The sequence below is a fragment of the Ovis canadensis genome, chromosome 21 (genome assembly GCF_042477335.2).
Source record: "Ovis canadensis isolate MfBH-ARS-UI-01 breed Bighorn chromosome 21, ARS-UI_OviCan_v2, whole genome shotgun sequence".
Classification (NCBI taxonomy): Eukaryota; Metazoa; Chordata; class Mammalia; order Artiodactyla; family Bovidae; genus Ovis; species Ovis canadensis.
Genome location: NC_091265.1, coordinates 5,644,320 through 5,786,344, shown reverse-complemented (window position 1 = coordinate 5,786,344; position 142,025 = coordinate 5,644,320).

The following is a 142,025-nucleotide window of genomic DNA, read 5'->3' as shown; positions in this document are numbered from 1 at the left end:
CTCCACAGGAAAGGCGAGAGGAACTCCAGGGTCGTGCCACCATTCCAAGAGTCCCCCAGATGTGTCAGTCCATTCCAGAGGAACCTGTTTTCCCTGCACTGCCTTGACGTTCAAGCCGAGGATCGACTCCCACCACGTGTGCACGTGGGACAGCCCTGTGGGAAAGCCTCGTGGGAAAGCCTCGTGGGAAAGACTCGAGGGAAAACCATAGATCCTTTGATCCACGCGGCAGACTGTGTGACACTGCTGCTACCGCTCTGGAGGAAAGCGCAAGTGCATGCCTGCATTCGAGACGAGGACTGACTCCCCTGGGGAGACTCCAACAGTACGCCAAGATCCATGTCAGCACTGGAGAGGAATCCTCAGGTTCCAGCCCCGACTCCACACAAGGTCTTAGGCCCCGGCATCGACGGGAGAGGAATCCCGAGAGGCCCCCGAGGAACTCGCATGGGGACTGGCCTTTCCTGAGGCCACCAGAGCGGGTCCCTGAGGTCCCCGTCGTAAGTCGAGAGCACCTGCCGCAACTCGAGAAAATCCAGGAGGTTTTGCCCTCCAGGCGAGATGAGGCCCATTTCCGCTGAGGCTTCTCGAGGCCAATCACATCTAACCACTGGAACTTCCAAAGGGTCCTTCACACCCTTGCTGCAACTCAAGAAGTTCCCCGACACACCCGTCTGCACTCGAGAGGAAGCACGTGGGTCCCGCACACATCCAGGGGAGCCCCGTTTCCGCCTCCTAGCTCGAGATGAGGGATCCTTTCCCTGTTTCGTAGGGAAAGAATTCCCGGCGTTCCCGTCGCATCTCAAGAGGAGGCGCTCTCCACAGGAAAGGCGAGAGGAACTCCAGGGTCGTGCCACCATTCCAAGAGTCCCCCAGATGTGTCAGTCCATTCCAGAGGAACCTGTTTTCCCTGCACTGCCTTGACGTTCAAGCCGAGGATCGACTCCCACCACGTGTGCACGTGGGACAGCCCTGTGGGAAAGCCTCGTGGGAAAGCCTCGTGGGAAAGACTCGAGGGAAAACCATAGATCCTTTGATCCACGCGGCGGACTGCGTGACACTGCTGCTACCGCTCTGGAGGAAAGCGCAAGTGCATGCCCGCATTCGAGACGAGGACTGACTCCCCTGGGGAGACTCCAGAAGTACCCTAAGATCCATGTCAGCACTGGAGAGGAATCCTCAGGTTCCGGCCCCGACTCCACACAAGGTCTTAGGCCCTGGCATCGACGGGAGAGGAATCCCGAGAGGCCCCCGAGGAACTCGCATGGGGACTGGCCTTTCCTGAGGCCACCAGAGCGGGTCCCTGAGGTCCCGTCGTAAGTCGAGAGCACCTGCCGCAACTCGAGAAAATCCAGGAGGTTTTGCCCTCCAGGCGAGATGAGGCCCATTTCCGCTGAGGCTTCTCGAGGCCAATCACATCTAACCACTGGAACTTCCAAAGGGTCCTTCACACCCTTGCTGCAACTCAAGAAGTTCCCCGACACACCCGTCTGCACTCGAGAGGAAGCACGTGGGTCCCGCACACATCCAGGGGAGCCCCGTTTCCGCCTCCTAGCTCGAGATGAGGGATCCTTTCCCTGTTTCGTAGGGAAAGAATTCCCGGCGTTCCCGTCGCATCTCAAGAGGAGGCGCTCTCCACAGGAAAGGCGAGAGGAACTCCAGGGTCGTGCCACCATTCCAAGAGTCCCCCAGATGTGTCAGTCCATTCCAGAGGAACCTGTTTTCCCTGCACTGCCTTGACGTTCAAGCCGAGGATCGACTCCCACCACGTGTGCACGTGGGACAGCCCTGTGGGAAAGCCTCGTGGGAAAGCCTCGTCTGAAAGACTCGAGGGAAAACCATAGATCCTTTGATCCACGCGGTGGACTGCGTGACACTGCTGCTACCGCTCTGGAGGAAAGCGCAAGTGCATGCCCGCATTCGAGACGAGGACTGACTCCCCTGGGGAGACTCCAGAAGTACGCCAAGATCCATGTCAGCACTGGAGAGGAATCCTCAGGTTCCGTCCCCGACTCCACACAAGGTCTTAGGCCACGGCATCGACGGGAAAGGAATCCCGAGTGGCCCCCGAGGAACTCGCATGGGGACTGGCCTTTCCTGAGGCCACCAGAGCGGGTCCCTGAGGTCCCCGTCGTAAGTCGAGAGCACCTGCCGCAACTCGAGAAAATCCAGGAGGTTTTGCCCTCCAGGCGAGATGAGGCCCATTTCCGCTGAGGCTTCTCGAGGCCAATCACATCTAACCACTGGAACTTCCAAAGGGTCCTTCACACCCTTGCTGCAACTCAAGAAGTTCCCCGACATACCCGTCTGCACTCGAGAGGAAGCACGTGGTGTCCCGCACACATCCAGGGGAGCCCCGTTTCCGCCTCCTAGCTCGAGATGAGGGATCCTTTCCCTGTTTCGTAGGGAAAGAATTCCCGGCGTTCCCGTCGCATCTCAAGAGGAGGCGCTCTCCACAGGAAAGGCGAGAGGAACTCCAGGGTCATGCCACCATTCCAAGAGTCCCCCAGATGTGTCAGTCCATTCCAGAGGAACCTGTTTTCCCTGCACTGCCTTGACGTTCAAACCGAGGATCGACTCCCACCACGTGTGCACGTGGGACAGCCCTGTGGGAAAGCCTCGTGGGAAAGCCTCGTGGGAAAGACTCGAGGGAAAACCATAGATCCTTTGATCCACGCGGCGGACTGCGAGACACTGCTGCTACCGCTCTGGAGGAAAGCGCAAGTGCATGCCCGCATTCGAGACGAGGACTGACTCCCCTGGGGAGACTACAACAGTACGCCCAGATCCATGTCAGCACTGGAGAGGAATCCTCAGGTTCCAGCCCCGACTCCACACAAGGTCTTAGGCCCCGGCATCGACGGGAGAGGAATCCCGAGAGGCCCCCGTGGAACTCGCATGGGGACTGGCCTTTCCTGAGGCCACCAGAGCGGGTCCCTGAGGTCCCCGTCGTAAGTCGAGAGCACCTGCCGCAACTCGAGAAAATCCAGGAGGTTTTGCCCTCCAGGCGAGATGAGGCCCATTTCCGCTGAGCCTTCTCGAGGCTAATCACGTCTAACCACTGGAACTTCCAAAGGGTCATTCACACCCTTGCTGCAACTCAAGAAGTTCCCCGACATACCCGTCTCCACTCGAGAGGAAGCACGTGGGTTCCCGCACACATCCAGGGGAGCCCCGTTTCCGCCTCCTAGCTCGAGATGAGGGATCCTTTCCCTGTTTCGTAGGGAAAGAATTCCCGGCGTTCCCGTCGCATCTCAAGAGGAGGCGCTCTCCACAGGAAAGGCGAGAGGAACTCCAGGGTCGTGCCACCATTCCAAGAGTCCCCCAGATGTGTCAGTCCATTCCAGAGGAACCTGTTTTCCCTGCACTGCCTTGACGTTCAAGCCGAGGATCGACTCCCACCACTTGTGCACGTGGGACAGCCCTGTGGGAAAGCCTCGTGGGAAAGCCTCGTGGGAAAGACTCGAGGGAAAACCATAGATCCTTTGATCCACGCGGCGGACTGCGTGACACTGCGGCTACCGAACTGGAGGAAAGCGCAAGTGCATGCCCGCATTCGAGACGAGGACTGACTCCCCTGGGGAGACTCCAGAAGTACCCCAAGATCCATGTCAGCACTGGAGAGGAATCCTCAGGTTCCGGCCCCGACTCCACACAAGGTCTTAGGCCCCGTCATCGACGGGAAAGGAATCCCGAGAGGCCCCCGAGGAACTCGCATGGGGACTGGCCTTTCCTGAGGGCACCAGAGCGGTTCCCTGAGGTCCCCATCGTAAGTCGAGAGCACCTGCCGCATTTCGAGAAAATCCAGGAGGTTTTGCCCCCCAGGCGAGATGAGGCCCATTTCCGCTGAGGCTTCTCGAGGCCAATCACATCTAACCACTGGAACTTCCAAAGGGTCCTTCACACCATTGCTGCAACTCAAGAAGTTCCCCGACATACCCGTCTCCACTCGAGAGGAAGCACGTGGGGTCCCGCACACATCCAGGGGAGCTCCGTTTCCGCCTCCTAGCTCGAGATGAGGGATCCTTTCACTGTTTCGTAGGGAAAGAATTCCCGGCGTTCCCGTCGCATCTCAAGAGGAGGCGCTCTCCACAGGAAAGGCGAGAGGAACTCCAGGGTCGTGACACCATTCCAAGAGTCCCCCAGATGTGTCAGTCCATTCCAGAGGAACCTGTTTTCCCTGCACTGCCTTGACGTTCAAGCCTAGGATCGACTCCCACCACGTGTGCACGTGGGACAGCCCTGTGGGAAAGCCTCGTGGGAAAGACTCGTCGGAAAGACTCGAGGGAAAACCATAGATCCTTTGATCCACGCGGCGGACTGCGTGACACTGCTGCTACCGCTCTGGAGGAAAGCGCAAGTGCATGACCGCATTCGAGACGAGGACTGACTCCCCTGGGGAGACTCCAGAAGTACCCCAAGATCCATGTCAGCACTGGAGAGGAATCCTCAGGTTCCGGCCCCGACTCCACACAAGGTCTTAGGCCCCGGCATCGACGGGAGAGGAATCCCGAGAGGCCCCCGAGGAACTCGCATGGGGACTCGCCTTTCCTGAGGCCACCAGAGCGGGTCCCTGAGGTCCCCGTCGTAAGTCGAGAGCACCTGCCGCAACTCGAGGAAATCCAGGAGGTTTTGCCCTCCAGGCGAGATGAGGCCCATTTCCGCTGAGGCTTCTCGAGGCTAATCACGTCTAACCACTGGAACTTCCAAAGGGTCATTCACACCCTTGCTGCAACTCAAGAAGTTCCCCGACATACCCGTCTCCACTCGAGAGGAAGCACGTGGGTCCCGCACACATCCAGGGGAGCCCCGTTTCCGCCTCCTAGCTCGAGATGAGGGATCCTTTCCCTGTTTCGTAGGGAAAGAATTCCCGGCGTTCCCGTCGCATCTCAAGAGGAGGCGCTCTCCACAGGAAAGGCGAGAGGAACTCCAGGGTCGTGCCACCATTCCAAGAGTCCCCCAGATGTGTCAGTCCATTCCAGAGGAACCTGTTTTCCCTGCACTGCCTTGACGTTCAAGCCGAGGATCGACTCCCACCACTTGTGCACGTGGGACAGCCCTGTGGGAAAGCCTCGTGGGAAAGCCTCGTGGGAAAGACTCGAGGGAAAACCATAGATCCTTTGATCCACGCGGCGGAGTGCGTGACACTGCGGCTACCGCTCTGGAGGAAAGCGCAAGTGCATGCCCGCATTCGAGACGAGGACTGACTCCCCTGGGGAGACTCCAGAATTACCCCAAGATCCATGTCAGCACTGGAGAGGAATCCTCAGGTTCCGGCCCCGACTCCACACAAGGTCTTAGGCCCCGTCATCGACGGGAAAGGAATCCCGAGAGGCCCCCGAGGAACTCGCATGGGGACTGGCCTTTCCTGAGGCCACCAGAGCGGGTCCCTGAGGTCCCCGTCGTAAGTCGAGAGCACCTGCCGCAACTCGAGAAAATCCAGGAGGTTTTGCCCTCCAGGCGAGATGAGGCCCATTTCCGCTGAGCCTTCTCGAGGCTAATCACGTCTAACCACTGGAACTTCCAAATGGTCCTTCACACCCTTGCTGCAACTCAAGAAGTACCCCGAGATACCCGTCTGCAATCGAGAGGAAGCACGTGGGGTCCCGCACACATCCAGGGGAGCCCCGTTTCCGCCTCCTAACTCGAGATGAGGGATCCTTTCCCTGTTTCGTAGGGAAAGAATTCCCGGCGTTCCCGTCGCATCTCAAGAGGAGGCGCTCTCCACAGGAAAGGCGAGAGGAACTCCAGGGTCATGCCACCATTCCAAGAGTCCCCCAGATGTGTCAGTCCATTCCAGAGGAACCTGTTTTCCCTGCACTGCCTTGACGTTCAAGCCGAGGATCGACTCCCACCACGTGTGCACGTGGGACAGCCCTGTGGGAAAGCCTCGTGGGAAAGCCTCGTGGGAAAGACTCGAGGGAAAACCATAGATCCTTTGATCCACGCGTCGGACTGCGAGACACTGCTGCTACCGCTCTGGAGGAAAGCGCAAGTGCATGCCCGCATTCGAGACGAGGACTGACTCCCCTGGGGAGACTCCAGAAGTACCCCAAGATCCATGTCAGCACTGGAGAGGAATCCTCAGGTTCCGGCCCCGACTCCACACAAGGTCTTAGGCCCCGGCATCGACGGGAGAGGAATCCCGAGAGGCCCCCGTGGAACTCGCATGGGGACTGGCCTTTCCTGAGGGCACCAGAGCGGTTCCCTGAGGTCCCCATCGTAAGTCGAGAGCACCTGCCGCATTTCGAGAAAATCCAGGAGGTTTTGCCCTCCAGGCGAGATGAGGCCCATTTCCGCTGAGGCTTCTCGAGGCCAATCACATCTAACCACTGGAACTTCCAAAGGGTCCTTCACACCATTGCTGCAACTCAAGAAGTTCCCCGACATACCCGTCTCCACTCGAGAGGAAGCACGTGGGGTCCCGCACACACCCAGGGGAGCCCCGTTTCCGCCTCCTAGCTCGAGATGAGGGATCCTTTCCCTGTTTCGTAGGGAAAGAATTCCAGGCGTTCCCGTCGCATCTCAAGAGGAGGGGCTCTCCACAGGAAAGGCGAGAGGAACTCCAGGGTCGTGACACCATTCCAAGAGTCCCCCAGATGTGTCAGTCCATTCCAGGGGAACCTGTTTTCCCTGCACTGCCTTGACGTTCAAGCCGAGGATCGACTCCCACCACGTGTGCACGTGGACAGCACTGTGGGAAAGCCTCGTGGGAAAGCCTCGTGGGAAAGACTCGAGGGAAAACCTTAGATCCTTTGATCCACGCGGCGGACTGCGTGACACTGCTGCTACCGCTCTGGAGGAAAGCGCAAGTGCATGCCCGCATTCGAGACGAGGACTGACTCCCCTGGGGAGACTCCAGAAATACCCCAAGATCCATGTCAGCACTGGAGAGGAATCCTCAGGTTCCGGCCCCGTCTCCACACAAGGTCTTAGGCCCCGGCATCGACGGGAGAGGAATCCCGAGAGGCCCCCGAGGAACTCGCATGGGGACTGGCCTTTCCTGAGGCCACCAGAGCGGGTCCCTGAGGTCCCCGTCGTAAGTCGAGAGCACCTGCCGCAACTCGAGTAAATCCAGGAGGTTTTGCCCTCCAGGCGAGATGAGGCCCATTTCCGCTGAGCCTTCTCGCGGCTAATCACCTCTAACCACTGGAACTTCCAAAGGGTCCTTCACACCCTTGCTGCAACTCAAGAAGTTCCCCGACATACCCGTCTCCACTCGAGAGGAAGCACGTGGGGTCCCGCACACATCCAGGGGAGCCCCGTTTCCGCCTCCTAGCTCGAGATGAGGGATCCTTTCCCTGTTTCTTAGGGAAAGAATTCCCGGCCTTCCCCTCGCATCTCAAGAGGAGGCGCTCTCCACAGGAAAGGCGAGAGGAACTCCAGGGTCGTGCCACCATTCCAAGAGTCCCCCAGATGTGTCAGTCCATTCCAGAGGAACCTGTTTTCCCTGCACTGCCTTGACGTTCAAGCCGAGGATCGACTCCCACCACGTGTGCACTTGGGACAGCCCTGTGGGAAAGCCTCGTGGGAAAGCCTCGTGGGAAAGACTCGAGGGAAAACCATAGATCCTTTGATCCACGCGGCGGACTGCGTGACACTGCTGCTACCGCTCTGGAGGAAAGCGCAAGTGCATGACCGCATTCGAGACGAGGACTGACTCCCCTGGGGAGACTCCAGAAGTACCCCAAGATCCATGTCAGCACTGGAGAGGAATCCTCAGGTTCCGGCCCCGACTCCACACAAGGTCTTAGGCCCTGGCATTGACGGGAGAGGAATCCCGAGAGGCCCCCGAGGAACTCGCATGGGGACTGGCCTTTCCTGAGGCCACCAGAGCGGGTCCCTGAGGTCCCCGTCGTAAGTCGAGAGCACCTGCCGCAACTCGAGAAAATCCAGGAGGTTTTGCCCTCCAGGCGAGATGAGGCCCATTTCCGCTGAGGCTTCTCGAGGCCAATCACATCTAACCACTGGAACTTCCAAAGGGTCCTTCACACCCTTGCTGCAACTCAAGAAGTTCCCCGACACACCCGTCTGCACTCGAGAGGAAGCACGTGGGTCCCGCACACATCCAGGGGAGCCCCGTTTCCGCCTCCTAGCTCGAGATGAGGGATGCTTTCCCTGTTTCGTAGGGAAAGAATTCCCGGCGTTCTCGTCGCATCTCAAGAGGAGGCGCTCTCCACAGGAAAGGCGAGAGGAACTCCAGGGTCGTGCCACCATTCCAAGAGTCCCCCAGATGTGTCAGTCCATTCCAGAGGAACCTGTTTTCCCTGCACTGCCTTGACGTTCAAGCCGAGGATCGACTCCCACCACGTGTGCACGTGGGACAGCCCTGTGGGAAAGCCTCGTGGGAAAGCCTCGTGGGAAAGACTCGAGGGAAAACCATAGATCCTTTGATCCACGCGGCGGACTGCGTGACACTGCTGCTACCGCTCTGGAGGAAAGCGCAAGTGCATGCCCGCATTCGAGACGAGGACTGACTCCCCTGGGGAGACTCCAGAAGTACCCCAAGATCCATGTCAGCATTGGAGAGGAATCCTCAGGTTCCGGTCCCGACTCCACACAAGGTCTTAGGCCCTGGCATCGACGGGAGAGGAATCCCGAGAGGCCCCCGAGGAACTCGCATGGGGACTGGCCTTTCCTGAGGCCACCAGAGCGGGTCCCTGAGGTCCCCGTCGTAAGTCGAGAGCACCTGCCGCAACTCGAGAAAATCCAGGAGGTTTTGCCCTCCAGGCGAGATGAGGCCCATTTCCGCTGAGGCTTCTCGAGGCCAATCACATCTAACCACTGGAACTTCCAAAGGGTCCTTCACACCCTTGCTGCAACTCAAGAAGTTCCCCGACATACCCGTCTGCACTCGAGAGGAAGCACGTGGTGTCCCGCACACATCCACGGGAGCCCCGTTTCCGCCTCCTAGCTCGAGATGAGGGATGCTTTCCCTGTTTCGTAGGGAAAGAATTCCCGGCGTTCCCGTCGCATCTCAAGAGGAGGCGCTCTCCACAGGAAAGGCGAGAGGATCTCCAGGGTCATGCCACCATTCCAAGAGTCCCCCAGATGTGTCAGTCCATTCCAGAGTAACCTGTTTTCCCTGCACTGCCTTGACGTTCAAGCCGAGGATCGACTCCCACCACGTGTGCACGTGGGACAGCCCTGTGGGAAAGCCTCGTGGGAAAGCCTCGTGGGAAAGACTCGAGGGAAAACCATAGATCCTTTGATCCACGCGGCGGACTGCGAGACACTGCTACTACCGCTCTGGAGGAAAGCGCAAGTGCATGCCCGCATTCGAGACGAGGACTGACTCCCCTGGGGAGACTCCAGAAGTACCCCAAGATCCATGTCAGCACTGGAGAGGAATCCTCAGGTTCCGGCCCCGACTCCACACAAGGTCTTAGGCCCCGGCATCGACGGGAGAGGAATCCCGAGAGGCCCCCGTGGAACTCGCATGGGGACTGGCCTTTCCTGAGGCCACCAGAGCGGTTCCCTGAGGTCCCCATCGTAAGTCGAGAGCACCTGCCGCATTTCGAGAAAATCCAGGAGGTTTTGCCCTCCAGGCGAGATGAGGCCCATTTCCGCTGAGGCTTCTCGAGGCCAATCACATCTAACCACTGGAACTTCCAAAGGGTCCTTCTCACCATTGCTGCAACTCAAGAAGTTCCCCGACATACCCGTCTCTACTCGAGAGGAAGCACGTGGGGTCCCGCACACATCCAGGGGAGCTCCGTTTCCGCCTCCTAGCTCGAGATGAGGGATCCTTTCACTGTTTCGTAGGGAAAGAATTCCCGGCGTTCCCGTCGCATCTCAAGAGGAGGCGCTCTCCACAGGAAAGGCGAGAGGAACTCCAGGGTCGTGCCACCATTCCAAGAGTCCCCCAGATGTGTCAGTCCATTCCAGAGGAACCTGTTTTCCCTGCACTGCCTTGACGTTCAAGCCTAGGATCGACTCCCACCACGTGTGAACGTGGGACAGCCATGTGGGAAAGCCTCGTGGGAAAGACTCGCGGGAAAGACTCGAGGGAAAACCATAGATCCTTTGATCCACGCGGCGGACTGCGTGACACTGCTGCTACCGCTCTGGAGGAAAACGCAAGTGCATGCCCGCATTCGAGACGAGGACTGACTCCCCTGGGGAGACTCCAGAAGTACCCCAAGATCCATGTCAGCACTGGAGAGGAATCCTCAGGTTCCGGCCCCGACTCCACACAAGGTCCTAGGCCCCGGCATCGACGGGAGAGGAATCCCGAGAGGCCCCCGAGGAACTCGCATGGGGACTGGCCTTTCCTGAGGCCACCAGAGCGGGTCCCTGAGTTCCCCGTCGTAAGTCGAGAGCACCTGCCGCAACTCGAGAAAATCCAGGAGGTTTTGCCCTCCAGGCGAGATGAGGCCCATTTCCGCTGAGGCTTCTCGAGGCCAATCACATCTAACCACTGGAACTTCCAAAGGGTCCTTCACACCCTTGCTGCAACTCAAGAAGTTCCACGACACACCCGTCTGCACTCGAGAGGAAGCACGTGGGTCCCGCACACATCCAGGGGAGCCCCGTTTCCGCCTCCTAGCTCGAGATGAGGGATGCTTTCCCTGTTTCGTAGGGAAAGAATTCCCGGCGTTCCCGTCGCATCTCAAGAGGAGGCGCTCTCCACAGGAAAGGCGAGAGGAACTCCAGGGTCGTGCCACCATTCCAAGAGTCCCCCAGATGTGTCAGTCCATTCCAGAGGAACCTGTTTTCCCTGCACTGCCTTGACGTTCAAGCCGAGGATCGACTCCCACCACGTGTGCACGTGGGACAGCCCTGTGGGAAAGCCTCGTGGGAAAGCCTCGTGGGAAAGACTCGAGGGAAAACCATAGATCCTTTGATCCACGCGGCGGACTGCGTGACACTGCTGCTACCGCTCTGGAGGAAAGCGCAAGTGCATGCCCGCATTCGAGACGAGGACTGACTCCCCTGGGGAGACTCCAGAAGTACCCCAAGATCCATGTCATCACTGGAGAGGAATCCTCAGGTTCCGGCCCCGACTCCACACAAGGTCTTAGGCCCTGGCATCGACGGGAGAGGAATCCCGAGAGGCCCCCGAGGAACTCGCATGGGGACTGGCCTTTCCTGAGGCCACCAGAGCGGGTCCCTGAGGTCCCCGTCGTAAGTCGAGAGCACCTGCCGCAACTCGAGAAAATCCAGGAGGTTTTGCCCTCCAGGCGAGATGAGGCCCATTTCCGCTGAGGCTTCTCGAGGCCAATCCCATCTAACCACTGGAACTTCCAAAGGGTCCTTCACACCCTTGCTGCAACTCAAGAAGTTCCCCGACACACCCGTCTGCACTCGAGAGGAAGCACGTGGGTCCCGCACACATCCAGGGGAGCCCCGTTTCCGCCTCCTAGCTCGAGATGAGGGATCCTTTCCCTGTTTCGTAGGGAAAGAATTCCCGGCGTTCCCGTCGCATCTCAAGAGGAGGCGCTCTCCACAGGAAAGGCGAGAGGAACTCCAGGGTCGTGCCACCATTCCAAGAGTCCCCCAGATGTGTCAGTCCATTCCAGAGGAACCTGTTTTCCCTGCACTGCCTTGACGTTCAAGCCGAGGATCGACTCCCACCACGTGTGCACGTGGGACAGCCCTGTGGGAAAGCCTCGTGGGAAAGCCTCGTGGGAAAGACTCGAGGGAAAACCATAGATCCTTTGATCCACGCGGCGGACTGCGTGACACTGCTGCTACCGCTCTGGAGGAAAGCGCAAGTGCATGCCCGCATTCGAGACGAGGACTGACTCCCCTGGGGAGACTCCAGAAGTACCCCAAGATCCATGTCAGCACTGCATAGGAATCCTCAGGTTCCGGCCCTGACACCACACAAGGTCTTAGGCCCTGGCATCGACGGGAGAGGAATCCCGAGAGGCCCCCGAGGAACTCGCATGGGGACTGGCCTTTCCTGAGGCCACCAGAGCGGGTCCCTGAGGTCCCCGTCGTAAGTCGAGAGCACCTGCCGCAACTCGAGAAAATCCAGGAGCTTTTGCCCTCCAGGCGAGATGAGGCCCATTTCCGCTGAGGCTTCTCGAGGCCAATCACATCTAACCACTAGAACTTCCAAAGGGTCCTTCACACCCTTGCTGCAACTCAAGAAGTTCCCCGACATACCCGTCTGCACTCGAGAGGAAGCACGTGGTGTCCCGCACACATCCACGGGAGCCCCGTTTCCCCCTCCTAGCTCGAGATGAGGGATGCTTTCCCTGTTTCGTAGGGAAAGAATTCCCGGCGTTCCCGTCGCATCTCAAGAGGAGGCGCTCTCCACAGGAAAGGCGAGAGGAACTCCAGGGTCATGCCACCATTCCAAGAGTCCCCCAGATGTGTCAGTCCATTCCAGAGGAACCTGTTTTCCCTGCACTGCCTTGACGTTCAAGCCGAGGATCGACTCCCACCACGTGTGCACGTGGGACAGCCCTGTGGGAAAGCCTCGTGGGAAAGCCTCGTGGGAAAGACTCGAGGGAAAACCATAGATCCTTTGATCCACGCGGCGGACTGCGAGACACTGCTACTACCGCTCTGGAGGAAAGCGCAAGTGCATGCCCGCATTCGAGACGAGGACTGACTCCCCTGGGGAGACTCCAGAAGTACCCCAAGATCCATGTCAGCACTGGAGAGGAATCCTCAGGTTCCGGCCCCGACTCCACACAAGGTCTTAGGCCCCGGCATCGACGGGAGAGGAATCCCGAGAGGCCCCCGTGGAACTCGCATGGGGACTGGCCTTTCCTGAGGCCACCAGAGCGGTTCCCGGAGGTCCCCATCGTAAGTCGAGAGCACCTGCCGCATTTCGAGAAAATCCAGGAGGTTTTGCCCTCCAGGCGAGATGAGGCCCATTTCCGCTGAGGCTTCTCGAGGCCAATCACATCTAACCACTGGAACTTCCAAAGGGTCCTTCACACCATTGCTGCAACTCAAGAAGTTCCCCGACATACCCGTCTCCACTCGAGAGGAAGCTCGTGGGGTCCCGCACACATCCAGGGGAGCTCCGTTTCCGCCTCCTAGCTCGAGATGAGGGATCCTTTCACTGTTTCGTAGGGAAAGAATTCCCGGCGTTCCCGTCGCATCTCAAGAGGAGGCGCTCTCCACAGGAAAGGCGAGAGGAACTCCAGGGTCGTGCCACCATTCCAAGAGTCCCCCAGATGTGTCAGCCCATTCCAGAGGAACCTGTTTTCCCTGCACTGCCTTGACGTTCAAGCCGAGGATCGACTCCCACCACGTGTGCACGTGGGACAGCCCTGTGGGAAAGCCTCGTGGGAAAGCCTCGTGGGAAAGACTCGAGGGAAAACCATAGATCCTTTGATCCACGCGGCGGACTGCGTGACACTGCTGCTACCGCTCTGGAGGAAAGCGCAAGTGCATGCCCGCATTCGAGACGAGGACTGACTCCCCTGGGGAGACTCCAGAAGTACCCCAAGATCCATGTCAGCACTGGAGAGGAATCCTCAGGTTCCGGCCTCGACTCCACACAAGGTCTTAGGCCCTGGCATTGACGGGAGAGGAATACCGAGAGGCCCCCGAGGAACTCGCATGGGGACTGGCCTTTCCTGAGGCCACCAGAGCGGGTCCCTGAGGTCCCCGTCGTAAGTCGAGAGCACCTGCCGCAACTCGAGAAAATCCAGGAGGTTTTGCCCTCCAGGCGAGATGAGGCCCATTTCCGCTGAGGCTTCTCGAGGCCAATCACATCTAACCACTGGAACTTCCAAAGGGTCCTTCACACCCTTGCTGCAACTCAAGAAGTTCCCCGACACACCCGTCTGCACTCGAGAGGAAGCACGTGGGTCCCGCACACATCCAGGGGAGCCCCGTTTCCGCCTCCTAGCTCGAGATGAGGGATCCTTTCCCTGTTTCATAGGGAAAGAATTCCCGGCAATCCCGTCGCATCTCAAGAGGAGGCGCTCTCCACAGGAAAGGCGAGAGGAACTCCAGGGTCGTGCCACCATTCCAAGATTCCCCTAGATGTGTCAGTCCATTCCAGAGGAACCTGTTTTCCCTGCACTGCCTTGACGTTCAAGCCGAGGATCGACTCCCACCACGTGTGCACGTGGGACAGCCATGTGGGAAAGCCTCGTGGGAAAGCCTCGTGGGAAAGACTCGAGGGAAAACCATAGATCCTTTGATCCACGCGGAGGACTGCGTGACACTGCTGCTACCGCTCTGGAGGAAAGCGCAAGTGCATGCCCGCATTCGAGACGAGGACTGACTCCCCTGTGGAGACTCCAGAAGTACCCCAAGATACATGTCAGCACTGGAGAGGAATCCTCAGGTTCCGGCCCCGACTCCACACAAGGTCTTAGGCCCCGGGATCGACGGGAGAGGAATCCCGAGAGGCCCCCGAGGAACTCGCATGGGGACTGGCCTTTACTGAGGCCACCAGAGCGGGTCCCTGAGGTCCCCATCGTAAGTCGAGAGCACCTGCCGCAACTCGAGAAAATCCAGGAGGTTTTGCCCTCCAGGCGAGATGAGGCCCATTTCCGCTGAGCCTTCTCGAGGCCAATCACATCTAACCACTGGAACTTCCAAAGGGTCCTTCACACCCTTGCTGCAACTCAAGAAGTTCCCCGACATACCCGTCTGCACTCGAGAGGAAGCACGTGGTGTCCCGCACACATCCAGGGGAGCCCCCTTTCCGCCTCCTAGCTCGAGATGAGGGATCCTTTCCCTGTTTCATAGGGATAGAATTCCCTGCGTTCCCGTCGCATCTCAAGAGGAGGCGCTCTCCACAGGAAAGGCGAGAGGAACTCCAGGGTCATGCCACCATTCCAAGAGTCCCCCAGATGTGTCAGTCCATTCCAGAGGAACCTGTTTTCCCTGCACTGCCTTGACGTTCAAGCCGAGGATCGACTCCCACCACGTGTGCACGTGGGACAGCCCTGTGGGAAAGCCTCGTGGGAAAGCCTCGTGGGAAAGACTCGAGGGAAAACCATAGATCCTTTGATCCACGCGGCGGACTGCGTGACACTGCTGCTACCGCTCTGGAGGAAAGCGCAAGTGCATGACCGCATTCGAGACGAGGACTGACTCCCCTGGGGAGACTCCAGAAGTACCCCAAGATCAATGTCAGCACTGGAGAGGAATCCTCAGGTTCCGGCCCCGACTCCACACAAGGGCTTAGGCCCCGGCATCGAAGGGAGAGGAATCCCGAGAGGCCCCCGAGGAACTCGCATGAGGACTGGCCTTTCCTGAGGCCACCAGAGCGGGTCCCTGAGGTCCCCGTCGTAAGTCGAGAGCACCTGCCCCAACTCGAGAAAATCCAGGAGGTTTTGACCTCCAGGCGAGATGAGGCCCATTTCCGCTGAGGCTTCTCGAGGCCAATCACATCTAACCACTGGACCATCCAAAGGGTCCTTCACACCCTTGCTGCAACTCAAGAAGTACCCCGACATACCCGTCTGCAATCGAGAGGAAGCACGTGGTGTCCCGCACACATCAAGGGGAGCCCCGTTTCCGCCTCCTAACTCGAGATGAGGGATCCTTTCCCTGTTTCGTAGGGAAAGAATTCCCGGCGTTCCCGTCGCATCTCAAGAGGAGGCACTCTCCACAGGAAAGGCGAGAGGAACTCCAGGGTCATGCCACCATTCCAAGAGTCCCCCAGATGTGTCAGTCCATTCCAGAGGAACCTGTTTTCCCTGCACTGCCTTGACGTTCAAGCCGAGGATCGACTCCCACCACGTGTGCACGTGGGACAGCCCTGTGGGAAAGCCTCGTGGAAAAGCCTCGTGGGAAAGACTCGAGGGAAAACCATAGATCCTTTGATCCACGCGGCGGACTGCGTGACACTGCTGCTAACGCTCTGGAGGAAAGCGCAAGTGCATGCCCGCATTCGAGACGAGGACTGACTCCCCTGGGGAGACTCCAGAAGTACCCCAAGATCCATGTCAGCACTGGAGAGGAATCCTCAGGTTCCGGCCCCGACTCCACACAAGGTCTTAGGCCCCGGCATCGACGGGAGAGGAATCCCGAGAGGCCCCCGAGGAACTCGCATGGGGACTGGCCTTTCCTGAGGCCACCAGAGCGGGTCCCTGAGGTCCCCGTCGTAAGTCGAGAGCACCTGCCGCAACTCGAGAAAATCCAGGAGGTTTTGCCCTCCAGGCGAGATGAGGCCCATTTCCGCTGAGCCTTCTCGAGGCTAATCACGTCTAACCACTGGAACTTCCAAAGGGTCCTTCACACCCTTGCTGCAACTCAAGAAGTTCCCCGACATACCCGTCTCCACTCGAGAGGAAGCACGTGGGGTCCCGCACACATCCAGGGGAGCCCCGTTTCCGCCTCCTAGCTCGAGATGAGGGATCCTTTCCCTGTTTCGTAGGGAAAGAATTCACGGCCTTCCCGTCGCATCTCAAGAGGAGGCGCTCTCCACAGGAAAGGCGAGAGGAACTCCAGGGTCGTGCCACCATTCCAAGAGTCCCCCAGATGTGTCAGTCCATTCCAGAGGAACCTGTTTTCCCTGCACTGCCTTGACGTTCAAGCCGAGGATCGACTCCCACCACGTGTGCACGTGGGACAGCCCTGTGGGAAAGCCTCGTGGGAAAGCCTCGTGGGAGAGACTCGAGAGAAAACCATAGATCCTTTGATCCACGCGGCGGACTGCGTGACACTGCTGCTACCGCTCTGGAGGAAAGCGCAAGTGCATGCCCGCATTCGAGACGAGGACTGACTCCCCTGGGGAGACTCCAGAAGTACCCCAAGATCCATGTCAGCACTGGAGAGGAATCCTCAGGTTCCGGCCCCGACTCCACACAAGGTCTTAGGCCCCGGCATCGACGGGAGAGGAATCCCGAGAGGCCCCCGAGGAACTCGCATGGGGCTGGCCTTTCCTGAGGCCACCAGAGCGGGTCCCTGAGGTCCCCGTCGTAAGTCGAGAGCACCTGCCGCAACTCGAGAAAATCCAGGAGGTTTTGCCCTCCAGGCGAGATGAGGCCCATTTCCGCTGAGGCTTCTCGAGGCCAATCACATCTAACCACTGGAACTTCCAAAGGGTCCTTCACACCATTGCTGCAACTCAAGAAGATCCCCGACATACCCGTCTGCACTCGAGAGGAAGCACGTGGGGTCCCGCACACATCCAGGGGAGCCCCGTTTCCGCCTCCTAGCTCGAGATGAGGGATCCTTTCCCTGTTTCGTAGGGAAAGAATTCCCGGCGTTCCCGTCGCATCTCAAGAGGAGGCGCTCTCCACAGGAAAGGCGAGAGGAACTCCAGGGTCGTGACACCATTCCAAGAGTCCCCCAGATGTGTCAGTCCATTCCAGAGGAAACTGTTTTCCCTGCACTGCCTTGACGTTCAAGCCGAGGATCGACTCCCACCACGTGTGCACGTGGGACAGCCCTGTGGGAAAGCCTCGTGGGAAAGCCTCGTGGGAAAGACTCGAGGGAAAACCATAGATCCTTTGATCCACGCGGCGGACTGCGTGACACTGCTGCTAACGCTCTGGAGGAAAGCGCAAGTGCATGCCCGCATTCGAGACGAGGACTGACTCCCCTGGGGAGACTCCAGAAGTACCCCAAGATCCATGTCAGCACTGGAGAGGAATCCTCAGGTTCCGGCCCCGACTCCACACAAGGTCTTGGGCCCTGGCATCGACGGGAGAGGAATCCCGAGAGGCCCCCGAGGAACTCGCATGGGGACTGGCCTTTCCTGAGGCCACCAGAGCGGGTCCCTGAGGTCCCCGTCGTAAGTCGAGAGCACCTGCCGCAACTCGAGAAAATCCAGGAGGTTTTACCCTCCAGGCGAGATGAGGCCCATTTCCGCTGAGGCTTCTCGAGGCCAATCACATCTAACCAAGGGAACTTCCAAAGGGTCCTTCACACCCTTGCTGCAACTCAAGAAGTTCCCCGACACACCCGTCTGCACTCGAGAGGAAGCACGTGGGTCCCGCACACATCCAGGGGAGCCCCGTTTCCGCCTCCTAGCTCGAGATGAGGGATGCTTTCCCTGTTTCGTAGGGAAAGAATTCCCGGCGTTCCCGTCGCATCTCAAGAGGAGGCGCTCTCCACAGGAAAGGCGAGAGGAACTCCAGGGTCGTGCCACCATTCCAAGAGTCCCCCAGATGTGTCAGTCCATTCCAGAGGAACCTGTTTTCCCTGCACTGCCTTGACGTTCAAGCCGAGGATCGACTCCCACCACGTGTGCACGTGGGACAGCCCTGTGGGAAAGCCTCGTGGGAAAGCCTCGTGGGAGAGACTCGAGAGAAAACCATAGATCCTTTGATCCACGCGGCGGACTGCGTGACACTGCTGCTACCGCTCTGGAGGAAAGCGCAAGTGCATGCCCGCATTCGAGACGAGGACTGACTCCCCTGGGGAGACTCCAGAAGTACCCCAAGATCCATGTCAGCACTGGAGAGGAATCCTCAGGTTCCGGCCCCGACTCCACACAAGGTCTTAGGCCCCGGCATCGACGGGAGAGGAATCCCGAGAGGCCCCCGAGGAACTCGCATGGGGCTGGCCTTTCCTGAGGCCACCAGAGCGGGTCCCTGAGGTCCCCGTCGTAAGTCGAGAGCACCTGCCGCAACTCGAGAAAATCCAGGAGGTTTTGCCCTCCAGGCGAGATGAGGCCCATTTCCGCTGAGGCTTCTCGAGGCCAATCACATCTAACCACTGGAACTTCCAAAGGGTCCTTCACACCATTGCTGCAACTCAAGAAGATCCCCGACATACCCGTCTGCACTCGAGAGGAAGCACGTGGGGTCCCGCACACATCCAGGGGAGCCCCGTTTCCGCCTCCTAGCTCGAGATGAGGGATCCTTTCCCTGTTTCATAGGGAAAGAATTCCCGGCGTTCCCGTCGCATCTCAAGAGGAGGCGCTCTCCACAGGAAAGGCCAGAGGAACTCCAGGGTCGTGACACCATTCCAAGAGTCCCCCAGATGTGTCAGTCCATTCCAGAGGAAACTGTTTTCCCTGCACTGCCTTGACGTTCAAGCCGAGGATCGACTCCCACCACGTGTGCACGTGGGACAGCCCTGTGGGAAAGCCTCGTGGGAAAGCCTCGTGGGAAAGACTCGAGGGAAAACCATAGATCCTTTGATCCACGCGGCGGACTGCGTGACACTGCTGCTAACGCTCTGGAGGAAAGCGCAAGTGCATGCCCGCATTCGAGACGAGGACTGACTCCCCTGGGGAGACTCCAGAAGTACCCCAAGATCCATGTCAGCACTGGAGAGGAATCCTCAGGTTCCGGCCCCGACTCCACACAAGGTCTTAGGCCCTGGCATCGACGGGAGAGGAATCCCGAGAGGCCCCCGAGGAACTCGCATGGGGACTGGCCTTTCCTGAGGCCACCAGAGCGGGTCCCTGAGGTCCCCGTCGTAAGTCGAGAGCACCTGCCGCAACTCGAGAAAATCCAGGAGGTTTTGCCCTCCAGGCGAGATGAGGCCCATTTCCTCTGAGCCTTCTCGAGGCTAATCACGTCTAACCACTGGAACTTCCAAAGGGTCCTTCACACCCTTGCTGCAACTCAAGAATTTCCCCGACGTACCCGTCTCCACTCGAGAGGAAGCACGTGGGGTCCCGCACACATCCAGGGGAGCCCCGTTTCCGCCTCCTAGCTCGAGATGAGGGATCCTTTCCCTGTTTCGTAGGGAAAGAATTCCCGGCCTTCCCGTCGCATCTCAAGAGGAGGCGCTCTCCACAGGAAAGGCGAGAGGAACTCCAGGGTCGTGCCACCATTCCAAGAGTCCCCCAGATGTGTCAGTCCATTCCAGAGGAACCTGTTTTCCCTGCACTGCCTTGACGTTCAAGCCGAGGATCGACTCCCACCACGTGTGCACGTGGGACAGCCCTGTGGGAAAGCCTCGTGGGAAAGCCTCGTGGGAAAGACTCGAGGGAAAACCATAGATCCTTTGATCCACGCGGCGGACTGCGTGACACTGCTGCTACCGCTCTGGAGGAAAGCGCAAGTGCATGACCGCATTCGAGACGAGGACTGACTCCCCTGGGGAGACTCCAGAAGTACCCCAAGATCCATGTCAGCACTGGAGAGGAATCCTCAGGTTCCGGCCCCGACTCCACACAAGGTCTTAGGCCCTGGCATCGACGGGAGAGGAATCCCGAGAGGCCCCGGAGGAACTCGCATGGGGACTGGCCTTTCCTGAGGCCACCAGAGCGGGTCCCTGAGGTCCCCGTCGTAAGTCGAGAGCACCTGCCGCAACTCGAGAAAATCCAGGAGGTTTTGCCCTCCAGGCGAGATGAGGCCCATTTCCGCTCAGGCTTCTCGAGGCCAATCACATCTAACCACTGGAACTTCCAAAGGGTCCTTCACACCCTTGCTGCAACTCAAGAAGTTCCCCGACACACCCGTCTGCACTCGAGAGGAAGCACGTGGGTCCCGCACACATCCAGGGGAGCCCCGTTTCCGCCTCCTAGCTCGAGATGAGGGATGCTTTCCCTGTTTCGTAGGGAAAGAATTCCCGGCGTTCCCGTCACATCTCAAGAGGAGGCGCTCTCCACAGGAAAGGCGAGAGGAACTCCAGGGTCGTGCCACCATTCCAATAGTCCCCCAGATGTGTCAGTCCATTCCAGAGGAACCTGTTTTCCCTGCACTGCCTTGACGTTCAAGCCGAGGATCGACTCCCACCACGTGTGCACGTGGGACAGCCCTGTGGGAAAGCCTCGTGGGAAAGCCTCGTGGGAAAGACTCGAGAGAAAACCATAGATCCTTTGATCCACGCGGCGGACTGCGTGACACTGCTGCTACCGCTCTGGAGGAAAGCGCAAGTGCATGCCCGCATTCGAGACGAGGACTGACTCCCCTGGGGAGACTCCAGAAGTACCCCAAAATCCATGTCAGCACTGGAGAGGAATCCTCAGGTTCCGGCCCCGACTCCACACAAGGTCTTAGGCTCTGGCATCGACGGGAGAGGAATCCCGAGAGGCCCCCGAGGAACTCGCATGGGGACTGGCCTTTCCTGAGGCCACCAGAGCGGGTCCCTGAGGTCCCCGTCGTAAGTCGAGAGCACCTGCCGCAACTCGAGAAAATCCAGGAGGTTTTGCCCTCCAGGCGAGATGAGGCCCATTTCCGCTGAGGCTTCTCGAGGCCAATCACATCTAACCAAGGGAACTTCCAAAGGGTCCTTCACACCCTTGCTGCAACTCAAGAAGTTCCCCGACACACCCGTCTGCACTCGAGAGGAAGCACGTGGGTCCCGCACACATCCAGGGGAGCCCCGTTTCCGCCTCCTAGCTCGAGATGAGGGATGCTTTCCCTGTTTCGTAGGGAAAGAATTCCCGGCGTTCCCGTCGCATCTCAAGAGGAGGCGCTCTCCACAGGAAAGGCGAGAGGAACTCCAGGGTCGTGCCACCATTCCAAGAGTCCCCCAGATGTGTCAGTCCATTCCAGAGGAACCTGTTTTCCCTGCACTGCCTTGACGTTCAAGCCGAGGATCGACTCCCACCACGTGTGCACGTGGGACAGCCCTGTGGGAAAGCCTCGTGGGAAAGCCTCGTGGGAGAGACTCGAGAGAAAACCATAGATCCTTTGATCCACGCGGCGGACTGCGTGACACTGCTGCTACCGCTCTGGAGGAAAGCGCAAGTGCATGCCCGCATTCGAGACGAGGACTGACTCCCCTGGGGAGACTCCAGAAGTACCCCAAGATCCATGTCAGCACTGGAGAGGAATCCTCAGGTTCCGGCCCCGACTCCACACAAGGTCTTAGGCCCCGGCATCGACGGGAGAGGAATCCCGAGAGGCCCCCGAGGAACTCGCATGGGGCTGGCCTTTCCTGAGGCCACCAGAGCGGGTCCCTGAGGTCCCCGTCGTAAGTCGAGAGCACCTGCCGCAACTCGAGAAAATTCAGGAGGTTTTGCCCTCCAGGCAAGATGAGGCCCATTTCCGCTGAGGCTTCTCGAGGCCAATCACATCTAACCACTGGAACTTCCAAAGGGTCCTTCACACCATTGCTGCAACTCAAGAAGATCCCCGACATACCCGTCTGCACTCGAGAGGAAGCACGTGGGTCCCGCACACATCCAGGGGAGCCCCGTTTCCGCCTCCTAGCTCGAGATGAGGGATCCTTTCCCTGTTTCGTAGGGAAAGAATTCCCGGCGTTCCCGTCGCATCTCAAGAGGAGGCGCTCTCCACAGGAAAGGCGAGAGGAACTCCAGGGTCGTGACACCATTCCAAGAGTCCCCCAGATGTGTCAGTCCATTCCAGAGGAACCTGTTTTCCCTGCACTGCCTTGACGTTCAAGCCGAGGATCGACTCCCACCACGTGTGCACGTGGGACAGCCCTGTGGGAAAGCCTCGTGGGAAAGCCTCGTGGGAAAGACTCGAGGGAAAACCATAGATCCTTTGATCCACGCGGCGGACTGCGTGACACTGCTGCTAACGCTCTGGAGGAAAGCGCAAGTGCATGCCCGCATTCGAGACGAGGACTGACTCCCCTGGGGAGACTCCAGAAGTACCCCAAGATCCATGTCAGCACTGGAGAGCAATCCTCAGGTTCCGGCCCCGACTCCACACAAGGTCTTAGGCCCTGGCATCGACGGGAGAGGAATCCCGAGAGGCCCCCGAGGAACTCGCATGGGGACTGGCCTTTCCTGAGGCCACCAGAGCGGGTCCCTGAGGTCCCCGTCGTAAGTCGAGAGCACCTGCCGCAACTCGAGAAAATCCAGGAGGTTTTGCCCTCCAGGCGAGATGAGGCCCATTTCTGCTGAGCCTTCTCGAGGCTAATCACGTCTAACCACTGGAACTTCCAAAGGGTCCTTCACACCCTTGCTGCAACTCAAGAAGTTCCCCGACATACCCGTCTCCACTCGAGAGGAAGCACGTGGGGTCCCGCACACATCCAGGGGAGCCCCGTTTCCGCCTCCTAGCTCGAGATGAGGGATCCTTTCCCTGTTTCGTAGGGAAAGAATTCCCGGCCTTCCGGTCGCATCTCAAGAGGAGGCGCTCTCCACAGGAAAGGCGAGAGGAACTCCAGGGTCGTGCCACCATTCCAAGAGTCCCCCAGATGTGTCAGTCCATTCCAGAGGAACCTGTTTTCCCTGCACTGCCTTGACGTTCAAGCCGAGGATCGACTCCCACCACGAGTGCACTTGGGACAGCCCTGTGGGAAAGCCTCGTGGGAAAGCCTCGTGGGAAAGACTCGAGGGAAAACCATAGATCCTTTGATCCACGCGGCGGACTGCGTGACACTGCTGCTACCGCTCTGGAGGAAAGCGCAAGTGCATGACCGCATTCGAGACGAGGACTGACTCCCCTGGGGAGACTCCAGAAGTACCCCAAGATCCATGTCAGCACTGGAGAGGAATCCTCAGGTTCCGGCCCCGACTCCACACAAGGTCTTAGGCCCTGGCATCGACGGGAGAGGAATCCCGAGAGGCCCCGGAGGAACTCGCATGGGGACTGGCCTTTCCTGAGGCCACCAGAGCGGGTCCCTGAGGTCCCCGTCGTAAGTCGAGAGCACCTGCCGCAACTCGAGAAAATCCAGGAGGTTTTGCCCTCCAGGCGAGATGAGGCCCATTTCCGCTGAGGCTTCTCGAGGCCAATCACATCTAACCACTGGAACTTCCAAAGGGTCCTTCACACCCTTGCTGCAACTCAAGAAGTTCCCTGACACACCCGTCTGCACTCGAGAGGAAGCACTTGGGTCCCGCACACATCCAGGGGAGCCCCGTTTCCGCCTCCTAGCTCGAGATTAGGGATGCTTTCCCTGTTTCGTAGGGAAAGAATTCCCGGCGTTCCCGTCGCATCTCACGAGGAGGCGCTCTCCACAGGAAAGGCGAGAGGAACTCCAGGGTCGTGCCACCATTCCAATAGTCCCCCAGATGTGTCAGTCCATTCCAGAGGAACCTGTTTTCCCTGCACTGCCTTGACGTTCAAGCCGAGGATCGACTCCCACCACGTGTGCACGTGGGACAGCTCTGTGGGAAAGCCTCGTGGGAAAGCCTCGTGGGAGAGACTCGAGAGAAAACCATAGATCCTTTGATCCACGCGGCGGACTGCGTGACACTGCTGCTACCGCTCTGGAGGAAAGCGCAAGTGCATGCCCGCATTCGAGACGAGGACTGACTCCCCTGGGGAGACTCCAGAAGTACCCCAAGATCCATGTCAGCACTGGAGAGGAATCCTCAGGTTCCGGCCCCGACTCCACACAAGGTCTTAGGCCCCGGCATCGACGGGAGAGGAATCCCGAGAGGCCCCCGAGGAACTCGCATGGGGCTGGCCTTTCCTGAGGCCACCAGAGCGGGTCCCTGAGGTCCCCGTCGTAAGTCGAGAGCACCTGCCGCAACTCGAGAAAATCCAGGAGGTTTTGCCCTCCAGGCGAGATGAGGCCCATTTCCGCTGAGGCTTTTCGAGGCCAATCACATCTAACCACTGGAACTTCCAAAGGGTCCTTCACACCATTGCTGCAACTCAAGAAGATCCCCGACATACCCGTCTGCACTCGAGAGGAAGCACGTGGGGTCCCGCACACATCCAGGGGAGCCCCGTTTCCGCCTCCTAGCTCGAGATGAGGGATCCTTTCCCTGTTTCGTAGGGAAAGAATTCCCGGCGTTCCCGTCGCATCTCAAGAGGAGGCGCTCTCCACAGGAAAGGCGAGAGGAACTCCAGGGTCGTGACACCATTCCAAGAGTCCCCCAGATGTGTCATTCCATTCCAGAGGAACCTGTTTTCCCTGCACTGCCTTGACGTTAAAGCCGAGGATCGACTCCCACCACGTGTGCACGTGGGACAGCCCTGTGGGAAAGCCTCGTGGGAAAGCCTCGTGGGAAAGACTCGAGGGAAAACCATAGATCCTTTGATCCACGCGGCGGACTGCGTGACACTGCTGCTACCGCTCTGGAGGAAAGCGCAAGTGCATGCCCGCATTCGAGACGAGGACTGACTCCCCTGGGGAGACTCCAGAAGTACCCCAAGACCATGTCAGCACTGGAGAGGAATCCTCAGGTTCCGGCCCCGACTCCACACAAGGTCTTAGGCCCCGGCATCGACGGGAGAGGAATCCCGAGAGGCCCCCGAGGAACTCGCATGGGGCTGGCCTTTCCTGAGGCCACCAGAGCGGGTCCCTGAGGTCCCCGTCGTAAGTCGAGAGCACCTGCCGCAACTCTAGAAAATCCAGGAGTTTTTGCCCTCCAGGCCAGATGAGGCCCATTTCCGCTGAGGCTTCCCGAGGCCAATCACATCTAACCACTGGAACTTCCAAAGGGTCCTTCACACCCTGGCTGCAACTCAAGAAGTTCCCCGACATACCCGTCTGCACTCGAGAGGAAGCACGTGGTGTCCCGCACACATCCAGGGGAGCCGCGTTTCCGCCTCCTAGCTCGAGATGAGGGATCCTTTCCCTGTTTCGTAGGGATAGAATTCCCTGCGTTCCCGTCGCATCAAAGAGGAGGCGCTCTCCACAGGAAAGGCGAGAGGAACTCCAGGGTCATGCCACCATTCCAAGAGTCCCCCAGATGTGTCAGTCCATTCCAGAGGAACCTGTTTTCCCTGAACTGCCATGACGTTCAAGCCGAGGATCGACTCCCACCACGTGTGCACGTGGGACAGCCCTGTGGGAAAGCCTCGTGGGAAAGCCTCGTGGGAAAGACTCGAGGGAAAACCATAGATCCTTTGATCCACGCGGCGGACTGCGTGACACTGCTGCTACCGCTCTGGAGGAAAGCGCAAGTGCATGCCCGCATTCGAGACGAGGACTGACTCCCCTGGGGAGACTCCAGAAGTACCCCAAGATCCATGTCAGCACTGGAGAGGAATCCTCAGGTTCCGGCCCCGACTCCACACAAGGTCTTAGGCCCCGGCATCGACGGGAGAGGAATCCCGAGAGGCCCCCGAGGAACTCGCATGGGGCTGGCCTTTCCTGAGGCCACCAGAGCGGGTCCCTGAGGTCCCCGTCGTAAGTCGAGAGCACCTGCCGCAACTCGAGAAAATCCAGGAGGTTTTGCCCTCCAGGCCAGATGAGGCCCATTTCCGCTGAGGCTTCTCGAGGCCAATCACATCTAACCACTGGAACTTCCAAACGGTCCTTCACACCATTGCTGCAACTCAAGAAGATCCCCGACATACCAGTCTGCACTCGAGAGGAAGCACGTGGGGTCCCGCACACATCCAGGGGAGCCCCGTTTCCGCCTCCTAGCTCGAGATGAGGGATCCTTTCCCTGTTTCGTAGGGAAAGAATTCCCGGCGTTCCCGTCGCATCTCAAGAGGAGGCGCTCTCCACCGGAAAGGCGAGAGGAACTCCAGGGTCGTGACACCATTCCAAGAGTCCCCCAGATGTGTCATTCCATTCCAGAGGAACCTGTTTTCCCTGCACTGCCTTGACGTTCAAGCCGAGGATCGACTCCCACCACGTGTGCACGTGGGACAGCCCTGTGGGAAAGCCTCGTGGGAAAGCCTCGTGGGAAAGACTCGAGGGAAAACCATAGATCCTTTGATCCACGCGGCGGACTGCGTGACACTGCTGCTACCGCTCTGGAGGAAAGCGCAAGTGCATGCCCGCTTTCGAGACGAGGACTGACTCCCCTGGGGAGACTCCAGAAGTACCCCAAGATCCATGTCAGCACTGGAGAGGAATCCTCAGGTTCCGGCCCCGACTCCACACAAGGTCTTAGGCCCCGGCATCGACGGGAGAGGAATCCCGAGAGGCCCCCGAGGAACTCGCATGGGGCTGGCCTTTCCTGAGGCCACCAGAGCGGGTCCCTGAGGTCCCCGTCGTAAGTCGAGAGCACCTGCCGCAACTCGAGAAAATCCAGGAGGTTTTGCCCTCCAGGCCAGATGAGGCCCATTTCCGCTGAGGCTTCCCGAGGCCAATCACATCTAACCACTGGAACTTCCAAAGGGTCCTTCACACCATTGCTGCAACTCAAGAAGATCCCCGACATACCCGTCGTCACTCGAGAGGAAGCACGTGGGGTCCCGCACACATCCAGGGGAGCCCCGTTTCCGCCTCCTAGCTCGAGATGAGGGATCCTTTCCCTGTTTCGTAGGGAAAGAATTCCCGGCCTTCCCGTCGCATCTCAAGAGGAGGCACTCTCCACAGGAAAGGCGAGAGGAACTCCAGGGTCATGCCACCATTCCAAGAGTCCCCCAGATGTGTCAGTCCATTCCAGAGGAACCTGTTTTCCCTGCACTGCCTTGACGTTCAAGCCGAGGATCGACTCCCACCACGTGTGCACGTGGGACAGCCCTGTGGGAAAGCCTCGTGGAAAAGCCTCGTGGGAAAGACTCGAGGGAAAACCATAGATCCTTTGATCCACGCGGCGGACTGCGTGACACTGCTGCTAACGCTCTGGAGGAAAGCGCAAGTGCATGCCCGCATTCGAGACGAGGACTGACTCCCCTGGGGAGACTCCAGAAGTACCCCAAGATCCATGTCAGCACTGGAGAGGAATCCTCAGGTTCCGGCCCCGACTCCACACAAGGTCTTAGGCCCCGGCATCGACGGGAGAGGAATCCCGAGAGGCCCCCGAGGAACTCGCATGGGGACTGGCCTTTCCTGAGGCCACCAGAGCGGGTCCCTGAGGTCCCCGTCGTAAGTCGAGAGCACCTGCCGCAACTCGAGAAAATCCAGGAGGTTTTGCCCTCCAGGCGAGATGAGGCCCATTTCCGCTGAGCCTTCTCGAGGCTAATCACGTCTAACCACTGGAACTTCCAAAGGGTCCTTCACACCCTTGCTGCAACTCAAGAAGTTCCCCGACATACCCGTCTCCACTCGAGAGGAAGCACGTGGGGTCCCGCACACATCCAGGGGAGCCCCGTTTCCGCCTCCTAGCTCGAGATGAGGGATCCTTTCCCTGTTTCGTAGGGAAAGAATTCCCGGCCTTCCCGTCGCATCTCAAGAGGAGGCGCTCTCCACAGGAAAGGTGAGAGGAACTCCAGGGTCGTGCCACCATTCCAAGAGTCCCCCAGATGTGTCAGTCCATTCCAGAGGAACCTGTTTTCCTTGCACTGCCTTGACGTTCAAGCCGAGGATCGACTCCCACCACGTGTGCACTTGGGACAGCCCTGTGGGAAAGCCTCGTGGGAAAGCCTCGTGGGAAAGACTCGAGGGAAAACCATAGATCCTTTGATCCACGCGGCGGACTGCGTGACACTGCTGCTACCGCTCTGGAGGAAAGCGCAAGTGCATGACCGCATTCGAGACGAGGACTGACTCCCCTGGGGAGACTCCAGAAGTACCCCAAGATCCATGTCAGCACTGGAGAGGAATCCTCAGGTTCCGGCCCCGACTCCACACAAGGTCTTAGGCCCTGGCATCGACGGGAGAGGAATCCCGAGAGGCCCCCGAGGAACTCGCATGGGGACTGGCCTTTCCTGAGGCCACCAGAGCGGGTCCCTGAGGTCCCCGTCGTAAGTCGAGAGCACCTGCCGCAACTCGAGAAAATCCAGGAGGTTTTGCCCTCCAGGCGAGATGAGGCCCATTTCCGCTGAGGCTTCTCGAGGCCAATCACATCTAACCAAGGGAACTTCCAAAGGGTCCTTCACACCCTTGCTGCAACTCAAGAAGTTCCCCGACACACCCGTCTGCACTCGAGAGGAAGCACGTGGGTCCCGCACACATCCAGGGGAGCCCCGTTTCCGCCTCCTAGCTCGAGATGAGGGATGCTTTCCCTGTTTCGTAGGGAAAGAATTCCCGGCGTTCCCGTCGCATCTCAAGAGGAGGCGCTCTCCACAGGAAAGGCGAGAGGAACTCCAGGGTCGTGCCACCATTCCAAGAGTCCCCCAGATGTGTCAGTCCATTCCAGAGGAACCTGTTTTCCCTGCACTGCCTTGACGTTCAAGCCGAGGATCGACTCCCACCACGTGTGCACGTGGGACAGCCCTGTGGGAAAGCCTCGTGGGAAAGCCTCGTGGGAGAGACTCGAGAGAAAACCATAGATCCTTTGATCCACGCGGCGGACTGCGTGACACTGCTGCTACCGCTCTGGAGGAAAGCGCAAGTGCATGCCCGCATTCGAGACGAGGACTGACTCCCCTGGGGAGACTCCAGAAGTACCCCAAGATCCATGTCAGCACTGGAGAGGAATCCTCAGGTTCCGGCCCCGACTCCACACAAGGTCTTAGGCCCCGGCATCGACGGGAGAGGAATCCCGAGAGGCCCCCGAGGAACTCGCATGGGGCTGGCCTTTCCTGAGGCCACCAGAGCGGGTCCCTGAGGTCCCCGTCGTAAGTCGAGAGCACCTGCCGCAACTCGAGAAAATCCAGGAGGTTTTGCCCTCCAGGCGAGATGAGGCCCATTTCCGCTGAGGCTTCTCGAGGCCAATCACATCTAACCACTGGAACTTCCAAAGGGTCCTTCACACCATTGCTGCAACTCAAGAAGATCCCCGACATACCCGTCTGCACTCGAGAGGAAGCACGTGGGGTCCCGCACACATCCAGGGGAGCCCCGTTTCCGCCTCCTAGCTCGAGATGAGGGATCCTTTCCCTGTTTCGTAGGGAAAGAATTCCCGGCGTTCCCGTCGCATCTCAAGAGGAGGCGCTCTCCACAGGAAAGGCGAGAGGAACTCCAGGGTCGTGACACCATTCCAAGAGTCCCCCAGATGTGTCAGTCCATTCCAGAGGAAACTGTTTTCCCTGCACTGCCTTGACGTTCAAGCCGAGGATCGACTCCCACCACGTGTGCACGTGGCACAGCCCTGTGGGAAAGCCTCGTGGGAAAGCCTCGTGGGAAAGACTCGAGGGAAAACCATAGATCCTTTGATCCACGCGGCGGACTGCGTGACACTGCTGCTAACGCTGTGGAGGAAAGCGCAAGTGCATGCCCGCATTCGAGACGAGGACTGACTCCCCTGGGGAGACTCCAGAAGTACCCCAAGATCCATGTCAGCACTGGAGAGGAATCCTCAGGTTCCGGCCCCGACTCCACACAAGGTCTTGGGCCCTGGCATCGACGGGAGAGGAATCCCGAGAGGCCCCCGAGGAACTCGCATGGGGACTGGCCTTTCCTGAGGCCACCAGAGCGGGTCCCTGAGGTCCCCGTCGTAAGTCGAGAGCACCTGCCGCAACTCGAGAAAATCCAGGAGGTTTTACCCTCCAGGCGAGATGAGGCCCATTTCCGCTGTGGCTTCTCGAGGCCAATCACATCTAACCAAGGGAACTTCCAAAGGGTCCTTCACACCCTTGCTGCAACTCAAGAAGTTCCCCGACACACCCGTCTGCACTCGAGAGGAAGCACGTGGGTCCCGCACACATCCAGGGGAGCCCCGTTTCCGCCTCCTAGCTCGAGATGAGGGATGCTTTCCCTGTTTCGTAGGGAAAGAATTCCCGGCGTTCCCGTCGCATCTCAAGAGGAGGCGCTCTCCACAGGAAAGGCGAGAGGAACTCCAGGGTCGTGCCACCATTCCAAGAGTCCCCAAGATGTGTCAGTCCATTCCAGAGGAACCTGTTTTCCCTGCACTGCCTTGACGTTCAAGCCGAGGATCGACTCCCACCACGTGTGCACGTGGGACAGCCCTGTGGGAAAGCCTCGTGGGAAAGCCTCGTGGGAGAGACTCGAGAGAAAACCATAGATCCTTTGATCCACGCGGCGGACTGCGTGACACTGCTGCTACCGCTCTGGAGGAAAGCGCAAGTGCATGCCCGCATTCGAGACGAGGACTGACTCCCCTGGGGAGACTCCAGAAGTACCCCAAGATCCATGTCAGCACTGGAGAGGAATCCTCAGGTTCCGGCCCCGACTCCACACAAGGTCTTAGGCCCCGGCATCGACGGGAGAGGAATCCCGAGAGGCCCCCGAGGAACTCGCATGGGGCTGGCCTTTCCTGAGGCCACCAGAGCGGGTCCCTGAGGTCCCCGTCGTAAGTCGAGAGCACCTGCCACAACTCGAGAAAATCCAGGAGGTTTTGCCCTCCAGGCGAGATGAGGCCCATTTCCGCTGAGGCTTCTCGAGGCCAATCACATCTAACCACTGGAACTTCCAAAGGGTCCTTCACACCATTGCTGCAACTCAAGAAGATCCCCGACATACCCGTCTGCACTCGAGAGGAAGCACGTGGGGTCCCGCACACATCCAGGGGAGCCCCGTTTCCGCCTCCTAGCTCGAGATGAGGGATCCTTTCCCTGTTTCGTAGGGAAAGAATTCCCGGCGTTCCCGTCGCATCTCAAGAGGAGGCGCTCTCCACAGGAAAGGCGAGAGGAACTCCAGGGTCGTGACACCATTCCAAGAGTCCCCCAGATGTGTCAGTCCATTCCAGAGGAAACTGTTTTCCCTGCACTGCCTTGACGTTCAAGCCGAGGATCGACTCCCACCACGTGTGCACGTGGCACAGCCCTGTGGGAAAGCCTCGTGGGAAAGCCTCGTGGGAAAGACTCGAGGGAAAACCATAGATCCTTTGATCCACGCGGCGGACTGCGTGACACTGCTGCTAACGCTCTGGAGGAAAGCGCAAGTGCATGCCCGCATTCGAGACGAGGACTGACTCCCCTGGGGAGACTCCAGAAGTACCCCAAGATCCATGTCAGCACTGGAGAGGAATCCTCAGGTTCCGGCCCCGACTCCACACAAGGTCTTAGGCCCTGGCATCGACGGGAGAGGAATCCCGAGAGGCCCCCGAGGAACTCGCATGGGGACTGGCCTTTCCTGAGGCCACCAGAGCGGGTCCCTGAGGTCCCCGTCGTAAGTCGAGAGCACCTGCCGCAACTCGAGAAAATCCAGGAGGTTTTGCCCTCCAGGCGAGATGAGGCCCATTTCCTCTGAGCCTTCTCGAGGCTAATCACGTCTAACCACTGGAACTTCCAAAGGGTCCTTCACACCCTTGCTGCAACTCAAGAAGTTCCCCGACGTACCCGTCTCCACTCGAGAGGAAGCACGTGGGGTCCCGCACACATCCAGGGGAGCCCCGTTTCCGCCTCCTAGCTCGAGATGAGGGATCCTTTCCCTGTTTCGTAGGGAAAGAATTCCCGGCCTTCCCGTCGCATCTCAAGAGGAGGCGCTCTCCACAGGAAAGGCGAGAGGAACTCCAGGGTCGTGCCACCATTCCAAGAGTCCCCCAGATGTGTCAGTCCATTCCAGAGGAACCTGTTTTCCCTGCACTGCCTTGACGTTCAAGCCGAGGATCGACTCCCACCACGTGTGCACGTGGGACAGCCCTGTGGGAAAGCCTCGTGGGAAAGCCTCGTGGGAAAGACTCGAGGGAAAACCATAGATCCTTTGATCCACGCGGCGGACTGCGTGACACTGCTGCTACCGCTCTGGAGGAAAGCGCAAGTGCATGACCGCATTCGAGACGAGGACTGACTCCCCTGGGGAGACTCCAGAAGTACCCCAAGATCCATGTCAGCACTGGAGAGGAATCCTCAGGTTCCGGCCCCGACTCCACACAAGGTCTTAGGCCCTGGCATCGACGGGAGAGGAATCCCGAGAGGCCCCGGAGGAACTCGCATGGGGACTGGCCTTTCCTGAGGCCACCAGAGCGGGTCCCTGAGGTCCCCGTCGTAAGTCGAGAGCACCTGCCGCAACTCGAGAAAATCCAGGAGGTTTTGCCCTCCAGGCGAGATGAGGCCCATTTCCGCTGAGGCTTCTCGAGGCCAATCACATCTAACCACTGGAACTTCCAAAGGGTCCTTCACACCCTTGCTGCAACTCAAGAAGTTCCCCGACACACCCGTCTGCACTCGAGAGGAAGCACGTGGGTCCCGCACACATCCAGGGGAGCCCCGTTTCCGCCTCCTAGCTCGAGATGAGGGATGCTTTCCCTGTTTCGTAGGGAAAGAATTCCCGGCCTTCCGGTCGCATCTCAAGAGGAGGCGCTCTCCACAGGAAAGGCGAGAGGAACTCCAGGGTCGTGCCACCATTCCAAGAGTCCCCCAGATGTGTCAGTCCATTCCAGAGGAACCTGTTTTCCCTGCACTGCCTTGACGTTCAAGCCGAGGATCGACTCCCACCACGAGTGCACTTGGGACAGCCCTGTGGGAAAGCCTCGTGGGAAAGCCTCGTGGGAAAGACTCGAGGGAAAACCATAGATCCTTTGATCCACGCGGCGGACTGCGTGACACTGCTGCTACCGCTCTGGAGGAAAGCGCAAGTGCATGACCGCATTCGAGACGAGGACTGACTCCCCTGGGGAGACTCCAGAAGTACCCCAAGATCCATGTCAGCACTGGAGAGGAATCCTCAGGTTCCGGCCCCGACTCCACACAAGGTCTTAGGCCCTGGCATCGACGGGAGAGGAATCCCGAGAGGCCCCGGAGGAACTCGCATGGGGACTGGCCTTTCCTGAGGCCACCAGAGCGGGTCCCTGAGGTCCCCGTCGTAAGTCGAGAGCACCTGCCGCAACTCGAGAAAATCCAGGAGGTTTTGCCCTCCAGGCGAGATGAGGCCCATTTCCGCTGAGTCTTCTCGAGGCCAATCACATCTAACCACTGGAACTTCCAAAGGGTCCTTCACACCATTGCTGCAACTCAAGAAGTTCCCCGACATACCCGTCTCCACTCGAGAGGAAGCACGTGGGGTCCCGCACACATCCAGGGGAGCCCCGTTTCTGCCTCCTAGCTCGAGATGAGGGATCCTTTCCCTGTTTCGCAGGGAAAGAATTCCCGGCGTTCCCGTCGCATCTCAAGAGGAGGCGCTCTCCACAGGAAAGGCGAGAGGAACTCCAGGGTCGTGCCACCATTCCAAGAGTCCCCCAGATGTGTCAGTCCATTCCAGAGGAATCTGTTTTCCCTGCACTGCCTTGACGTTCAAGCCGAGGATCGACTCCCACCACGTGTGCACGTGGGACAGCCCTGTGGGAAAGCCTCGTGGGAAAGCCTCGTGGGAAAGACTCGAGGGAAAACCATAGATCCTTTGATCCACGCGGCAGACTGTGTGACACTGCTGCTACCGCTCTGGAGGAAAGCGCAAGTGCATGCCTGCATTCGAGAGGAGGACTGACTCCCCTGGGGAGACTCCAACAGTACGCCAAGATCCATGTCAGCACTGGAGAGGAATCCTCAGGTTCCAGCCCCGACTCCACACAAGGTCTTAGGCCCCGGCATCGACGGGAGAGGAATCCCGAGAGGCCCCCGAGGAACTCGCATGGGGACTGGCCTTTCCTGAGGCCACCAGAGCGGGTCCCTGAGGTCCCCGTCGTAAGTCGAGAGCACCTGCCGCAACTCGAGGAAATCCAGGAGGTTTTGCCCTCCAGGCGAGATGAGGCCCATTTCCGCTGAGGCTTCTCGAGGCTAATCACGTCTAACCACTGGAACTTCCAAAGGGTCATTCACACCCTTGCTGCAACTCAAGAAGTTCCCCGACATACCCGTCTCCACTCGAGAGGAAGCACGTGGGTCCCGCACACATCCAGGGGAGCCCCGTTTCCGCCTCCTAGCTCGAGATGAGGGATCCTTTCCCTGTTTCGTAGGGAAAGAATTCCCGGCGTTCCCGTCGCATCTCAAGAGGAGGCGCTCTCCACAGGAAAGGCGAGAGGAACTCCAGGGTCGTGCCACCATTCCAAGAGTCCCCCAGATGTGTCAGTCCATTCCAGAGGAACCTGTTTTCCCTGCACTGCCTTGACGTTCAAGCCGAGGATCGACTCCGACCACTTGTGCACGTGGGACAGCCCTGTGGGAAAGCCTCGTGGGAAAGCCTCGTGGGAAAGACTCGAGGGAAAACCATAGATCCTTTGATCCACGCGGAGGACTGCGTGACACTGCGGCTACCGCTCTGGAGGAAAGCGCAAGTGCATGCCCGCATTCGAGACGAGGACTGACTCCCCTGGGGAGACTCCTGAATTACCCCAAGATCCATGTCAGCACTGGAGAGGAATCCTCAGGTTCCGGACCCGACTCCACACAAGGTCTTAGGCCCCGTCATCGACGGGAAAGGAATCCCGAGAGGCCCCCGAGGAACTCGCATGGGGACTGGCCTTTCCTGAGGCCACCAGAGCGGGTCCCTGAGGTCCCCGTCGTAAGTCGAGAGCACCTGCCGCAACTCGAGGAAATCCAGGAGGTTTTGCCCTCCAGGCGAGATGAGGCCCATTTCCGCTGAGGCTTCTCGAGGCTAATCACGTCTAACCACTGGAACTTCCAAAGGGTCCTTCACACCCTTGCTGCAACTCAAGAAGTTCCCCGACACACCCGTCTGCACTCGAGAGGAAGCACGTGGGTCCCGCACACATCCAGGGGAGCCCCGTTTCCGCCTCCTAGCTCGAGATGAGGGATCCTTTCCCTGTTTCGTAGGGAAAGAATTCCCGGCGTTCCCGTCGCATCTCAAGAGGAGGCGCTCTCCACAGGAAAGGCGAGAGGAACTCCAGGGTCGTGCCACCATTCCAAGAGTCCCCCAGATGTGTCAGTCCATTCCAGAGGAACCTGTTTTCCCTGCACTGCCTTGACGTTCAAGCCGAGGATCGACTCCCACCACGTGTGCACGTGGGACAGCCCTGTGGGAAAGCCTCGTGGGAAAGCCTCGTGGGAAAGACTCGAGGGAAAACCATAGATCCTTTGATCCACGCGGCGGACTGCGTGACACTGCTGCTACCGCTCTGGAGGAAAGCGCAAGTGCATGCCCGCATTCGAGACGAGGACTGACTCCCCTGGGGAGACTCCAGAAGTACCCTAAGATCCATGTCAGCACTGGAGAGGAATCCTCAGGTTCCGGCCCCGACTCCACACAAGGTCTTAGGCCCTGGCATCGACGGGAGAGGAATCCCGAGAGGCCCCCGAGGAACTCGCATGGGGACTGGCCTTTCCTGAGGCCACCAGAGCGGGTCCCTTAGGTCCCGTCGTAAGTCGAGAGCACCTGCCGCAACTCGAGAAAATCCAGGAGGTTTTGCCCTCCAGGCGAGATGAGGCCCATTTCCGCTGAGGCTTCTCGAGGCCAATCACATCTAACCACTGGAACTTCCAAAGGGTCCTTCACACCCTTGCTGCAACTCAAGAAGTTCCCCGACACACCCGTCTGCACTCGAGAGGAAGCACGTGGGTCCCGCACACATCCAGGGGAGCCCCGTTTCCGCCTCCTAGCTCGAGATGAGGGATCCTTTCCCTGTTTCGTAGGGAAAGAATTCCCGGCGTTCCCGTCGCATCTCAAGAGGAGGCGCTCTCCACAGGAAAGGCGAGAGGAACTCCAGGGTCGTGCCACCATTCCAAGAGTCCCCCAGATGTGTCAGTCCATTCCAGAGGAACCTGTTTTCCCTGCACTGCCTTGACGTTCAAGCCGAGGATCGACTCCTACCACGTGTGCCCGTGGGACAGCCCTGTGGGAAAGCCTCGTGGGAAAGCCTCGTGGGAAAGACTCGAGGGAAAACCATAGATCCTTTGATCCACGTGGCAGACTGCGTGACACTGCTGCTACCGCTCTGGAGGAAACCGCAAGTGCATGCCCGCATTCGAGACGAGGACTGACTCCCCTGGGGAGACTCCAGAAGTACCCCAAGATCCATGTCAGCACTGGAGAGGAATCCTCAGGTTCCGTCCCCGACTCCACACAAGGTCTTAGGCCCCGGCATCGACGGGAGAGGAATCCCGAGAGGCCCCCGAGGAACTCGCATGGGGACTGGCCTTTCCTGAGGCCACCAGAGCGGGTCCCTGAGGTCCCCGTCGTAAGTCGAGAGCACCTGCCGCAACTCGAGAAAATCCAGGAGGTTTTGCCCTCCAGGCGAGATGAGGCCCATTTCCGCTGAGGCTTCTCGAGGCCAATCACATCTAACCACTGGAACTTCCAAAGGGTCCTTCACACCATTGCTGCAACTCAAGAAGATCCCCGACATACCCGTCGTCACTCGAGAGGAAGCACGTGGGGTCCCGCACACATCCAGGGGAGCCCCGTTTCCGCCTCCTAGCTCGAGATGAGGGATCCTTTCCCTGTTTCGTAGGGAAAGAATTCCCGGCCTTCCCGTCGCATCTCAAGAGGAGGCGCTCTCCACAGGAAAGGCGAGAGGAACTCCAGGGTCATGCCACCATTCCAAGAGTCCCCCAGATGTGTCAGTCCATTCCAGAGGAACCTGTTTTCCCTGCACTGCCTTGACGTTCAAGCCGAGGATCGACTCCGACCACTTGTGCACGTGGGACAGCCCTGTGGGAAAGCCTCGTGGGAAAGCGTCGTGGGAAAGACTCGAGGGAAAACCATAGATCCTTTGATCCACGCGGCGGACTGCGTGACACTGCGGCTACCGCTCTGGAGGAAAGCGCAAGTGCATGCCCGCATTCGAGACGAGGACTGACTCCCCTGGGGAGACTCCTGAATTACCCCAAGATCCATGTCAGCACTGGAGAGGAATCCTCAGGTTCCGGCCCCGACTCCACACAAGGTCTTAGGCCCCGTCATCGACGGGAAAGGAATCCCGAGAGGCCCCCGAGGAACTCGCATGGGGACTGGCCTTTCCTGAGGCCACCAGAGCGGGTCCCTGAGGTCCCCGTCGTAAGTCGAGAGCACCTGCCGCAACTCGAGGAAATCCAGGAGGTTTTGCCCTCCAGGCGAGATGAGGCCCATTTCCTCTGAGGCTTCTCGAGGCTAATCACGTCTAACCACTGGAACTTCCAAAGGGTCCTTCACACCCTTGCTGCAACTCAAGAAGTTCCCCGACATACCCGTCTCCACTCGAGAGGAAGCACGTGGGTCCCGCACACATCCATGGAAGCCCCGTTTCCGCCTCCTAGCTCGAGATGAGGGATCCTTTCCCTGTTTCGTAGGGAAAGAATTCCCGGCGTTCCCGTCGCATCTCAAGAGGAGGCGCTCTCCACAGGAAAGGCGAGAGGAACTCCTGGGTCGTGCCACCATTCCAAGAGTCCCCCAGATGTGTCAGTCCATTCCAGAGGAACCTGTTTTCCCTGCACTGCCTTGACGTTCAAGCCGAGGATCGACTCCCACCACGTGTGCACGTGGGACAGCCCTGTGGGAAAGCCTCGTGGGAAAGCCTCGTGGGAAAGACTCGAGGGAAAACCATAGATCCTTTGATCCACGCGGCGGACTGCGTGACACTGCTGCTACCGCTCTGGAGGAAAGCGCAAGTGCATGCCCGCATTCGAGACGAGGACTGACTCCCCTGGGGAGACTCCAGAAGTACCCCCAAGATCCATGTCAGCACTGGAGAGGAATCCTCAGGTTCCGGCCCCGACTCCACACAAGGTCTTAGGCCCCGGCATCGACGGGAGAGGAATCCCGAGAGGCCCCCGAGGAACTCGCATGGGGACTGGCCTTTCCTGAGGCCACCAGAGCGGGTCCCTGAGGTCCCCGTCGTAAGTCGAGAGCACCTGCCGCAACTCGAGAAAATCCAGGAGGTTTTGCCCTCCAGGCGAGATGAGGCCCATTTCCGCTGAGGCTTCTCGAGGCCAATCACATCTAACCACTGGAACTTCCAGAGGGTCCTTCACACCCTTGCTGCAACTCAAGAAGTTCCCCGACACACCCGTCTGCCCTCGAGAGGAAGCACGTGGGTCCCGCACACATCCAGGGGAGCCCCGTTTCCGCCTCCTAGCTCGAGATGAGGGATCCTTTCCCTGTTTCGTAGGGAAAGAATTCCCGGCGTTCCCGTCGCATCTCAAGAGGAGGCGCTCTCCACAGGAAAGGCGAGAGGAACTCCAGGGTCGTGCCACCATTCCAAGAGTCCCCCAGATGTGTCAGTCCATTCCAGAGGAACCTGTTTTCCCTGCACTGCCTTGACGTTCAAGCCGAGGATCGACTCCCACCACGTGTGCACGTGGGACAGCCCTGTGGGAAAGCCTCGTGGGAAAGCCTCGTGGGAAAGACTCGAGGGAAAACCATAGATCCTTTGATCCACGCGGCGGACTGCGTGACACTGCTGCTACCGCTCTGGAGGAAAGCGCAAGTGCATGCCCGCATTCGAGACGAGGTCTGACTCCCCTGGGGAGACTCCAGAAGTACCCTAAGATCCATGTCAGCACTGGAGAGGAATCCTCAGGTTCCGGCCCCGACTCCACACAAGGTCTTAGGCCCTGGCATCGACGGGAGAGGAATCCCGAGAGGCCCCCGAGGAACTCGCATGGGGACTGGCCTTTCCTGAGGCCACCAGAGCGGGTCCCTGAGGTCCCGTCGTAAGTCGAGAGCACCTGCCGCAACTCGAGAAAATCCAGGAGGTTTTGCCCTCCAGGCGAGATGAGGCCCATTTCCGCTGAGGCTTCTCGAGGCCAATCACATCTAACGACTGGAACTTCCAAAGGGTCCTTCACACCCTTGCTGCAACTCAAGAAGTTCCCCGACACACCCGTCTGCACTCGAGAGGAAGCACGTGGGTCCCGCACACATCCAGGGGAGCCCCGTTTCCGCCTCCTAGCTCGAGATGAGGGATCCTTTCCCTGTTTCGTAGGGAAAGAATTCCCGGCGTTCCCGTCGCATCTCAAGAGGAGGCGCTCTCCACAGGAAAGGCGAGAGGAACTCCAGGGTCGTGCCACCATTCCAAGAGTCCCCCAGATGTGTCAGTCCATTCCAGAGGAACCTGTTTTCCCTGCACTGCCTTGAGGTTCAAGCCGAGGATCGACTCCCACCACGTGTGCACGTGGGACAGCCCTGTGGGAAAGCCTCGTGGGAAAGCCTCGTGGGAAAGACTCGAGGGAAAACCATAGATCCTTTGATCCACGCGGCGGACTGCGTGACACTGCTGCTACCGCTCTGGAGGAAAGCGCAAGTGCATGCCCGCATTCGAGACGAGGACTGACTCCCCTGGGGAGACTCCAGAAGTACCCCAAGATCCATGTCAGCACTGGAGAGGAATCCTCAGGTTCCGGCCCCGACTCCACACAAGGTCTTAGGCCCCGGCATCGACGGGAGAGGAATCCCGAGAGGCCCCCGAGGAACTCGCATGGGGACTGGCCTTTCCTGAGGCCACCAGAGCGGGTCCCTGAGGTCCCCGTCGTAAGTCGAGAGCACCTGCCGCAACTCGAGAAAATCCAGGAGGTTTTGCCCTCCAGGCGAGATGAGGCCCATTTCCGTTGAGGCTTTTCGAGGCCAATCACATCTAACCACTGGAACTTCCAAAGGGTCCTTCACACCCTTGCTGCAACTCAAGAAGTTCCCCGACACACCCGTCTGCACTCGAGAGGAAGCACGTGGGGTCCCGCACACATCCAGGGGAGCCCCGTATCCGCCTCCTAGCTCGAGATGAGGGATCCTTTCCCTGTTTCGTAGGGAAAGAATTCCCGGCGTTCCCGTCGCATCTCAAGAGGAGGCGTTCTCCACAGGAAAGGCGAGAGGAACTCCAGGGTCGTGCCACCATTCCAAGAGTCCCCCAGATGTGTCAGTCCATTCCAGAGGAACCTGTTTTCCCTGCACTGCCTTGACGTTCAAGCCGAGGATCGACTCCCACCACGTGTGCACGTGGGACAGCCCTGTGGGAAAGCCTCGTGGGAAAGCCTCGTGGGAAAGACTCGAGGGAAAACCATAGATCCTTTGATCCACGCGGCGGACTGCGTGACACTGCTGCTACCGCTCTGGAGGAAAGCGCAAGTGCATGCCCGCATTCGAGACGAGGACTGACTCCCCTGGGGAGACTCCAGAAGTACCCCAAGATCCATGTCAGCACTGGAGAGGAATCCTCAGGTTCCGGCCCCGAATCCACACAAGGTCTTAGGCCCCGGCATCGACGGGAGAGGAATCCCGAGAGGCCCCCGAGGAACTCGCATGGGGACTGGCCTTTCCTGAGGCCACCAGAGCGGGTCCCTGAGGTCCCCGTCGTAAGTCGAGAGCACCTGCCGCAACTCGAGAAAATCCAGGAGGTTTTGTCCTCCAGGCGAGATGAGGCCCATTTCCGCTGAGGCTTCTCGAGGCCAATCACATCTAACCACTGGAACTTCCAAATGGTCCTTTACACCATTGCTGCAACTCAAGAAGTTCCCCGACATAACCGTCTTCACTCGAGAGGAAGCACGTGGGGTCCCGCACACATCCAGGGGAGCCCCGTTTCCGCCTCCTAGCTCGAGATGAGGGATCCTTTCCCTGTTTCGTAGGGAAAGAATTCCCGGCGTTCCCGTCGCATCTCAAGAGGAGGCGCTCTCCACCGGAAAGGCGAGAGGAACTCCAGGGTCGTGACACCATTCAAAGAGTCCCCCAGATGTGTCATTCCATTCCAGAGGAACCTGTTTTCCCTGCACTGCCTTGACGTTCAAGCCGAGGATCGACTCCCACCACGTGTGCACGTGGGACAGCCCTGTGGGAAAGCCTCGTGGGAAAGCCTCGTGGGAAAGACTCGAGGGAAAACCATAGATCCTTTGATCCACGCGGCGGACTGCGTGACACTGCTGCTACCGCTCTGGAGGAAAGCGCAAGTGCATGCCCGCATTCGAGACGAGGACTGACTCCCCTGGGGAGACTCCAGAAGTACCCCAAGATCCATGTCAGCACTGGAGAGGAATCCTCAGGTTCCGGCCCCGACTCCACACAAGGTCTTAGGCCCCGGCATCGACGGGAGAGGAATCCCGAGAGGCCCCCGAGGAACTCGCATGGGGCTGGCCTTTCCTGAGGCCACCAGAGCGGGTCCCTGAGGTCCCCGTCGTAAGTCGAGAGCACCTGCCGCAACTCGAGAAAATCCAGGAGGTTTTGCCCTCCAGGCCAGATGAGGCCCATTTCCGCTGAGGCTTCTCGAGGCCAATCACATCTAACCACTGGAACTTCCAGAGGGTCCTTCACACCCTTGCTGCAACTCAAGAAGTTCCCCGACACACCCGTCTGCACTCGAGAGGAAGCACGTGGGTCCCGCACACATCCAGGGGAGCCCCGTTTCCGCCTCCTAGCTCGAGATGAGGGATCCTTTCCCTGTTTCGTAGGGAAAGAATTCCCGGCGTTCCCGTCGCATCTCAAGAGGAGGCGCTCTCCACAGGAAAGGCGAGAGGAACTCCAGGGTCGTGCCACCATTCCAAGAGTCCCCCAGATGTGTCAGTCCATTCCAGAGGAACCTGTTTTCCCTGCACTGCCTTGACGTTCAAGCCGAGGATCGACTCCCACCACGTGTGCACGTGGGACAGCCCTGTGGGAAAGCCTCGTGGGAAAGCTTCGTGGGAAAGACTCGAGGGAAAACCATAGATCCTTTGATCCACGCGGCGGACTGCGTGACACTGCTGCTACCGCTCTGGAGGAAAGCGCAAGTGCATGCCCGCATTCGAGACGAGGACTGACTCCCCTGGGGAGACTCCAGAAGTACCCTAAGATCCATGTCAGCACTGGAGAGGAATCCTCAGGTTCCGGCCCCGACTCCACACAAGGTCTTAGGCCCTGGCATCGACGGGAGAGGAATCCCGAGAGGCCCCCGAGGAACTCGCATGGGGACTGGCCTTTCCTGAGGCCACCAGAGCGGGTCCCAGAGGTCCCGTCGTAAGTCGAGAGCACCTGCCGCAACTCGAGAAAATCCAGGAGGTTTTGCCCTCCAGGCGAGATGAGGCCCATTTCCGCTGAGGCTTCTCGAGGCCAATCACATCTAACCACTGGAACTTCCAAAGGGTCCTTCACACCCTTGCTGCAACTCAAGAAGTTCCCCGACACACCCGTCTGCACTCGAGAGGAAGCACGTGGGTCCCGCACACATCCAGGGGAGCCCCGTTTCCGCCTCCTAGCTCGAGATGAGGGATCCTTTCCCTGTTTCGTAGGGAAAGAATTCCCGGCGTTCCCGTCGCATCTCAAGAGGAGGCGCTCTCCACAGGAAAGGCGAGAGGAACTCCAGGGTCGTGCCACCATTCCAAGAGTCCCCCAGATGTGTCAGTCCATTCCAGAGGAACCTGTTTTCCCTGCACTGCCTTGACGTTCAAGCCGAGGATCGACTCCTACCACGTGTGCCCGTGGGACAGCCCTGTGAGAAAGCCTCGTGGGAAAGCCTCGTGGGAAAGACTCGAGGGAAAACCATAGATCCTTTGATCCACGTGGCAGACTGCGTGACACTGCTGCTACCGCTCTGGAGGAAACCGCAAGTGCATGCCCGCATTCGAGACGAGGACTGACTCCCCTGGGGAGACTCCAGAAGTACCCCAAGATCCATGTCAGCACTGGAGAGGAATCCTCAGGTTCCGTCCCCGACTCCACACAAGGTCTTAGGCCCCGGCATCGACGGGAGAGGAATCCCGAGAGGCCCCCGAGGAACTCGCATGGGGACTGGCCTTTCCTGAGGCCACCAGAGCGGGTCCCTGAGGTCCCCGTCGTAAGTCGAGAGCACCTGCCGCAACTCGAGAAAATCCAGGAGGTTTTGCCCTCCAGGCGAGATGAGGCCCATTTCCGCTGAGGCTTCTCGAGGCCAATCACATCTAACCACTGGAACTTCCAAAGGGTCCTTCACACCATTGCTGCAACTCAAGAAGATCCCCGACATACCCGTCGTCACTCGAGAGGAAGCACGTGGGGTCCCGCACACATCCAGGGGAGCCCCGTTTCCGCCTCCTAGCTCGAGATGAGGGATCCTTTCCCTGTTTCGTAGGGAAAGAATTCCCGGCGTTCCCGTCGCATCTCAAGAGGAGGCGCTCTCCACAGGAAAGGCGAGAGGAACTCCTGGGTCGTGCCACCATTCCAAGAGTCCCCCAGATGTGTCAGTCCATTCCAGAGGAACCTGTTTTCCCTGCACTGCCTTGACGTTCAAGCCGAGGATCGACTCCCACCACGTGTGCACGTGGGACAGCCCTGTGGGAAAGGCTCGTGGGAAAGCCTCGTGGGAAAGACTCGAGGGAAAACCATAGATCCTTTGATCCACGCGGCGGACTGCGTGACACTGCTGCTACCGCTCTGGAGGAAAGCGCAAGTGCATGCCCGCATTCGAGACGAGGTCTGACTCCCCTGGGGAGACTCCAGAAGTACCCTAAGATCCATGTCAGCACTGGAGAGGAATCCTCAGGTTCCGGCCCCGACTCCACACAAGGTCTTAGGCCCTGGCATCGACGGGAGAGGAATCCCGAGAGGCCCCCGAGGAACTCGCATGGGGACTGGCCTTTCCTGAGGCCACCAGAGCGGGTCCCTGAGGTCCCGTCGTAAGTCGAGAGCACCTGCCGCAACTCGAGAAAATCCAGGAGGTTTTGCCCTCCAGGCGAGATGAGGCCCATTTCCGCTGAGGCTTCTCGAGGCCAATCACATCTAACCACTGGAACTTCCAAAGGGTCCTTCACACCCTTGCTGCAACTCAAGAAGTTCCCCGACACACCCGTCTGCACTCGAGAGGAAGCACGTGGGTCCCGCACACATCCAGGGGAGCCCCGTTTCCGCCTCCTAGCTCGAGATGAGGGATCCTTTCCCTGTTTCGTAGGGAAAGAATTCCCGGCGTTCCCGTCGCATCTCAAGAGGAGGCGCTCTCCACAGGAAAGGCGAGAGGAACTCCAGGGTCGTGCCACCATTCCAAGAGTCCCCCAGATGTGTCAGTCCATTCCAGAGGAACCTGTTTTCCCTGCACTGCCTTGAGGTTCAAGCCGAGGATCGACTCCCACCACGTGTGCACGTGGGACAGCCCTGTGGGAAAGCCTCGTGGGAAAGCCTCGTGGGAAAGACTCGAGGGAAAACCATAGATCCTTTGATCCACGCGGCGGACTGCGTGACACTGCTGCTACCGCTCTGGAGGAAAGCGCAAGTGCATGCCCGCATTCGAGACGAGGACTGACTCCCCTGGGGAGACTCCAGAAGTACCCCAAGATCCATGTCAGCACTGGAGAGGAATCCTCAGGTTCCGGCCCCGACTCCACACAAGGTCTTAGGCCCCGGCATCGACGGGAGAGGAATCCCGAGAGGCCCCCGAGGAACTCGCATGGGGACTGGCCTTTCCTGAGGCCACCAGAGCGGGTCCCTGAGGTCCCCGTCGTAAGTCGAGAGCACCTGCCGCAACTCGAGAAAATCCAGGAGGTTTTGCCCTCCAGGCGAGATGAGGCCCATTTCCGTTGAGGCTTTTCGAGGCCAATCACATCTAACCACTGGAACTTCCAAAGGGTCCTTCACACCCTTGCTGCAACTCAAGAAGTTCCCCGACACACCCGTCTGCACTCGAGAGGAAGCACGTGGGGTCCCGCACACATCCAGGGGAGCCCCGTTTCCGCCTCCTAGCTCGAGATGAGGGATCCTTTCCCTGTTTCGTAGGGAAAGAATTCCCGGCGTTCCCGTCGCATCTCAAGAGGAGGCGTTCTCCACAGGAAAGGCGAGAGGAACTCCAGGGTCGTGCCACCATTCCAAGAGTCCCCCAGATGTGTCAGTCCATTCCAGAGGAACCTGTTTTCCCTGCACTGCCTTGACGTTCAAGCCGAGGATCGACTCCCACCACGTGTGCACGTGGGACAGCCCTGTGGGAAAGCCTCGTGGGAAAGCCTCGTGGGAAAGACTCGAGGGAAAACCATAGATCCTTTGATCCACGCGGCGGACTGCGTGACACTGCTGCTACCGCTCTGGAGGAAAGCGCAAGTGCATGCCCGCATTCGAGACGAGGACTGACTCCCCTGGGGAGACTCCAGAAGTACCCCAAGATCCATGTCAGCACTGGAGAGGAATACTCAGGTTCTGGCCCCGACTCCACACAAGGTCTTAGGCCCCGGCATCGACGGGAGAGGAATCCCGAGAGGCCCCCGAGGAACTCGCATGGGGCTGGCCTTTCCTGAGGCCACCAGAGCGGGTCCCTGAGGTCCCCGTCGTAAGTCGAGAGCACCTGCCGCAACTCGAGAAAATCCAGGAGGTTTTGCGCTCCAGGCGAGATGAGGCCCATTTCCGCTGAGGCTTCTCGAGGCCAATCACATCTAACCACTGGAACTTCCAAAGGGTCCTTCACACCCTTGCTGCAACTCAAGAAGTTCCCCGACATACCCGTCTGCACTCGAGAGGAAGCACGTGGTGTCCCGCACACATCCAGGGGAGCCCCGTTTCCGCCTCCTAGCTCGAGATGAGGGATCCTTTCCCTGTTTCGTAGGGAAAGAATTCCCGGCGTTCCCGTCGCATCTCAAGAGGAGGCGCTCTCCACAGGAAAGGCGAGAGGAACTCCAGGGTCGTGCCACCATTCCAAGAGTCCCAAAGATGTGTCAGTCCATTCCACAGGAACCTGTTTTCCCTGCACTGCCTTGACGTTCAAGCCGAGGATCGACTCCCACCACGTGTGCCCGTGGGACAGCCCTGTGGGAAAGCCTCGTGGGAAAGCCTCGTGGGAAAAACTCAAGGGAAAACCATAGATCCTTTGATCCACGCGGCGGACTGCGTGACACTGCTGCTACCGCTCTGGAGGAAAGCGCAAGTGCATGCCCGCATTCGAGACGAGGACTGACTCCCCTGGGGAGACTCCAGAAGTACCCCAAGATCCATGTCAGCACTGGAGAGGAATCCTCAGGTTCCGGCCCCGACTCCACACAAGGTCTTAGGCCCCGGCATCGACGGGAGAGGAATCCCGAGAGGCCCCCGAGGAACTCGCATGGGGACTGGCCTTTCCTGAGGCCACCAGAGCGGGTCCCTGAGGTCCCCGTCGTAAGTCGAGAGCACCTGCCGCAACTCGAGAAAATCCAGGAGGTTTTGCCCTCCAGGCGAGATGAGGCCCATTTCCGCTGAGGCTTCTCGAGGCCAATCACATCTAACCACTGGAACTTCCAAATGGTCCTTTACACCATTGCTGCAACTCAAGAAGTTCCCCGACATACCCGTCTTCACTCGAGAGGAAGCACGTGGGGTCCCGCACACATCCAGGGGAGCCCCGTTTCCGCCTCCTAGCTCGAGATGAGGGATCCTTTCCCTGTTTCGTAGGGAAAGAATTCCCGGCGTTCCCGTCGCATCTCAAGAGGAGGCGCTCTCCACCGGAAAGGCGAGAGGAACTCCAGGGTCGTGACACCATTCAAAGAGTCCCCCAGATGTGTCATTCCATTCCAGAGGAACCTGTTTTCCCTGCACTGCCTTGACGTTCAAGCCGAGGATCGACTCCCACCACGTGTGCACGTGGGACAGCCCTGTGGGAAAGCCTCGTGGGAAAGCCTCGTGGGAAAGACTCGAGGGAAAACCATAGATCCTTTGATCCACGCGGCGGACTGCGTGACACTGCTGCTACCGCTCTGGAGGAAAGCGCAAGTGCATGCCCGCATTCGAGACGAGGACTGACTCCCCTGGGGAGACTCCAGAAGTACCCCAAGATCCATGTCAGCACTGGAGAGGAATCCTCAGGTTCCGGCCCCGACTCCACACAAGGTCTTAGGCCCCGGCATCGACGGGAGAGGAATCCCGAGAGGCCCCCGAGGAACTCGCATGGGGCTGGCCTTTCCTGAGGCCACCAGAGCGGGTCCCTGAGGTCCCCGTCGTAAGTCGAGAGCACCTGCCGCAACTCGAGAAAATCCAGGAGGTTTTGCCCTCCAGGCCAGATGAGGCCCATTTCCGCTGAGGCTTCTCGAGGCCAATCACATCTAACCACTGGAACTTCCAAAGGGTCCTTCACACCATTGCTGCAACTCAAGAAGATCCCCGACATACCCGTCGTCACTCGAGAGGAAGCACGTGGGGTCCCGCACACATCCAGGGGAGCCCCGTTTCCGCCTCCTAGCTCGAGATGAGGGATCCTTTCCCTGTTTCGTAGGGAAAGAATTCCCGGCCTTCCCGTCGCATCTCAAGAGGAGGCGCTCTCCACAGGAAAGGCGAGAGGAACTCCAGGGTCATGCCACCATTCCAAGAGTCCCCCAGATGTGTCAGTCCATTCCAGAGGAACCTGTTTTCCCTGCACTGCCTTGACGTTCAAGCCGAGGATCGACTCCCACCACGTGTGCACGTGGGACAGCCCTGTGGGAAAGCCTCGTGGGAAAGCCTCGTGGGAAAGACTCGAGGGAAAACTATAGATCCTTTGATCCACGCGGCGGACTGCGTGACACTGCTGCTACCGCTCTGGAGGAAAGCGCAAGTGCATGCCCGCATTCGAGACGAGGACTGACTCCCCTGGGGAGACTCCAGAAATACCCCAAGATCCATGTCAGCACTGGAGAGGAATCCTCAGGTTCCGGCCCCGACTCCACACAAGGTCTTAGGCCCCGGCATCGACGGGAGAGGAATCCCGAGAGGCCCCCGAGGGACTCGCATGGGGACTGGCCTTTCCTGAGGCCACCAGAGAGGGTCCCTGAGGTCCCCGTCGTAAGTCGAGAGCACCTGCCGCAACTCGAGAAAATCCAGGAGGTTTTGCCCTCCAGGCGAGATGAGGCCCATTTCCGCTGAGGCTTCTCGAGGCCAATCACATCTAACCACTGGAACTTCCAAAGGGTCCTTCACACCCTTGCTGCAACTCTAGAAGTTCCCCGACACACCCGTCTGCACTCGAGAGGAAGCACCTGGTGTCCCGCACACATCCAGGGGAGCCCCGTTTCCGCCTCCTAGCTCGAGATGAGAGATCCTTTCCCTGTTTCGTAGGGAAAGAATTCCCGGCGTTCCCGTCGCATCTCAAGAGGAGGCGCTCTCCACAGGAAAGGCGAGAGGAACTCCAGGGTCATGCCACCATTCCAAGAGTCCCCCAGATGTGTCAGTCCATTCCAGAGGAACCTGTTTTCCCTGCACTGCCTTGACGTTCAAGCCGAGGATCGACTCCCACCACGTGTGCACGTGGGACAGCCCTGTGGGAAAGCCTCGTGGGAAAGCCTCGTGGGAAAGACTCGAGGGAAAACCATAGATCCTTTGATCCACGCGGCGGACTGCGTGACACTGCTGCTACCGCTCTGGAGGAAAGCGCAAGTGCATGCCCGCATTCGAGACGAGGACTGACTCCCCTGGGGAGACTCCAGAAGTACCCCAACATCCATGTCAGCACTGGAGAGGAATCCTCAGGTTCTGGCTCCGACTCCACACAAGGTTTAAGGCCCCGGCATCGACGGGAGAGGAATCCCGAAAGGCCCCCGAGGAACTCGCATGGGGACTGGCCTTTCCTGAGCCACCGGAGCGGTTCCCTGAGGTCCCCGTCGTAAGTCGAGAGCACCTGCCGCAACTCGAGAAAATCCAGGAGGTTTTGCCCTCCAGGCGAGATGAGGCCCATTTCCGCTGAGGCTTCTCTTGCCCAATCACATCTAACCACTGGAACTTCCAAAGGGTCCTTCACACCATTGCTGCAACTCAAGAAGTTCCCCGACATACCCGTCTCCACTCGAGAGGAAGCACGTGGGTTCCCGCACACATCCAGGGGAGCCCCGTTTCCGCCTCCTAGCTCGAGATGAGGGATCCTTTCCCTGTTTCGTAGGGAAAGAATTCCCGGCGTTCCCGTCGCATCTCAAGAGGAGGCGCTCTCCACAGGAAAGGCGAGAGGAACTGCAGGGTCGTGACACCATTCCAAGAGTCCCCCAGATGTGTCAGTCCATTCCAGAGGAACCTGTTTTCCCTGCACTGCCTTGACGTTCAAGCCGAGGATCGACTCCCAACACGTGTGCACGTGGGACAGCCCTGTGGGAAAGCCTCGTGGGAAAGCCTCGTGGGAAAGACTCGAGGGAAAACCATAGATCCTTTGATCCACGCGGCGGACTGCGTGACACTGCTGCTACCGCTCTGGAGGAAAGCGCAAGTGCATGCCCGCATTCGAGACGAGGACTGACTCCCCTGGGGAGACTCCAGAAGTACCCCAAGATCCATGTCAGCACTGGAGAGGAATCCTCAGGTTCCGGCCCCGACTCCACACAAGGTCTTAGGCCCCGGCATCGAAGGGAGAGGAATCCCGAGAGGCCCCCGAGGAACTCGCATGGGGACTGGCCTTTCGTGAGGCCACCAGAGCGGGTCCCTGAGGTCCCCGTCGTAAGTCGAGAGCACCTGCCGCAACTCGAGAAAATCCAGGAGGTTTTGCCCTCCAGGCCAGATGAGGCCCATTTCCGCTGAGGCTTCCCGAGGCCAATCACATCTAACCACTGGAACTTCCAAAGGGTTCTTCACACCATTGCTGCAACTCAAGAAGATCCCCGACATACCCGTCGTCACTCGAGAGGAAGCACGTGGGGTCCCGCACACATCCAGGGGAGCCCCGTTTCCGCCTCCTAGCTCGAGATGAGGGATCCTTTCCCTGTTTTGTAGGGAAAGATTTCCCGGCCTTCCCGTCGCATCTCAAGAGGAGGCGCTCTCCACAGGAAAGGCGAGAGGAACTCCAGGGTCGTGACACCATTCCAAGAGTCCCCCAGATGTGTCAGTCCATTCCAGAGGAACCTGTTTTCCCTGCACTGCCTTGACGTTCAAGCCGAGGATCGACTCCCACCACGTGTGCACGTGGGACAGCCCTGTGGGAAAGCCTCGTGGGAAAGCCTCGTGGGAAAGACTCGAGGGAAAAACATAGATCCTTTGATCCACGCGGCGGACTGCGTGACACTGCTGCTACCGCTCTGGAGGAAAGCGCAAGTGCATGCCCGCATTCGAGACGAGGACTGACTCCCCTGGGGAGACTCCAGAAGTACCCCAAGATCCATGTCAGCACTGGAGAGGAATCCTCAGGTTCCGGCCCCGACTCCACACAAGGTCTTAGGCCCCGGCATCGACGGGAGAGGAATCCCGAGAGGCCCCCGAGGAACTCGCATGGGGACTGGCCTTTCCTGAGGCCACCAGAGCGGGTCCCTGAGGTCCCCGTCGTAAGTCGAGAGCACCTGCCGAAACTCGAGAAAATCCAGGAGGTTTTGCCCTCCAGGCGAGATGAGGCCCATTTCCGCTGAGGCTTCTCGAGGCCAATCACATCTAACCACTGGAACTTCCAAAGGGTCCTTCACACCCTTGCTGCAACTCAAGAAGTTCCCCGACATACCCGTCTGCACTCGAGAGGAAGCACTTGGTGTCCCGCACACATTCAGGGGAGCCCCGTTTCCGCCTCCTAGCTCGAGATGAGAGATCCTTTCCCTGTTTCATAGGGAAAGAATTCCCGGCGTTCCCGTCGCATCTCAAGAGGAGGCGCTCTCCACAGGAAAGGCGAGAGGAACTCCAGGGTCGTGCCACCATTCCAAGAGTCCCCCAGATGTGTCAGTCCATTCCAGAGGAACCTGTTTTCCCTGCACTGCCTTGACGTTCAAGCCGAGGATCGACTCCTACCACGTGTGCCCGTGGGACAGCCCTGTGGGAAAGCCTCGTGGGAAAGCCTCGTGGGAAAGACTCGAGGGAAAACCATAGATCCTTTGATCCACGTGGCAGACTGCGTGACACTGCTGCTACCGCTCTGGAGGAAACCGCAAGTGCATGCCCGCATTCGAGACGAGGACTGACTCCCCTGGGGAGACTCCAGAAGTACCCCAAGATCCATGTCAGCACTGGAGAGGAATCCTCAGGTTCCGTCCCCGACTCCACACAAGGTCTTAGGCCCCGGCATCGACGGGAGAGGAATCCCGAGAGGCCCCCGAGGAACTCGCATGGGGACTGGCCTTTCCTGAGGCCACCAGAGCGGGTCCCTGAGGTCCCCGTCGTAAGTCGAGAGCACCTGCCGCAACTCGAGAAAATCCAGGAGGTTTTGCCCTCCAGGCGAGATGAGGCCCATTTCCGCTGAGGCTTCTCGAGGCCAATCACATCTAACCACTGGAACTTCCAAAGGGTCCTTCACACCATTGCTGCAACTCAAGAAGATCCCCGACATACCCGTCGTCACTCGAGAGGAAGCACGTGGGGTCCCGCACACATCCAGGGGAGCCCCGTTTCCGCCTCCTAGCTCGAGATGAGGGATCCTTTCCCTGTTTCGTAGGGAAAGAATTCCCGGCCTTCCCGTCGCATCTCAAGAGGAGGCGCTCTCCACAGGAAAGGCGAGAGGAACTCCAGGGTCGTGACACCATTCCAAGAGTCCCCCAGATGTGTCAGTCCATTCCAGAGGAACCTGTTTTCCCTGCACTGCCTTGACGTTCAAGCCGAGGATCGACTCCCACCACGTGTGCACGTGGGACAGCCCTGTGGGAAAGCCTCGTGGGAAAGCCTCGTGGGAAAGACTCGAGGGAAAACCATAGATCCTTTGATCCACGCGGCGGACTGCGTGACACTGCTGCTACCGCTCTGGAGGAAAGCGCAAGTGCATGCCCGCATTCGAGACGAGGACTGACTCCCCTGGGGAGACTCCAGAAGTACCCCAAGATCCATGTCAGCACTGGAGAGGAATCCTCAGGTTCCGGCCCCGACTCCACACAAGGTCTTAGGCCCCGGCATCGACGGGAGAGGAATCCCGAGAGGCCCCCGAGGAACTCGCATGGGGACTGGCCTTTCCTGAGGCCACCAGAGCGGGTCCCTGAGGTCCCCGTCGTAAGTCGAGAGCACCTGCCGCAACTCGAGAAAATCCAGGAGGTTTTCAACTCCAGGCGAGATGAGGCCCATTTCCGCTGAGGCTTCTCGAGGCCAATCACATCTAACCACTGGAACTTCCAAAGGGTCCTTCACACCCTTGCTGCAACTCAAGAAGTTCCCCGACATACCCGTCTGCACTCGAGAGGAAGCACGTGGTGTCCCGCACACATCCAGGGGAGCCCCGTTTCCGCCTCCTAGCTCGAGATGAGGGATCCTTTCCCTGTTTCGTAGGGAAAGAATTCCCGGCGTTCCCGTCGCATCTCAAGAGGAGGCGCTCTCCACAGGAAAGGCGAGAGGAACTCCAGGGTCATGCCACCATTCCAAGAGTCCCCCAGATGTGTCAGTCCATTCCAGAGGAACCTGTTTTCCCTGCACTGCCTTGACGTTCAAGCCGAGGATCGACTCCCACCACGTGTGCACGTGGGACAGCCCTGTGGGAAAGCCTCGTGGGAAAGACACGAGGGAAAACCATAGATCCTTTGATCCACGCGGCGGACTGCGTGACACTGCTGCTACCGCTCTGGAGGAAAGCGCAAGTGCATGCCCGCATTCGAGACGAGGACTGACTCCCCTGGGGAGACTCCAGAAGTACCCCAAGATCCATATCAGCACTGGAGAGGAATCCTCAGGTTCCGGCCCCGACTCCACACAAGGTCATAGGCCCCGGCATCGACGGGAGAGGAATCCCGAGAGGCCCCCGAAGAACTCGCTTGGGGACTGGCCTTTCCTGAGGCCACCAGAGCGGGTCCCTGAGGTCCCCGTTGTAAGTCGAGAGCACCTGCCGCAACTCGAGAAAATCCAGGATGTTTTGCCCTCCAGGCGAGATGAGGCCCATTTCCGCTGAGGCTTCTCGAGGTTAATCACGTCTAACCACTGAACTTCCAAAGGGTCATTCACACCCTTGCTGCAACTCAAGAAGTTCCCCGACATACCCGTCTGCACTCGAGACGAAGCACGTGGGTCCCGCACACATCCAGGGGAGCCCCGTTTCCGCCTCCTAGCTCGAGATGAGGGATCCTTTCCCTGTTTCGTAGGGAAAGAATTCCCGGCGTTCCCGTCGCATCTCAAGAGGAGGCGCTCTCCACAGGAAAGGCGAGAGGAACTCCAGGGTCATGCCACCATTCCAAGAGTCCCCCAGATGTGTCAGTCCATTCCAGAGGAACCTGTTTTCCCTGCACTGCCTTGACGTTCAAGCCGAGGATCGACTCCCACCACGTGTGCACGTGGGACAGCCCTGTGGGAAAGCCTCTTGGGAAAGCCTCGTGGGAAAGACTCGAGGGAAAACCATAGATCATTTGATCCACGCGGCGGACTGCGTGACACTGCTGCTACCGCTCTGGAGGAAAGCGCAAGTGCATGCCCGCATTCGAGACGAGGACTGACTCCCCTGGGGAGACTCCAGAAGTACCCCAAGATCCATATCAGCACTGGAGAGGAATCCTCAGGTTCCGGCCCCGACTCCGCACAAGGTCATAGGCCCCGGCATCGACGGGAGAGGAATCCCGAGAGGCCCCCGAAGAACTCGCTTGGGGACTGGCCTTTCCGGAGGCCACCAGAGCGGGTCCCTGAGGTCCCCGTCGTAAGTCGAGAGCACCTGCCGCAACTCGAGAAAATCCAGGATGTTTTGCCCTCCAGGCGAGATGAGGCCCATTTTGGCTGAGGCTTCTCGAGGCTAATCACGTCTAACCACTGAACTTCCAAAGGGTCATTCACACCCTTGCTGCAACTCAAGAAGTTCCCCGACATACCCGTCTCCACTCGAGAGGAAGCACGAGGGTCCCGCACACATCCAGGGGAGCCCCGTTTCCGCCTCCTAGCTCGAGATGAGGGATCCTTTCCCTGTTTCGTAGGGAAAGAATTCCCGGCGTTCCCGTCGCATCTCAAGAGGAGGCGCTCTCCACAGGAAAGGCGAGAGGAACTCCAGGGTCGTGCCACCATTCCAAGAGTCCCCCAGATGTGTCAGTCCATTCCAGAGGAACCTGTTTTCCCTGCACTGCCTTGACGTTCAAGCCGAGGATCGACTCCCACCACGTGTGCACGTGGGACAGCCCTGTGGGAAAGCCTCGTGGGAAAGCCTCGTGGGAAAGACTCGAGGGAAAACCATAGATCCTTTGATCCACGCGGCGGACTGCGTGACACTGCTGCTACCGCTCTGGAGGAAAGCGCAAGTGCATGCCCGCATTCGAGACGAGGACTGACTCCCCTGGGGAGACTCCAGAAGTACCCCAAGATCCATGTCAGCACTGGAGAGGAATCCTCAGGTACCGGCCCCGACTCCACACAAGGTCTTAGGCCCCGGCATCGACGGGAGTGGAATCCTGAGAGGCCCCCGAGGAACTCTCATGGGGACTGGCCTTTCCTGAGGCCACCAGAGCGGGTCCCTGAGGTCCCCGTCGTAAGTCGAGAGCACCTGCCGCAACTCGAGAAAATCCAGGAGGTTTTGCCCTCCAGGCGAGATGAGGCCCATTTCCGCTGAGGCTTCTCGAGGCTAATCACGTCTAACCACTGGAACTTCCAAAGGTTCATTCACACCCTTGCTGCAACTCAAGAAGTTCCCCGACATACCCGTCTCCACTCGAGAGGAAGCACGTGGGTCCCGCACACATCCAGGGGAGCCCCGTTTCCGCCTCCTAGCTCGAGATGAGGGATCCTTTCCCTGTTTCGTAGGGAAAGAATTCCCGGCGTTCCCGTCGCATCTCAAGAGGAGGCGCTCTCCACAGGAAAGGCGAGAGGAACTCCAGGGTTGTGACACCATTCCAAGAGTCCCCCAGATGTGTCAGTCCATTCCAGAGGAACCTGTTTTCCCTGCACTGCCTTGACGTTCAAGCCGAGGATCCACTCCCACCACGTGTGCACGTGGGACAGCCCTGTGGGAAAGCCTCGTGGGAAAGCCTCGTGGGAAAGACTCGAGGGAAAACCATAGATCCTTTGATCCACGCGGCGGACTGCGTGACACTGCTGCTACCGCTCTGGAGGAAAGCGCAAGTGCATGCCCGCATTCGAGACGAGGACTGACTCCCCTGGGGAGACTCCAGAAGTACCCCAAGATCCATGTCAGAACTGGAGAGGAATCCTCAGGTTCCGGCCCCGACTCCACACAAGGTCTTAGGCCCCGGCATCGACGGGAGAGGAATGCCGAGAGGCTCCCGTGGAACTTGCATGGGGACTGGCATTTCCTGAGGCCACCAGAGCGGGTCCCTGAGGTCCCCGTCGTAAGTCGAGAGCACCTGCCGCAACTCGAGAAAATCCAGGAGGTTTTGCCCTCCAGGCGAGATGAGGCCCATTTCCGCTGAGGCTTCTCGAGGCCAATCACATCTAACCACTGGAACTTCCAAAGGGTCCTTCACACCCTTGCTGCAACTCAAGAAGTTCCCCGACATACCCGTCTCCACTCGTGAGGAAGCACGTGGTGTCCCGCACACATCCAGGGGAGCCCCGTTTCCGCCTCCTAGCTCGAGATGAGGGATCCTTTCCCTGTTTCGTAGGGAAAGAATTCCCGGCGTTCCCGTCGCATATCAAGAGGAGGCGCTCTCCACAGGAAAGGCGAGAGGAACTCCAGGGTCGTGCCACCATTCCAAGAGTCCCCCAGATGTGTCAGTCCATTCCAGAGGAACCTGTTTTCCCTGCCCTGCCTTGACGTTCAAGCCGAGGATCGACTCCCACCACGTGTGCAGGTGGGACAGCCCTGTGGGAAAGCCTCGTGGGAAAGCCTCGTGGGAAAGACTCGAGGGAAAACCATAGATCCTTTGATCCACGCGGCGGACTGCGTGACACTGCTGCTACCGCTCTGGAGGAAAGCGCAAGTGCATGCCCGCATTCGAGACGAGGACTGACTCCCCTGGGGAGACTCCAGAAGTACCCCAAGATCCATGTCAGCACTGGAGAGGAATCCTCAGGTTCCGGCCCCGACTCCACACAAGGTCTTAGGCCCCGGCATCGACGGGAGAGGAATCCCGAGACGCCCCCGAGGAACTCGCATGGGGACTGTCCTTTCCTGAGGCCACCAGAGCTGGTCCCTGAGGTCCCCGTTGTAAGTCGAGAGCACCTGCCGCAACTCGAGAAAATCCAGGAGGCTTTCACCTCCAGGCGAGATGAGGCCCATTTCCGCTGAGGCTTCTCGAGGCCAATCACATCTAACCACTGGAACTTCCAAAGGGTCCTTCACACCCTTGCTGCAACTCAAGAAGTTCCCCGACATACCCGTCTGCACTCGAGAGGAAGCACGTGGTGTCCCGCACACATCCAGGGGAGCCCCGTTTCCGCCTCCTAGCTCGAGATGAGGGATCCTTTCCCTGTTTCGTAGGGAAAGAATTCCCGGCGTCCCCGTCGCATCTCAAGAGGAGGCGCTCTCCACAGGAAAGGCGAGAGGAACTCCAGGGTCATGCCACCATTCCAAGAGTCCCCCAGATGTGTCAGTCCATTCCAGAGGAACCTGTTTTCCCTGCACTGCCTTGACGTTCAAGCCGAGGATCGACTCCCACCACGTGTGCACGTGGGACAGCCCTGTGGGAAAGCCTCGTGGGAAAGCCTCGTGGGAAAGACTCGAGGGAAAACCATAGATCCTTTGATCCACGCGGCGGACTGCGTGACACTGCTGCTACCGCTCTGGAGGAAAGCGCAAGTGCATGCCCGCATTCGAGACGAGGACTGACTCCCCTGGGGAGACTCCAGAAGTACCCCCAAGATCCATGTCAGCACTGGAGAGGAATCCTCAGGTTCCAGCCCCGACTCCACACAATGACTTAGGCCCCGGCATCGACCGGAGAGGAATCCCGAGACGCCCCCGAGGAACTCGCATGGGGACTGGCCTTTCCTGAGGCCACCAGAGCGGGTCCCTGAGGTCCCCGTCGTAAGTCGAGAGCACCTGCCGCAACTCGAGAAAATCCAGGAGGTTTTGCCCTCCAGGCGAGATGAGGCCCATTTCCGCTGAGGCTTCTCGAGGCCAATCACATCTAACCACTGGAACTTCCAAAGGGTCCTTCACACCCTTGCTGCAACTCAAGAAGTTCCCCGACATACCCGTCTCCACTCGAGACGAAGCACGTGGTGTCCCGCACACATCCAGGGGAGCCCCGTTTCCGCCTCCCAGCTCGAGATGAGGGATCCTTTCCCTGTTTCGTAGGGAAAGAATTCCCGGCGTTCCCCTCGCATCTCAAGAGGAGGCGCTCTCCACAGGAAAGGCGAGAGGAACTCCAGGGTCGTGCCACCATTCCAAGAGTCCCCCAGATGTGTCAGTCCATTCCAGAGGAAACTGTTTTCCCTGCACTGCCTTGACGTTCAGGCCGAGGATCGACTCCCACCACGTGTGCACGTGGGACAGCCCTGTGGGAAAGCCTCGTGGGAAAGCCTCGTGGGAAAGACTCGAGGGAAAACCATAGATCCTTTGATCCACGCGGCGGACTGCGTGACACTGCTGCTACCGCTCTGGAGGAAAGCGCAAGTGCATGCCCGCATTCGAGACGAGGACTGACTCCCCTGGGGAGACTCCAGAAGTACCCCAAGATCCATGTCAGCACTGGAGAGGAATCCTCAGGTTCCGACCCCGACTCCACACAAGGTCTTAGGCCCCGGCATCGACGGGAGTGGAATCCTGAGAGGCCCCCGAGGAACTCGCATGGGGACTGGCCTTTCCTGAGGCCACCAGAGCGGGTCCCTGAGGTCCCCGTCGTAAGTCGAGAGCACCTGCCACAACTCGAGAAAATCCAGGAGGTTTTGCCCTCCAGGCGAGATGAGGCCCATTTCCGCTGAGGCTTCTCGAGGCTAATCACGTCTAACCACTGGAACTTCCAAAGGGTCATTCACACCCTTGCTGCAACTCAAGAAGTTCCCCGACATACCCGTCTCCACTCGAGAGGAAGCACGTGGGTCCCGCACACATCCAGGGGAGCCCCGTTTCCGCCTCCTAGCTCGAGATGAGGGATCCTTTCCCTGTTTCTTAGGGAAAGAATTCCCGGCGTTCCCGTCGCATCTCAAGAGGAGGCGCTCTCCACAGGAATGGCGAGAGGAACTCCAGGGTCGTGCCACCATTCCAAGAGTCCCCCAGATGTGTCAGTCCATTTAAGAGGAACCTGTTTTCCCTGCACTGCCTTGACGTTGAAGCCGAGGATCGACTCCCACCACGTGTGCACGTGGGACAGCCCTGTGGGAAAGCCTCGTGGAAAGCCTCGTGGGAAAGACTCGAGGGAAAACCATAGATCCTTTGATCCACGCGGCAGACTGCGTGACACTGCTGCTACCGCTCTGGAGGAAAGCGCAAGTGCATGCCCGCATTCGAGACGAGGACTGACTCCCCTGGGGAGACTCCAGAAGTACCCCAAGATCCATGTCAACACTGGAGAGGAATCCTCAGGTTCCGGCCCCGACTCCACACAAGGTCTTAGGCCCCGGCATCGACGGGAGAGGAATCCCGAGAGGCCCCCGTGGAACTCGCATGGGGACTGGCCTTTCCTGAGGCCACCAGAGCGGGTCCCTGAGGTCCCCGTCGTAAGTCGAGAGCACCTGCCGCAACTCGAGAAAATCCAGGAGGTTTTGCCCTCCAGGCGAGATGAGGCCCATTTCCGCTGAGGCTTCTCGAGGCCAATCACATCTAACCACTGGAACTTCCAAAGGGTCCTTCACACCCTTGCTGCAACTCAAGAAGTTCCCCGACATACACGTCTCCACTCGTGAGGAAGCACGTGGTGTCCCGCACACATCCAGGGGAACCCCGTTTCCGCCTCCTAGCTCGAGATGAGGGATCCTTTCCCTGTTTCGTAGGGAAAGAATTCCCGGCGTTCCCGTCGCATCTCAAGAGGAGGCGCTCTCCACAGGAAAGGCGAGAGGAACTCCAGGGTCATGCCACCATTCCAAGAGTCCCCCAGATGTGTCAGTCCATTCCAGAGGAACCTGTTTTCCCTGCACTGCCTTGACGTTCAAGCCGAGGATCGACTCCCACCACGTGTGCACGTGGGACAGCCCTGTGGGAAAGCCTCGTGGGAAAGACACGAGGGAAAACCATAGATCCTTTGATCCACGCGGCGGACTGCGTGACACTGCTGCTACCGCTCTGGAGGAAAGCGCAAGTGCATGCCCGCATTCGAGACGAGGACTGACTCCCCTGGGGAGACTCCAGAAGTACCCCAAGATCCATATCAGCACTGGAGAGGAATCCTCAGGTTCCGGCCCCGACTCCACACAAGGTCATAGGCCCCGGCATCGACGGGAGAGGAATCCCGAGAGGCCCCCGAAGAACTCGCTTGGGGACTGGCCTTTCCTGAGGCCACCAGAGCGGGTCCCTGAGGTCCCCGTCGTAAGTCGAGAGCACCTGCCGCAACTCGAGAAAATCCAGGATGTTTTGCCCTCCAGGCGAGATGAGGCCCATTTCCGCTGAGGCTTCTCGAGGCTAATCACGTCTAACCACTGAACTTCCAAAGGGTCATTCACACCCTTGCTGCAACTCAAGAAGTTCCCCGACATACCCGTTTGCACTCGAGACGAAGCACGTGGGTCCCGCACACATCCAGGGGAGCCCCGTTTCCGCCTCCTAGCTCGAGATGAGGGATCCTTTCCCTGTTTCGTAGGGAAAGAATTCCCGGCGTTCCCGTCGCATCTCAAGAGGAGGCGCTCTCCACAGGAAAGGCGAGAGGAACTCCAGGGTCGTGCCACCATTCCAAGAGTCCCCCAGATGTGTCAGTCCATTCCAGAGGAACCTGTTTCCCTGCACTGCCTTGACGTTCAAGCCGAGGATCGACTCCCACCACGTGTGCACGTGGGACAGCCCTGTGGGAAAGCCTCTTGGGAAAGCCTCGTGGGAAAGACTCGAGGGAAAACCATAGATCCTTTGATCCACGCGGCGGACTGCGTGACACTGCTGCTACCGCTCTGGAGGAAAGCGCAAGTGCATGCCCGCATTCGAGACGAGGACTGACTCCCCTGGGGAGACTCCAGAAGTACCCCAAGATCCATATCAGCACTGGAGAGGAATCCTCAGGTTCCGGCCCCGACTCCGCACAAGGTCATAGGCCCCGGCATCGACGGGAGAGGAATCCCGAGAGGCCCCCGAAGAACTCGCTTGGGGACTGGCCTTTCCTGAGGCCACCAGAGCGGGTCCCTGAGGTCCCCGTCGTAAGTCGAGAGCACCTGCCGCAACTCGAGAAAATCCAGGATGTTTTGCCCTCCAGGCGAGATGAGGCCCATTTTGGCTGAGGCTTCTCGAGGCTAATCACGTCTAACCCCTGAACTTCCAAAGGGTCATTCACACCCTTGCTGCAACTCAAGAAGTTCCCCGACATACCCGTCTCCACTCGAGAGGAAGCACGAGGGTCCCGCACACATCCAGGGGAGCCCCGTTTCCGCCTCCTAGCTCGAGATGAGGGATCCTTTCCCTGTTTCGTAGGGAAAGAATTCCCGGCGTTCCCGTCGCATCTCAAGAGGAGGCGCTCTCCACAGGAAAGGCGAGAGGAACTCCAGGGTCGTGCCACCATTCCAAGAGTCCCCCAGATGTGTCAGTCCATTCCAGAGGAACCTGTTTTCCCTGCACTGCCTTGACGTTCAAGCCGAGGATCGACTCCCACCACGTGTGCACGTGGGACAGCCCTGTGGGAAAGCCTCGTGGGAAAGCCTCGTGGGAAAGACTCGAGGGAAAACCATAGATCCTTTGATCCACGCGGCGGACTGCGTGACACTGCTGCTACCGCTCTGGAGGAAAGCGCAAGTGCATGCCCGCATTCGAGACGAGGACTGACTCCCCTGGGGAGACTCCAGAAGTACCCCAAGATCCATGTCAGCACTGGAGAGGAATCCTCAGGTTCCCGCCCCGACTCCACACAAGGTCTTAGGCCCCGGCATCGACGGGAGAGGAATCCCGAGAGGCCCCCGAGGAACTCGCATCGGGACTGGCCTTTCCTGAGGCCACCAGAGCGGGTCCCTGAGGTCCCCGTCGTAAGTCGAGAGCACCTGCCGCAACTCGAGAAAATCCAGGAGGTTTTGCCCTCCAGGCGAGATGAGGCCCATTTCCGCTGAGGCTTCTCGAGGCCAATCACATCTAACCACTGGAACTTCCAAAGGGTCCTTCACACCCTTGCTGCAACTCAAGAAATTCCCCGACATACCCGTCTCCACTCGAAAGGAAGCACGTGGGGTCCCGCAAACATCCAGGCGAGACCCGTTTCCGCCTCCTAGCTCGAGATGAGGGATCCTTTCCCTGTTTCGTAGGGAAAGAATTCCCGGCGTTCCCGTCGCATCTCAAGAGGAGGCGCTCTCCACAGGAAAGGCGAGAGGAACTCCAGGGTCGTGCCACCATTCCAAGAGTCCCCCAGATGTGTCAGTCCATTCCAGAGGAACCTGTTTTCCCTGCACTGCCTTGACGTTCAAGCCGAGGATCGACTCCCACCACGTGTGCACGTGGGACAGCCCTGTGGGAAAGCCTCATGGGAAAGCCTCGTGGGAAAGACTTGAGGGAAAACCATAGATCCTTTGATCCACGCGGCGGACTGTGTGACACTGCTGCTACGGCTCTGGAGGAAAGCGCAAGTGCATGCCCGCATTCGAGACGAGGACTGACTCCCCTGGGGAGACTCCAGAACTACCCCAAGATCCATGTCAGCACTGGAGAGGAATCCTCAGGTTCCGGCCCCGACTCCACACAAGGTCTTAGGTCCCGGCATCGACGGGAGAGGAATCCCGAGAGGCCCCCGAGGAACTCGCATGGGGACTGGCCTTTCCTGAGGCCACCAGAGCGGGTCCCTGAGGTCCCCGTCGTAAGTCGAGAGCACCTGCCGCACCTCGAGAAAATCCAGGAGGTTTTGCCCTCCAGGCGAGATGAGGCCCATTTCCGCTGAGGCTTCTCAAGGCCAATCACATCTAACCACTGGAACTTCCAAAGGGTCCTTCACACGCTTGCTGCAACTCAAGAAGTTCCCCGACATACCCGTCTCCACTCGAGAGGAAGCACGTGGTGTCCCGCACACATCCAGGGGAGACCCGTTTCCGCCTCCTAGCTCGAGATGAGGGTTCCTTTCCCTGTTTCGTAGGGAAAGAATTCCCGGCGATCCCGTCGCATCTCAAGAGGAGGCGCTCTCCACAGGAAAGGCGAGAGGAACTCCAGGGTCGTGCCACCATTCCAAGAGTCCCCCAGATGTGTCAGTCCATTCCAGAGGAACCTGTTTTCCCTGCACTGCCTTGACGTTCAGGCCGAGGATCGACTCCCACCACGTGTGCACGTGGGACAGCCCTGTGGGAAAGCCTCGTGGGAAAGCCTCGTGGGAAAGACTCGAGGGAAAACCATAGATCCTTTGATCCACGCGGCGGACTGCGTGACACTGCTGCTACCGCTCTGGAGGAAAGCGCAAGTGCATGCCCGCATTCGAGACTAGGACTGACTCCCCTGGGGAGACTCCAGAAGTACCCCAAGATCCATGTCAGCACTGGAGAGGAATCCTCAGGTTCCGGCCCCGACTCCACACAAGGTCTTAGGCCCCGGCATCGACGGGAGTGGAATCCTGAGAGGCCCCCGAGGAACTCGCATGGGGACTGGCCTTTCCTGAGGCCACCAGAGCGGGTCCCTGAGGTCCCCGTCGTAAGTCGAGAGCACCTGCCGAAACTCGAGAAAATCCAGGAGGTTTTGCCCTCCAGGCGAGATGAGGCCCATTTCCGCTGAGGCTTCTCGTGGCTAATCATGTCTAACCACTGGAACTTCCAAAGGGTCCTTGACACCCTTGCTGCAACTCAAGAAGTTCCCGACATACCCGTCTCCACTCGAGAGGAAGCACGTGGTGTCCCGCACACATCCAGGGGAGCCCCGTTTCCGCCTCCTAGCTCGAGATGAGGGATCCTTTCCCTGTTTCGTAGGGAAAGAATTCCCGGCGTTCCCGTCGCATCTCAAGAGGAGGCGCTCTCCACAGGAAAGGCGAGAGGAACTCCAGGGTCGTGCCACCATTCCAAGAGTCCCCCAGATGTGTCAGTCCATTCCAGAGGAACCTGTTTTCCCTGCACTGCCTTGACGTTCAAGCCGAGGATCGACTCCCACCACGTGTGCACGTGGGACAGCCCTGTGGGAAAGCCTCGTGGGAAAGCCTCGTGGGAAAGACTCGAGGGAAAACCATAGATCCTTTGATCCACGCGGCGGACTGCGTGACACTGCTGCTTCCGCTCTGGAGGAAAGCGCAAGTGCATGCCCGCATTCGAGACGAGGACTGACTCCCCTGGGGAGACTCCAGAAGTACCTCAAGATCCATGTCAGCACTGGAGAGGAATCCTCAGGTTCCGGCCCCGACTCCACACAAGGTCTTAGGCCCCGGCATCGACGGGAGTGGAATCCTGAGAGGCCCCCGAGGAACTCGAATGGGGACTGGCCTTTCCTGAGGCCACCAGAGCGGGTCCCTGAGGTCCCCGTCGTAAGTCGAGAGCACCTGCCGAACTCGAGAAAATCCAGGAGGTTTTGCCCTCCAGGCGAGATGAGGCCCATTTCCGCTGAGGCTTCTCGAGGCCAATCACATCTAACCACTGGAACTTCCAAAGGGTCCTTCACACCCTTGCTGCAACTCAAGAAGTTCCCCGACATACCCGTCTCCACTCGAGAGGAAGCACGTGGGGTCCCGCACACATCCAGGGGAGCCCCGTTTCCGCCTCCTAGCTCGAGATGAGGGATCCTTTCCCTGTTTCATAGGGAAAGAATTCCCGGCGTTCCCGTCGCATCTCAAGAGGTGGCGCTCTCCACAGGAAAGGCGAGAGGAACTCCAGGGTCGTGGCACAATTCCAAGAGACCCCCAGATGTGTCAGTCCATTCCAGAGGAAACTGTTTTCCCTGCACTGCCTTGACGTTCAAGCCGAGGATCGACTCCCACCACGTGTGCACGTGGGACAGCCCTGTGGGAAAGCCTCGTGGGAAAGCCTCGTGGGAAAGACTCGAGGGAAAACCATAGATCCTTTGATCCACGCGGCGGACTGCGTGACACTGCTGCTACCGCTCTGGAGGAAAGCGCAAGTGGATGCCCGCATTCGAGACGAGGACTGACTCCCCTGGGGAGACTCCAGAAATACCCCAAGATCCATGTCAGCACTGGAGAGGAATCCTCAGGTTCCGGCCCCGACTCCACACAAGGTCTTAGGCCCCGGCATCGACGGGAGAGGAATCCCGAGACGCCCCCGAGGAACTCGCATGGGGACTGGCCTTTCCTGAGGCCACCAGAGCGGGTCCCTGAGGTCCCCGTCGTAAGTCGAGAGCACCTGCCGCAACTCGAGAAAATCCAGGAGGTTTTGCCCTCCAGGCGAGATGAGGCCCATTTCCGCTGAGGCTTCTCGAGGCTAATCACGTCTAACCACTGGAACTTCCAAAGGGTCCTTCACACCATTGCTGCAAATCAAGAAGTTCCTCGACATACCCGTCTCCACTCGAGAGGAAGCACGTGGGTCACGCACACATCCAGGGGAGCCCCGTTTCCGCCTCCTAGCTCGAGATGAGGGATCCTTACCCTGTTTCGTAGGGAAAGAATTCCCGGCGTTCCCGTCGCATCTCAAGAGGAGGGGCTCTCCACAGGAAAGGCGAGAGGAACTCCAGGGTCGTGCCACCATTCCAAGAGTCCCCCAGATGTGTCAGTCCATTCCAGAGGAACTTGTTTTCCCTGCACTGCCTTGACGTTCAAGCCGAGGATCGACTCCCACCACGTGTGCACGTGGGACAGCCCTGTGGGAAAGCCTCGTGGGAAAGCCTCGTGGGAAAGACTCGAGGGAAAACCATAGATCCTTTGATCCACGCGGCGGACTGCGTGACACTGCTGCTACCGCTCTGGAGGAAAGCGCAAGTGCATGCCCGCATTCGAGACGAGGACTGACTCCCCTGGGGAGACTCCAGAAGAACCCCAAGATCCATGTCAGCACTGGAGAGGAATCCTCAGGTTCCGGCCCCGACTCCACACAAGGTCTTAAGCCCCGGCATCGACGGGAGAGGAATGCCGAGAGGCCCCCGAGGAACTTGCATGGGGACTGGCCTTTCCTGAGGCCACCAGAGCGGGTCCCTGAGGTCCCCATCGTAAGTCGAGAGCACCTGCCGCAACTCGAGAAAATCCAGGAGGTTTTGCCCTCCAGGCGAGATGAGGCCCATTTCCGCTGAGGCTTCTCGAGGCTAATCACATCTAACCACTGGAACTTCCAAAGGGTCCTTCACACCCTTGCTGCAACTCAAGAAGTTCCCCGACATACCCGTCTCCACTCGAGAGGAAGCACGTGGGGTTCCGCACACATCCAGGGGAGCCCCGTTTCCGCCTCCTAGCTCGAGATGAGGGATCCTTTCCCTGTTTCATAGGGAAAGAATTCCCGGCGTTCTCGTCGCATCTCAAGAGGTGGCGCTCTCCACAGGAAAGGCGAGAGGAACTCCAGGGTCGTGGCACCATTCCAAGAGACCACCAGATGTGTCAGTCCATTCCAGAGGAACCTGTTTTCCCTGCACGGCCTTGACGTTCAAGCCGAGGATCGACTCCCACCACGTGTGCACGTGGGACAGCCCTGTGGGAAAGCCTCGGGGGAAAGCCTCGTGGGAAAGACTCGAGGGAAAACCATAGATCCTTTGTTCCACGCGGCGGACTGCGTGACACTGCTGCTACCGCTCTGGAGGAAAGCGCAAGTGCATGGCCGCATTCGAGACGAGGACTGACTCCCCTGGGGAGACTCCAGAAGTACCCCAAGATCCATGTCAGCACTGGAGAGGAATCCTCAGGTTCCGGCCCCGACTCCACACAAGGTCTTAGGCCCCGGCATCGACGGGAGAGGAATCCCGAGAGGCCCCCGAGGAACTCGCATGGGGACTGGCCTTTCCTGAGGCCACCAGAGCGGGTCCCTGAGGTCCCCGTCGTAAGTCGAGAGCACCTGCCGCAACTCGAGAAAATCCAGGAGGTTTTGCCCTCCAGGCGAGATGAGGCCCATTTCCGCTGAGGCTTCTCGAGGCTAATCACGTCTAACCACTGGAACTTCCAAAGGGTCCTTCACACCCTTGCTGCAATTCAAGAAGTTCCCCGACATACCCGTCTCCACTCGAGAGGAAGCACGTGGGGTCCCGCACACATCCAGGGGAGCCCCGTTTCCGCCTCCTAGCTCGAGATGAGGGATCCTTTCCCTGTTTCGTAGGGAAAGAATTCCCGGCGTTCCCGTCGCATCTCAAGAGGAGGCGCTCTCCACAGGAAAGGCGAGAGGAACTCCAGGGTCGTGCCACCATTCCAAGAGTCCCCCAGATGTGTCAGTCCATTCCAGAGGAACCTGTTTTCCCTGCACTGCCTTGACGTTCAAGCCGAGGTTCCACTCCCACCACGTGTGCACGTGGGACAGCCCTGTGGGAAAGCCTCGTGGGAAAGCCTCGTGGGAAAGACTCGAGGGAAAACCATAGATCCTTTGATCCACGCGGCGGACTGCGTGACACTGCTGCTACCGCTCTGGAGGAAAGCGCAAGTGCATGCCCGCATTCGAGACGAGGACTGACTCCCCTGGGGAGACTCCAGAAGTACCCCAAGATCCATGTCAGCACTGGAGAGGAATCCTCAGGTTCCGGCCCCGACTCCACACAAGGTCTTAGGCCCCGGCATCGACGGGAGAGGAATCCCGAGAGGCCCCCGAGGAACTCGCATGGGGACTGGCCTTTCCTGAGGCCACCAGAGCGGGTCCCTGAGGTCCCCGTCGTAAGTTGAGAGCACCTGCCGCAACTCGAGAAAATCCAGGAGGTTTTGCCCTCCAGGCGAGATGAGGCCCATTTCCGCTGAGGCTTCTCGAGGCTAATCACATCTAACCACTGGAACTTCCAAAGGGTCCTTCACACCCTTGCTGCAACTCAAGAAGTTCCCCGACATACCCGTCTCCACTCGAGAGGAAGCACGTGGGGTCCCGCACACATCCAGGGGAGCCCCGTTTCCGCCTCCTAGCTCGAGATGAGGGATCCTTTCCCTGTTTCGTAGGGAAAGAATTCCCGGAGTTCCCGTCGTATCTCAAGAGGAGGCGCTCTCCACAGGAAAGGCGAGAGGAACTCCAGGGTCGCGCCACCATTCCAAGAGTCCCCCAGATGTGTCAGTCCATTCCAGAGGAACCTGTTTTCCCTGCACTGCCTTGACGTTCAAGCCGAGGATCGACTCCCACCACGTGTGCACGTGGGACAGCCCTGTGGGAAAGCCTCGTGGGAAAGCCTCGTGGGAAAGACTCGAGGGAAAACCATAGATCCTTTGATCCACGCGGCGGACTGCGTGACACTGCTGCTACCGCTCTGGAGGAAAGCGCAAGTGCATGCCCGCATTCGAGACGAGGACTGACTCCCCTGGGGAGACGCCAGAAGTTTCATGTCAGCACTGGAGAGGAATCCTCAGGTTCCGGCCCCGACTCCACACAAGGTCTTAGGCCCCGGCATCGACGGGAGAGGAATCCCGAGAGGCCCCCGAGGAACTCGCATGGGGACTGGCCTTTCCTGAGGCCACCAGAGCGGGTCCCTGAGGTCCCCGTCGTAAGTCGAGAGCACCTGCCGCAACTCGAGAAAATCCAGGAGGTTTTGCCCTCCAGGCGAGATGAGGCCCATTTCCGCTGAGGCTTCTCGAGGCTAATCACGTCTAACCACTGGAACTTCCAAAGGGTCCTTCACACCCTTGCTGCAACTCAAGAAGTTCCCCGACATACCCGTCTCCACTCGAGAGGAAGCACGTGGGTTCCCGCACACATCCAGGGGAGCCCCGTTTCCGCCTCCTAGCTCGAGATGAGGGATCCTTTCCCTGTTTCGTAGGGAAAGAATTCCCGGCGTTCCCGTCGCATCTCAAGAGGAGGCGCTCTCCACAGGAAAGGCGAGAGGAACTCCAGGGTCGTGCCACCATTCCAAGAGTCCCCCAGATGTGTCAGTCCATTCCAGAGGAACCTGTTTTCCCTGCACTGCCTTGACGTTCAAGCCGAGGATCGTCTCCCACCACGTGTGCACGTGGGACAGCCCTGTGGGAAAGCCTCGTGGGAAAGCCTCGTGGGAAAGACTCGAGGGAAAACCATAGATCCTTTGATCCACGCGGCGGACTGCGTGACACTGCTGCTACCGCTCTGGAGGAAAGCGCAAGTGCATGCCCGCATTCGAGACGAGGACTGACTCCCCTGGGGAGACTCCAGAAGTACCCCAAGATCTATGTCAGCACTGGAGAGGAATCCTCAGGTTCCGGCCCCGACTCCACACAAGGTCTTAGGCCCTGGCATCGACGGGAGAGGAATCCCGAGAGGCCCCCGAGGAACTCGCATGGGGACTGGCCTTTCCTGAGGCCACCAGAGCGGGTCCCTGAGGTCCCCGTCGTAAGTCGAGAGCACCTGCCGCAACTCGAGAAAATCCAGGAGGTTTTGCCCTCCAGGCGAGATGAGGCCCATTTCCGCTGAGGCTTCTCGAGGCTAATCTCGTCTAACCACTGGAATTTCCAAAGGGTCCTTCACACCCTTGCTGCAACTCAAGAAGTTCCCCGACATACCCGTCTCCACTCGAGAGGAAGCACGTGGGGTCCCGCACACATCCAGGGGAGCCCCGTTTCCGCCTCCTAGCTCGAGATGAGGGATCCTTTCCCTGTTTCATAGGGAAAGAATTCCCGGCGTTCCCGTCGCATCTCAAGAGGTGGCGCTCTCCACAGGAAAGGCGAGAGGAACTCCAGGGTCGTGGCACAATTCCAAGAGACCCCCAGATGTGTCAGTCCATTCCAGAGGAAACTGTTTTCCCTGCACTGCCTTGACGTTCAAGCCGAGGATCGACTCCCACCACGTGTGCACGTGGGACAGCCCTGTGGGAAAGCCTCGTGGGAAAGCCTCGTGGGAAAGACTCGAGGGAAAACCATAGATCCTTTGATCCACGCGGCGGACTGCGTGACACTGCTGCTACCGCTCTGGAGGAAAGCGCAAGTGCATGCCCGCATTCGAGACGAGGACTGACTCCCCTGGGGAGACTCCAGAAGTACCCCAAGATCCATGTCAGCACTGGAGAGGAATCCTCAGGTTCCGGCCCCGACTCCACACAAGTCTTAGGCCCCGGCATCGACGGGAGAGGAATGCCGAGAGGCCCCCGAGGAACTCGCATGGGGACTGGCCTTTCCTGAGGCCACCAGAGCGGGTCCCTGAGGTCCCCGTCGTAAGTCGAGAGCACCTGCCCCAACTCGAGAAAATCCAGGAGGTTTTGCCCTCCAGGCGAGATGAGGCCCATTTCCGCTGAGGCTTCTCGAGGCTAATCACGTCTAACCACTGGAACTTCCAAAGGGTCCTTCACACCCTTGCTGCAACTCAAGAAGTTCCCCGACATATTCGTCTCCACTCGAGAGGAAGCACGTGGGGTCCCGCACACATCCAGGGGAGCCCCGTTTCCGCCTCCTAGCTCGAGATGAGAGATCCTTTCCCTGTTTCGTAGGGAAAGAATTCCCGGCGTTCCCGTCGCATCTCAAGAGGAGGCGCTCTCCCCAGGAAAGGCGAGAGGAACTCCAGGGTCGTGCCACCATTCCAAGAGTCCCCCAGATGTGTCAGTCCATTCCAGAGGAACCTGTTTTCCCTGCACTGCCTTGACGTTCAAGCCGAGGATCGACTCCCACCACGTGTGCACGTGGGACAGCCCTGTGGGAAAGCCTCGTGGGAAAGCCTCGTGGGAAAGACTCGAGGGAAAACCATAGATCCTTTGATGCACGCGGCGGACTGCGTGACACTGCTGCTACCGCTCTGGAGGAAAGCGCAAGTGCATGCCCGCATTCGAGACGAGGACTGACTCCCCTGGGGAGACTCCAGAAGTACCCCAAGATCCATGTCAGCACTGGAGAGGAATCCTCAGGTTCCGGCCCCGACTCCACACAAGGTCTTCGGCCCCGGCATCGACGGGAGAGGAATCCCGAGAGGCCCCCGAGGAACTCGCATGGGGACTGGCCTTTCCTGAGGCCACCAGAGCGGGTCCCTGAGGTCCCCGTCGTAAGTCGAGAGCACCTGCCGCAACTCGAGAAAATCCAGGAGGTTTTGCCCTCCAGGCGAGATGAGGCCCATTTCCGCTGAGGCTTCTCGAGGCTACTCACATCTAACCACTTGAACTTCCAAAGGGTCCTTCACACCCTTGCTGCAACTCTAGAAGTTCCCCGACATACCCGTCTCCACTCGAGAGGAAGCACGAGGGTCCCGCACACATCCAGGGTAGCCCCGTTTCCGCCTCCTAGCTCGAGATGAGGGATCCTTTCCCTGTTTCGTAGGAAAGAATTCCCGGCATTCCCGTCGCATCTCAAGAGGAGGCGCTCTCCACAGGAAAGGCGAGAGGAACTCCAGGGTCGTGCCACCATTCCAAGAGACCCCCAGATGTGTCAGTCCATTCCAGAGGAATCTGTTTTCCCTGCACTGCCTTGACCTTCAAGCCGAGGATCGACTCCCACCACGTGTGCACGTGGGACAGCCCTGTGGGAAAGCCTCGAGGGAAAGCCTCGTGGGAAAGACTCGTGGGAAAATCATAGATCCTTTGATGCACGCGGCGGACTGCGTGACACTGCTGCTACCGCTCTGGAGCATAGCGCAAGTGCATGCCCGCATCCCAGACGAGGACTGACTCCCCTGGGGAGACTCCAGAAGTACCCCAAGATCCATGTCAGCAATGGAGAGGGATCCTCAGGTTCTGTCCCCGACTCCACACAAGGTGTTCGGCCCCGGCATCGACGGGAGAGGAATCCCGAGAGGACCCGAGGAAGTCGCATGGGGACTGGCCTTTCCTGAGGCCACCAGAGCGGGTCTCTGAGGTCCCCGTCGTAAGTCGAGAGCACCTGCCGCAACTCGAGAAAATCCAGGAGGATTTGCCCTCCAGGCGAGATGAGGCCCATTTCCGCTGAGGCTTCTCGAGGCCAATCACATCTAACCACTGGAACTTCCAAAGGGTCCTTCACACCCTTGCTGCAACTCAAGAAGTTCCCCGACATACCTGTCTCCACTCGAGAGGAAGCACGTGGGTCCCGCACACATCCAGGGGAGCCCCGTTTCTGCCTCCAAGCTCGAAATGAGGGATCCTTTCCCTGTTTCGTAGGGAAAGAATTCCGGCGTTCCCGTCGCATCTCAAGAGGAGGCGCTCTCCACAGGAAAGGCGAGAGGAACTCCAGGGTCGTGTCACCATTCCAAGAGTCCCCCAGATGTGTCAGTCCATTCCAGAGGAACCTGTTTTCCCTGCACTGCCTTGACGTTCAAGCCGAGGATCGACTCCCACCACGTGTGCACGTGGGACAGCCCTGTGGGAAAGCCTCGTGGGAAAGCATCGTGGGAAAGAATCGAGGGAAAACCATAGATCCTTTGATGCACGCGGCGGACTGCTTGACACTGCTGCTACCGCTCTGGAGGAAAGCGCAAGTGCATGCCCGCATTCGAGACGAGGACTGACTCCCCTGGGGAGACTCCAGAAGTACCCCAAGATCCATGTCAGCACTGGAGAGGAATCCTCAGGTTCCGACCCCGACTCCACACAAGGTCTTCGGCCCCGGCATCGACGGGAGAGGAATCCCGAGAGGCCCCCGAGGAAGTCGCATGGGGACTGGCCTTTCCTGAGGCCACCAGAGCGGGTCCCTGTGGTCCCCGTCGTAAGTCGAGAGCACCTGCCGCAACTCGAGAAAATCCAGGAGGTTTTGCCCTCCAGGCGAGATGAGGCCCATTTCCGCTGAGGCTTCTCGAGGCCAATCACATCTAACCACTGGAACTTCCAAAGGATCCTTCACACCATTGCCGCAACTCAAGAAGTTCCCCGACATACCCGTCTCCACTCGAGAGGAAGCACGTGGGGTCCCGCAAACATCCAGGGGAGCCCCGTTTCCGCCTCCTAGCTCAAGATGAGGCATCCTTTCCCTGTTTTGTAGGGAAAGAATTCCCGGCGTTCCCGTCGCATCTCAAGAGGAGGCGCTCTTCACAGGAAAGGCGAGAGGAACTCCAGGGTCGTGGCACCATTCCAAGAGACCCCCAGATGTGTCAGTCCATTCCAGAGGAACCTGTTTTCCCTGCACTGCCTTGACGTTCACGCCGAGGATCGACTCCCACCACGTGTGCACGTGGGACAGCCCTGTGGGAAAGCCTCGTGGGAAAGCCTCGTTGGAAAGACTCGAGGGAAAACCATAGATCCTTTGATCCACGCGGCAGACTGCGTGACACTGCTGCTACAGCTCTGGAGGAAAGCGCAAGTGCATGCCCGCATTCGAGACGAGGACTGACTCCCCTGGGGAGACTCCACAAGTACCCCAAGATCCATGTCAGCACTGGAGAGGAATCCTCAGGTTCCGCCCCCGACTCCACACAAGGTCTTAGGCCTCAGCATCGACGGGAGAGGAATCCCGAGAGGACCCGAGGAAGTCGCATGGGGACTGGCCTTTCCTGAGGCCACAAGAGCGGGTCTCTGAGGTCCCCGTCGTAAGTCGAGAGTACCTGCCGCAACTCGAGAAAATCCAGGAGGTTTTGCTCTCCAGGCGAGATGAGGCCCATTTCCGCTGAGGATTCTCGAGGCTAATCATTTCTAACCACTGGAACTTCCAAAGGGTCCTTCACACCCTTGCTGCAACTCAAGAAGTTCCCCGACATACCCGTCTCCACTCGAGAGGAAGCACGAGGTTCCCGCACACATCCAGGGGAGCCCCGTTTCCGCCTCCTAGCTCGAGATGAGGGATCCTTTCCCTGTTTCGTAGGGAAAGAATTCCCGGTGTTCCCGTCGCATCTCAAGAGGAGGCGCTCTCCACAGGAAAGGCGAGAGGAACTCCAGGGTCGTGCCACCATTCCAAGAGTCCCCCAGATGTGTCAGTCCATTCCAGAGGAACCTGTTTTCCCTGCACTGCCTTGACGTTCAAGCCGAGGATCGAGTCACACCACGTGTGCACGTGAGACAGCCCTGTGGAAAGCCTCGTTGGAAAGCCTCGTGGGAAAGACTCGAGGGAAAACCATAGATCCTTTGATCCACGCGGCGGACTGCGTGACACTGCTGCTACCGCTCTGGAGGAAAGCGCAAGTGCATGCCCGCATTCGAGACGAGGACTGACTCCCCTGGGGAGACTCCAGAAGTACCCCAAGATCCATGTCAGCACTGGAGAGGAATCCTCAGGTTCCGGCCCCGACTCCACACAAGGTCTTAGGCCCCGGCATCGAAGGGAGAGGAATCCCGAGATGCCCCCGAGGAACTCGCATGGGGACTGGCCTTTCCTGAGGTCACCAGAGCGGGTCCCTGAGGTCCCCGTCGTAAGTCGAGAGCACCTGCCGCAACTCGAGAAAATCCAGGAGGTTTTGCCCTCCAGGCGAGATGAAGTCCATTTCCGCTGAGGCTTCTCGAGGCTAATCACATCTAACCACTTGAACTTCCAAAGGGTCCTTCACACCCTTGCTGCAACTCTAGAAGTTCCCCGACATACCTGTCTCCACTCGAGAGGAAGCACGTGGGGTCCCGCACACATCCAGGGGAGCCCCGTTTCTGCCTCCAAGCTCGAAATGAGGGATCCCTTCCCTGTTTCGTAGGGAAAGAATTCCGGCGTTCCCGTCGCACCTCAAGAGGAGGCGCTCTCCACAGGAAAGGCGAGAGGAACTCCGGGGTCGTGCCACCATTCCAAGAGACCCCCAGATGTGTCAGTCCATTCCAGAGGAACCTGTTTTCCCTGCACTGCCTTGACGTTCAAGCCGAGGATCGACTCCCACCACGTGTGCACGTGGGACAGCCCTGTGGGAAAGCCTCGTGGGAAAGCCTCGTGGGAAAGACTCGAGGGAAAACCATAGATCCTTTGATGCACGCGGCGGACTGCTTGACACTGCTGCTACCGCTCTGGAGGATAGCGCAAGTGCATGCCCGCATTCGAGACGAGGACTGACTCCCCTGGGGAGACTCCAGAAGTACCCCAAGATCCATGTCAGCACTGGAGAGGAATCCTCAGGTTCCGGCCCCGACTCCACACAAGGTCTTCGGCCCGGCATCGACGGGAGAGGAATCCCGAGAGGCCCCCGAGGAAGTCGCATGGGGACTGGCCTTTCCTGAGGCCACCAGAGCGGGTCCCTGAGGTCCCCGTCGTAAGTCGAGAGCACCTGCCGCAACTCGAGAAAATCCAGGAGGTTTTGCCCTCCAGGCGAGATGAGGCCCATTTCCGCTGAGGCTTCTCGAGGCCAAAAACATCTAACCACTGGAACTTCCAAAGGGTCCTTCACACCCTTGCTGCAACTCAAGAAGTTCCCCGACATACCCGTCTCCACTCGAGAGGAAGCACGAGGGTCCCGCACACATCCAGGGTAGCACCGTTTCCGCCTACTAGCTCGAGATGAGGGATCCTTTCCCTGTTTCGTAGGAAAGAATTCCCGGCATTCCCGTCGCATCTCAAGAGGAGGCGCTCTCCACAGGAAAGGCGAGAGGAACTCCAGGGTCGTGCCACCATTCCAAGAGACCCCCAGATGTGTCAGTCCATTCCAGAGGAACCTGTTTTCCCTGCACTGCCTTGACGTTCAAGCCGAGGATCGACTACCACCACGTGTGCACGTGGGACAGCCCTGTGGGAAAGCCTCGTGGGAAAGCCTCGTGGGAAAGCCTCGAGGGAAAACCATAGATCCTTTGATCCACGCGGCGGACTGCGTGACACTACTGCTACCGCTCTGGAGGAAAGCGCAAGTGCATGCCCGCATTCGAGACGAGGACTGACTCCCCTGGGGAGACTCCAGAAGTACCCCAAGATCCATGTCAGCACTGGAGAGGAATCCTCAGGTTCCGGCCCCGACTCCACACAAGGTCTTAGGCCCCAGCATCGATGGGAGAGGAATCCCGAGAGGCCCACGAGGAAGTCGCATGGGGACTGGCCTTTCCTGAGCCACCAGAGCGGGTCTCTGAGGTCCCCGTCGTAAGTCGAGAGCACCTGCCGCAACTCGAGAAAATCCAGGAGGTTTTGCCCTCCAGGCGAGATGAGGCCCATTGCCGCTGAGGCTTCTCGAGGCTAATCACATCTAACCACTGGAACTTCCAAAGGGTCCTTCACACCCTTGCTGCAACTCAAGAAGTTCCCCGACATACCTGTCTCCACTCGAGAGGAAGCACGTGGGGTCCCGCAAACATCCAGAGGAGCCCCATTTCCGCCTCCTAGCTCGAGATGAGGGATCCTTTCCCTGTTTCGTAGGGAAAGAATTCCCGGCGTTCCCGTCGCATCTCAAGAGGAGGCGCTCTCCACAGGAAAGGCGAGAGGAACTCCAGGGTCGTGCCACCATTCCAAGAGTCCCCCAGATGTGTCAGTCCATTCCAGAGAAACCTGTTTTCCCTGCACTGCGTTGACGTTCAAGCCGAGGATCGAGTCACACCACGTGTGCAAGTGGGACAGCCCTGTGGAAAACCTCGTGGGAAAGCCTCGTGGGAAAGACTCGAGGGAAAACCATAGATCCTTTGATCCACGCGGCGGACTGCGTGACACTGCTGCTACCGCTCTGGAGGAAAGCGCAAGTGCATGCCCGCATTCGAGACGAGGACTGACTCCCCTGGGGAGACTCCAGAAGTACCCCAAGATCCATGTCAGCACTGGAGAGGAATCCTCAGGTTCCGGCCCCGACTCCACACAAGGTCTTCGGCCCCGGCATCGACGGGAGAGGAATCCCGAGAGGCCCCCGAGGAACTCGCATGGGGACTGGCCTTTCCTGAGGTCACCAGAGCGGGTCCCTGAGGTCCCCGTCGTAAGTCGAGAGCACCTGCCGCAACTCGAGAAAATCCAGGAGATTTTGCCCTCCAGGCGAGATGAAGTCCATTTCCGCTGAGGCTTCTCGAGGCTAATCACATCTAACCACTTGAACTTCCAAAGGGTCCTTCACACCCTTGCTGCAACTCTACAAGTTCCCCGACATACCCGTCTCCACTCGAGAGGAAGCACGAGGGTCCCGCACACATCCAGGGTAGCCCCGTTTCCGCCTCCTAGCTCGAGATGAGGGATCCTTTCCCTGTTTCGTAGGAAAGAATTCCCGGCATTCCCGTCGCATCTCAAGAGGAGGCGCTCTCCACAGGAAAGGCGAGAGGAACTCCAGGGTCGTGCCACCATTCCAAGAGACCCCCAGATGTGTCAGTCCATTCCAGAGGAACCTGTTTTCCCTGCACTGCCTTGACGTTCAAGCCGAGGATCGACTCCCACCACGTGTGCACGTGGGACAACCCAGTGGGAAAGCCTCGTGGGAAAGCCTCGTGGGAAAGCCTAGAGGGAAAAACATAGATCCTTTGATCCACGCGGTGGACTGCGTGACAATGCTGCTACCGCTCTGGAGGAAAGCGCAAGTGCATGCCCGCATTCGAGACGAGGACTGACTCCCCTGGGGAGACTCCAGAAGTACCCCAAGATCCATGTCAGCACTGGAGAGGAATCCTCAGGTTCCGGCCCCGACTCCAAACAAGGTCTTAGGCCCTAGCATCGACGGGAGAGGAATCCCGAGAGGACCCGAGGAAGTCGCATGGGGACTGGCCTTTCCTGAGGCCACCAGAGCGGGTCTCTGAGGTCCCCGTCGTAAGTCGCGAGCATCTGCCGCAACTCGAGAAAATCCAGGAGGTTTTGCCCTCCAGGCGAGTTGAGGCCCATTTCCGCTGAGGCTTCTCGAGGCTAATCACATCTAACCACTGGAACTTCCAAAGGGTCCTTCACAACCTTGCTGCAACTCAAGAAGTTCCCCGAAATACCTGTCTCCACTCGAGAGGAAACACGTGGGGTCCCGCACACATCCAGGGGAGCCCCGTTTCTGCCTCCAAGCTCGAAATGAGGGATTCTTTCCCTGTTTCGTAGGGAAAGAATTCCGGCGTTCCCGTCGCATCTCAAGAGGAGGCGCTCTCCACAGGAAAGGCGAGAGGAACTCCAGGGTCGTGCCACCATTCCAAGAGTCCCCCAGATGTGTCAGTCCATTCCAGAGGAACCTGTTTTCCCTGCACTGCCTTGACGTTCAAGCCGAGGATCGACTCCCACCACGTGTGCACGTGGGACAGCCCTGTGGGAAAGCCTCGTGGGAAAGCCTCATGGGAAAGACTCGAGGGAAAACCATAGATCCTTTGATGCACGCGGCGGACTGCTTGACACTGCTGCTACCGCTCTGGAGGATAGCGCAAGTGCATGCCCGCATTCCAGACGAGGACTGACTCCCCTGGGGAGACTCCAGAAGTACCCCAAGATCCATGTCAGCACTGGAGAGGAATCCTCAGGTTCCGGCCCCGACTCCACACAAGGTTTTGGCCCCGGCATCGACGGGAGAGGAATCCAGAGAGGCCCCCGAGGAAGTCGCATGGGGACTGGCCTTTCCTGAGGCCACCAGAGCGGGTCCCTGAGGTCCCCGTCGTAAGGCGAGAGCACCTGCCGCAACTCGAGAAAATCCAGGAGGTTTTGCCCTCCAGGCGAGATGAGGCCCATTTCCGCTGAGGCTTCTCGAGGCCAAAGACATCTAACCACTGGAACTTCCAAAGGGTCCTTCACACCCTTGCTGCAACTCAAGAAGTTCCCCGACATACCCGTCTCCACTCGAGAGGAAGCACGTGGGGTCCCGCAAACATCCAGGGGAGCCCCATTTCCGCCTCCTAGCTCGAGATGAGGGATCCTTTCCCTGTTTCGTAGGGAAAGAATTCCCGGCGTTCCCGTCGCATCTCAAGAGGAGGCGCTCTCCACAGGAAAGGCGAGAGGAACTGAAGGGTCGTGCCACCATTCCAAGAGTCCCCCAGATGTGTCAGTCCATTCCAGAGGAACCTGTTTTCCCTGTAATGCCTTGACGTTCAAGCAGAGGATCGAGTCACACCACGTGTGCACGTGGGACAGCCCTGTGGGAAAGCCTCGTGGGAAAGCCTCGTGGGAAAGACTCGAGGGAAAACCATAGATCCTTTGATCCACGCGGCGGACTGTGTGACACTGCTGCTACCGCTCTGGAGGAAAGCGCAAGTGCATGCCCGCATTCGAGACGAGGACTGACTCCCCTGGGGAGACTCCAGAAGTACCCCAAGATCCATGTCAGCACTGGAAAGGAATCCTCAGGTTCCGGCCCCGACTCCACACAAGGTCTTAGGCCCCGGCATCGACGGGAGAGGAATCCCGAGAGGCCCCCAAGGAACTCGCATGGGGACTGGCCTTTCCTGAGGCCACCAGAGCGGGTCCCTGAGGTCCCCGTCGTAAGTCGAGAGCACCTGCCGCAACTCGAGAAAATCCAGGAGGTTTTGCCCTCCAGGCGAGATGAGGTCCATTTCCGCTGAGGCTTCTCGAGGCCAAAAACATCTAACCACTGGAACTTCCAAAGGGTCCTTCACACATTTGCTGCAACTCAAGAAGTTCCCCGACATACCCGTCTCCACTCGAGAGGAAGCACGAGGGTCCCGCACACATCCAGGGTAGCCCCGTTTCCGCCTCCTAGCTCGAGATGAGGGATCCTTTCCCTGTTTCGTAGGAAAGAATTCCCGGCATTCCCGTCGCATCTCAAGAGGAGGCGCTCTCCACAGGAAAGGCGAGAGGAACTCCAGGGTCGTGCCACCATTCCAAGAGACCCCCAGATGTGTCAGTCCATTCCAGAGGAATCTGTTTTCCCTTCACTGCCTTGACGTTCAAGCCGAGGATCGACTCCCACCACGTGTGCACGTGGGACAGCCCTGTGGGAAAGCCTCGTGGGAAAGCCTCGTGGGAAAGCCTCGAGGGAAAACCATAGATCCTTTGATCCACGCGGCGGACTGCGTGACACTACTGCTACCGCTCTGGAGGAAAGCGCAAGTGCATGCCCGCATTCGAGACGAGGACTGACTCCCCTGGGGAGACTCCAGAAGTACCCCAAGATCCATGTCAGCACAGGAGAGGAATCCTCAGGTTCCGGCCCCGACTCCACACAAGGTCTTAGGCCCCAGCATCGACGGGAGAGGAATCCCGAGAGGACCCGAGGAAGTCGCATGGGGACTGGCCTTTCCTGAGGCCACCAGAGCGGGTCTCTGAGGTCCCCGTCGTAAGTCGAGAGCACCTGCCGCAACTCGAGAAAATCCAGGAGGTTTTGCCCTTCAGGCGAGATGAGGCCCATTTCCGCTGAGGCTTCTCGAGGCTAATCACATCTAACCACTGGAACTTCCAAAGGGTCCTTCACACCCTTGCTGCAACTCAAGAAGTTCCCCGACATACCTGTCTCCACTCGAGAGGAAGCACGTGGGGTCCCGCACACATCCAGGGGAGCCCCGTTTCTGCCTCCAAGCTCGAAATGAGGGATCCTTTCCCTGTTTCGTAGGGAAAGAATTCCGGCGTTCCCGTCGCATCTCAAGAGGAGGCGCTCTCCACAGGAAAGGCGAGAGGAACTCCAGGGTCGTGCCACCATTCCAAGAGTCCCCCAGATGTGTCAGTCCATTCCAGAGGAACCTGTTTTCCCTGCACTGCCTTGACGTTCAAGCCGAGGATCGACTCCCACCACGTGTGCACGTGGGACAGCCCTGTGGAAAGCCTCGTTGGAAAGCCTCGTGGGAAAGACTCGAGGGAAAACCATAGATCCTTTGATCCACGCGGCGGACTGCGTGACACTGCTGCTACCGCTCTCGAGGAAAGCGCAAGTGCATGCCCGCATTCGAGACGAGGACTGACTCCCCTGGGGAGACTCCAGAAGTACCCCAAGATCCATGTCAGCACTGGAGAGGAATCCTCAGGTTCCGGCCCCGACTCCACACAAGGTCTTAGGCCCCGGCATCGACGGGAGAGGAATCCCGAGAGGCCCCCGAGGAACTCGCATGGGGACTGGCCTTTCCTGAGGTCACCAGAGCGGGTCCCTGAGGTCCCCGTCGTAAGTCGAGAGCACCTGCCGCAACTCGAGAAAATCCAGGAGATTTTGCCCTCCAGGCGAGATGAAGTCCATTTCCGCTGAGGCTTCTCGAGGCTAATCACATCTAACCACTTGAACTTCCAAAGGTTCCTTCACACCCTTGCTGCAACTCTAGAAGTTCCCCGACATACCCGTCTCCACTCGAGAGGAAGCACGAGGGTCCCGCACACATCCAGGGTAGCCCCATTTCCGCCTCCTAGCTCGAGATGAGGGATCCTTTCCCTGTTTCGTAGGAAAGAATTCCCGGCATTCCCGTCGCATCTCAAGAGGAGGCGCTCTCCACAGGAAAGGCGAGAGGAACTCCAGGGTCGTGCCACCATTCCAAGAGACCCCCAGATGTGTCAGTCCATTTCAGAGGAACCTGTTTTTCCTGCACTGCCTTGACGTTCAAGCCGAGGATCGACTCCCACCACGTGTGCACGTGGGACAACCCAGTGGGAAAGCCTCGTGGGAAAGCCTCGTGGGAAAGACTCGAGGGAAAACCATAGATCCTTTGATCCACGCGGCGGACTGCGTGACACTGCTGCTACCGCTCTGGAGGAAAGCGCAAGTGCATGCCCGCATTCGAGACGAGGACTGACTCCCCTGGGGAGACTCCAGAAGTACCCCAAGATCCATGTCAGCACTGGAGAGGAATCCTCAGGTTCCGGCCCCGACTCCTCACAAGGTCTTAGGCCCCAGCATCGACGGGAGAGGAATCCCGAGAGGACCCGAGGAAGTCGCATGGGGACTGGCCTTTCCTGAGGCCACCAGAGCGGGTCTCTGAGGTCCCCGTCGTAAGTCGAGAGCACCTGCCGCAACTCGAGAAAATCCAGGAGGTTTTGCCCTCCAGGCGAGATGAGGCCCATTTCCGCTGAGGCTTCTCGAGGCTAATCACATCTAACCACTGGAACTTCCAAAGGGTCCTTCACACCCTTGCTGCAACTCAAGAAGTTCCCCGACATACCTGTCTCCACTCGAGAGGAAGCACGTGGGGTCCCGCACACATCCAGGGGAGCACCATTTCTGCCTCCAAGCTCGAAATGAGGGATCCTTTCCCTGTTTCGTAGGGAAAGAATTTCGGCGTTCCCGTCGCATCTCAAGAGGAGGCGCTCTCCACAGGAAAGGCGAGAGGAACTCCAGGGTCGTGCCACCATTCCAAGAGTCCCCCAGATGTGTCAGTCCATTCCAGAGGAACCTGTTTTCCCTGCACTGCCTTGACGTTCAAGCCGAGGATCGACTCCCACCACGTGTGCACGTGGGACAGCCCTGTGGGAAAGCCTCGTGGGAAAGCCTCGTGGGAAAGACTCGAGGGAAAACCATAGATCCTTTGATGCACGCGGCGGACTGCTTGACACTGCTGCTACCGCTCTGGAGGATAGCGCAAGTGCATGCCCGCATTCCAGACGAGGACTGACTCCCCTGGGGAGACTCCAGAAGTACCCCAAGATCCATGTCAGCACTGGAGAGGAATCCTCAGGTTCCGGCCCCGACTCCACACAAGGTCTTAGGCCCGGCATCGACGGGAGAGGAATCCCGAGAGGCCCCCGAGGAAGTCGCATGGGGACTGGCCTTTCCTTAGGCCACCAGAGCGGGTCCCTGAGGTCCCCGTCGTAAGTCGAGAGCACCTGCCGCAACTCGAGAAAATCGAGGAGGTTTTGCCCTCCAGGCGAGATGAGGCCCATTTCTGCTGAGCCTTCTCGAGGCCAAAAACATCTAACCACTGGAACTTCCAAAGGGTCCTTCACACCCTTGCTGCAACTCAAGAAGTTCCCCGACATACCCGTCTCCACTCGAGAGGAAGCACGTGGGGTCCCGCAAACATCCAGGGGAGCCCCATTTCCGCCTCCTAGCTCGAGATGAGGGATCCTTTCCCTGTTTCGTAGGGAAAGAATTCCCGGCGTTCCCGTCGCATCTCAAGAGGAGGCGCTCTCCACAGGAAAGGCGAGAGGAACTCCAGGGTCGTGCCACCATTCCAAGAGTCCCCCAGATGTGTCAGTCCATTCCAGAGGAACCTGTTTTCCCTGCACTGCCTTGACGTTCAAGCCGAGGATCGAGTCACACCACGTGTGCACGTGGGACAGCCCTGTGGGAAAGCCTCGTGGGAAAGCCTCGTGGGAAAGACTCGAGGGAAAACCATAGATCCTTTGATCCACGCGGCGGACTGCGTGACACTGCTGCTACCGCTCTGGAGGAAAGCGCAAGTGCATGCCCGCATTCGAGACGAGGACTGACTCCCCTGGGGAGACTCCAGAAGTACCCCAAGATCCATGTCAGCACTGGAGAGGAATCCTCAGGTTCCGGCCCCGACTCCACACAAGGTCTTAGGCCCCGGCATCGACGGGAGAGGAATCCCGAGAGGCCACCGAGGAACTCGCATGGGGACTGGCCTTTCCTGAGGCCACCAGAGCGGGTCCCCGAGGTCCCCGTCGTAAGTCGAGAGCACCTGCCGCAACTCGAGAAAATCCAGGAGGTTTTGCCCTCCAGGCGAGATGAGGCCCATTTCCGCTGAGGCTTCTCGAGGCCAATCACATCTAACCACTGGAACTTCCAAAGGGTCCTTCACACCCTTGCTGCAACTCAAGAAGTTCCCCGACATACCCGTCTCCACTCGAGAGGAAGCACGAGGTTCCCGCACACATCCAGGGGAGCCCCGTTTCCGCCTCCTAGCTCGAGATGAGGGATCCTTTCCCTGTTTCGTAGGGAAAGAATTCCCGGCGTTCCCGTCGCATCTCAAGAGGAGGCGCTCTCCACAGGAAAGTCGAGAGGAACTCCAGGGTCGTGCCACCATTCCAAGAGTCCCCCAGATGTGTCAGTCCATTCCAGAGGAACCTGTTTTCCCTGCACTGCCTTGACGTTCAAGCCGAGGATCGACTCCCACCACGTGTGCACGTGGGACAGCCCTGTGGGAAAGCCTCGTGGGAAAGCCTCGTGGGAAAGACTCGAGGGAAAACCATAGATCCTTTGATCCACTCGGCGGACTGCGTGACACTGCTGCTACCGCTCTGGAGGATAGCGCAAGTGCATGCCCGCATTCGAGACGAGGACTGACTCCCCTGGGGAGACTCCAGAAGTACCCCAAGATCCATGTCAGCACTGAAGAGGAATCCTCAGGTTCCGGCCCCGACTCCACACAAGGTTTTGGCCCGGCATCGACGGGAGAGGAATCCCGAGAGGCCCGCGAGGAAGTCGCATGGGGACTGGCCTTTCCTGAGGCCACCAGAGCAGGTCCCTGAGGTCCCCGTCGTAAGTCGAGAGCACCTGCCGCAACTCGAGAAAATCCAGGAGGTTTTGCCCTCCAGGCGAGATGAGGCCCATTTCCGCTGAGGCTTCTCGAGGCCAAAGACATCTAACCACTGGAACTTCCAAAGGGTCCTTCACACCCTTGCTGCAACTCAAGAAGTTCCCCGACATACCCGTCTCCACTTGAGAGGAAGCACGTGGGGTCCCGCAAACATCCAGGGGAGCCCCATTTCCGCCTCCTAGCTCGAGATGAGGGATCCTTTCCCTGTTTCGTAGGGAAAGAATTCCCGGCGTTTCCGTCGCATCTCAAGAGGAGGCGCTCTCCACAGGAAAGGCGAGAGGAACTCCAGGGTCGTGCCACCATTCCAAGAGTCCCCCAGATGTGTCAGTCCATTCCAGAGGAACCTGTTTTCCCTGCACTGCCTTGACGTTCAAGCCGAGGATCGAGTCACACCACGTGTGCACGTGAGACAGCCCTGTGGAAAGCCTCGTTGGAAAGCCTCGTGGGAAAGACTCGAGGGAAAACCATAGATCCTTTGATCCACGCGGCGGACTGCGTGACACTGCTGCTACCGCTCTGGAGGAAAGCGCAAGTGCATGCCCGCATTCGAGACGAGGACTGACTCCCCTGGGGAGACTCCAGAAGTACCCCAAGATCCATGTCAGCACTGGAGAGGAATCCTCAGGTTCCGGCCCCGACTCCTCACAAGGTCTTAGGCCCCAGCATCGACGGGAGAGGAATCCCGAGAGGACCCGAGGAAGTCGCATGGGGACTGGCCTTTCCTGAGGCCACCAGAGCGGGTCTCTGAGGTCCCCGTCGTAAGTCGAGAGCACCTGCCGCAACTCGAGAAAATCCAGGAGGTTTTGCCCTCCAGGCGAGATGAGGCCCATTTCCGCTGAGGCTTCTCGAGGCTAATCACATCTAACCACTGGAACTTCCAAAGGGTCCTTCACACCCTTGCTGCAACTCAAGAAGTTCCCCGACATACCCGTCTGCACTCCAGAGGAAGCACGAGGTGTCCCGCACACATCCAGGGGAGCCCCGTTTCCGCCTCCTAGCTCGAGATGAGGGATCCTTTCCCTGTTTCGTAGGGAAAGAATTCCCGGCGTTCCCGTCGCATCTCAAGAGGAGGCGCTCTCCACAGGAAAGGCGAGAGGAACTCCAGGGTCATGCCACCATTCCAAGAGTCCCCCAGATGTGTCAGTCCATTCCAGAGGAGCCTGTTTTCCCTGCACTGCCTTGACGTTCAAGCCGAGGATCGACTCCCACCACGTGTGCACGTGGGACAGCCCTGTGGGAAAGCCTCGTGGGAAAGCCTCGTGGGAAAACTCGAGGGAAAACCATAGATCCTTTGATCCACGCGGCGGACTGCGTGACACTGCTGCTACCGCTCTGGAGGAAAGCGCAAGTGCATGCCCGCATTCGAGACGAGGACTGACTCACCTGGGGAGACTCCAGAAGTACCCCAAGATCCATGTCAGCACTGGAGAGGAATCCTCAGGTTCCGGCCCCGACTCCACACAAGGTCTTAGGACCCGGCATCGACGGCAGAGGAATCCCGAGAGGCCCCCGAGGAACTCGCATGGGGACTGGCCTTTCCTGAGGCCACCAGAGCGGGTCCCTGAGGTCCCCGTCGTAAGTCGAGAGCACCTGCCGCAACTCGAGAAAATCCAAGAGGTTTTGCCCTCCAGGCGAAATGAGGCCCTTTTCCGCTGAGGCTTCTCGAGGCCAATCACATCTAACCACTGGAACTTCCAAAGGGTCCTTCACACCATTGCTGCAACTCAAGAAGTTCCCCGACATACCCGTCTCCACTCGAGAGGAAGCACGTGGGGTCCCGCACTCATCCAGGGGAGCCCCGTTTCCGCCTCCTAGCTCGAGATGAGGGATCCTTTCCCTGTTTCGTAGGGAAAGAATTCCCGGCGTTCCCGTCGCATCTCAAGAGGAGGCGCTCTCTACAGGAAAGGCGAGAGGAACTCCAGGGTCGTGCCACCATTCCAAGAGTCCCCCAGATGTGTCAGTCCATTCCAGAGGAACCTGTTTTCCCTGCACTGCCTTGACGTTCAAGCCGAGGATCGACTCCCACCACGTGTGCACGTGGGACAGCCCTGTGGGAAAGCCTCGTGGGAAAGCCTCGTGGGAAAGACTCGAGGGAAAACCATAGATCCTTTGATCCACGCGGCGGACTGCGTGACACTGCTGCTCCCGCTCTGGAGGAAAGCGCAAGTGCATGCCCGCATTCGAGATGAGGACTGACTCCCCTGGGGAGACTCCAGAAGTACCCCAAGATCCATGTCAGCACTGGAGAGGAATCCTCAGGTTCCGGCCCCGACTCCACACAAGGTCTTAGGCCCCGGCATCAACGGGAGAGGAATCCCGAGAGGCCCCCGAGGAACTCGCATGGGGTCTGGCCTTTCCTGAGGCCACCAGAGCGGGTCCCTGAGGTCCCCGTCGTAAGTCGAGAGCACCTGCCGCAACTCGAGAAAATCCAGGAGGTTTTGCCCTCCAGGCGAGATGAGGCCCATTTCCGCTGAGGCTTCTCGAGGCCAATCACGTCTAACCACTGGAACTTCCAAAGGGTCCTTCACACCCTTGCTGCAACTCAAGAAGTTCCCCGACATACCCGTCTCCACTCGAGAGGAAGCACGTGGGGTCCCGCACAAATCCAGGGGAGCCCTATTTCCGCCTCCTAGCTCGAGATGAGGGATCCTTTCCCTGTTTCGTAGGGAAAGAATTCCCGGCGTTCCCGTCGCATCTCAAGAGGAGGCGCTCTCCACAGGAAAGGCGAGAGGAACTCCAGGGTCGTGCCACCATTCCAAGAGTCCCCCAGATGTGTCAGTCTATTCCAGAGGAGCCTGTTTTCCCTGCACTGCCTTGACGTTCAAGCCGAGAATCGACTCCCACCACGTGTGCACGTGGGACAGCCCTGTGGGAAAGCCTCGTGGGAAAGCCTCGTGGGAAAGACTCTAGGGAAAACCATAGATCCTTTGATCCACGCGGCGGACTGCGTGACACTGCTGCTACCGCTCTGGAGGAAAGCGCAAGTGCATGCCCGCATTCGAGACGAGGACTGACTCCCCTGGGGAGACTCCAGAAGTACCCCAAGATCCATGTCAGCACTGGAGAGGAATCCTCAGGTTCCGGCCCCGACTCCACACAAGGTCTTAGGCCCCGGCATCGACGGGAGAGGAATCCCGAGAGGCCCCCGAGGAACTCACATGGGGACTGGCCTTTCCTGAGGCCACCAGAGCGGGTCCCTGAGGTCCCCGTCGTAAGTCGAGAGCACCTGCCGCAACTCGAGAAAATCCAGGAGGTTTTGCCCTCCAGGCGAGATGAGGCCCATTGCCGCTGAGGCTTCTCGAGGCCAATCACATCTAACCACTGGAACTTCCAAAGGGTCCTTCACACCCTTGCTGCAACTCAAGAAGTTCCCCGACATACCCGTCTCCACTCGAGAGGAAGCACGTGGGGTCCCGCACACATCCAGGGGAGCCCCGTTTCCGCCTCCTAGCTCGAGATGAGGGATCCATTCCCTGTTTCGTAAGGAAAGAATTCCCGGCGTTCCCGTCGCATCTCAAGAGGAAGCGCTCTCCACAGAAAAGGGGAGAGGAACTCCAGGGTCGTGCCACCATTCCAAGAGTCCCCCAGATGTGTCAGTCCATTCCAGAGGAACCTGTTTTCCCTGCACTGCCTTGACGTTCAAGCCGAGGATCGACTCCCACCACGTGTGCACTTGGGACAGCCCTGTGGGAAAGCCTCGTGGGAAAGACTCGAGGGAAAACCATAGATCCTTTGATCCACGCGGCGGACTGCGTGACACTGCTGCTACCGCTCTGGAGGAAAGCGCAAGTGCATGCCCGCATTCCAGACGAGGACTGACTCCCCTGGGGAGACTCCAGAAGTACCCCAAGATCCATGTCAGCACTGGAGAGGAATCCTCAGGTTCCGGCCCCGACTCCACACAAGGTCTTAGGCCCCGGCATCGACGGGAGAGGAATCCCGAGAGGCCCCCGAGGAACTCGCATGGGGACTGGCCTTTCCTGAGGCCACCAGAGCGGGTCCCTGAGGTCCCCGTCGTAAGTCGAGAGCACCTGCCGCAACTCGAGAAAATCCAGGAGGTTTTGCCCTCCAGGCGAGATGAGGCCCATTTCCGCTGAGGCTTCTCGAGGCCAATCACATCTAACCACTGGAACTTCCAAAGGGTCCTTCACACCCTTGCTGCAACTCAAGAAGTTCCCCGACATACCCGTCTGCACTCGAGAGGAAGCACGTGGGGTCCCGCACACATCCAGGGGAGCCCCGTTTCCGCCTCCAAGCTCGAGATGAGGGATCCTTTCCCTGTTTCGTAGGGAAAGAATTCCCGGCGTTCCCGTCGCATCTCAAGAGGAGGCGCTCTCCACAGGAAAGGCGAGAGGAACTCCAGGGTCGTGACAACATTCCAAGAGTCCCCCAGATGTGTCAGTCCATTCCAGAGGAACCTGTTTTCCCTGCACTGCCTTGACGTTCAAGCCGAGGATCGAATCCTACCACGCGTGCACGTGGGACAGCCCTGTGGGAAAGCCTCGTGGGAAAGCCTCGTGGGAAAGACTCGAGGGAAAACCATAGATGCTTTGATCCACGCGGCGGACTGCCTGACACTGCTGCTACCGCTCTGGAGGAAAGCGCAAGTGCATGCCCGCAGTCGAGACGAGGACTGACTCCCCTGGGGAGACTCCAGAAGTACCCCAAGATCCATGTCAGCACTGGAGAGGAATCCTCAGGTTCCGGCCCCGACTCCACACAAGGTCTTAGGCCCCGGCATCGACGGGAGAGGAATCCCGAGAGGCCCCCGAGGAACTCGCATGGGGACTGGCCTTTCCTGAGGCCACCAGAGCGGGTCCCTGAGGTCCCCGTCGTAAGTCGAGAGCACCTGCCGCAACTCGAGAAAATCCAGGAGGTTTTGCCCTCCAGGCGAGATGAGGCCCATTTCCGCTGAGGCTTCTCGAGGCCAATCACATCTAACCACTGGAACTTCCAAAGGGTCCTTCACACCCTTGCTGCAACTCAAGAAGTTCCCCGACATACCCGTCTCCACTCGAGAGGAAGCACGTGGGGTCCCGCACACATCCAGGGGAGCCCCGTTTCCGCCTCCTAGCTCGAGATGAGGGATCCATTCCCTGTTTCGTAAGGAAAGAATTCCCGGCGTTCCCGTCGCATCTCAAGAGGAAGCGCTCTCCACAGAAAAGGGGAGAGGAACTCCAGGGTCGTGCCACCATTCCAAGAGTCCCCCAGATGTGTCAGTCCATTCCAGAGGAACCTGTTTTCCCTGCACTGCCTTGACGTTCAAGCCGAGGATCGACTCCCACCACGTGTGCACTTGGGACAGCCCTGTGGGAAAGCCTCGTGGGAAAGACTCGAGGGAAAACCATAGATCCTTTGATCCACGCGGCGGACTGCGTGACACTGCTGCTACCGCTCTGGAGGAAAGCGCAAGTGCATGCCCGCATTCCAGACGAGGACTGACTCCCCTGGGGAGACTCCAGAAGTACCCCAAGATCCATGTCAGCACTGGAGAGGAATCCTCAGGTTCCGGCCCCGACTCCACACAAGGTCTTAGGCCCCGGCATCGACGGGAGAGGAATCCCGAGAGGCCCCCGAGGAACTCGCATGGGGACTGGCCTTTCCTGAGGCCACCAGAGCGGGTCCCTGAGGTCCCCGTCGTAAGTCGAGAGCACCTGCCGCAACTCGAGAAAATCCAGGAGGTTTTGCCCTCCAGGCGAGATGAGGCCCATTTCCGCTGAGGCTTCTCGAGGCCAATCACATCTAACCACTGGAACTTCCAAAGGGTCCTTCACACCCTTGCTGCAACTCAAGAAGTTCCCCGACATACCCGTCTGCACTCGAGAGGAAGCACGTGGTGTCCCGCACACATCCAGGGGAGCCCCGTTTCCGCCTCCAAGCTCGAGATGAGGGATCCTTTCCCTGTTTCGTAGGGAAAGAATTCCCGGCGTTCCCGTCGCATCTCAAGAGGAGGCGCTCTCCACAGGAAAGGCGAGAGGAACTCCAGGGTCGTGACAACATTCCAAGAGTCCCCCAGATGTGTCAGTCCATTCCAGAGGAACCTGTTTTCCCTGCACTGCCTTGACGTTCAAGCCGAGGATCGAATCCTACCACGCGTGCACGTGGGACAGCCCTGTGGGAAAGCCTCGTGGGAAAGCCTCGTGGGAAAGACTCGAGGGAAAACCATAGATGCTTTGATCCACGCGGCGGACTGCCTGACACTGCTGCTACCGCTCTGGAGGAAAGCGCAAGTGCATGCCCGCAGTCGAGACGAGGACTGACTCCCCTGGGGAGACTCCAGAAGTACCCCAAGATCCATGTCAGCACTGGAGAGGAATCCTCAGGTTCCGGCCCCGACTCCACACAAGGTCTTAGGCCCCGGCATCGACGGGAGAGGAATCCCGAGAGGCCCCCGAGGAACTCGCATGGGGACTGGCCTTTCCTGAGGCCACCAGAGCGGGTCCCTGAGGTCCCCGTCGTAAGTCGAGAGCACCTGCCGCAACTCGAGAAAATCCAGGAGGTTTTGCCCTCCAGGCGAGATGAGGCCCATTGCCGCTGAGGCTTCTCGAGGCCAATCACATCTAACCACTGGAACTTCCAAAGGGTCCTTCAGACCCTTGCTGCAACTCAAGAAGTTCCCCGACATACCCGTCTGCACTCGAGAGGAAGCACGACGTGTCCCGCACACAACCAGGGGAGCCCCATTTCCGCCTCCTAGCTCTAGATGAGGGATCCTTTCCCTGTTTCGTAGGGAAAGAATTCCCGGCGTTCCCGTCGCATCTCAAGAGGAGGCGCTCTCCACAGGAAAGGCGAGAGGAACTCCAGGGTCGTGCCACCATTCCAAGAGTCCCCCAGATGTGTCAGTCCATTCCAGAGGAACCTGTTTTCCCTGCACTGCCTTGACGTTCAAGCCGAGGATCGACTCCCACCACGTGTGCACGTGGGACAGCCCTGTGGGAAAGCCTCGTGGGAAAGCCTCGTGGGAAAGACTCGATGAAAAACCATAGATCCTTTGATCCACGCGGCGGACTGCGTGACACTGCTGCTCTCGCTCTGGAGGAAAGCGCAAGTGCATGCCCGCATTCGAGACGAGGACTGACTCCCCTGGGGAGACTCCAGAAGTACCCCAAATCCATGTCAGCACTGGAGAGGAATCCTCAGGTTCCGGCCCTGACTCCACACAAGGTCTTAGGCCCCGGCATCGACGGGAGAGGAATCCCGAGAGGCCCACGAGGAACTCGCATGGGGACTGGCCTTTCCTGAGGCCACCAGAGCGGTTCCCTGAGGTCCCGTCGTAAGTCGAGAGCACCTGCCGCAACTCGAGAAAATCCAGGAGGTTTTGCCCTCCAGGCGAGATGAGGCCCTTTTCCGCTGAGGCTTCTCGAGCCAATCACATCTAACCACTGGAACTTCCAAAGGGTCCTTCACACCATTGCTGCAACTCAAGAAGTTCCCCGACATACCCGTCTCCACTCGAGAGGAAGCACGTGGGGTCGCGCACACATCCAGGGGAGCCCCTTTTCCGCCTCCTAGCTCGAGATGAGGGATCCTTTCCCTGTTTCGTAGGGAAAGAATTCCCGGCGTTCCCGTCGCATCTCAAGAGGAGGCGCTCTCCACAGGAAAGGCGAGAGGAACTCCAGGTTAGTGCCACCATTCCAAGAGTCCCCCAGATGTGTCATTCCATTCCAGAGGAACCTATTTTCCCTGCACTGCCTTGACGTTCAAGCCGAGGATCGACTCCCACCACGTGTGCACGTGGGACAGCCCTGTGGGAAAGCCTCGTGGGAAAGCCTCGTGGGAAAGACTCGAGGGAAAACCATAGATGCTTTGATCCACGCGGCGGACTGCGTGACACTGCTGCTACCGCTCTGGAGGAAAGCGCAAGTGCATGCCAGCGTTCGAGACGAGGACTGACTCCCCTGGGGAGACTCCAGAAGTACCCCAAGATCCATGTCAGCACTGGAGAGAAATCCTCAGGTTCCGGCCCCGACTCCACACAAGGTCTTAGGCCCAGGCATCGACCGGAGAGGAATCCCGAGAGGCCCCCTAGGAACTCGCATGGGGACTGGCCTTTCCTGAGGCCACCAGAGCGGGTCCCTGAGGTCCCCGTCGTAAGTCGAGAGCACCTGCCGCAACTCGAGAAAATCCAGGAGGTTTTGCCCTCCAGGCGAGATGAGGCCCATTTCCGCTGAGGCTTCTCGAGGCCAATCACGTCTAACCACTGGAACTTCCAAAGGGTCCTTCACACCATTGCTGCAACTCAAGAAGTTCCCCGACATACCCGTCTCCACTCGAGAGGAAGCACGTGGGGTCCCGCACAAATCCAGGGGAGCCCCATTTCCGCCTCCTAGCTCGAGATGAGGGATCCTTTCCCTGTTTCGTAGGGAAAGAATTCCCGGCGTTCCCGTCGCATCTCAAGAGGAGGCGCTCTCCACAGGAAAGGCGAGAGGAACTCCAGGGTCGTGCCACCATTCCAAGAGTCCCCCAGATGTGTCAGTCTATTCCAGAGGAGCCTGTTTTCCCTGCACTGCCTTGACGTTCAAGCCGAGAATCGACTCCCACCACGTGTGCACGTGGGACAGCCCTGTGGGAAAGCCTCGTGGGAAAGCCTCGTGGGAAAGACTCGAGGGAAAACCATAGATCCTTTGACCCATTTGGCAGACTGCGTGACACTGCTGCTACCGCTCTGGAGGAAAGCGCAAGTGCATGCCCGCATTCGAGACGAGGACTGACTCCCCTGAAGAGACTCCAGAAGTACCCCAAAATCCATGTCAGCACTGGAGAGGAATCCTCAGGTTCCGGCCCCGACTCCACACAAGGTCTTAGGCCCCGGCATCGACGGGAGAGGAATCCCGAGAGGCCCCCGAGGAACTCACATGGGGACTGGCCTTTCCTGAGGCCACCAGAGCGGGTCCCTGAGGTCCCCGTCGTAAGTCGAGAGCACCTGCCGCAACTCGAGAAAATCCAGGAGGTTTTGCACTCCAGGCGAGATGAGGCCCATTGCCGCTGAGGCTTCTCGAGGCCAATCACATCTAACCACTGGAACTTCCAAAGGGTCCTTCACACCCTTGCTGCAACTCAAGAAGTTCCCCGACATACCCGTCTCCACTCGAGAGGAAGCACGTGGGGTCCCGCACACATCCAGGGGAGCCCCGTTTCCGCCTCTTAGCTCGAGATGAGGGATCCATTCCCTGTTTCGTAAGGAAAGAATTCCCGGCGATCCCGTCGCATCTCAAGAGGAAGCGCTCTCCACAGGAAAGGGGAGAGGAACTCCAGGGTCGTGCCACCATTCCAAGAGTCCCCCAGATGTGTCAGTCCATTCCAGAGGAACCTGTTTTCCCTGCACTGCCTTGACGTTCAAGCCGAGGATCGACTCCCACCACGTGTGCACGTGGGACAGCCCTGTGGGAAAGCCTCGTGGGAAAGACTCGAGGGAAAACCATAGATCCTTTGATCCACGCGGCGGACTGCGTGACACTGCTGCTACCGCTCTGGAGGAAAGCGCAAGTGCATGCCCGCATTCGAGACGAGGACTGACTCCCCTGGGGAGACTCCAGAAGTACCCCAAGATCCATGTCAGCACTGGAGAGGAATCCTCAGGTTCCGGCCCCGACTCCACACAAGGCCTTATGCCCCGGCATCGACGGGAGAGGAATCCCGAGAGGCCCCCGAGGAACTCACATGGGGACTGGCCTTTCCTGAGGCCACCAGAGCGGGTCCCTGAGGTCCCCGTCGTAAGTCGAGAGCACCTGCCGCAACTCGAGAAAATCCAGGAGGTTTTGCCCTCCAGGCGAGATGAGGCCCATTTCCGCTGAGGCTTCTCGAGGCCAATCACATCTAACCACTGGAACTTCCAAAGGGTCCTTCACACCCTTGCTGCAACTCAAGAAGTTCCCCGACATACCCGTCTGCACTCGAGAGGAAGCACGTGGTGTCCCGCACACATCCAGGGGAGCCCCGTTTCCGCCTCCAAGCTCGAGATGAGGGATCCTTTCCCTGTTTCGTAGGGAAAGAATTCCCGGCGTTCCCGTCGCATCTCAAGAGGAGGCGCTCTCCACAGGAAAGGCGAGAGGAACTCCAGGGTCGTGCCACCATTCCAAGAGTCCCCCAGATGTGTCAGTCCATTCCAGAGGAACCTGTTTTCCCTGCACTGCCTTGACGTTCAAGCCGAGGATCGAATCCTACCACGCGTGCACGTGGGACAGCCCTGTGGGAAAGCCTCGTGGGAAAGCCTCGTGGGAAAGACTCGAGGGAAAACCATAGATGCTTTGATCCACGCGGCGGACTGCGTGACACTGCTGCTACCGCTCTGGAGGAAAGCGCAAGTGCATGCCCGCAATCGAGACGAGGACTGACTCCCCTGGGGAGACTCCAGAAGTACCCCAAGATCCATGTCAGCACTGGAGAGGAATCCTCAGGTTCCGGCCCCGACTCCACACAAGGTCTTAGGCCCCGGCATCGACGGGAGAGGAATCCCGAGAGGCCCCCGAGGAACTCGATTGGGGACTGGCCTTTCCTGAGGCCACCAGAGCGGGTCCCTGAGGTCCCCGTCGTAAGTCGAGAGCACCTGCCGCAACTCGAGAAAATCCAGGAGGTTTTGCCCTCCAGGCGAGATGAGGCCCATTTCCGCTGAGGCTTCTCGAGGCCAATCACATCTAACCACTGGAACTTCCAAAGGGTCCTTCACACCCTTGCTGCAACTCAAGAAGTTCCCCGACATACCCGTCTCCACTCGAGAGGAAGCACGTGGGGTCCCGCACACATCCAGGGGAGCCCCGTTTCCGCCTCCTAGCTCGAGATGAGGGATCCTTTCCCTGTTTCGTAGGGAAAGAATTCCCGGCGTTCCCGTCGCATCTCAAAGGAGGCGCTCTCCACAGGAAAGGCGAGAGGAATTCCAGGGTCGTGCCACCATTCCAAGAGTCCCCCAGATGTGTCAGTCCATTCCAGAGGAACCTGTTTTCCCTGCACTGCCTTGACGTTCAAGCCGAGGATCGACTCCCACCACGTGTGCACGTGGGACAGCCCTGTGGGAAAGACTCGTGGGAAAGCCTCGTGGGAAAGACTCGAGGGAAAACCATAGATCCTTTGATCCACGCGGCGGACTGCGTGACAATGCTGCTACCGCTCTGGAGGAAAGCGCAAGTGCATGCCCGCATTCGAGACGAGGACTGACTCCCCTGGGGAGACTCCAGAAGTACCCCAAGATCCATGTCAGCACTGGAGATGAATCCTCAGGTTCCGGCCCCGACTCCACACAAGGTCTTAGGCCCTGGCATCGACGGGAGAGGAATCCCGAGATGCCCCCGAGGAACTCGCATGGGGACTGGCCTTTCCTGAGGCCACCAGAGCGGGTCCCTGAGGTCCCCGTCGTAAGCCGAGAGCACCTGCCGCAACTCGAGAAAATCCAGGAGGTTTTGCCCTCCAGGCGCGATGAGGCCCATTTCCGCTGAGGCTTCTCGAGGCTAATCACGTCTAACCACTGGAACTTCCAAAGGGTCCTTCACACCCTTGCTGCAACTCAAGAAGTTCCCCGACATACCCGTCTCCACTCGAGAGGAAGCACGTGGGTCCCGCACACATCCAGGGGAGCCCCGTTTCCGCCTCCTAGCTCTAGATGAGGGATCTTTTCACTGTTTCGTAGGGAAAGAATTCCCGGCGTTCCCGTCGCATCTCAAGAGGAGGTGCTCTCCACAGGAAAGGCGAGAGGAACTCCAGGGTCGTGCCACCATTCCAAGAGTCCCCCAGATGTGTCAGTCCGTTCCAGAGAAACCTGTTTTCCCTGCACTGCCTTGACGTTCAAGCCGAGGATCGACTCCCACCACGTGTGAACGTGGGACAGCCCTGTGGGAAAGCCTCGTGGGAAAGCCTCGTGGGAAAGACTCGAGGGAAAACCATAGATCCTTTGATCCACGCGGCGGACTGCGTGACACTGCTGCTACCGCTCTGGAGGAAAGCGCAAGTGCATGCCCGCATTCGAGACGAGGACTGACTCCCCTGGGGAGACTCCAGAATTACCCCAAGATCCATGTCAGCACTGGAGAGGAATCCTCAGGTTCCGGCCCCAACTCCACACAAGGTCTTAGGCCCCGGCATCGACGGGAGAGGAATCCCGAGAGGCCACCGAGGAACTCGCATGGGGACTGGCCTTTCCTGAGGCCACCAGAGCGGGTCCCTGAGGTCCCCGTCGTAAGTCGAGAGCACCTGCCGCAACTCGAGAAAATCCAGGAGGTTTTGCCCTCCAGGCGAGATGAGGCCCATTGCCGCTGAGGTTTCTCGAGGCCAATCACATCTAACCACTGGAACTTCCAAAGGGTCCTTCACACCCTTGCTGCAACTCAAGAAGTTCCCCGACATACCCGTCTGCACTCGAGAAGAAGCACGAGGTGTCCCGCACACATCCAGGGGAGCCCCGTTTCCGCCTCCTAGCTCGAGATGAGGGATCCTTTCCCTGTTTCGTAGGGAAAGAATTCCCGGCGTTCCCGTCGCATCTCAAGAGGAGGCGCTCTCCACAGGAAAGGCGAGAGGAACTCCAGGGTCGTGCCACCATTCCAAGAGTCCCCCAGATGTGTCAGTCCATTCCAGAGGAACCTGTTTTCACTGCACTGCCTTGACGTTCAAGCCGAGGATAGACTCCCACCACGTGTGCACGTGGGACAGCCCTGTGGGAAAGCCTCGTGGGAAAGCCTCGTGGGAAAGACTCGAGGGAAAACCATAGATCCTTTGATCCACGCGGCGGACTGGGTGACACTGCTGCTACCGCTCTGGAGGAAAGCGCAACTGCATGCCCGCATTCGAGACGAGGACTGACTCCCCTGGGGAGACTCCAGAATTACCCCAAGATCCATGTCAGCACTGGAGAGGAATCCTCAGGTTCCGGCCCCGACTCCACACAAGGTCTTAGGCCCCGGCATCGACGGGAGAGGAATCCCGAGACGCCCCCGAGGAACTCGCATGGGGACTGGCCTTTCCTGAGGCCACCAGAGCGGGTCCCTGAGGTCCCCGTCGTAAGTCGAGAGCACCTGCCGCAACTCGAGAAAATCCAGGAGGTTTTGCCCTCCAGGCGAGATGAGGCCCATTGCCGCTGAGGCTTCTCGAGGCCAATCACATCTAACCACTGGAACTTCCAAAGGGTCCTTCACACCCTTGCTGCAACTCAAGAAGTTCCCCGACATACCCGTCTGCACTCGAGAGGAAGCACGAGGTGTCCCGCACACATCCAGGGGAGCCCCGTTTCCGCCTCCTAGCTCGAGATGAGGGATCCTTTCCCTGTTTCGTAGGGAAAGAATTCCCGGCGTTCCCGTCGCATCTCAAGAGGAGGCGCTCTCCACAGGAAAGGCGAGAGGAACTCCAGGGTCGTGCCACCATTCCAAGAGTCCCCCAGATGTGTCAGTCCATTCAGAGGAGCCTGTTTTCCCTGCACTGCCTTGACGTTCAAGCCGAGGATCGACTCCCACCACGTGTGCACGTGGGACAGCCCTGTGGGAAAGCCTCGTGGGAAAGCCTCGTGGGAAAGACTCGAGGGAAAACCATAGATCCTTTGATCCACGCGGCGGACTGCGTGACACTGCTGCTACCGCTCTGGAGGAAAGCGCAAGTGCATGCCCGCATTCGAGACGAGGACTGACTCCCCTGGGGAGACTCCAGAAGTACCCCAAGATCCATGTCAGCACTGGAGAGGAATCCTCAGGTTCCGGCCCCGACTCCACACAAGGTCTTAGGCCCCGGCATCGACGGGAGAGGAATCCCGAGAGGCCCCCGAGGAACTCGCATGGGGACTGGCCTTTCCTGAGGCCACCAGAGCGGGTCCCTGAGGTCCCCGTCGTAAGTCGAGAGCACCTGCCGCAACTCGAGAATATCCAGGAGGTTTTGACCTCCAGGCGAGATGAGGCCCATTTCCGCTGAGGCTGCTCGAGGCTAATCACGTCTAACCACTGGAACTTCCAAAGGGTCCTTCACACCCTTGCTGCAACTCAAGAAGTTCCCCGACCTACCCGTCTCCACTCGAGAGGAAGCACGTGGGTCCCGCACACATCCAGGGGAGCCCCGTTTCCGCCTCCTAGCTCGAGATGAGGGATCCTTTCCCTGTTTCGTAGGGAAAGAATTCCCGGCGTTCCCGTCGCATCTCAAGAGGAGGCGCTCTCCACAGGAAAGGCGAGAGGAACTCCAGGGTCGTGCCACCATTCCAAGAGTCCCCCAGATGTGTCAGTCCATTCCAGAGGAACCTGTTTTCCCTGCACTGCCTTGACGTTCAAGCCGAGGATCGACTCCCACCACGTGTGCACGTGGGACAGCCCTGTGGGAAAGCCTCGTGGGAAAGCCTCGTGGGAAAGACTCGAGGGAAAACCATAGATCCTTTGATCCACGCGGCGGACTGCGTGACACTGCTGCTACCGCTCTGGAGGAAAGCGCAAGTGCATACCCGCATTCGAGACGAGGACTGACTCCCCTGGGGAGACTCCAGAAGTACCCCAAGATCCATGTCTGCACTGGAGAGGAATCCTCAGGTTCCGACCCCGACTCCACACAAGGTCTTGGCCCCGGCAACGACGGAAGAGGAATCCCGAGAGGCCCCCGAGGAACTCGCATGGGGACTGGCCTTTCCTGAGGCCACCAGAGCGGGTCCCTGAGGTCCCCGTCGTAAGTCGAGAGCACCTGCCGCAACTCGAGAAAATCCAGGAGGTTTTGCCCTCCAGGCGAGATGAGGCCCATTTCCGCTGAGGCTTCTCGAGGCCAATCACATCTAACCACTGGAACTACCAAAGGGTCCTTCACACCCTTGCTGCAACTCAAGAACTTCCCCGACATACCCGTCTCCCCTCGAGAGGAAGCACGTGGGGTCCCGCACACATCCAGGGGAGCCCCGTTTCCACCTCCTAGCTCGAGACGAGGGATCCTTTCCCTGTTTCGTAGGGAAAGAATTCTCGGCGTTCCCGTCGCATCTCAAGAGGAGGCGCTCTCCACAGGAAAGGGGAGAGGAACTCCAGGGTCGTGCCACCATTCAAAGAGTCCCCCAGATGTGTCAGTCCATTACAGAGGAACCTGTTTTCCCTGCACTGCCTTGACGTTCAAGCCGAGGATCGAGTCCCACCACGTGTGCACGTGGGACAGCCCTGAGGGAAAGCCTCCTGGGAAAGCCTCGTGGGAAAGACTCGAGGGAAAACCATAGATCCTTTGATCCACGCGGCGGACTGCGTGACACTGCTGCTACCGCTCTGGAGGAAAGCGCAAGTGCATGCCCGCATTCGACACGAGGACTGACTCCGCTGGGGAGACTCCAGAAGTACCCCAAGATCCATGTCAGCACTGGAGAGGAATCCTCAGGTTCCGGCACCGACTCCACACAAGGACTTAGGCCCCGGCAACGACGGGAGAGGAATCCCCAGATGCCCCCGAGGAACTCGCATGTGGACTGGCCTTTCCTGAGGCCAACAGAGCGGGTCCCTGAGGTCCCCGTCGTAAGTCGAGAGCACCTGCCGCAACTCGAGAAAATCCAGGAGGTTTTGACCTCCAGGCGAGATGAGGCCCATTTCCGCTGAGGCTGCTCGAGGCTAATCACGTCTAACCACTGGAACTTCCAAAGGGTCCTTCACACCCTTGCTGCAACTCAAGAAGTTCCCCGAAATACCCGTCTCCACTCGAGAGGAAGAACGTGGGTCCCGCACACATCCAGGGAAGCCCCGTTTCCGCCTCCTAGCTCGAGTTGAGGGATCCTTCCCTTTTTCGTAGGGAAAGAATTCCCGGCGTTCCAGTCGCATCTCAAGAGGAGGCGTTCTCCACAGGAAAGGCGAGAGAAACTCCAGGGTCGAGACACCATTCCAAGAGTCCCCCAGATGTGTCAGTCCATTCCAGAGGAACCTGTTTTCCCTGCACTGCCTTGACGTTCAAGCCGAGGATCGACTCCCACCACGTGTGCACGTGGGACAGCCCTGTGGGAAAGCCTCGTGGGAAAGCCTCGTGGGAAAGACTCGAGGGAAAACCATAGATCCTTTGATCCACGCGGCGGACTGCGTGACACTGCTGCTACCGCTCTGGAGGAAAGCGCAAGTGCATGCCCGCATTCGAGACGAGGACTGACTCCCCTGGGGAGACTCCAGAAGTACCCCAAGATCCATGTCAGCACTGGAGAGGAATCCTCAGGTTCCGGCCCCGACTCCACACAAGGTCTTAGCCCCGGCAAAGACGGGAGAGGAATCCCGAGAGGCCCCCGAGGAACTCGGATGGGGACTGGTCTTTCCTGAGGCCACCAGAGCGGGTCCCTGAGGTCCCCGTCGTAAGTCGAGAGCACCTGCCGCAACTCGAGAAAATCCAGGCGGTTTTGCCCTCCAGGTGAGATGAGGCCCATTTCGGCTGAGGCTTCTCGAGGCTAATCACGTCTAACCACTGGAACTTCCAAAGGGTCCTTCACACCCTTGCTGCAACTAAAGAAGTTCCCCGACATACCCGTCTCCACTCGAGAGGAAGCACGAGGTTCCCGCACACATCCAGGGGAGCCCCGTTTCCGCCTCCTAGCTCTAGATGAGGGATCTTTTCCCTGTTTCGTAGGGAAAGAATTCCCGGCGTTCCCGTCGCATCTCAAGAGGAGGCGCTCTCCACAGGAAAGGCGAGAGGAACTCCAGGGTCGTGCCACCATTCCAAGAGTCCCCCAGATGTGTCAGTCCATTCCAGAGGAACCAGTTTTCCCTGCACTGCCTTGACGTTCAAGCCGAGGATCGACTCCCACCACGTGTGCACGTGGGACAGCCTTGTGGGAAAGCCTCGTGGGAAAGCCTCGTGGGAAAGACTCGAGGGAAAACCATAGATCCTTTGATCCACGCGGCGGACTGCGTGACACTGCTGCTACCGCTCTGGAGGAAAGCGCAAGTGCATGCCCGCATTCGAGACGAGGACTGACTCCCCTGGGGAGACTCCAGACGTACCCCAAGATCCATGTCAGCACTGGAAAGGAATCCTCAGGTTCCGGCCCCGACTCCACACAAGGTCTTAGGCCCCGGCCTCGACGGGAGAGGAATCCCGAGACGCCCCCCAGGAACTCGCATGGGGACTGGCCTTTCCTGAGGCCACCAGAGCGGGTCCCTGAGGTCCCCGTCGTAAGTCGAGAGCACCTGCCGCAACTCGAGAAAATCCAGGAGGTTTTGCCCTCCAGGCGAGATGAGGCCCATTTCCGCTGAGGCTTCTCGAGGCTAATCACGTCTAACCACTGGAACTTCCAAAGGGTCCTTCACACCCTTGCTGCAACTCAAGAAGTTCCCCGACATACCCGTCTCCACTCGATAGGAAGCACGTGGGGTCCCTCACACATCCAGGGGAGCCCCGTTTCCGCCACCTAGCTCGAGATGAGGGATCTTACCTTTTTCGTAGGGAAAGAATTCCCGGCCTTCCAGTCGCATCTCAAGAGGAGGCGCTCTCCACAGGAAAGGCGAGAGGAACTCCAGGGTCGTGACACCATTCCAAGAGTCCCCCAGATGTGTCAGTCCATTCCAGAGGAACCTGTTTTCCCTGCACTGCCTTGACGTGCAAGCCGAGGATCGACTCCCACCACGTGTGCACGTGGGACAGCCCTGTGGGAAAGCCTCGTGGGAAAGCCTCGTGGGAAAGACTCGAGGGAAAACCATAGATCCTTTGATTCACGCGGCGGACTGCGTGACACTGCTGCTACTGCTCTGGAGGAAAGCGCAAGTGCATGCCCGCATTCGAGACGAGGACTGACTCCCCTGGGGAGACTCCAGACGTACCCCAAGATCCATGTCAGCACTGGAGAGGAATCCTCAGGTTCCGGCCCCGACTCCACACAAGGTCTTAGGCCCCGGCATCGACGGGAGAGGAATCCCGAGAGGCCCCCGAGGAACTCGCATGGGGACTGGCCTTTCCTGAGGCCACCAGAGCGGGTCCCTGAGGTCCCCGTCGTAAGTCGAGAGCACCTGCCGCAACTCGAGAAATTCCAGGAGGTTTTGCCCTCCAGGCGAGATGAGGCCCATTTCCGCTGAGTCTTCTCGAGGCCAATCACATCTAACCACTGGAACTTCCAAAGGGTCCTTCACACCCTTGCTGCAACTCAAGAAGTTCCCCGAAATACCCGTCTCCACTCGAGAGGAAGAACGTGGGTCCCGCACACATCAAGGGAAGCCCCGTTTCCGCCTCCTAGCTCGAGATGAGGGATCCTTCCCTTTTTCGTAGGGAAAGAATTCCCGGCGTTCCAGTCGCATCTCAAGAGGAGGCGTTCTCCACAGGAAAGGCGAGAGGAACTCCAGGGTCGAGACACCATTCCAAGAGTCCCCCAGATGTGTCAGTCCATTCCAGAGGAACCTGTTTTCCCTGCACTGCCTTGACGTTCAAGCCGAGGATCGACTCCCACCACGTGTGCACGTGGGACAGCCCTGTGGGAAAGCCTCGTGGGAAAGCCTCGTGGGAAAGACTCGAGGGAAAACCATAGATCCTTTGATCCACGCGGCGAACTGCGTGACACTGCTGCGACCGCTCTGGAGGAAAGCGCAAGTGCATGCCCGCATTCGAGACGAGGACTGACTCCCCTGGGGAGACTCCAGAAGTACCCCAAGATCCATGTCAGCACTGGAAAGGAATCCTCAGGTTCCGGCCCCGACTCCACACAAGGTCTTAGGCCCCGGCATCGACGGGAGAGGAATCCCGAGACGCCCCCCAGGAACTCGCATGGGGACTGGCCTTTCCTGAGGCCACCAGAGCGGGTCCCTGAGGTCCCCGTCGTAAGTCGAGAGCACCTGCCGCAACTCGAGAAAATCCAGGAGGTTTTGCCCTCCAGGCGAGATGAGGCCCATTTTCGCTGAGGCTTCTCGAGGCTAATCACGTCTAACCACTGGAACTTCCAAAGGGTCCTTCACACCCTTGCTGCAACTCAAGAAGTTCCCCGACATACCCGTCTGCACTCGAGACGAAGCATGTGGTGTCCAGCCCACATCCAGGGGAGCCCCGATTCCGCCTCCTAGCTCGAGATGAGGGAACCTTTCCCTGTTTCGTAGGGAAAGAATTCCCGGCGTTCCCGTCGCATCTCAAGAGGAGGCGCTCTCCACAGGAAAGGCGAGAGGAACTGAAGGGTCATGCCACCATTCCAAGAGTCCCCCAGATGTGTCAGTCCATTCCAGAGGAACCTGTTTTCCCTGCACTGCCTTGACGTTCAAGCCGAGGATCGACTCCCACCACGTGTGCACGTGGGACAGCCCTGTGGGAAAGCCTCGTGGGAAAGCCTCGTGGGAAAGACTCGAGGGAAAACCATAGATCCTTTGATCCACGCGGCGGACTGCGTGACACTGCTGCTACCGCTCTGGAGGAAAGCGCAAGTGCATGCCCGCATTCGAGACGAGGACTGACTCCCCTGGGGAGACTCCAGAAGTACCCCAAGATCCATGTCAGCACTGGAGAGGAATCCTCAGGTTCCGGCCACGACTCCACAAAGGTCTTAGGCCCCGGCATCGACGGGAGAGGAATCCCGAGAGGCCCCCGAGGAACTCGCATGGGGACTGGCCTTTCCTGAGGCCACCAGAGCGGGTCCCTGAGGTCCCCGTCGTAAGTCGAGAGCACCTGCCGCAACTCGAGAAAATCCAGGAGGTTTTGCCCTCCAGGCGAGATGAGGCCCATTTCCGCTGAGGCTTCTCGAGGCTAATCACGTCTAACCACTGGAACTTCCAAAGGGTCCTTCACACCCTTGCTGCAACTCAAGAAGTTCCCCGACATACCCGTCTCCACTCGAGAGGAAGGACGTGGGTCCCGCACACATCCAGGGGAGCCCCGTTTCCGCCTCCTAGCTCGAGATGAGGGATCCTTTCCCTGTTTCGTAGGGAAAGAATTCCCGGCGTTCCCGTCGCATCTCAAGAGGAGGCGCTCTCCACAGGAAAGGCGAGAGGAACTCCAGGGTCGAGACACCATTCCAAGAGTCCCCCAGATGTGTCAGTCCATTCCAGAGGAACCTGTTTTCCCTGCACTGCCTTGACGTTCAAGCCGAGGATCGACTCCCACCACGTGTGCACGTGGGACAGCCCTGTGGGAAAGCCTCGTGGGAAAGCCTCCTGGGAAAGACTCGAGGGAAAACCATAGATCCTTTGATCCACGCGGCGGACTGCGTGACACTGCTGCTACCGCTCTGGAGGAAAGCGCAAGTGCATGCCCGCATTCGAGACGAGGACTGACTCCCCTGGGGAGACTCCAGAAGTACCCCAAGATCCATGTCAGCACTGGAGAGGAATCCTCAGGTTCCGGCCCCGACTCCACACAAGGTCTTAGGCCCCGGCATCGACGGGAGAGGTATCCCGAGAGGCCCCCGAGGAACTCGCATGGGGACTGGCCTTTCCTGAGGCCACCAGAGCGGGTCCCTGAGGTCCCCGTCGTAAGTCGAGAGCACCTGCCGCAACTCGAGAAAATCCAGGAGGTTTTGCCCTCCAGGCGAGATGAGGCGCATTTCCGCTGAGGCTTCTCGAGTCTAATCACGTCTAACCACTGGAACTTCCAAAGGGTCCTTCACACCCTTGCTGCAACTCAAGAAGTTCCCCGACATACCCGTCTCCACTCGAGAGGAAGCACGTGGGGTCCCTCACACATCCAGGGGAGCCCCGTTTCCGCCTCCTAGCTCGAGATGAGGGATCCTTCCCTTTTTCGTAGGGAAAGATTTCCCGGCGTTCCCGTCGCATCTCAAGAGGAGGCGCTCTCCACAGGAAAGGTGAGAGGAACTTCAGGGTCGTGCCACCATTCCAAGAGTCCCCCAGATGTGTCAGTCCATTCCAGAGGAACCTGTTTTCCCTGCACTGCCTTGACGTTCAAGCCAAGGATCGACTCCCACCACGTGTGCACGTGGGACAGCCCTGTGGGAAAGCCTCGTGGGAAAGCCTCGTGGAAAAGACTCGAGGGAAAACCATAGATCCTTTGATCCACGCGGCGGACTGCGTGACACTGCTGCTACCGCTCTGGAGGAAAGCGCAAGTGCATGCCCGCATTCGAGACGAAGACTGACTCCCCTGGGGAGACTCCAGAAGTACCCCAAGATCCATGTCAGCACTGGAGAGGAATGTTCAGGTTCCGACCCCGACTCCACACAAGGACTTTGGCCCCGGCATCGACCGGAGAGGAATCCCCAGAGGAACCCGAGGAACTCGCATGGGGACTGGCCTTTCCTGAGGCCACCAGAGCGGGTCCCTGAGGTCCCCGTCGTAAGTCGAGAGCACCTTCCGCAACTCGAGAAAATCCAGGAGGTTTGCCCTCCAGGCGAGATGAGGCCCATTTCCGCTGAGGCTTCTCGAGGCGAATCACATCTAACCACTGGAACTTCCAAAGGGTCCTTCACACCCTTGCTGCAACTCAAGAAGTTCCCCGACATACCCGTCTCCACTCGAGAGGAAGCACGTGGTGTCCCGCACACATCCAGGGGAGACCCGTTTCCGCCTCCTAGCTCGAGATGAGGGATCCTTTTCCTGTTTCGTAGGGAAAGAATTCCCGGCGTTCCCGTCGCATCTCAAGAGGAGGTGCTCTCCACAGGAAAGGCGAGAGGAACTCCAGGGTCATGCCACCATTCCAAGAGTCCCCCAGATGTGTCAGTCCATTCCAGAGGAACCTGTTTTCCCTGCACTGCCTTGACGTTCAAGCCGAGGATCAACTACCAGCACGTGTGCACGTGGGACAGCCCTGTGGGAAAGCCTCGTGGGAAAGCCTCGTGGGAAGGACTCGAGGGAAAACCATAGATCCTTTGATCCACGCGGCGGACTGCGTGACACTGCTGCTACCGCTCTGGAGGAAAGCGCAAGTGCATGCTCGCATTCGAGACGAGGACTGACTCCCCTGGGGAGACTCCAGAAGTACCCCAAGATCCATGTCAGCACTGGAGAGGAATCCTCAGGTTCTGGCCCCGACTCCACACAAGGTCTTAGGCCCCGGCATCGACGGGAGAGGAATCCCGAGAGGCCCCCGAGGAACTCGCATGGGGACTGGCCTTTCCTGAGGCCACCAGAGCGGGTCCCTGAGGTCCCCGTCGTAAGTCGAGAGCACCTGCCGCAACTCGAGAAAATCCAGGAGGTTTTGCCCTCCAGGCGAGATGAGGCCCATTTCCGCTGAGGCTTCTCGAGGCCAATCACATCTAACCACTGGAACTTCCAAAGGGTCCTTCACACCCTTGCTGCAACTCAAGAAGTTCCCCGACATACCCGTCTCCACTCGAGAGGAAGCACGTGGTGTCCCACACACATCCAGGGGAGCCCCGTTTCCGCCTCCTAGCTCGAGATGAGGGATCCTTTCCCTGTTTCGTAGGGAAAGAATTCCCGGCGTTCCCGTCGCATCTCAAGAGGAGGCGCTCTCCACAGGAAAGGCGAGAGGAACTCCAGGGTCATGCCACCATTCCAAGAGTCCCCCAGATGTGTCAGTCCATTCCAGAGGAACCTGTTTTCCCTGCACTGCCTTGACGTTCAAGCCGAGGATCGACTCCCACCACGTGTGCACGTGGGACAGCCCTGTGGGAAAGCCTCGTGGGAAAGCCTCGTGGGAAAGACTCGAGGGAAAACAATAGATCCTTTGATCCACGCGGCGGACTGCGTGACACTGCTGCTACCGCTCTGGAGGAAAGCGCAAGTGCATGCCCGCATTCGAGACGAGGACTGACTCCCCTGGGGAGACTCCAGAAGTACCCCAAGATCCATGTCAGCACTAGAGCGGAATCCTCAGGTTCCGGCCCCGACTCCACACAAGGTCTTAGGCCCCGGCATCGACGGGAGAGGAATCCCGAGACGACCCCGAGGAACTCGCATGGCGACTGGCCTTTCCTGAGGCCACCAGAGGGGGTCCCTGAGGTCCCCGTCGTAAGTCGAGAGCACCTGCCGCAACTCGAGAAAATCCAAGAGGTTTTGCCCTCCAGGCGAGATGAGGCCCATTTCCGCTGAGGCTTCTCGAGGCCAATCACATCTAACCACTGGAACTTCCAAAGGGTCCTTCACACCATTGCTGCAACTCAAGAAGTTCCCCGACATACCCGTCTCCACTCGAGAGGAAGCACGTGGGGTCCCGCACACATCCAGGGGAGCCCCGTTTCCGCCTCCTAGCTGGAGATGAGGGATCCTTTCCCTGTTTCGTAGGGAAAGAATTCCCGGCGTTCCAGTCGCATCTCAAGAGGAGGCGCTCTCCACAGGAAACGCGAGAGGAACTCCAGGGTCGTGACACCATTCCAAGAGTCCCCCAGATGTGTCAGTCCATTCCAGAGGAACCTGTTTTCCCTGCACTGCCTTGACGTTCAAGCCGAGGATCGACTCCCACCACGTGTGCACGTGGGACAGCCCTGTGGGAAAGCCTCGTGGGAAAGCCTCGTGGGAAAGACTCGAGGGAAAACCATAGATCCTTTGATTCACGCGGCGGACTGCGTGACACTGCTGCTACCGCTCTGGAGGAAAGCGCAAGTGCATGCCCGCATTCGAGACGAGGACTGACTCCCCTGGGGAGACTCCAGAAGTACCCCAAGATCCATGTCAGCACTGGAGAGGAATCCTCAGGTTCCGGCCCCGACTCCACACAAGGTCTTAGGCCCCGGCATCGACGGGAGAGGAATCCCGAGACGCCCCCGAGGAACTCGATTGGGGACTGGCCTTTCCTGAGGCCACCAGAGCGGTTCCCTGATGTCCCCGTCGTAAGTCGAGAGCACCTGCCGCAACTCGAGAAAATCCAGGAGGTTTTGCCCTCCAGGCGAGATGAGGCCCATTTCCGCTGAGGCTTCTCGAGGCCAATCACATCTAACTACTGGAACTTCCAAAGGGTCCTTCACACCCTTGCTGCAACTCAAGAAGTTCCCCGACATACCCGTCTGCACTCGAGAGGAAGCACGTGGTGTCCCGCACACATCCAGGGGAGACCCGTTTCGGCCTCCTAGCTCGAGATGAGGGATCCTTTCCCTGTTTCGTAGGGAAAGAATTCCCGGCGTTCCCGTCGCATCTCAAGAGGAGGCGCTCTCCACAGGAAAGGCGAGAGGAACTCCAGGGTCATGCCACCATTCCAAGAGTCCCCCAGATGTGTCAGTCCATTCCAGAGGAACCTGTTTTCCCTGCACTGCCTTGACGTTCAAGCCGAGGATCGAGTCCCACCACGTGTGCACGTGGGACAGCCCTGTGGGAAAGCCTCGTGGGAAAGCCTCGTGGGAAAGACTCGAGGGAAAACCATAGATCCTTTGATCCACGCGGCGGACTGCGTGACACTGCTGCTACCGCTCTGGAGGAAAGCGCAAGTGCATGCCCGCATTCGAGACGAGGACTGACTCCCCTGGGGAGACTCCAGAAGTACCCCAAGATCCATGTCAGCACTGGAGAGGAATCCTCAGGTTCCGGCCCCGACTCCACACAAGGTCTTAGGCCCCGGCATCGACGGGAGAGGAATCCCGAGAGGCCCCCGAGGAACTCGCATGGGGACTGGCCTTTCCTGAGGCCACCAGAGCGGGTCCCTGAGGTCCCCGTCGTAAGTCGAGAGCACCTGCCGCAACTCGAGAAAATCCAGGAGGTTTTGCCCTCCAGGCGAGATGAGGCCCATTTCCGCTGAGGCTTCTCGAGGACAATCACATCTAACCACTGGAACTTCCAAAGGGTCCTTCACACCATTACTGAAACTCAAGAAGTTCCCCGACATACCCGTCTGCACTCGAGAGGAAGCACGTGGGGTCCCGCACACATCCAGGGGAGCCCCGTTTCCGCCTCCTAGCTCGAGATGAGGGATCCTTTCCCTGTTTCGTAGGGAAAGAATTCCCGGCGTTCCCGTCGCATCTCAAGAAGAGGCGCTCTCCACAGGAAAGGCGAGAGGAACTCCAGGGTCGTGCCACCATTCCAAGAGTCCCCCAGATGTGTCAGTCCATTCCAGAGGAACCTGTTTTCCCTGCACTGCCTTGACGTTCAAGCCGATGATCGAGTCCCACCACGTGTGCACGTGGGAGAGCCCTGTGGGAAAGCCTCGTGGGAAAGCCTCGTGGGAAGGACTCGAGGGAAAACCATAGATCCTTTGATCCACGCGGCGGACTGCGTGACACTGCTGCTACCGCTCTGGAGGAAAGCGCAAGTGCATGCTCGCATTCGAGACGAGGACTGACTCCCCTGGGGAGACTCCAGAAGTACCCCAAGATCCATGTCAGCACTGGAGAGGAATCCTCAGGTTCCGGCCCCGACTCCACACAAGGTCTTAGGCCCCGGCATCGACGGGAGAGGAATCCCGAGACGCCCCCGAGGAACTCGATTGGGGACTGGCCTTTCCTGAGGCCACCAGAGCGGTTCCCTGATGTCCCCGTCGTAAGTCGAGAGCACCTGCCGCAACTCGAGAAAATCCAGGAGGTTTTGCCCTCCAGGCGAGATGAGGCCCATTTCCGCTGAGGCTTCTCGAGGCCAATCACATCTAACCACTGGAACTTCCAAAGGGTCCTTCACACCCTTGCTGCAACTCAAGAAGTTCCCCGACATACCCGTCTGCACTCGAGAGGAAGCACGTGGTGTCCCGCACACATCCAGGGGAGACCCGTTTCGGCCTCCTAGCTCGAGATGAGGGATCCTTTCCCTGTTTCGTAGGGAAAGAATTCCCGGCGTTCCCGTCGCATCTCAAGAGGAGGCGCTCTCCACAGGAAAGGCGAGAGGAACTCCAGGGTCATGCCACCATTCCAAGAGTCCCCCAGATGTGTCAGTCCATTCCAGAGGAACCTGTTTTCCCTGCACTGCCTTGACGTTCAAGCCGAAGATCGAGTCCCACCACGTGTGCACGTGGGACAGCCCTGTGGGAAAGCCTCGTGGGAAAGCCTCGTGGGAAAGACTCGAGGGAAAACCATAGATCCTTTGATCCACGCGGCGGACTGCGTGACACTGCTGCTACCGCTCTGGAGGAAAGCGCAAGTGCATGCCCGCATTCGAGACGAGGACTGACTCCCCTGGGGAGACTCCAGAAGTACCCCAAGATCCATGTCAGCACTGGAGAGGAATCCTCAGGTTCCGGCCCCGACTCCACACAAGGTCTTAGGCCCCGGCATCGACGGGAGAGGAATCCCGAGAGGCCCCCGAGGAACTCGCATGGGGACTGGCCTTTCCTGAGGCCACCAGAGCGGGTCCCTGAGGTCCCCGTCGTAAGTCGAGAGCACCTGCCGCAACTCGAGAAAATCCAGGAGGTTTTGCCCTCCAGGCGAGATGAGGCCCATTTCCGCTGAGGCTTCTCGAGGACAATCACATCTAACCACTGGAACTTCCAAAGGGTCCTTCACACCATTACTGAAACTCAAGAAGTTCCCCGACATACCCGTCTGCACTCGAGAGGAAGCACGTGGGGTCCCGCACACATCCAGGGGAGCCCCGTTTCCGCCTCCTAGCTCGAGATGAGGGATCCTTTCCCTGTTTCGTAGGGAAAGAATTCCCGGCGTTCCCGTCGCATCTCAAGAAGAGGCGCTCTCCACAGGAAAGGCGAGAGGAACTCCAGGGTCGTGCCACCATTCCAAGAGTCCCCCAGATGTGTCAGTCCATTCCAGAGGAACCTGTTTTCCCTGCACTGCCTTGACGTTCAAGCCGATGATCGAGTCCCACCACGTGTGCACGTGGGACAGCCCTGTGGGAAAGCCTCGTGGGAAAGCCTCGTGGGAAGGACTCGAGGGAAAACCATAGATCCTTTGATCCACGCGGCGGACTGCGTGACACTGCTGCTACCGCTCTGGAGGAAAGCGCAAGTGCATGCTCGCATTCGAGACGAGGACTGACTCCCCTGGGGAGACTCCAGAAGTACCCCAAGATCCATGTCAGCACTGGAGAGGAATCCTCAGGTTCTGGCCCCGACTCCACACAAGGTCTTAGGCCCCGGCATCGACGGGAGAGGAATCCCGAGAGGCCCCCGAGGAACTCGCATGGGGACTGGCCTTTCCTGAGGCCACCAGAGCGGGTCCCTGAGGTCCCCGTCGTAAGTCGAGAGCACCTGCCGCAACTCGAGAAAATCCAGGAGGTTTTGCCCTCCAGGCGAGATGAGGCCCATTTCCGCTGAGGCTTCTCGAGGCCAATCACATCTAACCACTGGAACTTCCAAAGGGTCCTTCACACCCTTGCTGCAACTCAAGAAGTTCCCCGACATACCCGTCTCCACTCGAGAGGAAGCACGTGGTGTCCCACACACATCCAGGGGAGCCCCGTTTCCGCCTCCTAGCTCGAGATGAGGGATCCTTTCCCTGTTTCGTAGGGAAAGAATTCCCGGCGTTCCCGTCGAATCTCAAGAGGAGGCGCTCTCCACAGGAAAGGCGAGAGGAACTCCAGGGTCATGCCACCATTCCAAGAGTCCCCCAGATGTGTCAGTCCATTCCAGAGGAACCTGTTTTCCCTGCACTGCCTTGACGTTCAAGCCGAGGATCGACTCCCACCACGTGTGCACGTGGGACAGCCCTGTGGGAAAGCCTCGTGGGAAAGCCTCGTGGGAAAGACTCGAGGGAAAACCATAGATCCTTTGATCCACGCGGCGGACTGCGTGACACTGCTGCTACCGCTCTGGAAGAAAGCGCAAATGCATGCCCGCATTCGAGACGAGGACTGACTCCCCTGGGGAGACTCCAGAAGTACCCCAAGATCCATGTCAGCACTGGAGAGGAATCCTCAGGTTCCGGCCCCGACTCCACACAAGGTCTTAGGCCCCGGCATCGACGGGAGAGGAATCCCGAGAGGCCCCCGAGGAACTCGCATGGGGACTGGCCTGTCCTGAGGCCACCAGAGGGGGTCCCTGAGGTCCCCGTCGTAAGTCGAGAGCACCTGCCGCAACTCGAGAAAATCCAGGAGGTTTTGCCCTCCAGGCGAGATGAGGCCCATTTCCGCTGAGGCTTCTCGAGGCCAATCACATCTAACCACTGGAACTTCCAAAGGGTCCTTCACACCCTTGCTGCAACTCAAGAAGTTCCCCGACATACCCGTCTGCACTCGAGAGGAAGCACGTGGTGTCCCGCACACATCCAGGGGAGCCCCGTTTCCGCCTCCTAGCTCGAGATGAGGGATCCTTTCCCTGTTTCGTAGGGAAAGAATTCCCGGCGTTCCCGTCGCATCTCAAGAGGAGGCGCTCTCCACAGGAAAGGCGAGAGGAACTCCAGGGTCATGCCACCATTCCAAGAGTCCCCCAGATGTGTCAGTCCATTCCAGAGGAACCTGTTTTCCCTGCACTGCCTTGACGTTCAAGCCGAGGATCGACTCCCACCACGTGTGCACGTGGGACAGCCCTGTGGGAAAGCCTCGTGGGAAAGCCTCGTGGGAAAGACTCGAGGGAAAACCATAGATCCTTTGATCCACGCGGCGGACTGCGTGACACTGCTGCTACCGCTCTGGAGGAAAGCGCAGTGCATGCCCGCATTCGAGACGAGGACTGACTCCCCTGGGGAGACTCCAGAAGTACCCCAAGATCCATGTCAGCACTGGAGCGGAATCCTCAGGTTCCGGCCCCGACTCCACACAAGGTCTTAGGCCCCGGCATCGACGGGAGGGGAATCCCGAGAGGCCCCCGAGGAACTCGCATGGGGACTGGCCATTCCTGAGGCCCCCAGAGCGGGTCCCTGAGGTCCCCATCGTAAGTCGAGAGCACCTGCCGCAACTCGAGAAAATCCAGGAGGTTTTGCCCTCCAGGCGAGATGAGGCACATTTCCGCTGAGGCTTCTCGAGGCCAATCACGTCTAACCACTGGAACTTCCAAAGGGTCCTTCACACCCTTGCTGCAACTCAAGAAGTTCCCCGACATACCCGTCTGCACTCGAGAGGAAGCACGTGGTGTCCCGCACACATCCAGGGGAGCCCCGTTTCCGCCTCCTAGCTCGAGATGAGGGATCCTTTCCCTGTTTCGTAGGGAAAGAATTCCCGGCGTTCCCGTCGCATCTCAAGAGGAGGCGCTCTCCACAGGAAAGGCGAGAGGAACTCCAGGGTCATGCCACCATTCCAAGAGTCCCCCAGATGTGTCAGTCCATTCCAGAGGAACCTGTTTTCCCTGCACTGCCTTGACGTTCAAGCCGAGGATCGACTCCCACCACGTGTGCACGTGGGAGAGCCCTGTGGGAAAGCCTCGTGGGAAAGCCTCGTGGGAAAGACTCGAAGGAAAACCATAGATCCTTTGATCCACGCGGCGGACTGCGTGACACTGCTGCTACCGCTCTGCAGGAAAGCACAAGTGCATGCCCGCATTCGAGACGAGGACTGACTCCCCTGGGGAGACTCCAGAAGTACCCCAAGATCCATGTCAGCACTGTAGAGGAATCCTCAGGTTCCGGCCCCGACTCCACACAAGGTCTTAGGCCCCGGCATCGACGGGAGAGGAATCCCGAGACGCCCCCGAGGAACTCGATTGGGGACTGGCCTTTCCTGAGGCCACCAAGGCGGTTCCCTGATGTCCCCGTCGTAAGTCGAGAGCACCTGCCGCAACTCGAGAAAATCCAGGAGGTTTTGCCCTCCAGGCGAGATGAGGCCCATTTCCGCTGAGGCTTCTCGAGGCCAATCACGTCTAACCACTGGAACTTCCAAAGGGTCCTTCACACCCTTGCTGCAACTCAAGAAGTTCCCCGACATACCCGTCTGCACTCGAGAGGAAGCACGTGGTGTCCCGCACACATCCAGGGGAGACCCGTTTCGGCCTCCTAGCTCGAGATGAGGGATCCTTTCCCTGTTTCGTAGGGAAAGAATTCCCGGCGTTCCCGTCGCATCTCAAGAGGAGGCGCTCTCCACAGGAAAGGCGAGAGGAACTCCAGGGTCATGCCACCATTCCAAGAGTCCCCCAGATGTGTCAGTCCATTCCAGAGGAACCTGTTTTCCCTGCACTGCCTTGACGTTCAAGCCGAGGATCGACTCCCACCACGTGTGCACGTGGGACAGCCCTGTGGGAAAGCCTCGTGGGAAAGCCTCGTGGGAAAGACTCGAGGGAAAACCATAGATCCTTTGATCCACGCGGCGGACTGCGTGACACTGCTGCTACCGCTCTGGAGGAAAGCGCAAGTGCATGCCCGCATTCGAGACGAGGACTGACTCCCCTGGGGAGACTCCAGAAGTACCCCAAGATCCATGTCAGCACTGGAGCGGAATCCTCAGGTTCCGGCCCCAACTCCACACAAGGTCTTAGGCCCCGGCATCGACGGGAGAGGAATCCCGAGACGACCCCGAGGAACTGGCATGGGGACTGGCCTTTCCTGAGGCCACCAGAGCGGGTCCCTGAGGTCCCCGTCGTAAGTCGAGAGCACCTGCCGCAACTCGAGAAAATCCAGGAGGTTTTGCACTCCAGGCGAGATGAGGCCCATTTCTGCTGAGGCTTCTCGAGGCCAATCACGTCTAACCACTGGAACTTCCAAAGGGTCCTTCACACCCTTGCTGCAACTCAAGAAGTTCCCCGACATACCCGTCTCCACTCGAGAGGAAGCACGTGGTGTCCCGCACACATCCAGGGGAGCCCCGTTTCCGCCTCCTAGCTCGAGATGAGGGATCCTATCCCTGTTTCGTAGGGAAAGAACTCCCGGCGTTCCCGTCGCATCTCAAGAGGAGGCGCTCTCCACAGGAAAGGCGAGAGGAACTCCAGGGTCATGCCACCATTCCAAGAGTCCCCCAGATGTGTCAGTCCATTCCAGAGGAACCTGTTTTCCCTGCACTGCCTTGACGTTCAAGCCGAGGATCGACTCCCACCACGTGTGCACGTGGGACATCCCTGTGGGAAAGCCTCGTGGGAAAGCCTCGTGGGAAAGACTCGAGGGAAAACCATAGATCCTTTGATCCACGCGGAGGACTGCGTGACACTGCTGCTACCGCTCTGGAGGAAAGCACAAGTGCATGCCCGCATTCCAGACGAGGACTGACTCCCCTGGGGAGACTCCAGAAGTACCCCAAGATCCATGTCAGCACTGGAGAGGAATCCTCAGGTTCCGGCCCCGACTCCACACAAGGTCTTAGGCCCCGGCATCGACGGGAGAGGAATCCCGAGAGGCCCCCGAGGAACTCGCATGGGGACTGGCCTTTCCTGAGGCCACCAGAGCGGGTCCCTGAGGTCCCCGTCGTAAGTCGAGAGCACCTGCCACAACTCGAGAAAATCCAGGAGGTTTTGCCCTCCAGGCGAGATGAGGCCCATTTCCGCTGAGGCTTCTCGAGGCCAATCACATCTAACCACTGGAACTTCCAAAGGGTCCTTCACACCATTGCTGCAACTCAAGAAGTTCCCCGACATACCCGTCTCCACTCGAGAGGAAGCACGTGGGGTCCCGCACACATCCAGGGTAGCCCCGTTTCCGCCTCCTAGCTGGAGATGAGGGATCCTTTCCCTGTTTCGTAGGGAAAGAATTCCCGGCGTTCCAGTCGCATCTCAAGAGGAGGCGCTCTCCACAGGAAACGCGAGAGGGACTCCAGGGTCGTGACACCATTCCAAGAGTCCCCCAGATGTGTCAGTCCATTCCAGAGGAACCTGTTTTCCCTGCACTGCCTTGACGTTCAAGCCGAGGATCGACTCCCACCACGTGTGCACGTGGGACAGCCCTGTGGGAAAGCCTCGTGGGAAAGCCTCGTGGGAAAGACTCGAGGGAAAACCATAGATCCTTTGATCCACGCGGCGGACTGCGTGACACTGCTGCTACCGCTCTGGAGGAAAGCGCAAGTGCATGCCCGCATTCGAGACGAGGACTGACTCCCCTGGGGAGACTCCAGAAGTACCCCAAGATCCATGTCAGCACTGGAGCGGAATCCTCAGGTTCCGGCCCCGAGTCCACACAAGGTCTTAGGCCCCGGCATCGACGGGAGAGGAATCCCGAGAGGCCCCCGAGGAACTCGCATGGGGATTGGCCTTTCCTGAGGCCACCAGAGCGGGTCCCTGAGGTCCCCATCGTAAGTCGAGAACACCTGCCGCAACTCGAGAAAATCCAGGAGGTTTTGCCCTCCAGGCGAGATGAGGCCCATTTCCGCTGAGGCTTCTCGAGGCCAATCACGTCTAACCACTGGAACTTCCAAAGGGTCCTTCACACCCTTGCTGCAACTCAAGAAGTTCCCCGACATACCCGTCTCCACTCGAGAGGAAGCATGTGGTGTCCCGCACACATCCAGGGGAGCCCCGTTTCCGCCTCCTAGCTCGAGATGAGGGATCCTTTCCCTGTTTTGTAGGGAGAGAACTCCCGGCGTTCCCGTCGCATCTCAAGAGGAGGCGCTCTCCACAGGAAAGGCGAGAGGAACTCGAGGGTCGTGCCACCATTCCAAGAGTCCCCCAGATGTGTCAGTCCATTCCAGAGGAACCTGTTTTCCCTGCACTGCCTTGACGTTCAAGCCGAGGATCGACTCCCACCACGTGTGCACGTGGGACAGCCCTGTGGGAAAGCCTCGTGGGAAAGCCTCGTGGGAAAGACTCGAGGGAAAACCATAGATCCTTTGATCCACGCGGCGGACTGCGTGACACTGCTGCTACCGCTCTGGAGGAAAGCGCAAGTGCATGCCCGCATTCGAGACGAGGACTGACTCCCCTGGGGAGACTCCAGAAGTACCCCAAGATCCATGTCAGCACTGGAGAGGAATCCTCAGGTTCCGGCCCCGACTCCACACAAGGTCTTAGGCCCCGGCATCGACGGGAGAGGAATCCCGAGAGGCCCCCGAGGAACTCGCATGGGGACTGGCCTTTCCTGAGGCCACCAGAGCGGGTCCCTGAGGTCCCCGTCGTAAGTCGAGAGCACCTGCCGCAACTCGAGAAAATCCAGGAGGTTTTGCCCTCCAGGCGAGATGAGGCCCATTTCCGCTGAGGCTTCTCGAGGCCAATCACATCTAACCACTGGAACTTCCAAAGGGTCCTTCACACCATTACTGAAACTCAAGAAGTTCCCCGACATACCCGTCTGCACTCGAGAGGAAGCACGTGGGGTCCCGCACACATCCAGGGGAGCCCCGTTTCCGCCTCCTAGCTCGAGATGAGGGATCCTTTCCCTGTTTCGTAGGGAAAGAATTCCCGGCGTTCCCGTCGCATCTCAAGAGGAGGCGCTCTCCACAGGAAAGGCGAGAGGAACTCCAGGGTCGTGCCACCATTCCAAGAGTCCCCCAGATGTGTCAGTCCATTCCAGAGGAACCTGTTTTCCCTGCACTGCCTTGACGTTCAAGCCGATGATCGAGTCCCACCACGTGTGCACGTGGGACAGCCCTGTGGGAAAGCCTCGTGGGAAAGCCTCGTGGGAAGGACTCGAGGGAAAACCATAGATCCTTTGATCCACGCGGCGGACTGCGTGACACTGCTGCTACCGCTCTGGAGGAAAGCGCAAGTGCATGCTCGCATTCGAGACGAGGACTGACTCCCCTGGGGAGACTCCAGAAGTACCCCAAGATCCATGTCAGCACTGGAGAGGAATCCTCAGGTTCTGGCCCCGACTCCACACAAGGTCTTAGGCCCCGGCATCGACGGGAGAGGAATCCAGAGAGGCCCCCGAGAAACTCGCATGGGGACTGGCCTTTCCTGAGGCCACCAGAGCGGGTCCCTGAGGTCCCCGTCGTAAGTCGAGAGCACCTGCCGCAACTCGAGAAAATCCAGGAGGTTTTGCCCTCCAGGCGAGATGAGGCCCATTTCCGCTGAGGCTTCTCGATGCCAATCACATCTAACCACTGGAACTTCCAAAGGGTCCTTCACACCATTGCTGCAACTCAAGAAGTTCCCCGACATACCCGTCTCCACTCGAGAGGAAGCACGTGGGGTCCCGCACACATCCAGGGGAGCCCCGTTTCCGCCTCCTAGCTCAAGATGAGGGATCCTTTACCTGTTTCGTAGGGAAAGAATTCCCGGCGTTCCCGTCGCATCTCAAGAGGAGGCGCTCTCCACAGGAAACGCGAGAGGAACTCCAGGGTCGTGACACCATTCCAAGAGTCCCCCAGATGTGTCAGTCCATTCCAGAGGAACCTGTTTTCCCTGCACTGCCTTGACGTTCAAGCCGAGGATCGACTCCCACCACGTGTGCACGTGGGACAGCCCTGTGGGAAAGCCTCGTGGGAAAGCCTCGTGGGAAAGACTCGAGGGAAAACCATAGATCCTTTGATCCACGCAGCGGACTGCGTGACACTGCTGCTACCGCTCTGGAGGAAAGCGCAAGTGCATGCCCGCATTCGAGACGAGGACTGACTCCCCTGGGGAGACTCCAGAAGTACCCCAAGATCCATGTCAGCACTGGAGAGGAATCCTCAGGTTCCGGCCCCGACTCCACACAAGGTCTTAGGCCCCGGCATCGACGGGAGAGGAATCCCGAGACGCCCCCGAGGAACTCGATTGGGGACTGGCCTTTCCTGAGGCCACCAGAGCGGGTCCCTGAGGTCCCCGTCGTAAGTCGAGAGCACCTGCCGCAACTCGAGAAAATCCAGGAGGTTTTGCCCTCCAGGCGAGATGAGGCCCATTTCCGCTGAGGCTTCTCGAGGCCAATCACATCTAACCACTGGAACTTCCAAAGGGTCCTTCACACCATTGCTGCAACTCAAGAAGTTCCCCGACATACCCGTCTCCACTCGAGAGGAAGCACGTGGGGTCCCGCACACATCCAGGGGAGCCCCGTTTCCGCCTCCTAGCTCAAGATGAGGGATCCTTTACCTGTTTCGTAGGGAAAGAATTCCCGGCGTTCCCGTCGCATCTCAAGAGGAGGCGCTCTCCACAGGAAACGCGAGAGGAACTCCAGGGTCGTGACACCATTCCAAGAGTCCCCCAGATGTGTCAGTCCATTCCAGAGGAACCTGTTTTCCCTGCACTGCCTTGACGTTCAAGCCGAGGATCGACTCCCACCACGTGTGCACGTGGGACAGCCCTGTGGGAAAGCCTCGTGGGAAAGCCTCGTGGGAAATACTCGAGGGAAAACCATAGATCCTTTGATCCACGCGGCGGACTACGTGACACTGCTGCTACCGCTCTGGAGGAAAGCGCAAGTGCATGCCCGCATTCGAGAAGAGGACTGACTCCCCTGGGGAGACTCCAGAAGTACCCCAAGATCCATGTCAGCACTGGAGAGGAATCCTCAGGTTCCGGCCCCGACTCCACACAAGGTCTTAGGCCCCGGCATCGACGGGAGAGGAATCCCGAGAGGACCCCGAGGAACTCGCATGGGGACTGGCCTTTCCTGAGGCCACCAGAGCGGGTCCCTGAGGTCCCCGTCGAAAGTCGAGAGCACCTGCCGCAACTCGAGAAAATCCAGGAGGTTTTGCCCTCCAGGCGAGATGAGGCCCATTTCCACTGAGGCTTCTCGAGGCCAATCACGTCTAACCACTGGTACTTCTAAAGGGTCCTTCACACCCTTGCTGCAACTCAAGAAGTTCCCCGACATACCCGTCTCCACTCGAGAGGAAGCATGTGGTGTCCCGCACACATCCAGGGGAGCCCCGTTTCCGCCTCCTAGCTCGAGATGAGGGATCCTTTCCCTGTTTCGTAGGGAAAGAATTCCCGGCGTTCCCGTCGCATCTCAAGAGGAGGCGCTCTCCACAGGAAAGGAGAGAGGAACTCCAGGGTCGTGCCACCATTCCAAGAGTCCCCCAGATGTGTCAGTCCATTCCAGAGGAACCTGTTTTCCCTGCACTGCCTTGACGTTCAAGCCGAGGATCGACTCCCACCACGTGTGCACGTGGGACAGCCCTGTGGGAAAGCCTCGTGGGAAAGCCTCGTGGGAAAGACTCGAGGGAAAACCATAGATCCTTTGATCCACGCGGCGGACTGCGTGACACTGCTGCTACCGCTCTGGAGGAAAGCGCAAGTGCATGCCCGCATTCGAGACGAGGACTGACTCCCCTGGGGAGACTCCAGAAGTACCCCAAGATCCATGTCAGCACTGGAGAGGAATCCTCAGGTTCCGGCCCCGACTCCACACAAGGTCTTAGGCCCCGGCATAGACGGGAGAGGAATCCCGAGACGCCCCCGAGGAACTCGATTGGGGACTGGCCTTTCCTGAGGCCACCAAGGCGGTTCCCTGATGTCCCCGTCGTAAGTCGAGAGCACCTGCCTCAACTCGAGAAAATCCAGGAGGTTTTGCCCTCCAGGCGAGATGAGGCCCATTTCCGCTGAGGCTTCTCGAGGCCAATCACATCTAACCACTGGAACTTCCAAAGGGTCCTTCACACCCTTGCTGCAACTCAAGAAGTTCCCCGACATACCCGTCTGCACTCGAGAGGAAGCACGTGGTGTCCCGCACACATCCAGGGGAGACCCGTTTCGGCCTCCTAGCTCGAGATGAGGGATCCTTTCCCTGTTTCGTAGGGAAAGAATTCCCGGCGTTCCCGTCGCATCTCAAGAGGAGGCGCTCTCCACAGGAAAGGCGAGAGGAACTCCAGGGTCATGCCACCATTCCAAGAGTCCCCCAGATGTGTCAGTCCATTCCAGAGGAACCTGTTTTCCCTGCACTGCCTTGACGTTCAAGCCGAGGATCGACTCCCACCACGTGTGCACGTGGGACAGCCCTGTGGGAAAGCCTCGTGGGAAAGCCTAGTGGGAAAGACTCGAGGGAAAACCATAGATCCTTTGATCCACGCGGCGGACTGCGTGACACTGCTGCTACCGCTCTGGAGGAAAGCGCAAGTGCATGCCCGCATTCGAGACGAGGACTGACTCCCCTGGGGAGACTCCATAAGTACCCCAAGATCCATGTCAGCACTGGAGCGGAATCCTCAGGTTCCGGCCCCGACTCCACACAAGGTCTTAGGCCCCGGCATCGACGGGAGAGGAATCCCGAGACGACCCCGAGGAACTCGCATGGGGACTGGCCTTTCCTGAGGCCACCAGAGCGGGTCCCTGAGGTCCCTGTCGTAAGTCGAGAGCACCTGCCGCAACTCGAGAAAATCCAGGAGGTTTTGCCCTCCAGGCGAGATGAGGCCCATTTCTGCTGAGGCTTCTCGAGGCCAATCACGTCTAACCACTGGAACTTCCAAAGGGTCCTTCACACCCTTGCTGCAACTCAAGAAGTTCCCCGACATACCCGTCTCCACTCGAGAGGAAGCACGTGGGGTCCCGCACACATCCAGGGGAGCCCCGTTTCCGCCTCCTAGCTCAAGATGAGGGATCCTTTCCCTGTTTCGTAGGGAAAGAATTCCCGGCGTTCCCGTCGCATCTCAAGAGGAGGCGCTCTCCACAGGAAAGGCGAGAGGAACTCCAGGGTCATGCCACCATTCCAAGAGTCCCCCAGATGTGTCAGGCCATTCCAGAGGAACCTGTTTTCCCTGCACTGCCTTGACGTTCAAGCCGAGGATCGACTCCCACCACGTGTGCACGTGGGACAGCCCTGTGGGAAAGCCTCGTGGGAAAGCCTCGTGGGAAAGACTCGAGGGAAAACCATAGATCCTTTGATCCACGCGGCGGACTGCGTGACACTGCTGCTACCGCTCTGGAGGAAAGCGCAAGTGCATGCCCGCATTCGAGACGAGGACTGACTCCCCTGGGGAGACTCCAGAAGTACCCCAAGATCCATGTCAGCACTGGAGAGGAATCCTCAGGTTCCGGCCCCGACTCCACACAAGGTCTTAGGCCCCGGCATCGACGGGAGAGTAATCACGAGAGGGCCCCGAGGAACTGGCATGGGGACTGGCCTTTCCTGAGGCCACCAGAGCGGGTCCCTGAGGTCCCCGTCGTAAGTCGAGAGCACCTGCCGCAACTCGAGAAAATCCAGGAGGTTTTGCCCTCCAGGCGAGATGAGGCCCATTTCCGCTGAGGCTTCTCGAGGCCAATCACATCTAACCACTGGAACTTCCAAAGGGTCCTTCACACCCTTGCTGCAACTCAAGAAGTTCCCCGACATACCCGTCTGCACTCGAGAGGAAGCACGTGGTGTCCCGCACACATCCAGGGGAGCCCCGTTTCCGCCTCCTAGCTCGAGATGAGGGATCCTTTCCCTGTTTCGTAGGGAAAGAATTCCCGGCGTTCCAGTCGCATCTCAAGAGGAGGCGCTCTCCACAGGAAAGGCGAGAGGAACTCCAGGGTCGTGACACCATTCCAAGAGTCCCCCAGATGTGTCAGTCCATTCAGAGGAGCCTGTTTTCCCTGCACTGCCTTGACGTTCAAGCCGAGGATCGACTCCCACCACGTGTGCACGTGGGACAGCCCTGTGGGAAAGCCTCGTGGGAAAGCCTCGAGGGAAAACCATAGATCCTTGGATCCACGTGGTGGATTGCGTGACACTGCTGCTACCGCTCTGGAGGAAAGCGCAAGTGCATGCCCGCATTCGAGACGAGGACTGACTCCCCTGGGGAGACTCCAGAAGTACCCCAAGATCCATGTCAGCACTGGAGAGGAATCCTCAGGTTCCGGCCCCGACTCCACACAAGGTCTTAGGCCCCGGCATCGACGGGAGAGGAATCCCGAGAGGCCCCCGAGGAACTAGCATGGGGACGGGCCTTTCCTGAGGCCACCAGAGCGGGTCCCTGAGGTCCCCGTCGTAAGTCGAGAGCACCTGCCGCAACTCGAGAAAATCCAGGAGGTTTTGCCCTCTTGGCGAGATGAGGCCCATTTCCGCTGAGGCTTCTCGAGGCCAATAACATCTAACCACTGGAACTTCCAAAGGGTCCTTCACAATATTGCTGCAACTCAAGAAGTTCCCCGACATACCCGTCTCCACTCGAGAGGAAGCACTTGGGGTCCCGCACCCATCCAGGGGAGCCCCGTTTCCGCCTCCTAGCTCGACATGAGGGATCCTTTCCCAGTTTCGTAGGGAAAGAATTCCCGGCGTTCTCGTCGCATCTCAAGAGGAAGCGCTCTCCACAGGAAAGGCGAGAGGGACTCCAGGGTCATGCCACCATTCCAAGAGTCCCCCAGATGTGTCAGTCCATTCCAGAGGAACCTGTTTTCCCTGCACTGCCTTGACGTTCAAGCCGAGGATCGACTCCCACCACGTGTGCACGTGGGACAGCCCTGTGGGAAAGCCTCGTGGGAAAGCCTCGTGGGAAAGACTCGAGGGAAAACCATAGATCCTTTGATCCACGCGGCGGACTGCGTGACACTGCTGCTACCGCTCTGGAGGAAAGCGCAAGTGCATGCCCGCATTCGAGACGAGGACTGACTCCCCTGGGGAGACTCCAGAAGTACCCCAAGATCCATGTCAGCACTGGAGAGGAATCCTCAGGTTCCGGCCCCGACTCCACACAAGGTCTTAGGCCCCGGCATCGACGGGAGAGGAATCCCGAGAGGCCCCCGAGGAACTCGCATGGGGACTGGCCTTTCCTGAGGCCACCAGAGCGGGTCCCTGAGGTCCCCATCGTAAGTCGAGAGCACCTGCCGCAACTCGAGAAAATCCAGGAGGTTTTGCCCTCCAGGCGAGATGAGGCCCATTTCCGCTGAGGCTTCTCGAGGCCAATCACGTCTAACCACTGGAACTTCCAAAGGGTCCTTCACACCCTTGCTGCAACTCAAGAAGTTCCCCGACATACCCGTCTCCACTCGAGAGGAAGCATGTGGTGTCCCGCACACATCCAGGGGAGCCCCGTTTCCGCCTCCTAGCTCGAGATGAGGGATCCTTTCCCTGTTTCGTAGGGAAAGAATTCCCGGCGTTCCCGTCGCATCTCAAGAGGAGGCGCTCTCCACAGGAAAGGCGAGAGGAACTCCAGGGTCGTGCCACCATTCCAAGAGTCCCCCAGATGTGTCAGTCCATTCCAGAGGAACCTGTTTTCCCTGCACTGCCTTGACGTTCAAGCCGAGGATCGACTCCCACCACGTGTGCACGTGGGACAGCCCTGTGGGAAAGCCTCGTGGGAAAGCCTCGTGGGAAAGACTCGAGGGAAAACCATAGACCCTTTGATCCACGCGGCGGACTGCGTGACACTGCTGCTACCGCTCTGGAGGAAAGCGCAAGTGCATGCCCGCATTCGAGACGAGGACTGACTCCCCTGGGGAGACTCCAGAAGTACCCCAAGATCCATGTCAGCACTGGAGAGGAATCCTCAGGTTCCGGCCCCGACTCCACACAAGGTCTTAGGCCCCGGCATCGACGGGAGAGGAATCCCGAGAGGCCCCCGAGGAACTCGCATGGGGACTGGCCTTTCCTGAGGCCACCAGAGCGAGTCCCTGAGGTCCCCGTCGTAAGTCGAGAGCACCTGCCGCAACTCGAGAAAATCCAGGAGGTTTTGCCCTCCAGGCGAGATGAGGCCCATTTCCGCTGAGGCTTCTCGAGGCCAATCACATCTAACCACTGGAACTTCCAAAGGGTCCTTCACACCCTTGCTGCAACTCAAGAAGTTCCCCGACATACCCGTCTCCACTCGAGAGGAAGCACGTGGGGTCCCGCACACATCCAGGGGAGCCCCGTTTCCGCCTTCTAGCTCGAGATGAGGGATCCTTTCCCTGTTTCGTAGGGAAAGAATTCCCTGCGTTCCCGTCGCATCTCAAGAGGAGGCGCTCTCCACAGGAAAGGCGAGAGGAACTCCAGGGTCGTGCCACCATTCCAAGAGTCCCCCAGATGTGTCAGTCCATTCCAGAGGAACCTGTTTTCCCTGCACTGCCTTGACGTTCAAGCCGATGATCGAGTCCCACCACGTGTGCACGTGGGACAGCCCTGTGGGAAAGCCTCGTGGGAAAGCCTCGTGGGAAGGACTCGAGGGAAAACCATAGATCCTTTGATCCACGCGGCGGACTGCGTGACACTGCTGCTACCGCTCTGGAGGAAAGCGCAAGTGCATGCTCGCATTCGAGACGAGGACTGACTCCCCTGGGGAGACTCCAGAAGTACCCCAAGATCCATGTCAGCACTGGAGAGGAATCCTCAGGTTCTGGCCCCGACTCCACACAAGGTCTTAGGCCCCGGCATCGACGGGAGAGGAATCCAGAGAGGCCCCCGAGGAACTCGCATGGGGACTGGCCTTTCCTGAGGACACCAGAGCGGGTCCCTGAGGTCCCCGTCGTAAGTCGAGAGCACCTGCCGCAACTCGAGAAAATCCAGGAGGTTTTGCCCTCCAGGCGAGATGAGGCCCATTTCCGCTGAGGCTTCTCGAGGCCAATCACATCTAACCACTGGAACTTCCAAAGGGTCCTTCACACCCTTGCTGCAACTCAAGAAGTTCCCCGACATACCCGTCTGCACTTGAGAGGAAGCACGTGGTTTCCCGCACACATCCAGGGGAGCCCCGTTTCCGCCTCCTAGCTCGAGATGAGGGATCCTTTCCCGGTTTCGTAGGGAAAGAATTCCCGGCGTTCCCGTCGCATCTCAAGAAGAGGCGCTCTCCACAGGAAAGGCGAGAGGAACTCCAGGGTTGCCACCATTCCAAGAGTCCCCCAGATGTGTCAGTCCATTCCAGAGGAACCTGTTTTCCCTGAACTGCCTTGACGTTCAAGCCGAGGATCGACTCCCACCACGTGTGCACGTGGGACAGCCCTGTGGGAAAGCCTCGTGGGAAAGCCTCGTGGGAAAGACTCGAGGGAAAACCATAGATCCTTTGATCCACGCGGCGGACTGCGTGACACTGCTGCTACCGCTCTGGAGGAAAGCACAAGTGCATGCCCGCATTCGAGACGAGGACTGACTCCCCTGGGGAGACTCCAGAAGTACCCCAAGATCCATGTCAGCACTGGAGAGGAATCCTCAGGTTCCGGCCCCGACTCCACACAAGGTCTTAGGCCCCGGCATCGACGGGAGAGGAATCCCGAGACGCCCCCGAGGAACTCGCATGGGGACTGGCCTTTCCTGAGGCCACAAGAGCGGTTCCCTGAGGTCCCGGTCGTAAGTCGAGAGCACTTGCCGGAACTCGAGAAAATCCAGGAGGTTTTGCCCTCCAGGCGAGATGAGGCCCATTTCCGCTGAGGCTTCTCGAGGCCAATCACATCTAACCACTGGAACTTCCAAAGGGTCCTTCACACCATTGCTGCAACTCAAGAAGTTCCCCGACATACCCGTCTCCACTCGAGAGGAAGCACGTGGGGTCCCGCACACATCCAGGGGAGCCCCGTTTCCGCCTCCTAGCTCAAGATGAGGGATCCTTTCCCTGTTTCGTAGGGAAAGAATTCCCGGCGTTCCCGTCGCATCTCAAGAGGAGGCGCTCTCCACAGGAAACGCGAGAGGAACTCCAGGGTCGTGACACCATTCCAAGAGTCCCCCAGATGTGTCAGTCCATTCCAGAGGAACCTGTTTTCCCTGCACTGCCTTGACGTTCAAGCCGAGGATCGACTCCCACCACGTGTGCACGTGGGACAGCCCTGTGGGAAAGCCTCGTGGGAAAGCCTCGTGGGAAATACTCGAGGGAAAACCATAGATCCTTTGATCCACGCGGCGGACTACGTGACACTGCTGCTACCGCTCTGGAGGAAAGCGCAAGTGCATGCCCGCATTCGAGAAGAGGACTGACTCCCCTGGGGAGACTCCAGAAGTACCCCAAGATCCATGTCAGCACTGGAGAGGAATCCTCAGGTTCCGGCCCCGACTCCACACAAGGTCTTAGGCCCCGGCATCGACGGGAGAGGAATCCCGAGAGGCCCCCGAGGAACTCGCATGGGGACTGGCCTTTCCTGAGGCCACCAGAGCGGGTCCCTGAGGTCCCCGTCGAAAGTCGAGAGCACCTGCCGCAACTCGAGAAAATCCAGGAGGTTTTGCCCTCCAGGCGAGATGAGGCCCATTTCCGCTGAGGCTTCTCGAGGCTAATCACGTCTAACCACTGGTACTTCTAAAGGGTCCTTCACACCCTTGCTGCAACTCAAGAAGTTCCCCGACATACCCGTCTCCACTCGAGAGGAAGCATGTGGTGTCCCGCACACATCCAGGGGAGCCCCGTTTCCGCCTCCTAGCTCGAGATGAGGGATCCTTTCCCTGTTTCGTAGGGAAAGAATTCCCGGCGTTCCCGTCGCATGTCAAGAGGAGGCGCTCTCCACAGGAAAGGCGAGAGGAACTCCAGGGTCGTGCCACCATTCCAAGAGTCCCCCAGATGTGTCAGTCCATTCCAGAGGAACCTGTTTTCCCTGCACTGCCTTGACGTTCAAGCCGAGGATCGACTCCCACCACGTGTGCACGTGGGACAGCCCTGTGGGAAAGCCTCGTGGGAAAGCCTCGTGGGAAAGACTCGAGGGAAAACCATAGATCCTTTGATCCACGCGGCGGACTGCGTGACACTGCTGCTACCGCTCTGGAGGAAAGCGCAAGTGCATGCCCGCATTCGAGACGAGGACTGACTCCCCTGGGGAGACTCCAGAAATACCCCAAGATCCATGTCAGCACTGGAGAGGAATCCTCAGGTTCCGGCCCCGACTCCACACAAGGTCTTAGGCCCCGGCATCGACGGGAGAGGAATCCCGAGACGCCCCCGAGGAACTCACATGGGGACTGGCCTTTCCTGAGGCCACCAGAGCGGGTCCCTGAGGTCCCCGTCGTAAGTCGAGAGCACCTGTCGCAACTCGAGAAAATCCAGGAGGTTTTGCCCTCCAGGCGAGATGAGGCCCATTTCCGCTGAGGCTTCTCGAGGCAAATCACGTCTAACCACTGGAACTTACAAAGGGTCCTTCACACCCTTGCTGCAACTCAAGAAGTTCCCCGAGATACCCGTCTGCACTCGAGAGGAAGCACGTGGTGTCCCGCACACATCCAGGGGAGCGCCGTTTCCGCCTCCTAGCTCGAGATGAGGGATCTTTCCCTGTTTCGTAGGGAAAGAATTCCCGGCGTTCCCGTCGCATCTCAAGAGGAGGCGCTCTCCACAGGAAAGGCGAGAGGAACTCCAGGGTCGTGCCACCATTCCAAGAGTCCCCCAGATGAGTCAGTCCATTCCAGAGGAACCTGTTTTCCCTGCACTGCCTTGACGTTCAAGCCGAGGATCGACTCCCACCACGTGTGCACGTGGGACAGCCCTGTGGGAAAGCCTCGTGGGAAAGCCTCGTGGGAAAGACTCGAGGGAAAACCATAGATCCTTTGATCCACGCGGCGGACTGCGTGACACTGCTGCTACCGCTCTGGAGGAAAGCGCAAGTGCATGCCCGCATTCGAGACGAGGACTGACTCCCCTGGGGAGACTCCAGAAGTACCCCAAGATCCATGTCAGCACTGGAGAGGAATCCTCAGGTTCCGGCCCCGACTCCACACAAGGTCTTAGGCCCGGCATCGACGGGAGAGGAATCCCGAGAGGCCCCCGAGAAACTCGCATGGGACGGGCCTTTCCTGAGGCCACCAGAGCGGGTCCCTGAGGTCCCCGTCGTAAGTCGAGAGCACCTGCCACAACTCGAGAAAATCCAGGAGGTTTTGCTCTCCAGGCGAGATGAGGCCCATTTCCGCTGAGGCTTCTCGAGGCCAATCACGTCTAACCACTGGAACTTCCAAAGGGTCCTTCACACCCTTGCTGCAACTCAAGAAGTTCCCCGACTTACCCGTCTCCACTCGAGAGGAAGCACGTGGTGTCCCGCACACATCCAGGGGAGCCCCGTTTCCGCCTCCTAGCTCGAGATGAGGGATCCTTTCCCTGTTTCGTAGGGAAAGAATTCCCGGCGTTCTCGTCGCATCTCAAGAGGATGCGCTCTCCACAGGAAAGGCGAGAGGAACTCCAGGGTCATGCCACCATTCCAAGAGTCCCCCAGATGTGTCAGGCCATTCCAGAGGAACCTGTTTTCCCTGCACTGCCTTGACGTTCAAGCCGAGGATCGACTCCCACCACGTGTGCACGTGGGACAGCCCTGTGGGAAAGCCTCGTGGGAAAGCCTCGTGGGAAAGACTCGAGGGAAAACCATAGATCCTTTGATGCACGCGGCGGACTGCGTGACACTGCTGCTACCGCTCTGGAGGAAAGCGCAAGTGCATGCCCGCATTCCAGACGAGGACTGACTCCCCTGGGGAGACTCCAGAAGTACCCCAAGATCCATGTCAGCACTGGAGAGGAATCCTCAGGTTCCGGCCCCGACTCCACACAAGGTCTTAGGCCCCGGCATCGACGGGAGAGGAATCACGAGAGGGCCCCGAGGAACTCGCATGGGGACTGGCCTTTCCTGAGGCCACCAGAGCGGGTCCCTGAGGTCCCCGTCGTAAGTCGAGAGCACCTGCCGCAACTCGAGAAAATCCAGGAGATTTTGCCCTCCAGGCGTGATGAGGCCCATTTCCGCTGAGGCTTCTCGAGGCCAATCACATCTAACCACTGGAACTTCCAAAGGGTCCTTCACACCCTTGCTGCAACTCAAGAAGTTCCCCGACATACCCGTCTGCACTCGAGAGGAAGCACGTGGTGTCCCGCACACATCCAGGGGAGCCCCGTTTGCGCCTCCTAGCTCGAGATGAGGGATCCTTTCCCTGTTTCGTAGGGAAAGAATTCCCGGCGTTCCAGTCGCATCTCAAGAGGAGGCGCTCTAAACAGGAAAGGCGAGAGGAACTCCAGGGTCGTGACACCATTCCAAGAGTACCCCAGATGTGTCAGTCCATTCAGAGGAACCTGTTTTCCCTGCACTGCCTTGACGTTCAAGCCGACGATCGACTCCCACCACGTGTGCACGTGGGACAGCCCTGTGGGAAAGCCTCGTGGGAAAGCCTCGAGGGAAAACCATAGATCCTTGGATTCACGTGGCGGATTGCGTGACACTGCTGCTACCGCTCTGGAGGAAAGCGCAAGTGCATGCCCGCATTCGAGACGAGGACTGACTCCCCTGGGGAGACTCCAGAAGTACCCCAAGATCCATGTCAGCACTGGAGAGGAATCCTCAGGTTCCGGCCCCGACTCCACACAAGGTCTTAGGCCCCGGCATCGACGGGAGAGGAATCCCGAGAGGCCCCCGAGGAACTCGCATGGGGACGGGCCTTTCCTGAGGCCACCAGAGCGGGTCCCTGAGGTCCCCGTCGTAAGTCGAGAGCACCTGCCGCAACTCGAGAAAATCCAGGAGGTTTTGCCCTCTTGGCGAGATGAGGCCCATTTGCGCTGAGGCTTCTCGAGGCCAATAACATCTAACCACTGGAACTTCCAAAGGGTCCTTCACAATATTGCTGCAACTCAAGAAGTTCCCCGACATACCCGTCTCCACTCGAGAGGAAGCACTTGGGGTCCCGCACACATCCAGTGGAGCCCCGTTTCCGCCTCCTAGCTCGAGATGAGGGATCCTTTCCCTGTTTCGTATGGAAAGAATTCCCGGCGTTCTCGTCGCATCTCAAGAGGAGGCGCTCTCCACAGGAAAGGCGAGAGGAACTCCAGGGTCATGCCACCATTCCAAGAGTCCCCCAGATGTGTCAGTATATTCCAGAGGAACCTGTTTTCCCTGCACTGCCTTGACGTTCAAGCCGAGGATCGACTCCCACCACGTGTGCACGTGGGACAGCCCTGTGGGAAAGCCTCGTGGGAAACCCTCGTGGGAAAGACTCGAGGGAAAACCATAGATCCTTTGATCCACGCGACGGACTGCGTGACACTGCTGCTACCGCTCTGGAGGAAAGCGCAAGTGCATGCCCGCATTCGAGACGAGGACTGACTCCCCTGGGGAGACTCCAGAAGTACCCCAAGATCCATGTCAGCACTGGAGAGGAATCCTCAGGTTCCGGCCCCGACTCCACACAAGGTCTTAGGCCCCGGCATCGACGGGAGAGGAATCCCGAGAGGCCCCCGAGGAACTCGCATGGGGACTGGCCTTTCCTGAGGCCACCAGAGCGGGTCCCTGAGGTCCCCGTCGTAAGTCGAGAGCACCTGCCGCAACTCGAGAAAATCCAGGAGGTTTTGCCCTCCAGGCGAGATGAGGCCCATTTCCGCTGAGGCTTCTCGAGGCCAATCACATCTAACCACTGGAACTTCCAAAGGGTCCTTCACACCCTTGCTACAACTCAAGAAGTTCCCCGACATAACCGTCTGCACTCGAGAGGAAGCACGTGGTGTCCCGCACACATCCAGGGGAGCCCCGTTTCCGCCTCCTAGCTCGAGATGAGGGATCCTTTCCCTGTTTCGTAGGGAAAGAATTCCCGGCGTTCCAGTCGCATCTCAAGAGGAGGCGCTCTCCACAGGAAAGGCGAGAGGAACTCCAGGGTCGTGACACCATTCCAAGAGTCCCCCAGATGTGTCAGTCCATTCCAGAGGAACCTGTTTTCCCTGCACTGCCTTGACGTTCAAGCCGAGGATCGACTCCCACCACGTGTGCACGTGGGACAGCCCTGTGGGAAAGCCTCGTGGGAAAGCCTCGTGGGAAAGACTCGAGGGAAAACCATAGATCCTTTGATCCACGCGGCAGACTGCGTGACACTGCTGCTACCGCTCTGGAGGAAAGCGCAAGTGCATGCCCGCATTCGAGACGAGGACTGACTCCCCTGGGGAGACTCCAGAAGTACCCCAAGATCCATGTCAGCACTGGAGAGGAATCCTCAGGTTCCGGCCCCGACTCCACACAAGGTCTTAGGCTCCGGCATCGACGGGAGAGGAATGCCGAGAGGCCCCCGAGGAACTCGCATGGGGACTGGCCTTTCCTGAGGCCACCAGAGCGGGTCCCTGAGGTCCCCGTCGTAAGTCGAGAGCACCTGCCGCAACTCGAGAAAATCCAGGAGGTTTTGCCCTCCAGGCGAGATGAGGCCCATTTCCGCTGAGGCTTCTCGAGACTAATCACGTCTAACCACTGGAACTTCCAAAGGGTCCTTCACACCCTTGCTGCAACTCAAGAAGTTCCCCGACATACCCGTCTCCACTCGAGAGGAAGCACGTGGGGTCCCGCACACATCCAGGGGAGCCCCGTTTCCGCCTCCTAGCTCGAGATGATTGATCCTTTCCCTGTTTCGTAGGGAAAGAATTCCGGCGTTCCCGTCGCATCTCAAGAGGAGGCGCTCTCCACAGGAAAGGCGAGAGGAACTCCAGGGTCGTGCCACCATTCCAAGAGTCCCCCAGATGTGTCAGTCCATTCCAGAGGAACCTGTTTTCCCTGCACTGCCTTGACGTTCAAGCCGAGGATCGACTCCCACCACGTGTGCACGTGGGACAGCCCTGTGGGAAAGCCTCGTGGGAAAGCCTCGTGGGAAAGACTCGAGGGAAAACCATAGATCCTTTGATCCACGCGGCGGACTGCGTGACACTGCTGCTACCGCTCTGGAGGAAAGCGCAAGTGCATGCCCGCATTCGAGACGAGGACTGACTACCCTGGGGAGACTCCAGAAGTACCCCAAGATCCATGTCAGCACTGGAGAGGAATCCTCAGGTTCCGGCCCCGACTCCACACAAGGTCTTAGGCCCCGGCATCGACGGGAGAGGAATGCCGAGAGGCCCCCGAGGAACTCGCATGGGGACTGGCCTTTCCTGAGGCCACCAGAGCGGGTCCCTGAGGTCCCCATCGTAAGTCGAGAGCACCTGCCGCAACTCGAGAAAATCCAGGAGGTTTTGCCCTCCAGGCGAGATGAGGCCCATTTCCGCTGAGGCTTCTCGAGGCCAATCACATCTAACCACTGGAACTTCCAAAGGGTCCTTCAAACCCTTGCTGCAACTCAAGAAGTTCCCCGACATATTCGTCTCCACTCGAGAGGAAGCACGTGGTGTCCCGCACACATCCAGGGGAGCCCCGTTTGCGCCTCCTAGCTCGAGATGAGGGATCCTTTCCCTGTTTCGTAGGGAAAGAATTCCCGGCGTTCCCGTCGCATCTCAAGAGGAGGCGCTCTCCACAGGAAAGGGGAGAGGAACTCCAGGATCGTGCCACCATTCCAAGTGACCCCCAGATTTGTCAGTCCATTCCAGAGGAACCTGTTTTCCCTGCACTGCCTTGACGTTCAAGCCGAGGATCGACTCCCACCACGTGTGCACGTGGGACAGCCCTGTGGGAAAGCCTCGTGGGAAAGCCTCGTGGGAAAGACTCGAGGGAACCATAGATCCTTTGATCCACGCGGCGGACTGCGTGACACTGCTGCTACCGCTCTGGAGGAAAGCGCAAGTGCATGCCCGCATTCGAGACGAGGACTGACTCCCCTGGGGAGACTCCAGAAGTACCCCAAGATCCATGTCAGCACTGGAGAGGAATCCTCAGGTTCCGGCCCCGACTCCACACAAGGTCTTAGGCCCCGGCATCGACGGGAGAGGAATCCCTAGAGGCCCCCGAGGAACTCGCATGGGGACTGGCCTTTCCTGAGGCCAACAGAGCGGGTCCCTGAGGTCCCCGTCGTAAGTCGAGAGCACCTGCCGCAACTCGAGAAAATCCAGGAGGTTTTGCCCTCCAGGCGAGATGAGGCCCATTTCCGCTGAGGCTTCTCGTCGCTAATCATGTCTAACCACTGGAACTTCCAAAGGGTCCTTGACACCCTTGCTGCAACTCAAGAAGTACCCCGACATACCCGTCTCCACTCGTGAGGAAGCACGTGGGTCCCGCACACATCCAGGGGAGCCCCGTTTCCGTCTCCTAGCTCGAGATGAGGGATCCTTTCCCTGTTTCGTAGGGAAAGAATTCCCGGCGTTCCCGTCGCATCTCAAGAGGAGGCGCTCTCCACAGGAAAGGGAGAGGAACTCCAGGGTCGTGACACCATTCCAAGAGTCCCCCAGATTTGTCAGTCCATTCCAGAGGAACCTCTTTTCCCTGCACTGCCTTGACGTTCAAGCCGAGGATCGACTCCCACCCCGTGTGCACGTGGGACAGCCCTGTGGGAAAGCCTCGTGGGAAAGCCTCGTGGGAAAGACTCGAGGGAAAACCATAGATCCTTTGATCCACGCGGCGGACTGCGTGACACTGCTGCTACCGCTCTGGAGGAAAGCACAAGTGCATGCCGGCATTCGAGACGAGGACTGACTCCCCTGGGGAGACTCCATAAGTACCACAAGATCCATGTCAGCACTGGAGAGGAATCCTCAGGTTCCAGCCCCGACTCCACACAAGGTCTTAGGCCCCGGCAACGACGGGAGAGGAATCCCGAGAGGCCCCCGTGGAACTTGCATGGGGACTGGCCTTTCCTGAGGCCACCAGAGCGGTTCCCTGATGTCCCCGTCGTAAGTCGAGAGCACCTGTCGAAACTCGAGAAAATCCAGGAGGTTTTGCCCTCCAGGCGAGATGAGGCCCATTTCTGCTGAGGCTTCTAGAGGCCAATCACATCTAACCACTGGAACTTCCAAAGGGTCCTTCACACGCTTGCTGCAACTCAAGAAGTTCCCCGACATACCCGTCTCCACTCGAGAGGAAGCACGTGGTGTCCCGCACACATCCAGGGGAGCCCCGTTTCCGCCTCCTAGCTCGAGATGAGGGATCCTTTCCCTGTTTCGAAGGGAAAGAATTCCCGGCGTTCCCGTCGCATCTCAAGAGGAGGCGCTCTCCACAGGAAAGGCGAGAGGAACTCCAGGGTCGTGCCACCATTCCAAGAGTCCCCCAGATGTGTCAGTCCATTCCAGAGGAACCTGTTTTCCCTGCACTGCCTTGACGTTCAAGCCGAGGATCGACTCCCACCACGTGTGCACGTGGGACAGCCCTGTGGGAAAGCCTCGTGGGAAAGCCTCGTGGGAAAGACTCGAGGGAAAACCATAGATCCTTTGATCCACGCGGCGGACTGCGTGACACTGCTGCTACCGCTCTGGAGGAAAGCGCAAGTGCATGCCCGCATTCGAGACGAGGACTGACTCCCCTGGGGAGACTCCAGAAGTACCCCAAGATCCATGTCAGCACTGGAGAGGAATCCTCAGGTTCCAGCCCCGACTCCACACAAGGTCTTAGGCCCCGGCATCGACGGGAGAGGAATCCCGAGAGGCCCCCGAGGAACTCGCATGGGGACTGGCCTTTCCTGAGGCCACCAGAGCGGGTCCCTGAGGTCCCAGTCATAAGTCGAGAGCACCTGCCGCAACTCGAGAAAATCCAGGAGGTTTTGCCCTCCAGGCGAGATGAGGCCCATTGCCGCTGAGGCTTCTCGAGGCCAATCACATCTAACCACTGGAACTTCCAAAGGGTCCTTCACACCCTTGCTGCAACTCAAGAAGTTCCCCGACATACCCGTCTCCACTCGAGAGGAAGCACGTGGGGTCCCGCACACATCCAGGGGAGCCCCGTTTCCGCCTCCTAGCTCGAGATGAGGGATCCTTTCCCTGTTTCGTAGGGAAAGAATTCCCGGCGTTCCCGTCGCATCTCAAGAGGAGGCGCTCTCCACAGGAAAAGCGAGAGGAACTCCAGGGTCGTGCCACCATTCCAAGAGTCACCCAGATGTTTCAGTCCATTCCAGAGGAACCTGTTTTCCCTGCACTGCCTTGACGTTCAAGCCGAGGATCGACTCCCACCACGTGTGCACGTGGGACAGCCCTGTGGGAAAGCCTCGTGGGAAAGCCTCGTGGGAAAGCCTCGTGGGAAAGACTCGAGGGAAAAAAATAGATCCTTTGATCCACGCGGCGGACTGCATGACACTGCTGCTACCGCTCTGGAGGAAAGCGCAAGTGCATGCCCGCATTCGAGACGAGGACTCACTCCCCTGGGGAGCCTCCAGAAGTACCCCAAGATCCATGTCAGCACTGGAGAGGAATCCTCAGGTTCCAGCCCCGACTCCACACAAGGTCTTAGGCCCCGGCATCGACGGGAGAGGAATCCCGAGAGGCCCCCGAGGAACTCGCATGGGGACTGGCCTTTCCTGAGGCCACCAGAGCGGGTCCCTGATGTCCCCGTCGTAAGTCAAGAGCACCTGCCGCAACTCGAGAAAATCCAGGAGGTTTTGCCCTCCAGGCGAGATGAGGCCCATTTCCGCTGAGGCTTCTCGAGGCCAATCACATCTAACCACTGGAACTTCCAAAGGGTCCTTCACACCCTTGCTGCAACTCAAGAAGTTCCCCGACATACCCGTCTCCACTCGAGAGGAAGCACGTGGTGTCCCGCACACATCCAGGGGAGCCCCGTTTCCGCCTCCTAGCTCGAGATGAGGGATCCTTTCCCTGTTTCGTAGGGAAAGAATTCCCGGCGTTCCCGTCGCATCTCAAGAGGAGGCGCTCTCCACAGGAAAGGCGAGAGGAACTCCAGGGTCGTGCCACCATTCCAAGAGTCCCCCAGATGTGTCAGTCCATTCCAGAGGAACCTGTTTTCCCTGCACTGCCTTGACGTTCAGGCCGAGGATCGACTCCCACCACGTGTGCACGTGGGACAGCCCTGTGGGAAAGCCTCGTGGGAAAGCCTCGTGGGAAAGACTCGAGGGAAAACCATAGATCCTTTGATCCACGCGGCGGACTGCGTGACACTGCTGCTACCGCTCTGGAGGAAAGCGCAAGTGCATGCCCGCATTCGAGACTAGGACTGACTCCCCTGGGGAGACTCCAGAAGTACCCCAAGATACATGTCAGCACTGGAGAGGAATCCTCAGGTTCCGGCCCCGACTCCACACAAGGTCTTAGGCCCCGGCATCGACGGGAGTGGAATCCTGAGAGGCCCCCGAGGAACTCGCATGGGGACTGGCCTTTCCTGAGGCCACCAGAGCGGGTCCCTGAGGTCCCCGTCGTAAGTCGAGAGCACCTGCCGCAACTCGAGAAAATCCAGGAGGTTTGCTCTCCAGGCGAGATGAGGCCCATTTCCGCTGAGGCTTCTCGTGGCTAATCATGTCTAACCACTGGAACTTCCAAAGGGTCCTTGACACCCTTGCTGCAACTCAAGAAGTTCCCGACATACCCGTCTCCACTCGTGAGGAAGCACGTGGGTCCCGCACACATCCAGGGGAGCCCCGTTTCCGCCTCCTAGCTCGAGATGAGGGATCCTTTCCCTATTTCGTAGGGAAAGAATTCCCGGCGTTCCCGTCGCATCTCAAGAGGAGGCGCTCTCCACAGGAAAGGGAGAGGAACTCCAGGGTCGTGACACCATTCCAAGAGTCCCCCAGATTTGTCAGTCCATTCCAGAGGAACCTGTTTTCCCTGCACTGCCTTGACGTTCAGGCCGAGGATCGACTCCCACCACGTGTGCACGTGGGACAGCCCTGTGGGAAAGCCTCGTGGGAAAGCCTCGTGGGAAAGACTCGAGGGAAAACCATAGATCCTTTGATCCACGCGGCGGACTGCGTGACACTGCTGCTACCGCTCTGGAGGAAAGCGCAAGTGCATGCCCGCATTCGAGACGAGGACTAACTCCCCTGGGGAGACTCCAGAAGTACCCCAAGATCCATGTCAGCACTGGAGAGGAATCCTCAGGTTCCGGCCCCGACTCCACACAAGGTCTTAGGCCCCGGCATCGACGGAAGAGGAATCCCGAGAGGCCCCCGTGGAACTCGCATGGGGACTGGCCTTTCCTGAGGCCACCAGAGCGGTTCCCTGAGGTCCCCGTCGTAAGTCGAGAGCACCTGCCGCAACTCGAGAAAATCCAGGAGGTTTTTCCCTCCAGGCGAGATGAGGCCCATTTCCGCTGAGGCTTCTCGAGGCCAATCACATCTAACCACTGGAACTTCCAAAGGGTCCTTCACACCATTGCTGCAACTCAAGAAGTTCCCCGACATACCGTCTCTACTCGAGAGGAAGCACGTGGGGTCCCGCACACATCCAGGGGAGCTCCGTTTCCGCCCCCTAGCTCGAGATGAGGGATCCTTTCCCTGTTTCGTAGGGAAAGAATTCCCGGCGTTCCTGTCGCATCTCAAGAGGAGACGCTCTCCACAGGAAAGGCGAGAGGAACTCCAGGGTCGTGACACCATTCCAAGAGTCCCCCAGATGTGTCAGTCCATTCCAGAGGAACCTGTTTTCCCTGCACTGCCTTGACGTTCAAGCCGAGGATCGACTCCCACCACGTGTGCACGTGGGACAGCCCTGTGGGAAAGCCTCATGGGAAAGCCTCGTGGGAAAGACTTGAGGGAAAACCATAGATCCTTTGATCCACGCGGCGGACTGCGTGACACTGCTGCTACGGCTCTGGAGGAAAGCGCAAGTGCATGCCCGCATTCGAGACTAGGACTGACTCCCCTGGGGAGACTCCAGAAGTACCCCAAGATCCATGTCAGCACTGGAGAGGAATCCTCAGGTTCCGGCCCCGACTCCACACAAGGTCTTATGCCCCGGCATCGACGGGAGAGGAATCCCGAGAGGCCCCCGAGGAACTCGCATGGGGACTGGCCTTTCCTGAGGCCACCAGAGCGGGTCCCTGAGGTCCCCGTCGTAAGTCGAGAGCACCTGCCGCAACTCGAGAAAATCCAGGAGGTTTTGCCCTCCAGGCGAGATGAGGCCCATTTCCGCTGAGGCTTCTCGAGGCCAATCACATCTAACCACTGGAACTTCCAAAGGGTCCTTCACACCATTGCTGCAACTCAAGAAGTTCCCCGACATACCCGTCTCCACTCGAGAGGAAGCACGTGGTGTCCCGCACACATCCAGGGGAGCCCCGTTTCCGCCTCCTAGCTCGAGATGAGGGATCCTTTCCCTGTTTCGTAGGGAAAGAATTCCCGGCGTTCCCGTCGCATCTCAAGAGGAGGCGCTCTCCACAGGAAAGGCGAGAGGAACTCCAGGGTCGTGCCACCATTCCAAGAGTCCCCCAGATGTGTCAGTCCATTCCAGAGGAACCTGTTTTCCCTGCACTGCCTTGACGTTCAGGCCGATGATCGACTCCCACCACGTGTGCACGTGGGACAGCCCTGTGGGAAAGCCTCGTGGGAAAGCCTCGTGGGAAAGACTCGAGGGAAAACCATAGATCCTTTGATCCACGCGGCGGACTGCGTGACACTGCTGCTACCGCTCTGGAGGAAAGCGCAAGTGCCTGCCCGCATTCGAGACTAGGACTGACTCCCCTGGGGAGACTCTAGAAGTACCCCAAGATCCATGTCAGCACTGGAGAGGAATCCTCAGGTTCCGGCCCCGACTCCACACAAGGTCTTAGGCCCCGGCATCGACGGGAGTGGAATCCTGAGAGGCCCCCGAGGAACTCGCATGGGGACTGGCCTTTCCTGAGGCCACCAGAGCGGGTCCCTGAGGTCCCCGTCATAAGTCGAGAGCACCTGCCGAAACTCGAGAAAATCCAGGAGGTTTTGCCCTCCAGGCGAGATGAGGCCCATTTCCGCTGAGGCTTCTCGTGGCTAATCATGTCTAACCACTGGAACTTCCAAAGGGTCCTTGACACCCTTGCTGCAACTCAAGAAATTCCCGACATACCCGTCTCCACTCGAGAGGAAGCACGTGGTGTCCCGCACACATCCAGGGGAGCCCCGTTTCCGCCTCCTAGCTCGAGAAGAGGGATCCTTTCCCTGTTTCGTAGGGAAAGAATTCCCGGCGTTCCCGTCGCATCTCAAGAGGAGGCGCTCTCCACAGGAAAGGCGAGAGGAACTCCAGGGTCGTGCCACCATTCCAAGAGTCCCCCAGATGTGTCAGTCCATTCCAGAGGAACCTGTTTTCCCTGCACTGCCTTGACGTTCAAGCCGAGGATCCACTCCCACAACGTGTGCACGTGGGACAGCCCTGTGGGAAAGCCTCGTGGGAAAGCCTCGTGGGAAAGACTCGAGGGAAAACCATAGATCCTTTGATCCACGCGGCAGACTGCGTGACACTGCTGCTACCGCTCTGGAGGAAAGCGCAAGTGCATGCCCGCATTTGAGACGAGGACTGACTCCCCTGGGGAGACTCCGAAGTTCCATGTCAGCACTGGAGAGGAATCCTCAGGTTCCGGCCCCGACTCCACACAAGGTCTTAGGCCCCGGCATCGACGGGAGAGGAATGCCGAGAGGCCCCCGAGGAACTCGCATGGGGACTGGCCTTTCCTGAGGCCACCAGAGCGGGTCCCTGAGGTCCCCGTCGTAAGTCGAGAGCACCTGCCGCAACTCGAGAAAATCCAGGAGGTTTTGCCCTCCAGGCGAGATGAGGCCCATTTCCGCTGAGGCTTCTCGAGGCTAATCACGTCTAACCACTGGAACTTCCAAAGGGTCCTTCACACCCTTGCTGCAACTCAAGAAGTTCCCCGACATACCCGTCTCCACTCGAGAGGAAGCACGTGGGGTCCCGCACACATCCAGGGGAGCCCCGTTTCCGCCTCCTAGCTCGAGATGAGGGATCCTTTCCCTGTTTCGTAGGGAAAGAATTCCCGGCGTTCCCGTCGCATCTCAAGAGGAGGCGGTCTCCACAGGAAAGGCGAGAGGAACTCCAGGGTCGTGCCACCATTCCAAGAGTCCCCCAGATGTGTCAGTCCATTCCAGAGGAACCTGTTTTCCCTGCACTGCCTTGACGTTCAAGCCGAGGATCGACTCCCACCACGTGTGCACGTGGGACAGCCCTGTGGGAAAGCCTCGTGGGAAAGCCTCGTGGGAAAGACTCGAGGGAAAACCATAGATCCTTTGATCCACGCGGCGGACTGCGTGACACTGCTGCTACCGCTCTGGAGGAAAGCGCAAGTGCATGCCCGCATTCGAGACGAGGACTGACTCCCCTGGGGAGACTCCAGAAGTACCCCAAGATCCATGTCAGCACTGGAGAGGAATCCTCAGGTTCCGGCCCCGACTCCACACAAGGTCTTAGGCCCCGGCATCGACGGGAGAGGAATCCCGAGAGGCCCCCGAGGAACTCGCATGGGGACTGGCCTTTCCTGAGGCCACCAGAGCGGGTCCCTGAGGTCCCCGTCGTAAGTCGAGAGCACCTGCCGCAACTCGAGAAAATCCAGGAGGTTTTGCCCTCCAGGCGAGATGAGGCCCATTTCCGCTGAGGCTTCTCGAGGCTAATCTCGTCTAACCACTGGAACTTCCAAAGGGTCCTTCACACCCTTGCTGCAACTCAAGAAGTTCCCCGACATACCCGTCTCCACTCGAGAGGAAGCACGTGGGGTCCCGCACACATCCAGGGGAGCCCCGTTTCCGCCTCCTAGCTCGAGATGATTGATCCTTTCCCTGTTTCGTAGGGAAAGAATTCCGGCGTTCCCGTCGCATCTCAAGAGGAGGCGCTCTCCACAGGAAAGGCGAGAGGAACTCCAGGGTCGTGCCACCATTCCAAGAGTCCCCCAGATGTGTCAGTCCATTCCAGAGGAACCTGTTTTCCCTGCACTGCCTTGACATTCAAGCCGAGGATCGACTCCCACCACGTGTGCACGTGGGACAGCCCTGTGGGAAAGCCTCGTGGGAAAGCCTCGTGGGAAAGACTCGGGGGAAAACCATAGATCCTTTGATCCACGCGGCGGACTGCGTGACACTGCTGCTACCGCTCTGGAGGAAAACGCAAGTGCATGCCCGCATTCGAGACGAGGACTGACTCCCCTGGGGAGACTCCAGAAGTACCCCAAGATCCATGTCAGCACTGGAGAGGAATCCTCAGGTTCCGGCCCCGACTCCACACAAGGTCTTAGGCCCCGGCATCGACGGGAGAGGAATGCCGAGAGGCCCCCGAGGAACTCGCATGGGGACTGGCCTTTCCTGAGGCCACCAGAGCGGGTCCCTGAGGTCCCAATCGTAAGTCGAGAGCACCTGCCGCAACTCGAGAAAATCCAGGAGGTTTTGCCCTCCAGGCGAGATGAGGCCCATTTCCGCTGAGGCTTCTCGAGGCCAATCACATCTAACCACTGGAACTTCCAAAGGGTCCTTCAAACCCTTGCTGCAACTCAAGAAGTTCCCCGACATATTCGTCTCCACTCGAGAGGAAGCACGTGGGGTCCCGCAAACATCCAGGGGAGCCCCGTTTCCGCCTACTAGCTCGAGATGAGGGATCCTTTCCCTGTTTCGTAGGGAAAGAATTCCCGGCGTTCCCGTCGCATCTCAAGAGGAGGCGCTCTCCACAGGAGAGGCGAGAGGAACTCCAGGGTCGTGCCACCATTCCAAGAGACGCCCAGATGTGTCAGTCCATTCCAGAGGAACCTGTTTTCCCTGCACTGCCTTGACGTTCAAGCCGAGGATCGACTCCCACCACCTGTGCACGTGGGACAGCCCTGTGGGAAAGCCTCGTGGGAAAGCCTCGTGGGAAGCCTCGTGGGAAAGACTCGAGGGAAAACCATAGATCTTTTGATCCACGCGGCGGACTGCGTGACACTGCTGCTACCGCTCTAGAGGAAAGCGCAAGTGCATGCCCGCATTCGAGACGAGGACTGACTCCCCTGGGGAGACTCCAGAAGTACCCCAAGATCAATGTCAGCACTGGAGAGGAATCCTCAGGTTCCGGCCCCGACTCCACACAAGGTCTTAGGCCCCGGCATCGACGGGAGAGTAATCCCGAGAGGTCCCCGAGGAATTCGCATGGGGACTGGCCTTTCCTGAGGCCACCAGAGCGGGTCCCTGAGGTCCCCGTCGTAAGTCGAGAGCACCTGCCGCAACTCGAGAAAATCCAGCAGGTTTTGCCCTCCAGGCGAGATGAGGCCCATTTCCGCTGAGGCTTCTCGCGGCGAATCACATCGAACCACTGGAACTTCCAAAGGGTCCTTCACACCCTTGCTGCAACTCAAGAATTCCCCGACATACCCGTCTCCACTCGAGAGGAAGCACGTGGGGTCCCGCACACATCCAGGGGAGCCCCGTTTCCGCCTCCTAGATCGAGATGAGGGATCCTTTCCTGTTTCGTAGGGAAAGAATTCCCGGCGTTCCCGTCGCATCTCAAGAGGAGGCGCTCTCCACAGGAAAGGCGAGAGGAACTCCAGGGTCGTACCACCATTCCAAGAGTCCCCCAGATGTGTCAGTCCATTCCAGAGGAACCTGTTTTCCCTGCACTGCCTTGACGTTCAAGCCGAGGATCCACTCCCACCACGTGTGCACGTGGAACAGCCCTGTGGGAAAGCCTCGTGGGAAAGCCTCGTGGGAAAGACTCGAGGGAAAACCATAGATCCTTTGATCCACGCGGCGGACTGCGTGACACTGCTGCTACCGCTCTGGAGGAAAGCGCAAGTGCATGCCCGCATTCGAGACGAGGACTGACTCCCCTGGGGAGACTCCAGAAGTACCCCAAGATCCATGTCAGCACTGGAGAGGAATCCTCAGGTTCCGGCCCCGACTCCACACAAGGTCTTCGGCCCCGGCATCGACGGGAGAGGAATGCCGAGAGGCCCCCGAGGAACTCGCATGGGGACTGGCCTTTCCTGAGGCCACCAGAGCGGGTCCCTGAGGTCCCAATCGTAAGTCGAGAGCACCTGCCGCAACTCGAGAAAATCCAGGAGGTTTTGCCCTCCAGGCGAGATGAGGCCCATTTCCGCTGAGGCTTCTCGAGGCCAATCACATCTAACCACTGGAACTTCCAAAGGGTCCTTCAAACCCTTGCTGCAACTCAAGAAGTTCCCCGACATATTCGTCTCCACTCGAGAGGAAGCACGTGGGGTCCCGCAAACATCCAGGGGAGCCCCGTTTCCG